Genomic DNA, 121,896 nt, shown 5'->3' on the forward strand with positions numbered 1-121,896 from the left:
ATTTTTTTCTCCTAGGCCTCTGGGCCTGTTATGGGAGGGGCTACTGAGAAGGTTGCTGACATGCCCTGGAGACATTTTTCCCATTGTCTTGGCAATTAACATTTTACTCCTCAGTACTTATGCAAATTTCTGCAGCTGGCTTGAATTTCTCCTCAGAAAATGGATTTTTCTTTTCTATCGCATCATCAGGCTGCAAATTTTCTGAACTTTTATGCTCTGTTTCCTTTTTGAAACTGATTGCTTTGGACAGCACCCAAGTCACTTCTTGAATGCCTTTCTGCTTAGAAATTTCTTCCACTAGATACCTTATATCATCTCCCTCAAGTTCAAAGTTCCACAAATCTCTATGCCAGGGGCAAAATGCCACTAGTTTCGTTGCTGAAACCTAGGAAGAGTCACCTCTACTCCAGTTCCCAACAAGTTCCTCATCTCCATCTGAGACCACCTCAGTCTGCATTTCATTGTCCATATTATTATCAGCATTTTGGCCAAAGCCATTCAACAAGTCTCTAGGCAGTTCCAAACTTTTCCACATTTTCTTGTATTCTTCTGAGCCCTTCAAACTTCCAACCTCTGCCTGTTACCCAGTTCCAAAGTCATTTCCATATATCCAGGTATCTTTAGAGCAGCACCCAATCTACTGGTACCAATTTACTGTATTGGTCCATTTTCACACTGTTAATAAAGACATACCTGAAACTGGGTAATTTATAAACAAAAAGAGGTTTAATGGACTCACAGTTCCATGTGTCAGGGGAGGCCTCACAGTCATGGTGGAAGGCAAATAATGTTGAACACAATGAACAAAGTAAATATATTGGATTAGAATCTTCAAGAAATGCATCTAAAATAAATGCTACTAATTAACAAGCACATTATTGGTTCAAAGAGATAGAGAAGTTTTTGGTCACATCTGCTTTTCCTCACTGTGTTTCTACCTCCAATATTCAATTTTCTCATTAACTTTATGGGGTGACTTCATCATGTTTACGAGCTGAGGAGAAGGGTCTACCTCATTTTATTGTTTCTGTGGTATATTTTTGTCCACATTTTAATATTTCTGAAATCAGGATGCATTTTACCATTGCTATTAAGTTAGGCAGCAGTCATGACTTTTAGTCACTGTCAACACATGCATGTCAAAGCTTAGAGGGTGGGTGAAACATTTGAAGGAAAGTCTTGGAAACAATAGAGGAGCACTCTTAAGAAATAGTGTGTCACCAACATTTTTGATAACATAGAGGACAAAATTGTGTGCAAAAGCAACATCAGTAGTCCTGTGTATGTGAGAAATCAAACTGTAAGTGCAAAGTTTTGTTTTCCCTTTTCATGAAGGCTCAACTGTGATATATGATGAAAATCTGTGTCACTGTCTGAGGGATAACATATTCTATCCTGGTTTGATGACTTGTCTTTATTCTTTACAATTGTTGGTAACTTAAAGTTAGTAAAATAAAACTATAGAGAATAAAAGAGGATGAAAGATTGAAGACTTGAAAGAGGGGGAAAGGTCTTGGAAGAGGCAAAAGTGAATAAGATAATGGACACAAATAGAGGAGTTACCTTGGGAAAGAAGGTGAAATCCTTTCTCTATTGGAAGAAAACAAGGTGAATTTTTTTTCTTTTAATATCTCATTGTGTCTTACACCCACATTCCACTCATGCTGCAGTAGAAATTCAAGTCAGCCTGCCAAGTAGAAATGATTATCTTGTGGCACACTGAGAGCAAAGAATCCAAATAAGAAAAATTGGCGTTTATTGGACACATGCTATATTCCAGGCATTATACTGAGTACTTTACATGTAGGTCAGAAGAAGAAATTTAAAAGTGCATCAATTTCAGGGTTTGCAAAGTTTCGGTCATGTGAGGTTTCCTAAGAGAGTTTTGAAGGATGAGGATAAGGAGGATGAGGAGGAGTAGCAGAAGGTGAAGACAAAGTTGGAGTCCTGTAGGTAATGAGATTTTCATTACATGAAATTGAATAGACAATCCATAGATTCTATAGTTCTACTGTCCTACAGAAGATACTGGAGCATAGTGATACAAGTTCATCTGTGGGAGCATATTCAAGGTTGGAGTAAAGTTGAAAAGTTTAGAATAGTCTTTATGGGAAATAAAAATAACATTTTTAGAATTTGTCTGCAGTAGGTAATAGGCTAAGTGTTTACATTCATTTTTCAATTTACTTACAAGAAAGAAATTATTGGGAGCTAGTACAGTGAAGTGTTGTAGAGTGTGGATTGTGGAAGGTATAAATCCTGGCTCTGCTATGTGTTACATATGTAGCTTTGATCAAGCTAGGGGTCCTTTTGGTCCCTCAGTTTCCTCCTTTTTATGTAGGTTCAACAATGATACAAGACTGATAATATAAAGTGTTGGTGAGTGTATAACAAAGGAGGAACTCTCAGACATTGCTGCTGGGAATGTAAATTCATGTAATTCCTTTTAGAGAAACAATTGATACTGTATAGTAAGAATGAAAGTACTCAGACCCTATAACCCAGCAGTTCCACTTGGAAGTATAAGCACCCTAAGAGAGTTCTGGCACATGTGCAAAGATGTGTGTAGGGTATTCATATAGTATTGTATAAAGTTGTGAAAATTTGGAAATATCTAATAGAGGAATTAAGAGATAAACTATGGTGTCATCAGTCATAAAAAATTCGACATAGCAGTTAAAGTGAACAAACTAGTTACATGTTTATTTATAGGACAATCTAGTATACAATGTTGAGTGAAAAAAGCAAGTTGAAGAATGTGTACAACATGAGTGTGCTTAGGAAAAATTAAAAGAACATACAAAGCAATACCATATATTATTTCTAAATAGATGCATGTATTTAATGACCTAGAAAGATGCAAATCAAATAATGATTATCTCTGGAGAGTGAAGGTGAGAGGGAGAAAGGATGAGAAGGAGTAAAAAATGTTGTTTCAAATTTATCTGAAATGCTCTTTTGAAAAAGAAAGTAGGGCCAGGCACCATGGCTCATGCCTGTAATCCCAACACTTTGGGAGGCCGAGTCAAGTGGATTAGTGGAGTCCAGGAGTTTCAGACCAGGCTGGGTGACATGGTGAAACTGTGTCTCTACAGAAAATATGAAAATTAGCCTGGAGTGGTGGCATGCACCTATAGTCCCAGCTACTCAGAAGGCTGAGTCTGGAGAATCACTTGAGCGTGGGAGGCAGAGGTTGCAGTGGACAGAGATGGCGCCATTGCACTCCAGCCTGGGCAACAGAGTGAGACACCATTTCGAAAAATAAAAATAAAAATTGAACCAAAGTGACAAACTGTTAGCATTCGTTAATTCTGGGAAGTGAGCAGTACATGAATGATGATGGGATGTGTATGTGTTGGGGGTGTACTTGCATTTTTAAGTTTGTTTGTTTGTTCGTTTGTTTGTTTGTTTGTTTTTGAGAGGGAGTTTCCCTCTTCTTCCCCAGGCTGGAGTGCAATGGCGCGATCTTGGCTCACTGCGATCTCCGCCTCCTGGGTCCAAGCAATTCTCCTGCCTTAGCCTCCCGAGTAGCTGCGATTACAGGCATGCACCACCACGCCCGGCTAATTTTATATTTTTAGTAGGGATGGAGTTTCTCCATGTTGGTCAGGCTGGTCTCGAATTCTTGACCTCAGGTGATCCACCTGCCTCGGCCTCCCAGAGTGATGGGATTACAGGCGTGAGCCACCACACCTGGCCTTTACTGTATTTTTAAATGTTTCCTCCAAAATATTTAATGACAGTCAGAGTTTTCAGGAAGTCTGCAATGGGGAGAAGGAATTGTTGAGTAAACAATGTGGGTTTCAAAAGAAGAGTGACTTCATTCTGAAATGCTTCCCTTAACTGCTAACCTATTAGCCTACTTTTTCTTGTGTCTAGGTTCTTTCACAACGAAATGCAAATATTAATTTGGGAGGTTAACCCCTTATTCCAGTGACATAGTAACATGGATTAACTTTCCAGATTAGAAGAAAGCACTTCATGGCTTCCAGATAAGGGACAAGGCACGATTAATAATTCTAATCAGCAGTACTCAGATCATGATAATCCTCATCAGCTTCTATGTGGATATTCTCCAAGACAACTTGTAAATTGTAAGGTTTAAAAGTAAAGGCCCAGGTTTAAGATATTATAGTTGAGGGTTGGGGGCTAGGGGAAGTCATCAGGGTAAGTATTTGTGGAGTGGCCCTAGAAATGGGATGCCCTTGTGTGGCTGGGATAGAGGAGGAGAGCGCTGCAACTTGAGGAAGTTGGTGAAATGGCCCATGCATTTGAATCAGAGCCAGACCTGCTCTCCAACAGGGTTGGAACTGCTTGACATTCCCTTTGTTTTAGGTACCGAGTTTTTGCTTAGGTAATCAATCGAAATTTATTGACTCCCTTTCACTATTCACGGAATACTGTACTCACTAAATGAGTGGACAGTAGAGTGGACATAAAAGAAATAGAAATATAAGCCACTTAGAAGAAGCATGGCATAAATATATTAAAAATTCCTTTAGTAACAAGATTAAGAAAAGATTTCTGATCAGCTATGCATACTCTCCTAGACCATCAAAACTCATAAATCAACAACATTTATTGAATAGGGCTGTTCTGATGAACTAATTAACCTCCCTCACATATTCCTGATATGTGGTGACTTCTACCCAAATTTCCCTTGATTTTGTAAATTTCCCATAAAAATTGACAATTAAATATTTCCAGTGTCTCAATTTCCTTCTTTTACCTTTTATTTTTTTCTTAGAGGAATACATTTACACAATGATAAGTAAATGCCACTTAGACTCATTTGATCCATTGCTTAGAAAACCTTTTTAAGCCTTAATAACATTTTCATTCTGTTTGCTATTGTGGTGTATGGTGCTGACATGCTTAGAAAGTTTGTGGTCTTTCCCAGCACCTGCTTTTTTCAAATATGCAACTGAATTTTTCACAGTTGAACTCTAACATTTCTCTCCTAACTGAGTGAAGTTTCACAACACATTTGAAATATTTCTGAGGCTGGGCATATGTTCCTGTTTATCCAACACAAAGCTGAGTCCTCTTTGAACTTTCATCTCCTGGTAATGTGTCTCATTTTTTAACATCATAACACTCTAAGATTGGAAGTGTTTGGAGGCTTTTGTGCTTTCCAAAGGATTTGCTCCTTTTCCTCTCCTCAGTTTATTTTCCCCTTCATTTTAAACAACTCCCTAAGGGCTGCAATAGAAGAATATAGTGGTGGTCAATACTAATAAACCTTTGTTAGGTGCCCTCTATTTCTCAGTGGGAACTTTTCTAAAATCTTTACCTTACACATCTTAAAAATCCTACAAAAGTTTCTCATGAGTTCTAATATACCATTTTGGTGCCAAAAGCTCAACCTATGCATTTCCAGCCCCCTCTCAGTTCTATTTCTGGCTGATATTGTTTCTCACGGGCCACGAGAGGCTAACACCAACACAGCCTCATCTCTGTGAGAAACTGGAATGGTGCAGGTACAGGTTGGATATTCTAAAATATTAAAACTCATCTGGAATCCTGTCAGGTTCGATGGGTGTGTGTGTGTGTGTGTGTGTGTGTGTGTGTGTGTGTGTGTTTTCCTTATCTGGCTTAAGAAACCTGAAAATGACTTTTCTGGCTCTTTAACACCATCTTCACACACCACAAGAATATTATCCAGGATGCATTTGGCCCCCTATCTGTTATGAAACCTTGGTGAAATATTTCTCTGGAATCCCTCCAAAGTGAAAGGATCCCACATGGCATCCTTTTACACCTCTAGGGAAGAAAAGAGGTGTTCAAACTACATCATTTTCTGACTGTTTTCTTGGTTGGCTTCAAATACCAGCTTTACTTGAGCATTGGAACCTTATGCTAGGAAAACATTACCCTCTCAGTCCCTCTTTTAGATAGACTTTGATCTACATTCTTCCTTTCTTTTTATTTTCTCTTACATTTTCTTATGAGAACATATAATAATACTCTCACAGGAGTTCTAACAAAATGGATAAAGTAACAAAGTGTTTTAAGATATAGTAATTATTTAGGTTGTACAAAAGGAAAACTTTAGCGTTGTTGTCTAAAAGATTAGAACTTGCAATTTCAACATAATTTACAATGATAGCACCTCACATAAGCTGATTTTATTTCAATCTTTATGTCATCTGCACTATTAATTATCTTTGAGTTCTTTGTAAAAACAGCAATTTATGAATCCAAGATGGCATCATAATCATGCTTATCTCCTCCTGGAAATTTACTCAAGTGATTGGGCAAAAATAAACTTTTCAGTGATGTTATTGCTTCACCTGTATTTATTTATTTATTTATTTATTTATTTATTTTTTTGAGACGGAGTCTCGCTCTGTCGCCCAGGCTGGAGTGCAGTGGCATGATCTCGGCTCACTGCAAGCTCCGCCTCCCGGGTTCATGCCATTCTCCTGCCTCAGCCTCCCGAGTAGCTGGGACTACAGGCGCCCACAACCGCGCCCGGCTAATTTTTTGTATTTTTAGTAGAGACGGGGTTTCACCGTGGTCTCGATCTCCTGACCTTGTGATCCGCCCGCCTCGGCCTCCCAAAGCGCTGGGATTACAGGCGTGAGCCACCGCGCCCGGCCTTTGCTTCACCTGTATTTAAAAGATTATTTTCATATGTCTTTGTCCATGATTGTGCTTGCAAAGAAGAGAGCAGAACTTAAGTAAGTTATTTAGTATAGACATACTAACTGAATAATTGGGCCTTCTGGAATCTACTCTGGGGCCTAACATATGTGACTGAACTGTCTATACTGGCACTATTGCCTAGATTACAGGATAGGGCTTCCTGAAAATATTAATTAAAAAGATGATACAATCTATTTATTTGCCAAATACCTTGACCATTTGGACTGCTAAAACAAACTACCCTAGATTGGTTGTTTTATAAACAATAGAAATTTATTTCCCACAGTTCTGGAGAGTGGGAAGTTCAAGATCAAGACGTCAACAGAGTCAGTGTCTGGTAAGAGTTGGCTTTCTGGTTCATAGATGATCACCTTTTCACTGTTATCTCATGGTGGAAAAGGCTAGGAGCTCTCTCGCTCCTCTTTTACAAGGACACTAATCCTATTTATAAGGACTCTTCCCTCATGACCTAATCAACTCCCAAAGTCCCCTACCTCCTAATATCATCACCTTGTGGGTTAGGATTTTAGCATTTTAAGGGGACACAGATATTCAGTTCATACCACCAAGAGATCAAATGCAGCAGACACCTCATGGTAGCTACAAAGCAAATCTTATAATAGATTCATTAAAAATAAAATCCAAAGAATCAAAAATTCTACTAGAGAAATTCATTTAACCATAAAGGAAGATAGTAAAAGAATAAAACATGAAGAAAGGATCTAGAAGCAACTAGAAAATAATGAACAAAATGACAGTAGTGAATTCTTACCTATCAATCACTATATATAAATATAAATGCGTTACATTCTCTAGTTAAGAAACATAGAGTAGCTAAATTGATAAAAGCAAACAAACAATAAAAAACAAGACACAGCTATATGCTGCCTACAAGAGTCTTACTTATAGGACACCTGTAAGGACACAGACAGAAAGGGAAGGGGTGTAAAAAGATATTCCATGTAAATGAAAACCAAAAGAGAGCAAGAGTGGCTATGTTGAATAAAATAGACTTTATGTCAAAAACTAAAGAGACAAATAATATCATTATAACTTAATAATTTAATGATAAAGGGATCAATTAAGAGGATATAACAATTGTAAATATATGCTTCCAACATTGGAGCACCTAAATATATAAAGCAAATAGGATAATAGATCTAAAAGGAGAGATAGACTTCAATACAATAATAGGAGGGAATATTAACATCTCACTTTCAGCAATGGACAGATCATTCAGTTAGAAACTCAACACAGAAACAGTGGTTTTAAACTGCACCCTAGATCGAATGTACCTAACAGACATACAGAGCATTCTATCCAACAGCTACAGAATACTCATTCTTTTCAATTTCACATCGGACATTCTCCTGGATACACCATATTTTAGTTCCCAAAATAAGTCTTAAAACAAATGTAAAGATTGAAACCATACCAAGTATCTTTTCTGAACACAATAGTATAAAACCAGAAATCAGTAACAGAAGGAATATTGGAGGCTAAAAATACATGGAAATTAAACAACATGCTCCTGAACCACCAATGGGTCAATGAAAAAAATCAAAAGGGGAATTTAAAAATTTCTTAGCACAAATGAAAACTAAAACACAATATACCAAAACCTATGAGGTACAGCAAAAGAAGTTCTAAGAGGGAAGTTTATAGTAATAAACAACTACATAAAACAGAAGAAAGATCTCAAATAAACAACTTAACATTGCACCTCAAGGAACTAGGAAGAACCCCAAATTAGTAGAAGGAAAGAAATAATAAAAATCAGAACACAAGTAAATGGAATAGACTTTAAAAATACAAAAAATAAATAAATAAAATGAAAAAATATACTAAACAAAATTGGCAAACCTCTAGCTGGACTAAGAAAAAAAAAGAAAAGATCCAAATAAATAAAATCAGAGACAAAAAACAAAGATACTACAAATTGTCCCCACAGAAATAAAAGAATCATAAGAGACTATTATGAACACCTACTTGCCAACAAATAGGAGAAACTTGAAGAAATGGATAAATTCCTGGAAACATAGAACTTGCCAAAATTGCATCATGAAGATATAGAAAACCTAAGCAGATCAATAACCACTAATGAGATTGGATCAATAATAAAAAGTCACCCATCAAAGAAAAGCCAAGGGCTGAATGGCTTCCCTGCTGAATTCTACCAAGCATTTAAAAAAGGACTAATACCAATTCTTTCCCCACTATTCCAAGAAATGAAAGCTGAGAGAATTCTTCCTAACTCATTCTACATGGCCAGCATTACCCTGATACCAAAGCTAGACAAGGACACAACAAAAAAAGAAAACTGCAGGTCAATATCACTGATGAACAATTGACACAGAAATCTTCAACAAAATATTTGTAGACTAAGTTCAACAGCATAGTAAAAAGATCATTCACCATGACCAAGAGGGATTAATTCCAGAGATGCAAGTTTGGCTCAACACATGCAAATCAATACATGTGACAACACATTAACAGAATCAAGGACAGGAATCATATGATCATTCCAATTGATCCAGAAAAAGCGCTTGATAAAATTCAACATCACTTCATTAAAAAAACTTCAACAAACTAGGTATAGAAGGGACATATGTCAAAACAATAAAAGCCATATATGACAACCTACATAATGTGTCAAATACTATTTATACAACAAGGGACTAATATTCAGAATATATAAGGAACTCAAGCAACCCAAAAAAAGAAAATCTGATTTTAAAATGAGCAAAAAGCTCAAATACACATTTCTCAAAAGAAGATATACAAATCATCAATAGGTTTATGAAAAAATGCTCAATATCACTAACCATCATGGAAATGCAATTCAAAACCACAGTGAGATATCACTTCAATTAATTAGAAGAGCTGTTATTGAAAAGACAAAATATAACAAATGCTGGTATGGATACAGAATAAAAGGAACACATACTCTCTTGATGTGAATGTAAATTAGTACTGCCATTATAGAAAACAGTATGGCAGTTTCTCAAAAAATTAAAAATAGAATTACCATATAATCCAACAACTGCATTATTGGATATATGTTCAAAGGAAATAGTATATTGAAGAGATATTTGCACTCCATGTTTATTGCAAAACTATTCACAATTGCCAAAATATAGAATCAACCTAGGTGTCTATTAATGGATAAAGAAAATGTGGGTATCTATATATAATGGAGTGCTATTTGGCTATAAAAAGAGTAAAATCTTGGAATTTGTGGTGATGTGGTTGTACTTGAAGGACATTATGTTAAGGGAAATAAGCCAGACACAGAAAGACAAATACTACATGATCTTACTCACATGTGGAATCTAAACAAGGTGTTCTCAGAAGTGCAGAGTCGAATAGTAGTTACCAGAGTTAGGGGAATAGAGAATGATTGGCCAATGGAGACAAGTTGCAGTTAGAGGAGAGGAATAATTTCTGGAGCAAAGTTACAGTTAGATGGGAGAAATAAGTTCTGATGTTTTATATTGCACAATAGGGTGACTATGGTTAACAATATTATATATTTCAGAATAACTAAAAGAGTGGATTTTGAATGTTCTCAACACAAAGAAATGATAAATGTATGAGTTGATGGATATGCTAAATACCCTGATTTGGTTATTATACAGTGTATACATGTGTTGAAACATCACACTCTACCCCATAAATAAATACAATCATAAATATCAATTTTAAAAAGTATTTGAAAGTCTATTAATTCAAATAATATTCCTGAAAAAAGTTACCTATAAAAGAAATATATAAAAACTGAGAAAGGAATCAGAATTAAGAATTGAAGAATGAAGCAGCCTGGTGTCAACATGACTTTTGAATAGCATTGTATTCATTCAGTGAAACAGGCAGTGATACAAAAAATTATTGTAATTATAATCCACAACACAAGTGTCAAAGTGATTTTTAAGAAAAAGTACTAAATGTTCAAAATAATATGTTAATATTAAATGAAACTAGACATTCAAATGATATTAATAAAGATGATGAAGGGCAATAGGGTTGAAGGACTATTGAAGGAAGTTTGCTTAATTCCATGTCTTAAATGAAGAAGATTCAAAAGATTAGTTCATTAATTTTTAGTTTTTTAAATTTTTTCAAGTTGTTTATTATAAAGAAACAGTTTCTACTGATAGAGATAAAACTGTCTCTTTATATACTTTTTGTTTTCCAATATTTCTGAAATTAGCCCGTTATATACACTAATTTCAAATATTACTCGGATATTTTCTGCAAAAGGAAATGCTAAGAGTGCTTTCTCTAAGTATATAAAACTTTGGGTTTTTATTCAATCAAGATTCAAAGATGAAAACTAAAACCACAATTTAATTTGTATTTTCTTACCCCAATAATCTTTCATTGCAGCAGCTAATTGCAGGCAAAATACCCAGACATATTAATAAGTCAAGAAGGAAAGGGACTAATTTATGAATCAATGATACTTAGGCATGTCAATTTTGTCTATGTTATTATTGAGACTTACTTTAAGAATGTGGAGAAAAATGAATATCACTGGGGTGCAAAGTAATTATTAATCCAGAGGAAGGAGAAGAAAGCCCGACTAGTTGCTGTGGAAAGATTTAGTCAGGGTATGTGTGAAAGGAGAAGAAAAAGAGTGGCAAGAGATGGGTCAGCAGCTGCAGATATTCCCATCAGAGGCCCAGCATGTCTTCTAGAGATCGCCCTAATTCCCCTAGATTCAGTTTATATGTTTTTAAATTAGTCAGCATTCTCTTGTCCATATCACAGAAATTGCAAGCAAATACTGAGACAGGAGATAAGTGACATGAGCTGCTTTTGAGACATTCTCTTACTAATAACAAGAAGGAAATAAACTCTACCTAGGAAAGTACAAAAACGTAGTTGAAAGCAATGATTTCCCTCTTGCTAAAGCAATAATTTTGTTGGGATTTGAGAGACTATTAGAAAATTCTTGGAGAAAAAGCACGGGTTTGAAAAATCTTAAGTAAGCTAGCAATTCCACATGTATATGGCCGTATTATTTTTTTAAGAGACAGAAAGGAGAAATTGACTTTACATATATGGAAAACAATTTGATTCTCAGTAAAATTCATGTAAAACTTATCTTTATTTATACATATTAGGAATAATAATGAAATACTTGAAGATGGAGTGCTTTCAAATGAGTGAGAAATAATATTCACATATTTGAGGCTGCCTAATCACACTTTTGGGATATTTTGAAGTAATAGTGTAGACAACTTAAAAATGAAAATCTTAATTTGTTGAAAAATACATCAAAAATATTTTTTAAAGAACATTTGTGTCTATTTGAGAATTTTTAGCATTTTATTATAAAACGAAAAAATTTTTTAAAATCCCACAGATTAGCTCCAATGTATTGACTGACTCATTCATGCAATATTTTTTTTCATTGACTGCGTTAAGTGCTGAGGTTCATAGTCTCTGCCCTCATGAAACTGGCACAACTACAACAAAACAATCCCCAAAAGTAAAAATTTCACTGGAAAAGTAAATTATCCGAAAGATTGCACTATGCTGAAGTAATCAGGTTTTTGGTGTTCTTTTCCCCTTTCTTCTGTTTTCTCAGTCTTCTATAATAGGGATATTGCCCTTAAAGTACTCTTAAAGTCCCCCTGATTAGGAGCACTGTGCCAAAAGCTTTATAAACATTGTCTCATTAATTGTAATGATTAATGACAGCTAATAGATACTCTCTGTTTTATACTTGTAGAAATGAAGTCTTAAAAGATTAAAAATCATATCTCAGGCACTCAATTGTAGAGTAGTTTGAAACCTGGTTGGTTTCACTTTGAATGCTCATGGCCAGCATGACACATTAGCAAATCATAGAAGAACTTATAAAATTATATTCATTCCTCCAGAATGGGACATAATGTGTCAAAATATAAAGTAAAATAACATTTTCTTGGAATTTAACTTGTATTTTTCTGTGTAAGAAATATAGCAATTCCTTATTTTTTTCAGAATCAGCTCAGTTTCCCTTCCCATTGGGCTACTGGGCAACATTATCTGTTGTTCTTCAATCTCTTTCACTCCAAGGTTGCACCAGGGATCTAATGTGATAAACAAGTTGGAAGGTATTCTGGTGATGCTGTGAACATTGGTTATCCGTCTCCACTGGTTATTACTGAAATGCCCATTGTCCAAGCCACGCAGTCCATTCAGGCCAATGTAACTCTACAGCTTTTCAAAATCATAGTTGACCTCTGGAGATCTCTGGAGAGTAGGGAAATTGTAGTTATTCCTGTTTGGAGTCTTGCAATCACCTTGGGATATTGTCTGAGACTAGGGAGTAGTTCTCTTCACTCTCAAAACAGCTGTAAAATCTAAAACCCCTGTTTGTGTTGTATGGGACTACTGTGTCCCCTGTACTCTTGCTAACCCTTGTGAGAAGTAAGGATTAACTTGTCCAAGACTATTCCCATATATTCTGGCTTTCCGAAGAGAGACCTGGACTTCTGCAAGGCCCCATGGAAATTGGCTATACAGTCTTTGTTTAGGGCAATCAATACCTGTCAGTCTCAAAGCTTGGTCCCCACTTGCTCACCCCATCATAACAGCTGAGGCGCCAGTCCTTCCGCAGCCATGAAGGTGGATGGGGTGAATTCTTTGCTAACTTACCACAATGTACAGCTGTAAGCGTGAAGCTTATGTCTCTCCTACCTAATTCCCAAGAAAGGGGCTGACATTCTTCCCAAAGAAGAACACCAAACTAGCAGATTAAAGCTCTAACAATGGTTCTCCATATCACATTGCTGTTGAATCCTGGCTTTTACTATGCCCACCTGTCCCCCATCCTGGGATGAAGTTGGTGTTTCCCTAATCTTGCAACATAAAAGCATGGCCCAAAGATCTGAGTCTTTTTCCAGACCTGAGAGTTAAGCTCTACTAGGCTGCTGTGTAGTGCCCCACAGCACCTGCTACTGCTCCTGCCCCCTGAGTATTCCCCAAGAAATGCTACTCAAACAATATCTATACGATATTATACGATATCAAATTAAATTTTTGTTTTGCTAACTTGAAAAGTATTAAATGCTTTCAATATCCATACCCTTGGCTGCTAGGGGACTGAACATCTTTTCATGGGGTTATTGGTCATTTTTATTTCTACCACCGTGAAGTTCCTGTATCACAGTCTTTGTCTTTTTCTTATTAACTTGTAGAAGCTTACTGAAAAATAATCCTCTGTTTGTTATATGTGCCATTAACCTCTTTTCCCATTCTTTATCCTTTACCCTTAGTTATGGTATTTGTGTTTGGAAAAAAAAAAAAAAAAAAACCTATGTTTTTACTACTGACTTTTACCCAAACTTTTTGTATTTTTCATTTTAAAAATAATCTGATCTTACTTATTTGCTACTCTTAGAAAATCTTATTTTTTACTGGATTCAAGGTCAGGGTAGAAGCTCTCAGAGAGAACAGCCTCTGCTTCTCGGGGACCTGTTCCTGGCATTTCTCTTTGGTTTCTCGTTCTCTTGGTCAAAAGTTTAGCATATTCTGCAGTCTCTTACTTATTTTTCTTAGCGAGCTGTGGCTTCAGAGCAATATGTGGATGTTTTGTGTGCAGGACTCATGGAATAACAGGATGCTGAATCTTGGGCAGTCTGGTCCTGAGTTCCTTAACTTCTTTGTTTAGGGACTTTCTCACAGTATATAGTAGGTATCATCTTTTTAGAGATATTTGAAAACTTAGTAGATTCTGCTAGCACTTTTGGGCCCTAGGTGATGAGGCATAGTATTATCAGTTGGTCCAAAAATATCCTTCTCTCCCCCGACTTTTTTTTTTTTTTTTTACAGTAACCAAATTAAGAGCACTCAAATTGACATCCACAATGCAACCTCGAACAGATTTGTACTTTCTCCAGTTCTCCTTGGCATGTGATAGGAACACTCCTTACTTAGTAGCAGCAAACACAGCCATGGGTCAAGACATTCTGCTTCATGGGAAAACTTTGTTTACAGTTCCCATCACTGATTCAGATGACATAAGCTTTTCACTCTTCAGTCAGCATTAGCAGCAACTTCTATGGCCATATGCTTCTCATAAAAGGTATGATATTTGTGTTCATTGTCCATTTCAGTGCGTTTCTAGCAGCTAGTGACTGAGAGGGAAACATTAATGTTCACTCTGAAGTGGTGCTTCCCTCTGAAATACCATGAAAAAGAACGAGCCAATCCTACCTTTCTAACTATGTATTAGACATTTTTATTTGCATATACAAAATAAATGCATTTTACCTTTCTCTCATGAACTCATCTTCCCAATTTTCCTATCTTGACTTGATCCTCGAATATTACTGGATACATTGACCTAAAACACAGTCAATTTTGACTTTTTTTTTTTTTTGCCTTTAGGCTTTTTCTAGAAAGAGTTAATCAATATACATTTGATGCCGTAGACACACGTTGTGACATTATTTCTTTGGCTTTTATTCAAAATTGATAGAGAAAATATTACATTGTCATTTTTCTTGCAAAGTGCTCCCTTGAGTTTCGAGTTTCGTCATGGGAGAAAAAAATGTTTATACAAAAAAACTCTTATGTGCCAATTTTTGGTCAATGAAAGCTGTACTATGTTTATTTAATATACAAATCAGCTCTTATTTTCCTTTCCAAAAGAAAAAAAAAAGCTTATTAACAAACCTCTTTTCTTGACCTTTTTTGAACATCATTTCATGAGTATATGGGGCCTCTGGAGGGGGCCAGCACTTGTCGCTGTTCCTCTCAGCCACCCATTCTTCTACACAGTTTACATGGTTGCCTCCAGTCCCATCTATAGGAATTTTTGTGCAGGGTTTCTATGTGTTATCTTTTACATAAACCATGCGACCATTGACATTTTATTTCCCAATAGCCAGCTAGGTAGAAAAAAAAAAATCAACCGTGATTGCAATTTTAATGAAGCAGAATTTACATTGTTTCCAGGCTGTCTGCCAACTTGCTATTTAGGAAAGTTAACCCAGATGCAGCTTAATCAGTCTGTCTTTTTTCTTTTTTTATCACCAAAAATTCTCTTGTCAAGATCAGATGAAGGGTAATAATATACCCTTAATGGTTTTGCACAGTTCATTCCTGAACTTCAGTGAACAGGAACTAGCTGGTGTTTCCCAGAGGCCCTAAAGATCCCTTTTCTAGCCTTATTCCTGATCTACTTTAGTCAGACGCTCTCCTCTCTCCTGTTCAACTTCTTTCTGTTGGCTTCAGCAAATCCATCAGTGGCTAACATGTGGCCTCTTAACCAAAATAGTTTGGGAAGCAGAATCTGACCTCATTGTAATAGGTCTCCCATCAAGCCATAAAAGTCGTTATTGTATTAAGAGTGTCTTGATGAATTGGTTGGAATTTTACCCTCTCACAGAACATTAGATTGCTACTTATGTTGCAGAATTTGCATCACTGATTCCCGTAGCCATCACGTTTTATATCCTATCATGTCTCTGTTAATTAAAAATGTGTGTTTTTACGTTATGTGTCTACACAGCACTAGAATATCATGACATCATACTGTGATACTAAAAGTTTATGGTAAAACAGATGCAGATTATGGTCCCTGCCCCCAGGTGTCTAACTAAAAAAGTAAGCTGATAGTAGCATTGATAAATCTAGTATGTAATACAAAATCAAGAAGCAAAATAGCTCATCTCAGTCCAAAATATGTTGATTGTTCTCTTACAAAAGAGTAAACAAAACAAACAGGTCCATTTCATGTCCTCTACCAAAACATAGATGGCCAGATTCATTCCATGTTGCCTTTCTTCAACACCAGCCCCTCCCTGACTCCCTCACATCTTTTCTACTTTAGTAGGCAATTCCATGGTAAGAACATTCTGGACCTGTTTGCCCTCTCATCCTTTCCCTGCCTTCCCCCTTCTCTGCATCAAGGGACACCAACCTCTGCGGCTGTGTTTCCCATGCTCAGTGGCTTCAAATAGATTATGGGGGAGGTGGTGGGGTGGAATAAGCCAGGGTATCTCTTTTCTTCCCCTGCCTTCCAACAGCTTTATGAATCCAGCTCTTGGCAGGCAAACCAGCTATGGTTCCAGCTTCCACTAGTGCCAGTAACACTGCGTTCACTCTTTATCCCTTCAGTCATGGGTCAGGGTGGCTTCTTGCTGTTATGAATCTTTGCATTGGCTCACTGTCCTCTGTTTGGTTTCTCAGCACTTTCATCACCCAGGGAATCAGTTTTCTCCATTAAAGTCTCTTTAACTACTCAGGTGGTTTCTGTTTCCTGGCTAGACTCTATGATGATACACATAATTTCCTCAGTACATGTGAAATAACCTTTCTGACTTTTGTGGCTTTAAAAAAAATCCCTGTAAAGACTAGAAATTATTCCATCACTCACAGAGGGCAAAGCCAAAAATATAACTGCCAGGGGGAAGCCCAAGAATGTGCCACTTTTGAATTCACTCGGATACATCTGTTGCCTTGCTCTATTTAGGATGTAATATATTTATTTAAAATAAATATTTCCTTGACAAAGATGGTTATAGTTAAGGAATCTCTGCTTTAATAAAGCTCAAGAAGAGGAAATACTGCTTTTTACTTAATATTTTCTCTAATTAGACTTTTATTAATATTAATTGTTGTTTTAAAAATATTTTTTTATTTTTATTTTTAAAATTTAAAAAAATTTAAAAAATATTTTAAAAAACGTTTACAAAGAATTATTTCAGTTATTTGTGAAAGAGAAAAAATCAAGCAACATACAACATTTTGCATTATTTTTCTCTGGCTAATTAGTACAGAATAAAAAACTAGTAACAATAAATATAGCTTCCAAAGTTTCCCACTTCATTTCAAATGAATCAATGATTGGAGTAGAGCCCTTTAAACTTTGTTGTATTTGACATTAAATATTTACTTTCAATACATTTTCTCTTGATGTTGTTTTTCTGTCTGTTTTGCAATGTAAGATGCCAGAAGTCGTACAAAATAAGCAAGAAGATGGGGGGAGGTGTCATACTTTCTGCTTCATGCTCTATATTCCTCCTGAAATAAATGATGAAGGGTTCCAAGGAGAACATGGCACTGATGGAGAAGCCTTAGATATGACATGGAAATAAAATAATCAGAATCCTAGATAACTTTTATAACTATTTAAAATTTCAATTTTCCTATTTTCTTTGTTTATTTCTAAAAGAAAAACTCTAAGCTTAGGTTTTTATTAATTGTCACATTGCTTTTATAAAGAGTAAATGTTAATGCCTGCATTAGTCCAGGATTCTCTAAAGGGACAGAACTAATAGGATATGTGTATATAAAAAGGGGAGTTTATTAGGAGAATTGACTCATACGATCACAAAGTAAAGTCCCACGATAAGCTGTCTGCAAGTTGAAGAGCAAGGAAGCCAGTGGTGGATCAGTCCTTGTCCCAAAACCTCAAAAGTAGAGAAGCTGACAGTACAGCCTTCATTCTGTGGCCAAAGGCCCAAGGGACCCTGGAAAACCACTGGTGTAAGTCCAAAGAGTCCAAAAGCTGAAGAACTTGAAATCTGATGTTCAAGGGCAGGAAGCATCTGGCATGGGAGAAAAATGAAGGTCTGAAGACTTAGCAAGTAAAGTCCTTCCAACTTCTGCCTGCTTTATTCTAGCTGTGCTGGCAGCTGATTAGATGGTGCCCACCCGATTGAGGGTTAGTCTGTTTCTCCCAGTCCACTGACTCAACTGTTAATCTCCTTTGGCAACACCCTCACAGATATGCCCAGGAACAATACTTTGCATCCTTCAATCCAATCAAGTTGACAATATTAACCATCACAAGTCCACCCCTTGTCAATTTGAACCCATATACAGCTCCTGAAATCATATATAATCTTCAAGTGAAGACAATAATAAGGTCATAATTATGCCTAATATAATACGGCTATCCTTTGTACAACTAGAAGCACACTAATCCTTAACCTAAATGCTATTTCATAAAGTTAACAACACTTAAATGCTGATATGAAGTCAATAAATCTTATGTCACATGATAAAGGAAAAAGGAAATAAAATGAAGCTATTTTCCTAGTACAAGTGTATACCTGCACAAACATATTCTTAACAAAATAAGTAGGAAATATTCATGACAATTACAGTCCTCGTTTCTGCAACTGTTCACGTGGTTGTAGCTGGTATTGATGACTACCTTCTTCTACCACCCATTCTGTATTCCCTTTGCCTTCACCAAGCACCTCAGCAGGTCACGTTTTTTTTAACCTGGTGGAGTGACCCAAACCTTCTTTCCTGAAGGGTCTGGGCCACTTGTAGTCCTGCCTGGATTAGGCTGTTGTAATTTCCCATTGACCTTAATCACAGGGCATGGTAATACTAAGAGATGCCCTAAAGGATCTCCTGAATTCCGTGCATACTCTTTCTTACCTCCATTATGGAGAAGTAGACTGATGTCATTTTGATATTCTGGGTCAATCACTCCAGCCAATACTGTAGCTCCCATCTTAGCCTGTTGATATAGAGGTAGGAGGAGGCCAGTGTCCAGGTGGCAATCTTACTTCCAGTTTAATGGAATTATTGTTGTGTCTCCTGATGGTAGCATTCTTCTCTCTGGAGCTAAGACCTCTAGGCCAACAGAACCTAATGTCACAGGAACAGGAAGCAAAAAATTTGCCTGTGGGTCACTACAGGAGATGGTGAGTGGTGCCACTTCCACTTCGACCGCTTGATTCCTGGACCTGTGAATCCTATTCAAGAAACAGTACCATACATTGGACATTGATTCAGAGCACCACAGCCTTCTGGAGAACTTTGTCCCAGCCCTGCAAAGTATTGTCACCTAGTTGGCATTGTAATTGTGACTTCAAAAGGCCATTCCACCATTCTGTCAATCCAGCTGCTTCAGGTTGATGGGGAAGAGATAAGACCAGTGAATTCCATGAGCATGAGCCCACTGCTGCATTTATTTAGCCATAAAGTGAGTGCCTTGGTCAGAGGCGATGCTGTGTGGAATACCATGACAGTGGATAAGGCATTCTATGAGTTCACAGATGGCAGTCTAGGCAGAAGCATTGCATGCAAGATATGCAAACCCATATCTGGAATAAGTGTTTATTCTGGTGAGGACAAACAGCCGCCCTTTCCAAGATGCAAGAGGTCCAGTATAATCAACCTTCCACCAAGTGGCTGGCTGAACACCCCAAGGAATTGTGCCATGTTAAGGACTCAGTTGTTGGTCTCTGGTGCTGCTGGCAAATTGGGCACTCAGCCATGGCCATAGCCAGGTCAGCCTTAGCGAGTGAAAGTCCATGTTGCTGAGCCCATGCGTAACCTCCCATTCCTACTACCATGGCCACTTTGTTCATGGGCCCATTAGGTGATGACAGGGGTAGCTGGGGAAAGAGGCTGAGTGCTGTCCACGGAACAAGATACCCTATCCACTCGATTATTAAAATTCTCCTCTGCTGAGGTCACTTGTTCATGAGCACTCACATGAAATACAAATATCTTCAGTTTTTGACCACACAAAGAGGTTCATCTACATACCTCTTCCCCAAATTTCTTTGCCACCAATTTTCCAATCATGCTTCTTCCAAGTCCCCGACCTTCCAGCCAAACCAGTGAATACAGCCCATGAATCACTATATAATCACACATCTGGCTATTTCTCCTTCCAAGCAAAGTATACAACCAGGTGCACTGTATGAGTTCTGCCCACTGGGAAGATTTCTCTTCACCAGTGACCTTCAGGGATGTCCTACAAAGGGGCTGTAGTGCCGCAGCTGTCCACTTTCAGGTGTTGCCTGCATATTGTTCAGAACTATCTGTGAACCAGGCCCTAGTATTCTCTTCCTCTGTCAACTGATCATAGGGAATTCCCCATGAGGCCATTGGTGCAGGCTGGGGGAAAGAAGGCAGGGGAGCAGGAGTGGGGAACATGGGCGTTTGAGCCACTTCCTCATGTAACTTAATTGTGCCTTCAGGACCTACTTGAGCCTGATCACATATATACCACTTCCATTTGATGCTGGAATGCTGCTGTGCATGCCCCACTTCATGGCTAGATAGGTCAGAAGGCACGCAGTTCATGATAGGCAGTTTAGGTCGTGTGGTGACTTGGTGACCCGTAGTCAAACGTTCAATTACTACCAAAGCCCAGTAACAGGCCAAGAGCCATCACTTAATAGGAGAGTAGTTATCTACAGAAGATGGTGGGGCCTTGCTCCAAAATCCTAGAGGCCTCCACTGTGATTCACCTATGAAGGCCTACCAAGGCTCCAAACAGCATCCCTATCTACCTCTGACACTTCAAGCTCCATTGGATCTGCTGGGTCATATGACCCAAGGGGCAGAGCAGCTTGGCCAGCAGCCTGGACCTGTTGCAGAGCCTTCTCTTGTTCTGGACCCCACTCAAGACTTCCCAGTCACTCAATAAATGGGCCGGAGTAACACACCCAAATGAGGAATGTGTTGCCTCCAAAATCCAAAGAGGCCCACTAGGTATTATGAGACTTTCCCGGCAGCCTCTCCCATTGCAGGCCAAAGACCCAGGAGGAAAAAGTTGTTTTGTGGGCTGGCCCCAGGGTCCTTGTGCTGTGTGCAGCCTAGGGACTTGGTGCCCTATGTCCCAGCCACTCCAGGTGGAAGCCCCAAGCCTTGGCAGTTTCCACATGTCGTTGAGCCTGTGGGTGAACAAAAGTCAAGAATTGAGGTTTGGAAACCTCAGATTTCAGAAGATTTCAGATGTATGGAAATGCCTGGTTGCCCAGGCAAAAGTTTGCTGCAGGGGCAGGGCCCTCATGGAGAGGGGAGTGCGGAAGGGAAATGTAGGGTTGGAGCCCCCACACAGAGTTCCTACTAGGGCACTGCCTAGAGGAGCTGTGAGAAGAGGGCCACCATCCTCCAGACCGCAGAAATGTAGATACGCCAACAACTTGCACTGTGCACCTGGAAAAGCCACAGACACTCAATGCCAGTCTGTGAAAGCAGCCAAGAGGGAGGCCGTACCCTGTAAAGTCACATGGTCAAAGCTGCCCAACACCATGGGAACCCACCTCTTGCATCAGCTTGACCTGGATATAAGACCTGGGGTCAAAGGAGATCATTTTGGAGCTTTAAAATCTGGCTGTCCTGCTGGATTTCAGACTTGCAAGGTCCCTGTAACTCCCTTATTTTGGCCAATTTCTCCCATTTGAAATGGCTGTATTTACCCAATACCTGTACCCCCATGGTGTCTAGGAAGTAAGTAGCTTGTTTTTTATTTTACAGGCTCATAGGCAGAAGGGACTTTTGGGTTACTGCTGAAATGAGTTAAGACTTTGGGGGCCTGTTGGGAAAGCATGATTGGTTTTGAAATGTGAGGACATAAGATTGGAGGGGGCAGGGGTGGAATAGTATGGTTTGGCTGTATCCCCATTCAAATATGAACTTGAATTGTATCTCCCAGAATTCCCACGTGTTGTGGGAGGGATCCAGGGGGAGATAATTTAATCATGGGGGCTGGTCTTTCTCATGCTATTCTTATAATAGTGAATAAGTCTCGAGATCTGATGGGTTTATCACGGGTTTCTGCTTTTGCTTCTTCCTCATTTTCTCTTGCTGACATGATGTAAGAAATACCTTTCGCGTCCTGCCATGATTCTGAGGCTTCCCCAGCCATGTGGAACTGTAAGTCCAACTAAACAGATTTTTCTTCCCAGTCTCAAGTATGTCTTTATCAGCAGTGTGAAAACAGACTAATACAATAGCACAAAGTACAACAGATTTGCTGTAGCTTAAGACTAGTTTTACAAATCCTTTTTCCAATTAATTAAAACTTTGCAGAGGGGATAAACAGTGATTTTTACCATTCAACCAATTTGCACACAGACAGGGAGAGGAAAACATTGCCTGAGGCAGGGTGGGGAAGGTGAGGTGCTCACAGAGGCCAGAGAAAGACTCACCCATTGCAGGGACACTAAAAAGTGCAGGTGGCTACTTGTCGATAGTGAAGGGATCTTTTCCAGCAGTCCCATCAGCATTCAGGTTTCCCCTTTTTGGTGAGGAAAAAGCTTCCTATGTCCCGTAATCCTGTTCATGCCAATTCTGTCACCTACAGCTGTCAGCAAAGAGTGCAAGGCAGATTAGTTCAAAGAGAATAATGATTTAATTAAGTCCCAGCTATTTATCTTTGTTTTTATTGCATATGCTTTTGGGATCTTGGTCATGAAATCTTGGCCTAAGCCAAAGTCTAGAAGGGTTTTTCCAATGTTATCTTCTAAAATTTTTATAGTTTCAGATCTTAGATTTAAGTCCTTAATCTATCTTGAGTTGATTTTTATATAAGATGAGAGATGAGGATCCAGTTTCATTCTCCTGCATGTAGCTAGCCAATTATCCCAGCACTATTTGTTGAAAAGGGTGTCCTTTCCTCACTTATGTTTGTGTTTGCTTTGTTGAAGATCAGTTGACTGTAAGTATTTGGGTTTATTTCTGGGTTCTCTATTTTGTTCAATTGGTCTATGTGCCTATTTATATACCAGTACCATGCTGTTTTGGTGACTATGGCCTTATAGTGTAGTTTGAAATCAGGTAGTGTGATGCCTCCAAATTTGTTCTTTTTGCTCAGTCTTGCTTTGGCTATGAGGGCTTTTGTTTTGGGGTGGGGGTGTTCCATATGAAGTTTACAATTGTTTTTCCAATTCTATAAAGAATGATAGTGGTATTTTGATGGGAACTGTGTTGAATTTGTAGATTGCTTTTGGCAGTATGGTCATTTTCACAATATTGATTCTACCCATCCATGAGCATAAGATGTGTTTCCATTTGTTTGTGTTGCCTATGATTTCTTTCAGCAGTGTTTTGTAGTTTTCCTTATAGAGGTCTTTCACCTCCTTGATTAGGTATATTCCTAAGTATTTTATTATTTTATTTTATTTTTGCAGCTATTGTAAAAGGGGTTGAGGTCTTGATTTGATTCTCCACTTGGTCGCTGTTGGCATATACAACAGCTACTGGTTTTTGTATATTAATCTTGTATCCAGAAACTTTGCTGAATTCTTTTATCAGTTCTAGGAGCTTTCTGGAGGAGTCTTGAGGGTTTTTGAGGTAAACGATCATGTCATCAGCAGACAGTGAGTTTGACTTCCTCTTTACTGATTTAGATGCCTTTTATTTCTTTCTCTTGTCTGATTGCTCTGGCTAAGACTTCCAGTACTATGTTGAAGAGGAGTGGTGAGAGTGGGCATCCTTGTCTTGTTCCAGTTCTCAGAGGAAATGCTTTCAATTTTTCCCCATTCAGTGGGTTTGTCATAGGTGGCTTTATTACATTGAGGTATGTCCCTTGTATGCTGATTTTGCTGTCAGTTTTAATCATAAAGGAATGCTGGATTTTGTCTAATGCTTTTTCTGCATCTATTGAGATAATCATGTGATTTTTGTTTTTAATTATGTTTATGTGGTGTAGCACATTTATTGACTTGCATATGGTAAACCATCCTTGCATCCCTGGCATGAAACCTACTTGATCATGGTGAATTATCTTTTTGATATGTTGTTGAATTCAGTTAGCTAGTATTTGGTTAAAAATTTTGGCATCTATGTTCATCAGGGATATTGGTTTGTAGTTTTCTTTTTTGGTTATGTCCTTTTTTGGTTTTGGTAGAGGAACAGTCAGGACAGTAAACAGACAACCCACAGCAATCCCGCTGCTAGGTATCTACCCAGAGGAAAAGAAGTCATTATACCAAAATGATACTTGCATAAGCATGTTTATAGCAGCACAATTCACAATTGCAAGACCATGGATCCAACTCAAATGCCCATCAATCAATGAGTGGATAAAGAAACTGTGGTGTACATATATGATGGAATACTACTCAGCCATAAAAGGAATGAATTAACGGCATTCACAGTGACCTGGATGATATTGGAGACTATTATTCTAAGTGAAGTAACTCAGGAATGGAAAACCAAGCATCCTTATGTTCTTACTGATATGTTGGAGCTAAGCTATGAGTATGCAAAGGCATAAAAATGAGACAATGGACTTTGGGGACTTGGAGAAAAGGGTGGGAAGGGGGCAAGGGATAAAAGACTACAAAGAGGATACAGTGTATACTGCTTGGGTGATGGGTGCACCAAAATCTCCATTGAAGAACTTACATAACCAAACACCACCTGAACCGCAATAACGTATGGAAAAGAAGCGAACAACAACAACAACAAAGAGAATAGCAATTAATATCCTATAGCACCAAACCCGTTCTTAGCCAAAAGGGACTTTGCCGAGAAGGACTTTACTGAGAGGGGCTTCTAACCCCCTAAATCTTAGAAGGGTCTCTAACCCTCCTAAATTGGGCCTCTAACCCAAGGTTGATCAAGCATTCTTGCCTTTTATTAAGAAGGTCCTCTAACCCACACTGTCTGGAGATACTCTAACTCCCCTAAGTTGAGCCTCTAATCCAATCCCATCCTTTACCCAGGTATATGTACCCCACGTACCCAAAGTTGTGCAATCAGTGCTGCAGTATATTTTCTTTGGGTTGGGGGATCGCCTCAGTATCTTCCCTTCAGGGTTCACCAGAAAGATGTTACCAGACCTCACCACTTACTCAAAGTTAGCCTAGGGTCGGGGGTTTCCTTAATATCGTCCCTTCCGTGGTTGCCAGAAAGATGTTACAGGAAAGGGGTTCCAATTCAGACCCCAAGAGAGGGTTCTTGGATCTCATGCAAGAAAGAATACAGGGTGAGTCCATAGGGTAAAGTGAAAACAAGTTTTTTAGGAAAGTAAGGAATAAAAGAATGGCTACTCCATAGACGGAGCAGTTTTGAGGGCTGCTGGTTGCCTGTTTTTATGGTTATTTCTTGTAGATATGCTAAACAAGGGGTGGATCATTCATGCTTCCCCTTTTTAGACCACATAGGGTAACTCCCTGATGCTGCCATGGCATTTGTAAACTGTCATGGCACTGGTGGTAGTGTAGCAGTGAGGACCACCAGAGATCACTCTCGTGACCATTTTGGTTTTGGTGAGTTTTGGCCGGCTTCTTTATTGCAAGCTGTTTTACCAGCAAGGTCTTTATGACCTGTGTTTTGTGCTGACCTCCTATCTCATCCTGTGACTTAGAATGTCTTAAGCATCTGGGAATGCAGCCCAATAGATCTCAGCCTTATTTTACCCAGGTCTTATTCAAGATGGAGTTGCTCTGGTTCAAACACCTTTGACAATTAGATTGTGCCCATCCAGATTGAGGGTGGGTCTGCCTCTCCCAGTCCATTGACTCAAATGTTAATCTCCTTTGGCAACACCCTCACAGACACACTCAGGAACAATACTTTGCATCCTTCAATCCAATCAAGTTCACACTCAGTATTAACCATCACAATGTCATTTATCAAAGCCTGCCATAGGCTATATGTTTTACTTGCCAATTTTTAATCTTTATTATAATTGATCAAGTTAGACATTGTTATTCTTACTTTACAGATGGAAAAACTGAGACTCGGATGTAAATTAATTACTCAATATTATGTAGCATTTAAGTGGCAAAGCCAGGACTCAAGACAAGGTAGTGCTCTTCTCATCTCATTGACCTGCTTTTCAGTTAAAAAAGCAAAGCAAATGGAACACACCTTTGAGCCAGACTTTTGTGACTCTGTTAGGATTTTTTTTAAGAGCTTGAAATAGAAAACAAAGTAGAAAACATACTACATTTGCCTGTAAGCATTTCATTTTTCAACTTTGACCCTACTCAAAAGAGCTTAAAATTTAATAGGAGACATTATGAGAATATCTGTCCCAGATAATAAACAGTAACAGGATAAATGGCAATTTACACTATAATTATGGATGTGTCAGAGTGGTGGAGATTATAGAAATAAGCTCTGGAATAGTGGTGTAGTGTTAATTAGGGATGTTTTTGTTCAAGAATAAGTTACAAAAGATCCAAAAGATTTTAGGAGATGGAGAGTTGCCGAAAGAGAAAGCGCGGTGATTTGTTTCATTGAACCAGTGTAATAAATAATGAGTAAGAGAAATGGGTTGTAAGACATACAAGTTTTAAAAGCTAAGTGGACCCAGCCAGGGCAACTGGCAAGAACATGAAATAAAAGGCAACCAGATGGAAAAAAATAAAATACTATGAATAAATTTAACAAAATAATTATAAGACATACAACTTGAAAACTATAAAACAATGTTGAGAGAAATTTAAGAAGACCTAAACAAATAGAAAGGCATCCTATGTTCATGGATCAGAAGACAATATTGTTAAGATAGCAATGCCCCTGAAATTAATCTACAAACTCAATGCAATCCCTATCAAAATTCAGCTGGCTTCTTTGTAGAAATGAACAAGCTGATCCTGAAATTTATGTAGAAATTCGAGTTACCCAGAATAACCAAAATAATCTTAATAAAGGAAAAAAGGTGTAAGGTTCACATTAATTGATTTCAAAACTTAGTACATAGCTGCAGTAATTGAGACAGTGTAGTACTGGTGTAAAGATGACATAGGTAAATGGAATAGAACTGAGAGTTCAGAAATAATCCCTCACATTTACTGTCAATTGATTTTTGACAAGGTGCTAAAGCAATTCAATGAGGAAAAAATAATCTTTCAACAAGTGGTACTCGGACAACTGGTCACAGACCACACAACTCTCTATTGTCTTCCTCTTGGCCCAGTTCACACATTTGTTATACCTGCTTTATGCCTGTAGGCATTTGATTTTTCAACTTTGAACTAGTCCAACTAGTCACCCAATACTGGAAATCTTTCTATCATTTCTCTACTAAAAGATTTTAGCATAATCCTGATCATGTCATATAGCAGGGATCTCCCTTGTATTGAGCACCATTACTTAAAGCAGTAGTTTTTTTACACAAATAATTTTTAAAATATGTGATCATTTTTATTTTTCATACAAATTGCAGGATGATGCTGTTATTTAGGAAGTGGAGCTGGACAGAGATGCTAGGTGTCCTGTGATGCATGTGACAGTTTTACCCAATAGATAATTATGCTGCATGATTTTCAAATATTCCATCAACATTCATGTAGGGGGAAAAAAGTTACAATTATTTGAGAGTCTAGAAAATAATTTTACCAATCACAACAAAATGTATTTCTTCATAGTTATAAATTAAAAATGTCAGGAATACAATACTGTTTAAATCAAAGGAACTTTGCACTATGTTTTCTGAGACTTGTTCACCATTTCAGAAAATCACCTCAGCGAAACAATGCCCCTCATTATAATTGAGTCACCAATATGACATACCAGTGCTAGTTGGCACATATTGCTGCCACATACAGACAGATAATAAAGGGAACCTAAGACTCTTATGGCTTAGAAGTAATATTATAAAATTAGTGGAAATATACAAGATGCTGGGATTTAATTGAATTTTATTAATAAAGATTTATTTTTATATTTTATATTCTTGCCATTACATATATTTTAAAGTTTTTATGAATGACGATGATGAGAAATCTAGATTATATAAGTAATATAAGGAAATTATTTATTTTGAGGGTTGCCTTTTTTCCCAGTGTTGGCACAGATTCTGTCTCTGTCACAATGTTCCTGTGGTTTCTTGTATTACTACTTCTTTTTATAATACAACCTACCTCCCCTATAGATTATCAAAGGATAGAGTCTCCTGGGTCTTTCTAAGTGCCAGAGACTGATTGTGAGCCTCAACATGTGGAGGAATTTTAAGGCAGGAGATATGTTTTCAGAGATACTTTGTCACTATCCCATCATAATATTGGGAATAATTTTGACACTGCACTTATAAATAAGGCCCAACTCGTTTGCGCTAATATCATACTTCTTTTTCTCTGTTTCCAAAGTCTGTAATTTGTCTTGGCATGTTATCCTTATTTCAATTAAGATTTTTTTTTCTTATAGACAAATAATTCTAGTCTGTTAGGACTTATTTTTATTTAGTGACGACCTAGATATCTACTCTTTCATCTTCCTGAATTTCTTGTATTGAAGGGATTCTGAACTTAACTCTCTTAAATCCAGATGAAATAGGTGAAAGCTCCGTCTGTATCATCAGTTCTCCTGGGATAGCTTTGTCTGAGCATTTACATATTGAAATACATATTATTTTATTATAAATTACTCTTTTTTTTTTTATTCCAATAACAGTGCCATGCTGAACTATAGTAGAGCTGAGGCTTCTTTTCACTACTTATCAGCTTCTGAACTGAACTGATGGAGTACAAGCATTCATGAGCTCTGTCCATGTTTTTATTCTCTCCCACCTTGGAGCCCAGAGCAGCCTCTGAGGTTTGGCCTAGCTCAGCACCCAAGAGAGTCTATCCCTTTATTTTCTCTTCTGCATAGTAAAATTACCAATTCCTTTAGTCATTACTTTATATGACAGAGCTTCAACATAGAATACTTCTAATTCTATCTCTACAATGGTTTTGGAATCAAGCTCTTAATACTCCTTGATATTATTCTTAAGTTTCATTTGAGCTATTTCAATAACTTGAGTTAGTTCCATAACGTATTAATGATGCTTTCACCTTCTGCTTCTTCTCTTTCCAATTCTTCTTCCACTAAATCAAGGTTAACCCCTGAAGTGCACTGCTCAAAGATCTGTAATATACATAAGCTCAAATTCCTTAGCTTTTTATTCATGACTTTCTTAAATCTGATTTTAAATAACTTTCTCAATATCATTTCCTTCGAGCTTTGCATATGCCATTATGCTATATGGGTGGTATGCAGCAGCTTAATCACATTCACTGATTTCAAGTCTTTACAACTTTGTTTAAGCAATTCCCTTTGCCTGGAATGATTTCTGCCTTTTTGTGGGAATCTCTGTCATCCTTTAAATGCACACTCAATTATGGCTTCTTTCCTGAATTTTTGCCTGAGTTTCAATCTAATTGATGTCTCCCACCTCTTAATTCTGAAGCCCCCTTTTACCTTTCTTACAGCACAATAATATCACGTATATGTTGCATATTTTTTACTTCCCCTATAAAAATCCATGTTGCTTAGTGAAGCAACATGACATAGAACTAAGAATGTGAACTCTGGAGCCAGACCTATTACCTCTGAACCTGGATTCAAACCCCTACTAGCTGTCTGTCTCTAAGATATATTAAGCATGCCTTATTTTTCTGATATTTGGATAACTGGGATCTTACTGACCCTGGGGAGACTTCTTCTCCTAGAGCTAGCCAATTTCCTTGCCTCTGAGCACAACCGTCATGTGCAAACTAACCAGTCCAAAGCCCACACTTTTTCCCACCTCCTCTATCAAGTTCTTCACTCTGGGCCCATATTCCCCTGCCCCAATCACACCAGGACCAGGTATCAGGCAACTCCAGACAGCTACTGCACCCAAGAGCCTGTTGAAAGCATTTGAACTAGCTAATACTAAGCCTGCTTACCCTGCCTCACTTATTTCTTCCCAATGGAACCACAATAAAGTCTCTTGCCCACATTTTTCTCCCACTCTGTTTGCCTCTTGACTAACCCTGGTGCTTTCCTGTATGGCCCTCCATGGCATGGCATGGCATATTCTCTCTTGAGAACTGTGAGTAACAAACTGTCTTTTCAATGGCAGCAATCTTCTGATCATATGGCCTTTCTTACCTATAATGATAAAACCTGCATAATGAAACATAGGGCATATTGGGAGGGCCAAGTGCATTAATATTTGTAAAGCACACAGATCAATGTCTGATTCATTGTTATTATTATATAAGTGTTAGTTATCAATCGTAGTGATGATACATCAGGTATCTGAGTTTTCTTACAATGTCTTACGTATAGTAAGTTCTCAAATCAATCGTAGTGATGATACATCAGGTATCTGAGTTTTCTTACAATGTCTTACGTATAGTAAGTTCTCAAATCAATCGTAGTGATGATACATCAGGTATCTGAGTTTTCTTACAATGTCTTACGTATAGTAAGTTCTCACTAAACATTTGACTAATGACTGCAGTTCTTCAAATAACTGCTCTTCTCTCTAAGAAGTCTTTATTCATGAAGAGTAAGGGTAAGTTCGTAAATGGATTTGAAAATAGAATAATCAAGAAGAAAACAAGACAGTAACTGAAGGAAAACACTAGCATCGATCATTGGAAGGGAAGTTTGAGAGAGAGCAGTGGAGTCAAATAAAGCTCAAATCAGAAAAGCAGATTGGTGTAAAAGAAGGAGATCAGAGCTAACAGGATCTAATAATCGAAGGTGATGTGGAACATCAGAGAGGTACTTAAAAGAAGACACTCAAGGGCTAGGGAAATCTACTCCAAAGCTTTTATTATAATTACACACTCCATACTCAGGGTGTTCAGGTGTGACATACCCATCTGCAGACTTTAATACTGACAAAAATAAAGGAGTAAAGAGGAGAGCTGCTCAGTGCATGTGCTCAGGGCCAAAGTGGGAACTGCATGAAATGACTCCATTTTCACTACATGAATTTTTGCTTATGAAAAATAAGACTTTTGCAGAAACTATGAATTTGATGAAGACTAAAATTGTGTCATTTCTACCACAGAACAGTATGTTGTCATAGCACAGAAAATAAATGCAAGTGGCAAAATTTAATGTAAATAATACATCCAAAAGTCACTGTTATTGCTGTTGGCAAAAAACAGTGCTGAGCTACATAATGTTAATGGAAAAAGAACTCTTTAAGAAAAAATGGCAGACTTTCACCTTTGAGAAGTCACTTTTCATGGCAGAGGGAAAGAACAACTTAGAAACTTCAACAAAAAAAAAATCAAGTTGATTTTGTTAGACAAATATCACATCTTTCTCATCAACAATGAGAATTCTTTTCTCACAGTTCTAGAAGAGAAAGCAAAGCTGAATTAAGCCAAAGTGTCCTGTATAAAAATAAAAAAGCCCAACAACTGTTTCCATAAGCCTTGAAAAGTACAATGTTTCATTTTTAATTTTTTAAGGAAATATAACAAATAATTGCTTCTCTGCCTTTTGGCTGAGATCAAGTGTGGGAAATATGACAAATACAAAAAAACAGAGCAGATATTATGTCTCCAAGCAACATCATCTTTGACACGTCTTAAAGTTTTGTGAAACCTGCTCTGTTATCTAACTTTTTATATCATAAAAAAAAGAAAGACCAAAATGTTTGGTTTTTAGGTTTCTTTGGGTTGTTAGTTAATCCTTTGCTCTTTTTCCACCAAACCACAAGAAAATACTTGTTCTTAGGCTTTCTCAAAATCTATAATCAAAGGGTCATTTAAGTGCAGTTGTTCATTTTATGTAACTGTGTGGCATAATTATTATTTACAGCTTGTGAAGAAATATCTAAAGGAACCAATGCCAGTACTAAGGGTATTATGGTATGGTGTAAATGTATTATTTTGTCACCTCTGCAACCCTTTAGGCAAAATTACTGTTTATTTTCAAAAATACATTTATGAATCACAAAAAGAAAATATACACAGAAAATCTGAGTCCTTTACTTGGCACAACAAATCAATACTACAGTCAACAGCTTTGTTCTTTATTTATTAAGATACAACATATAATGATGAAATTATTAGACAAAGTAATGAGTCTCCATCAGTCTGTCTTTAGTTTTATAAAACCCAGTTTTACTCTGTCAGCCTTGTCAATGCTACTGAATATTAATGGGAATAAAGTTAATTGCTAGGTGGAAAAAGGTCTTACTCAAAGTGAAAAGGAAGCACCTTGCTGAAATCTGTCATTTTTGACAAGCCATAATTTATTTCTTCTTGGTGATATGTACCGACAGGTTTCAAATCTCACTCTTATCTTTACCACAAATTCTAATTATTTTCATTTGGGATGTTGTTGGATCTCAAGCCTCTGAACACTTTCATCATTTGCAAATAAATTATTTTTTCAAAAGAGTTCCAATTCTGAGTGGAAGGGATATTGCCTAGTGTATAGGGAAGCAACTGCCTGCTGCAATTTTTAAAAGACATACAAATGTATTTATTGTATCTCAGTAGCCAAGGAAAGGAAAGCAATGACTTTCAGAACAAGAATGAATTGTATGTGCACATAATAACTTACTAGCTTCCAGTTAAACAATTTCATTCAAAGAAAATAAACAGTGAGTAATCACTTAAGGTTCATCATGATTATATTGTCACCTGATTAGAAATACAGCATTTAGTAGTATTAGGGATTTTAAGAAGTTTCCATTAAACTTTAAGCAGTTATAACTTTAAAACAATACATACCTGTTTTTACTTTAAATCAGCTTATCAAATGTCTGCCATTCTTCACAAACTGGAGTTTAGGAAATAAATTAACTTTGAAAATAAGTACTGGATAACTTATAAGGTTCTTATTACAAATAATCAAATTAAGGTAATATGGTAAGATTAAAACACATTAAATAATGTTGATTTCCCCTTCATATCAATCTAAAGGGGATCATATCAATCCCCTTCAAAGCAATCTTAGCAGTTGCTTTTTTATGAGAATCTAAATTTATTGTTGTTGGAAACTTTGAGTAACATGTTATTAACCAAAGGGTCACTGTAATTCTTACACAAAAATAAGGAAAATGCTAAAAGAAAAGTAGCAACTAGGAGGAAGAGGGATTTCTTAATGGGATCAACACAGAATTTTGTTTTTAGAAATTAGACTTTGTGGCCTAATGATTTCCATAACGCTTTAATAAATGGAATCCACCTATCCTCACACCTTGTTCTGTGATAATTTGCTGTAGATTCTGCATTATATTCAGCTCTTACATCTAACGACATTTCAGGGGCCTCCTCTTTTCCCTTTGGTTGAAAGTAAGTGCCATATGTGACTGGCCAGCAGATTGGGTGGCATTTATGTTGTGGTTCTTAGTCATCCCAATTTTTCTCCACCACATCCCAGTCACAATGGGGAAAAATGAAAAGCAGCTGCTAACAGCCTCACAACAGTTCTGTAATTACTTTCCTGGGCTGGCATTATATGATTTGACAATGGCCTGGGGATGTAACAAATAAGAAAAACCTTGTCATTCAATTTAAAAGGCTTCCTACCAGGGCAACACACTCCCCACTTCATCAGAATGACAGTACTCAAATCTGACACAGCCAGCATGTTTAGTGCTGAGTGATGTAACTGCAGCCAGGTGGTGCTAAGCACAAACAGCCAACTTGCTTTCCTATTGACACTGCTATTTTGAATTGAAAGATGAATCCTAACTTAGGGCAGAGTTTCACATCTCAGGTCCAAAAAGTGCCAATCTATTTAGTTCAAAGAAGAATTGCTAATACATTGGCGTATTTTAGTTAAAAGAACTGTTTTCAGAGATGGCAATTCCACTTTGTCAAAGATTTCAATTTTCCTTGATACTCAATATATGTCATTTTCATCGCTTTGCATAATCAGGCTTCATCCTACCCTTCCGAGATGATATTATTAGGAATTGGCTCTATTGGTCTAGGTAGACTAGCTATCATAACAATCAACCCTAACTATTAGTGAGTTACAGTTATAAAGGTTTTAGTTCTCATTCATGTCATTGTCCAATAAGGCGTTTGGTGAGTGGTCTTTCACTTTGTGATTCAGAGACCCAGCTTCCTTCCATCCAGAGACTCCACCATCTTCTACAACCTCTGAATCCTCCACTGTATCCTCTCCATCTAACCAAGGGACAAGGGAAGAAAACAAAATCACAAGAGAAATGTAAGAGATTAGCCAGGAAAGTGGATCACATCTTTTCAACCTACATTGTCCAAACTACTCTCATGTCCCCATCTAAGATACGAGCGGCTGAGAAATTGGGTCCAGCAGTAAACCACGAAAGAGACATTATGAGTCTCTGCCATGTTTGCTTCTACATTAAGGTGAAGGACCATTAATCACCTCAGCTTACAGCCACTTAAAAGACCATTACATTATCATGTCCCCTAGCATACTGTACTGTTTTCACCACTAAATTTATTGTTGGAAACTTTGAGTAACATGTTATATACTCATGTTAGTACCCATGATGAGGTATAGTTTTTGAAAGTAGTTTTTAGTGTTATACTGGTTATATTATACTTCAGCTGATGGGGTTACTACTTAGTTATTAGCTAGTTTTAAGACCAGCTATTGGTCTAGTCTTAAAAGCTAAAGAAAACATTTATTCACTCAACAAATATTCATTTACTGGTATGTGTCAGGCATTGTTCTTGGTGCTTGAAATATATTTGTGAACAGACAAAAATCCCTGTCCTCATGAGCCTTTCATTCTAGAGGAGAGAGATCGTAAACAATAAACATAATAAATAAATACATTATATGATATAAATAAGATGTTAAGTACAAAATAGTGAATACTTAGAAGGGATGTTAGTGTTGGTTAGAATAAGCCTCATTGAGAAGGTGATTATTACTCAGTCTTGAAGGGGATGAAGAATTAAAACTGCAAGTATCTGTGGGAAAAGCACTTGAAGCAGAAGGAAAAGACATGGCAAGAGTCCTAAGGAAATGGCAAACCTGACATGTTTGATGAATGGCAGGAGGCCAATATGGCTGGTGTGGACATACTGCTAGAATAAATAGAGTAAGAGGAGGTCAAAGATATCATGGGACAAGTTCATGAAGGGCCTTATGGGCTAATGCAAAGACCTTGGCTTACGCTCTGCATGAAATGGGAAACCATTGCAGGGTTTTGAGCACAAGAGAGTTTTTGATATATGACTTAAGCTTTAACAGTTTTACTCTGGCTGCTATCATAGAATGTAGGAGGACAAAGGTAGTAGCAGACCAGTTAGAAGAATATTACAATGATAATCCAGGTGAGAGATGATAGTGAATTTATCATGCCCAGGTAAGACATAATAGTGGGTTTATGGGGATATATCAGCGGAGATGAAGAAAGTGGTTGGATTTTATTTGTACTTTGGAATTTCATAATATTTTGAACAACACACCTTCTTTGTGGATTGGATGTGGGGTGTGAGAAGAGAGAAGTCAATGAAGACTATACAATTTTTAGCAGTAGTGCTAAAAGAATGGAGTTGCCATCATCAAAGATAGATAGGGCTAAAAGAAGAGAGATTTGGTGACAAGATAACTTCAGCTTTGGACATAGTGAATGTGAAATGTCTATTACACACTCAAGCATGGATATTGAAATTGGCTGTGAGATATGTGAGTCTGAAGTATAGGAGAGAGGTGTGGACTGTGACATAAATTTGGGAGTCATTAACATGTAGATAATATTTAAGGCCAAGAGATTGAATGAGGTGCCAAAGTACTGCATAAGTTGCCATGTTATGGTGCCTTTCATAATAAATATGTTGTGAATCCCAATTAGTAGCATGCTGGCTGCTTTCTAAGCTTTATCCTCCTTTCTAGACCATTTATTGGTCCTAGACAACTAGTAAGGTGCTTAGACAACTGTAAAATTTGCATTTTCAAATTTGGCATGATTCTCTTTGTTTATTTGAGACAGTTTCAAGTTTACTACTTGCACATCATTAGCCAGGCATTATAGGTCAAAATAGTTCCCAGAACACAAACTAAATGGTAGAAAAAGAGGCCACCATAGAATAAGCAATGCATGATTGGTAGATAGGACTTTGGACTATGGTTGAGGTCCAAAGCCTCATGGTTTTGAGCATATTTTGAACATATTCTATGCTCAAAGCCAACTACAAAACTGGACAAAATTGTCAAAGAAAAGCCTGAAGCATTTCAGGGCTCTAGAAATTAAACAAAGGCAAACAACAAAGAGAGAGCTATTTATTCATTAAAAGTTGCTCTAATCTCAGGTAAAATTAGAGGGAGGCCATGGTCTTTTTGCCTGGGGTTGCCTCCATTTCTTCTAACCCCAGCTTGATTGGCAGAGTAGTTAGAGCGGGAACTGGCTGGGAAAACCAGCAGATTTGCTGCCAGAAAAGGTGGACTTGCTTTGGACCTGAGTCAAACACCCATGTCTGGCAATGTTTTCAGTAAAAGCAGTGAACTCAATAAGAAATGAATGAAGCAAGCCTGCAGCTTTTCTAGTCTAAGGTTGCAGTCCTGGTTGGGATGAGTGGCAGGCTTACAGACCAACCAGAAATGTAATAGGGAGATCCTGGAAGTGAGAGAGTCATAGAGGGGCTGTATAAATTCTCCATACATCTCCAACTAAGGACTGTGTGCACACCCAAGAAGACTGACAGGAAAATAAAATCTGGGCAGATATGGAAACTATATAAACTTTGGATGTCATCCTCAAATCACACACAGATCCAGTGGTAGAAGGTAGGTTTTATGGACTCAAAATGTTTGAGCATAATCTTTGACTAGTCACTGGCTGACCACTAAGTTATGCAGGTGGTGCTAGAAAGCCAAACTAAAAAGTAAAAATATAAGAATTTAAAAAATTTTAACAGAGACATTCATGGTGACACATTGCAGAGGAGACAGCTTCTACAAAAAAGTCCAATCGATTATAGAAAGAAAGAGAAGAAGAAAGAAGAAAAGAAAGAGAAAAAGAGAGAGAAGTGTGAGGGGTGGGAAAAGAAAACTCTGAACTGGAAAAGTCAGAATAAAACAGAATCCAGAGTTGCGACAGTATATCATCTAAAATATCCAGTGTTTAACAAAAGTAGAAGACATGTAAAGAAATAGGAAAATGTGACCAATACGGGGGGGGGGGGGGAAGCAGTAAACAGAAACTTTGAGTAGGCTTATATTTTGGTTTTATTAAAGACTTCAGAGCAGCCATTATAAATATATTCAAAGATTGAAGGAAACTATGCGCATATAGTATAAATGTAAATGGTTAAAAGAAAATGTAATGAAAATGACAAATCGGGAATCTCAGTAAATAAACTATAAAAAAGAAATAAGTGGAAATTCTAGAGTTGGAAAGTATAGTAATCAAAATAAAAAATTTACTGAAGGGGATTGACAGCAGATTTCAGATGACGGAAGAAAGAATCAGTGACCATTAAGATACATCAATAGAAAAGACCTATTCTGAAGATCAGAATCTTGAAAAAGATTCAAGAAAAATAGGCAGAGCCTCAGAGATACCTGGAAGAACATCAAGCATACTAACATATATGTCATGAGAATCCCAAAAGAAAAGAGAAAGAAAAGAAGAAGTGATGACCAAACCACCCCCCGCCCACTTCATGAAAAAGATTACAGATTCAAGAAGCTCAAAAATTCCCCAAAATGTCAAAGACAAAGAGATCTGTACCTAGGCACATCAGAGTCAATTACAGAAAGCCAAATAACACAGAATTATTTTGAAACAAGCAAAAGAAAAATCATTCATTAAATACTAGAAAATGATATTACTAATGGCTGACTCTTCAGAAACAATAGAAGCCAGAAGATAATGGAATAGCATAATCAAAGTGCTGAAAGAAATAAAAAATGACTTTCAACCCAGAATTCTATATACAAAAATGTTCTAATTAATTGTAATTGCCACACAACTCCAACTATACTGTCATTGAAATGTACACTTTAAATGGGTGTAATTGCCACACAACTCCAACTATACTGTCATTGAAATGTACACTTTAAATGGGTGAATTATACAGTGTGCACATTATATCACAATAATTCTGTTAAAAAAAAAAAAAAAAAAAGAAAATTCTATGTACAAATATTTTACTTCAAAACCGAAGGCAAAATATTAGCTACATTAAGAAATATCTGGTAAACAAAGTCTGGAAGAATTTATTGCTAGTGTATCTTCCTTAGAAGAAATGCTAAAGGTAGTCTTTTACGCTGAAAGGAAATGACAACAAACAGTAGAATCTGCAGGAAAAAATAAAGAACACTGGAAATGGTGGTAAATATAAAAGGCTATATAAATATTTTCCTTTTTTCTTCTCTTATTTTCTTTTCAAGATATTAAGATTGCACATAAAGCAAAAACAAATGATGCCAAACACACTCAGGTTCAAAGAGCGCAATAGAGCCCTCCTTGACAAAAAGCAGTAGAAGCCTAGTGTACTATGTGTCTATTGCCTGAAAGCTTACATAACAACTTACCTTAATAGCTCTGATGAACTAAGAGAAAACAATACTGAGAAAATCAGAAAACTTATATATTACCAATGTTCTATCATTTTTTTTATGTCTACTACATTTTGCTACTGATGCTGCTTTTCACACTTTTGGGATCTGAAACAATGTAATGGGTACATGGCTGATCCAGTTTGAGGCAGTCTCCTAGTATTCAAGGTGAATGTCTTTTGTTTTTCTGTGAGTTTTTTTTTTTTTTTTTGCCATAATCATCTATGTTAGTTTTTACTTTAAAAATGAACACCTATTTCAACATCTTGCAGCCCATTCTTACACCAGGATTCAGCAACACTTGTTCATCGGTTCTTTCCCTGTTCAAATGCCTTGAATGGCCTCTCCCTGACAATTTTTAGTCTATTAGTCGTAATCTTTATGATCTGAATTAAACTATATTTTCACTCTTCCAAAATACTTACAAAGTAGTCTTTTTACAGTGGAGTGCTGTAATCAAGAAAACTATAGTCAAATATAGCAATGAAAAAAAAGCAGACAGGAAAGGCAAGAAAAGACAAGAACAAAAGGAAAGTTGAAATAGGCAAAGATAAACAACAGCAGGGAAAACTGGCTAGCCATATGCAGAAAATTAAAACTGGACCCCTTCCTTATACCTTATACAAAAACTAACTCAAAATGGATAAAAGACTTAAATGTAAAACCCAAAACTATAAAAACTTAGAAGAAAATCTAGGCAATACCATTCAGGATGTAGGCATGGGCAAAGATTTCATGATGAAAATGACAAAAGCAATTGCAACGAAAGCAAAAATTGCAAATGTGATCTAAGTAAACCAAATATCTCCTGCACAGCAAAAGAAGCTATCATCAGAGTGAACACACAACCTACAGAATGGGAGACAATTTTTGCAATCTATCCATCTGACAAAGGTCTAATATTTAGAGTCTACAAGGAAGTTAAACAAATTTATATAAAAAAAAAAAACAGTAAAAAGTGGGCAAAGGATATGAACAGACACTTCTCAAAAGAAAACATTCAGGCAGCCAACAAACATATGAAAAAAGCTCAACATCACTGATCATTAGAGAAATGCAAATCAAAACCACAATGAGGGCTGGGCGCGGAGGCTCATGCCTGCAATACCAACACTTTGGAATGCCAAGGTGGGCGAATCACTTGAGGTCAAGAGTTTGAGATCAACCTGGTGAACATGGCAAAACTCCCTCTCTACTAAAAACACAAAAATTAGCCAGGCATGGTGGTGGGCACCTGTAATCCTAGTTACTCGGGAGGTTGAGGCTGGAGAATCACTTGAACACAGAAGGTGGAGGATGCAGTGAGCTGAGATCATGCCACTGCACCCCAGTGTGAGTAACGGCAATCTTTTGCTGATACCTTCTAAAGTGATTTAATCTGTAGCTGGATTAAGATACATTTCTTTTGTTTGTTTGTTTTTTTCCTTCAACTTTTATTTTAAGTTCCAGGGTACATATGCAGCATGTGCAGGTTTGTTTCATAGGTAAATGTGTGCCATGGTGGTTTGCTGCATAGATCAACCCTCACCTAGGTATTAAGCCCAGCATCCATTAGCTATTCTTCCTGATGCTCTCCCTCCCCCCACCCTACCCCCTGTCCAGGCTCCAGTGTGTGTTGTTCCCCACCATGTGCCCATGTGTTCTCAACATTCAGCTCCCATTTATAAGTAAGAATATGTGGTGTTTGGTTTTCTCTTCCTGTGTTCATTTGCTGAGGATAAAGGCTTCTGGCTCCATCCATGTCTCTGGAAAGGACATGATCTTGTGAGATCTTTTGAGATGGACTGGAATTCCATCTCAAGAACAACAACAACAACAACAACAACAAAACCACAAAACTACAATGAGATACCGTCTCACACCAGTCAGAATGGTGCTTATTAAAACACTGAGAAACACCAGATGCTGGTGAGGTTGCAGAGAAAAAGCAACATTTTTACACTGTTGGTGGGAATGTAAATTAGTTCAACCATTGTGGAAAACAGTATGGAGACTCCTCAAAGATCTAGAGGCAGAAATACCATTTGACCTAGCAATCCCATTACTGGGTATACACCCAAAGGAATATAAATCATTCTATTATAAAGATACATGCATGCATATGTTCACTGCAGCACTATTCACAGTAAGCAAAGACATGGAATCAACCCAAATGCCCATCAATGATAAACTGGATAAAGGAAATGTGGTACATATACACCATGGAATACTATACAGCCATAAAAAGGAACAAGATCATATCCTTTGCAGAGACATGGATGGAGTTGGAAGCCTTTATCCTCAGCAAATGAACACAGGAAGAGAAAACCAAACACCACATATTCTTATTTATAAGTGGGAGCTGAATGATGAGAACACATGGGCACATGGTGGGGAACAACACACACTGGAGCCTGGACAGGGGGTAGGGTGGGGGGAGGGAGAGCATCAGGAAGAATAGCTAATGGATGCTGGGCTTAATACCTAGGTGAGGGTTGATCTATGCAGCAAACCACCATGGCACACGTTTACCTATGAAACAAACCTGCACATGCTGCACATGTACCCTGGAACTTAAAAGTTGAAGGGGAAAAAAAACCAAAAGAAATGTATCTTAATCCAGCTACAGATTAAATCACTTCAGAAGGTATCAGCAAAAGATTGCTGTTTAAATATTGTATTAGGCCATTCTTGCATTCTTATGAAGAAATACCTGAGATGGAGTAATTTATAAACAATATAGGCTTAATTGGCTCATGGTTCTGCAGGCTCTACAGGAAGCATGGTGCCAACATCTGCTAAGCTTCTGGGGAGGCCTCAGGAAATGAAGAATCATAGCAGAAGCTAGGAGGGGAAGCAGGTGCATCATATGGCAAAAGCAGGAGCAAGACAGAGTGTGTGGAGTGGGAAGGTGCCACACACTTTTAAACAACCAGTCTTGTGGGAACTTGGAGTGAGAGCTCACTTATCACCAAGTGGATAGTCCAAGCCATTCATGAGGGATCCTCCCTGATCATCCAAACACCACCACGCCCCATCTTCAACACTGGGGATTACAATTCAACATGAGATTTGGGTGAGGACAAATATCCAAACTGTATCAAATATGTTCAGTTAGGGGAAATGCAGTGTAATTAATTAGACTCTCTTGAATTCTAATAGCATCCAAGGAACATAATTAGGCCTTTTCCTGACATTCAGGTGACATGGTCAGACATGGGGTGGGTGTATACCATTCTCCATTTATCATTATCCTTTCCACTGTTTTCTATGGAATTATAATGGATTCATCGGAGAAGAGGTGCTATCCTTTTAATTAGAACCCTTAAGAGGAAGCCTTCTTTCTGGATTATTCTCACTTTTTTGGCTTTATTTATTTATTTTATTTATTTATTTATTTATTTAGAGAAAGGGTCTCACTCTGTTGTCCAAGCTGGAGTGCAGTGGCACAAACATGGCTCACTGCAGCCTCCACCCTCCAGACTCAAGCGATCCTCCCACCTCAGCCTCCTGAGTAGCTGGGTCTGGAGGTGTGTGGCACAATGCCCAGCTATTTTTTGTGTTTGTTGTTGTTGTTCAGACGGGGTTTTGCCATGTTGCTAGGCTGGTCTCAAACTCCTGGGCTCAAGTGATCCACATGCCTCGGCCTTCCAAAGTGCTGATATTATAGGTGTGAGCCACCACGCCTGGCCCCTTTTGCCTTTAAACAGTTATTTACTGCTTAAATCTGTAGGACCAGTTTTTCATTGCGGAATCACTTCATCTCAAATTCCTGGATGGGCCTTGCTTTCTTTTCACTCTCTAAAACTGACAATTAATTCAGTCCCACTCCTAGGAGATAACTGGATAACAGTAGCACTTGCTGCTTATTATCTTTTAATCCTGACTTTATTTTAGGGGTACCTCTACTAAAAATTCTGGGTCTATATTCTTAGTTCTCAGTCTGAAAGCACAGAGAAAACATTTGATTTGCTTTTATAAATATAACCCGCCAACCCATCTTGAGGAATGGGCTTATCTGATCTATTGGTCTGATTGATTGATCACCAGCCAGTTTCACACAGTAGGGGTTTGAGGGGATGGGAAATCAAAGGGGAAAATGTTGATGGGAGAAAGAAAGTGGAAGAAATTGGGAACATGAGGTACTGCCAAAGCCCTCAAAATCTTATGTATGATGAAAAAGGTGTTGAAGATGATGGTGATGGTAGTGGTAGCTAGGGTGCAGCAGGATGCAATAAGGTGGGGGCTGTAAAAGTCTTCTGAAAGAAGGATAAGCTAAAGAAACGCTCCTCATATTTTATAGTTTTCCCATAGGATGGCCTTATCAATAAAGTTTGATGCTAATAATGGTGGTAGGCAGGAGAGTAAACAGTAATTGTAAGCTCAGGTGGGAGTTACGACACCTTTTGCCCCTCATGAAAAGGTTCTTGTGCTTTTTTCCCTCTGTGAAGTCAGCCAAATTGACCTATTCAGGGCTTTTCTAACCTTAACAAGTGTGATTTAGTCACACTGTTCTGAATTCTTATTCCTTTCCATGCATCATACACCTCGTTGGGGAGAAGAAAAGAACGGAACAGTTAAATGGGAAAGGGTTTATCCTTAACTACTTCCTCTATTCTTCTCTCATCACCAAAAAACTACCTATTCCCCTGCCAAACACCAGGAACAAAATGAAGCAGATATATGCCTCTGGGCCTTTCTGGATACTAAGGGATGGATTGAACAAAGATGATTTTGTGTCTGTTATGTGCCTTTGTTTCTGGGTTTGTATGTTTGTTTATATGAACATTTTATTTTTCTCTCTGCAGTGAAAGTATCCTAAAAGCAGATGTCAGAAGTATCTACATGCTAAGCAAATACATTACTAAGAGATGATTAATAGGTATTTTTGTCATTGAAAATATGTCCTTTCCTGTGTATCACACTTTACTTTCCTATCCCCAAGGATCTGCAGTGACCCATCGAAGGGGAGCGAGGTGGGAGAGGACTCGGGAAACGCCCTGATGAGGAGCAGTGCTATATCATCAACATAATTTAGAATTGCATGGTGATAAGAAAAAGAAAGTTGACTTTAGGACTTTATTATTACTTTTAAATTCTCCATAACAGTGCGCCTCTTTGCAACTTATACCTGGAACAGATCACACCCCTGTACCACTCTCATCTTGGTATTTTACTTGCATTTAGGAGGATAGACAAGACATGCATATTGAACTCCAAAAAAATAGATACTTGGTATGTACCTTGATACAAATAAAGGCACATGCAAATATAAAACGTAGCTATAATAGTATAGAATCTAGAGCTAGATATCTATAAATTAATTTTTATTGTAAATTTCTAGTCCTGGTTGTGAGAAAATATATATGGATGGACAAAAATAAGAATTGTTAACTGTGGACTAAACCACGAATGTACACAGCATTACAAACATAAGGCATATCTATATATGAAGGAGAAAGATAAGTAGACAAATATCAGTCAGATAAACAAATCCCAGTTCATCATACATAAGCAGTATGAATTTAACCTCTGTGTTTTATTTCCCTCCGTGGTAAACAGAATAATAATAGTGCCTACTTATAGAGTTACTGTGAGGATTCAGTGCAATGATGTACATAAAGTACTTAGTCTAATATAAGTCCATGTCCAATAATTATTATCCATTATTACTACATGAAATATCATTTTATTACATTGAATTGGTTATGTTTGTAAATGTTCCATTTACCTTTTGCCAAATTTTCTCACACTTGCACGTTTTAAGGTGGAGTGGGAAATAAAGGTATGAATGTCCCTTAGTACCATCAAGCTTTATATATGTGCATGCCAACCCCAGGGCACACATACATTAATAGTACAGTACACCACTAAGATAAGATGACATGTTCTGTGGGCCACACACTGTTCTAAGTGTTTCACGAATACCAACTATTAATAGTTCAGTCTTGCTAACAAACTTATGAGGCTGGGGAAACAGATTAGAAAACTAAGACATAGGCAGGAACATTTGACTTAAAAGCACCAAAAAAAAGTAACAGAGGCCAGAAGTTAACAAAGGCAGTTTGGCCACCATACTGGAGGCTTTAACCAGCACTCTGCGCTGCCTCTTACAGTCCCGCTCAGAGACACACCACACAGGGGCCTGGCTGCTTGCCTGAAATGTGGATGCTTAGACCAAGATACTAGTTAGGTCAAGTTAAATAGTTTTGAAGACAAACTGGGTTTCATACAGTGAGCACCTCTGTTCTGCTGCCACCTGTGTTACAGGTTCTTGCTTCTAGTTGTGAGGACTGCTGAATCTTTATCTACCACTAGAAGAAAAAATATCCCAATTCACATTTCATCATTCCCAGGTGTAAGAAGTACCATTATTTCATCTGAAATCTGAGACATTATTTCATTGACTAGATTTTCCCCCTCTTTGTCTTAAAACAGCCTGTCATTTTCCTAGTCATCATCAGGCCTTTTTCTAAGCCTCCCTTTGTCAAGAATTCCTCCACATCACATCCCTCTGTTCTGCTCCCCTAGAGGGAAAAACAAAATAAGAACAAAACCCTCTTTAGTATTATAAAATAAACTTCAAAAGAAAATCCATCCCCAGGGAGTAGAGGAATACAGTAATATCTTACTTTGGGGGTCTATTTTCCTTCTCTAGGATAAAGCTCTCCTATCATTTTAGTTCAGAGTACATTGCTCCTCTTTATATTACCACCTGCATGGCTCTGTGCACTTTCAGTGCCAAGAAGCATGAGAAGATTTTATAACAAGAGTAATTGTAATAGGATTTAATCATGTTGTCAGCAGCAAAAGGGCCAGCAACCTTAATGATAATGTTAGAATAGAGAGCCGTGGAAATGGTATAAGTAGGTAAAATAGTGTAAATTGAAGTTGCCCTATGACTGTAATATACACTGTAATAGCCATTCAAAGCCAGGCACCATAAAAATGAGTCCAGCATCTATAAGGCATTAAACATTAAGCAAGCCTCTGAAAAATAAATCCAAAACCTCAAAGGATGCCGTCATGTTAAAATCCAGTCTGTTAGCAAATTGACTTATAATGCATTAGGAACATTTCAAGAATCAACAGTGAAACAAAAGGAAGGATTACAATTTACAAATAACTAGATCTAAGTTTTGAACAAATTAAACTTCATGATATTACTTCACCTTTCTAGATTGTGTGGGTAGAATGGAACCCTGAGTTTAGATGGCAAAATAGATAAAGATTCATAATCATTTGGCAAATGCTTTAAGCGACTGAAAGTCTGGGATGAGCCTAATATCAGGTTGGATCAGGAAGCTATCACTTGTAGATTTTCTATAGGTTCTTCAAGGGTGAACCTGTGCATTAAATAATACTGACACTGTTTATTCCAGTCCTTTCTAAAGAATATGGCAAATGTTAATTTGTCAGCTTCCGCAATACCTTTTTGGGATAACATGAAAAACAGTATTAATAACAGTTTTGGTTCATAGAATTTTTTTAAATCTGAAAATCCCTAAAGACCTCAGAAACATTAATAACATGAACAAAAGTCCTAATAATAATACTAGCTGGATCTCAAATAGAAAAGATTACCAACATCATTTTGTAGATGCCGAGATTTAGTCACATATAGGCTAGGAAAATTGCCTCAGACTACAGAAGCAGTCACCGGCCAAGCCAGCAATAGAAATCAATGCTTTTTGATTCTCATGTCCCCATTCCAGACACTGTACTACTTCTCATAGAAGCAAGAGGCATTACTTGGAAGAAACAAGATCTTTACTTTTGAATGTAACATTTTGCCTTCGCAAACCTATTGAAAACTATCTAGAACTCCCTCCTTACCTACATCAGTTATCTTCAGCACCTTTCCACCTTAGAATCAGATCCAATACAAAAATTGCATTTCACTTCAGATTAGGGTCTTTCTACGAATCTAGACTGATAACATATATTTTCAGAAATTTCATTCCATCTAGAATAGTCATATAGATATTCCAAATCTGCTTTGGAGATATCATTTTATTCTGCTAAATGATTTATAAAATTTCATTCTGGGCTTAAGAATTAGAAATTGCTTAGAGGTTCACTTCAGATGTCTATTTCAGGTATCAATACAAATTTAGTAATGGCTTTTACTGTTCCCACAGTTAAGTGTTTACACTTTTAACTTTAATAAGATTAGGAATGGTTTGATTGTCTTTCACCACACCTACACTTGGAGCCTTTATTGAATTTGAAACTTGCAAAAACAGTGGACAAAAAAAATTATAATTCATTAGATGATATCATTAAATAAGAATTTTTTTCCTACAAACTGTTGGTAAATATTTACTTCAAGCTTGATTTGTGTTAAATTCAACATGTACTGAGTGTCTGATCTCTTTAGAGCAGATAAAAATCTACTCACAGTCAACTAACTAGTTTCCTCTTCAGTTATAGATCTTGACGACTCTTAGTATTTCCCCCTTAGAACTGCTTTCATGAAATGATAGGAGCTTTTCAGCTTTACTTTTGAAGGAAGGTGATGCTTTGCTTCCCTTTCATATTTGTCTAAAAGCACTTTTGCCAGCAAGTCAGCATGTGTACTATATGTGAACTTTTCTACAGAGTCTCCTAAACAAGGTGGGAAAAAAATCATTAGTAGTCCAGATTTCAATCTTCTGCACAGCTCAGGTAACAATAAATGAGTAATTTGCCGCCCTTCACTTTGGCAAGCTGATGCCTAATGATTACTGAGGGACAGGATAATGGTACCATAGTGATTACACTATGTTTTTCTAACCACTTTCAAGGCCTTTGCTTTCAGACCTGCCCTAATGAAAAGAAAGCTCTGAAATTGGGCCAGGTCTTTATTAAAAATGTTCTGACAGGCTCTGCTTAGATAAAATGTATTCATTTCTCAGATTTGAATCTTCTTCAGATTTGGAAGGCATGGGCTGGAGAGTAGATCTGATTGCCTGAACACTTTCATAATGAGGAAATGAGGTCTTGGCTAATTCCACAAGCCACTGGAAAGATTTATTTAAACAAGATATGATGATAACCTATCTCTAGATAGTAAACTGGCTCAGGGAGAACTATGCAAGACAAGGAGCAGAAAATCAAAAAATCTGGTCTTTGCTGTTGTTATGAGTTACTGTGTGATCTTATGAAAATCAATTAATATTCCTGAGTTTCTCGGTCACTGTAGACAGAGTCAGCACAGCTGTCAGTCATTGATAGATAGATGAATGAGTGATAATGATAGATAAGAATACAAATAGAGTTACTGTGACAGAAACCACTGTGCATGCAGTGGTAGCTGTAACTATTGCCTTTTAAAATGTTATATGCAAGAAAACATGCTGACAACATTTAACCAACTTCCAGTACATTCTGCACAGTGCTGCCAGAGCTTTCTTTCCAAAACATACTATGCAACAACACAACTATAATGCTTCCCCAGTACCCAATGTTTATCTGAGGATGGTTTACTTGATAATCATATGGGCAACTTTAAAAATTCTGATTATTCTGCTTCCCTCCTAATTCGGTGTGTGTGTGTGTGTGTGTGTGTGTGCATGTGCATGTATATGTGTGTAGGTAGGGAAGAGTAGGAGATAGGGGTACAGATAACAAATCTATATTTGTAAATAGTCTTCTTCAGGTCATCTGTGTTAAATTAGGTTTGGGAACTATTGACTCTGGCATAGATCCCAAACCCTTTGGATTACTAAAGATCCTTTACTGAAGGAAGGTTTAAAAAAACTACTATAAGACACTAGGCTGTGGTAGAAAAATGAAGCGATGTAAAAATGCAGAGGACAAAGCCTGTAAGAGGAGGCCTGAAAGTTACAACCCACATAGAGGATATAAAATGAGTTATGGGCACATTTGAGGAGTGAAGTAAAAAGTGCATATATGGGAAAAGTGATGAGTTTAGTGTGTTCTGAGTTTGGGGTGCACGCAAAAGACGAAAGTGGCAACAATTAGTAGAGAGACGGAATTAGAGATCTGGAGCTCAGGGAAAGGTTCTTGGTAAGAGACATTGTTTTGAGAGTTGGCAATAATAGGTATGGATTTTAAAAAATAATAAGGAACGTAGTTGAGGATTGAACTTTGAGGAACTCCAACATTAAGGGTGGGCAGAGTGTGAGAAATGGAGGAGGAGGTGACTGAAAATAAGTTGCCAGAGAATTAGAAAAGAGGTATTACAGAAGTTGGAGGAGGGGTTGAGAATACTGCAGCTTCTAGAGGCTCAAGGAGGATAAGACTGAAAAAAAAAAAACCTCAGTAGGTTTGATAAAAGCCCATTTATTGGTGTGTGTTGGCAGGTATGTTGCTGCATCACACTGGGATGTGAATGGGGATGAAGGGTCTTTACATTCTAATGTATTATTTAAAGCAACTTGGTTATGAGGGAAGAAAAGAGATATAGTGGTAGTTAAAGGATCAAAGGTAGACTTTTTAAGATAGAAGAGAGTTGTACGTATTTCTTTTTTTTTTTTTTTTTTGGAGTTTTTTTTTTTTTGAGACAGGATCTTGCTCTGTCACCCAGGCCGGAGTGCAATTGCAATGGCAAGCTCTCGGCTCATTATAACCTCTGCCTCCTGGGCTCCAGTGATTCTCCTGCCTCAGTCTTCTGAGTAGCTGGGACTACAGGTGTGCGCCACTGTGCCTGGCTAATTTTTGTATTTTTTTGTAGAGATGGGGTTTCCCCATGTTGTTCTCGAACTCCTGAGCTAAGGTGATTCAGAAACTTGGGCATATTTCTATGATAAGGAAAAAGCGCAACCGAGGGGGAGATGAGGATAAAGAAGAGAAGAGAAAATTAATTGAATGAGGTCGTCAAGGAGATGAGGTAGGAATGGATTCATAGCACAAGTGTACATTTGGTCATGGAAAGTGAGAGAGATGTCCCTTCTTCTAAGGATCAAGGTAGAATGGCAATGTAGATAAAATTCTCATTTTAGATGTTCTGGTAAGAATGGGGAAAGCTTGAGTAGGACCTTGTGAACAGCAGTGACATTCGGAGTCATTGCTCTGCAAATTAGAGAACTGGTTGTGAGATTCTATGCCATATTAATAATCCCCTTGCAGTTAAAGACTATACAAATAAAAGAACCCTAATATCATCGGCTGTGCAGTTTTCTCTAGCAGTTCTCAGCATGGGAATAAGTACAATAGATTCAGAGTTGGGTTTTTTCAAGGGGTAAAGGAATAAGATAAGATGAGAAAGATGGTAAGAATGAAATTGGAGATTATGATTCTGAGCATTAGACTGGAAGTGTGAACCTTACGAAGGAAGAACAGAAGTGAAAACCCTTAAAGTTCAGGAGGTAAAGGAATTGAAGTGTGAGACAAATGGTTGGTGTGGAATGAGGCCTAAACTGAAGGTCACTATGATGTGCGACCTTGACATGGCAAAATCAGGAGGGCCTCAAATGACCTCACCACAGGCTCTCCTGCCCACTCTGCTCTCATAGAAAAGATCCCCCACCCAAAACCCCCTCCTCAAGGGAAATAGGCACAGTTCTTATTTATCATTGAGTAGTGGGCTTTAGTTCCCTGCCAGCCCACAGTTATTCAAACAGCCAATCGCATCCTCCTGTGGTAACCAAAGGACACTTCATATTCTTGATACCACAAAGTCTACCTCCTAATGCCCTCAGTGGTTCACTCTGTTGCTAAACGTAATGTCGTGTGGCCTGGCAGGGTGCTGGGTGTCCTCCTCCCCTGAGCTATGAGTACGGAAACTGCTGTCCATCTCACCTGTTTAGTTTGGGATGTCATGTGTTTATCTAGCCTCATTTCCTAGAGTGAGAATCCTCCCCCAACCTCACCAACAAGGGGAATAGGCGATCATTAAAACAGCTGCATATGTAGTTCACCTGGACACTTAAGTTATCATAGTGTCATGACTTGGGCAAGAGGAAAATTGCAAGTCAAAGGCTAAAGTTTTAATAAACATTGAGAAGTAGTTTTGAGGCTGGTAGAGGCTTAAAGATCAGTGCAGGCAGAGGGTGAAGAGCCAGGTGACATGAGCCAGGTGACATGAGCATGTGCCTAAGGCCTAAAATTGTCAGCAACTGCTGACCTTTATGCTTTCCAAGTTGAGACATGTGGGAGAGTTGTAGGGATGTAGGGAAAAAAAGACCCATGTCTTGAGTGACAAAACTCTGGCAGATGTTATAGTGGACACTAGCCATGATAATTCATTTAAATATTCCCAAATAAAATAAGACAGGTATTATTACCTAGTTTTATCAGATGTGGGAGCCAAGACCCAAAGAAATAAAGAAATTGAGAAAGACGCACTAGATTAGAATCCACATCACCTAAGTTGCAATACTTTACCACTGTGATTCCTTCAATTCTCATCATTAAACATTCTATTTTGAGATCTGTTGTGTTCAAAATTCTATTTTCGACACTGAAGGTACAGGACATCAGGGGATACAAAGATTCTTGCCCCCAAAGAGCCTACAACATAATGGGAAACATTGCCTTAGTCATGCCTCCAAAAGAAGCAATAATTTATGCCAAAAGAATTTTTAAAAAATTGGTGATGTGGGGCCTGTCTTTACTGCATACTAGCTTATAAGTTATTTTCAAACCTAGTGTAATCCTTTTGCCAAACATGAGAAGAGGGATCACTTTTACCAGTGAATATAGAAGCATCTATATTTAGTCACCCTTTTGTTTTTGGATCTTCCACCAGCCCATACAACCTAAAGCTGTGTCTTTTCTGTAATAAGCAGTCTAGCTACAGGGATTGTATGTGGTGCTTTAAGAGTCTTATGATTTTTTATTATCCCTTTGTGACAGCTTTTTCAGAGTTATGCAAATGGTATGCCAAGTGTAGTAGACTGAAATTTCTTCCATTTTATCTCTGTCCAAATAGAAGTTGCCTCATCTGCATATAACAGTTCCCTTTGCAACTCAGTTGTAGTAGAAAATTGGAAGTCATTTGTATTTGCATTTCCTGGGGATACAGACAAGAGCAGATGCCAATAATGGATGTCATAATTTGCTGCCTTCTCTTTGCTGCCTATAAATCTTTGAATATTTTTCCTACAATAGCAAGTAAAGAGATTCAGTAAGCATAATGGGGAGAGGGAGATGTAAATCTCAGCAGTGGTGGTGGATTCCAGCTATGAATATTTCAGAAACAAGACACTCCCTTTAAATGAAACACTAATGCTTGTTAAGATGCTCCTAGGCCTGATGCGCTTTTGATTTCACTTAATAACCCTGACTCCTGGCTGCACAACACTAGATCCTGGTTGGTAGATTCTAAAGAAAATCTTTGCTCCTCTTGTAATTTCAAATGCTGGCCTTATTGTGGTGTCAATTCTTGATTACCTACACACTATACCAGAGATACACAGTCATTTACAATTTACAATTTAAATAATTTATATTTGGTTTTGAAATGAATTCACTGAGATACAAAAAGTCTCACCCCCTACACACACACACACATATAAATATGCACACTCACCCAAACTCACTCTCACATACTTAGCCTTGAGTCCTTCCTTCTCTGAACATTTTTTAGTAGGTTGTGACTGAACATTTTTAGTAGGTTGTGACTCACTGAGTGATGCTGATTATCTGAATATCAATATGAAAAGAAAACATTTTTACTCAAATTATGAGTCTTCAATATAGATATATCAAAATGGAACACTATGCCACGTGTCATTTTGTATTTTTCTCATACCTTATACCCTACAAATAATAAGTTGAGTTGATTTAAAATTATCCAAATTTCTCTTTCTCTAACTCACTTTGACACTTTTTTTACCTATATTATTTTAAACTTAAACCTTTACATGCCACATTCTTTCAGAAATTTGGAGCCCATAGCAAAATTACCTTGCTTACACAGGTTTTTTCATTATTGTTATACTTAAAGTTCTGGGATACATGTGCAGAACATGCAGATTTGTTACATAGGTATACACATACCATGGTGATTTGCTGCACCCATCAACCCATCATCTACATGCTATCCCTTCCCTATTCCCCCGATCCCCTGACAGGCCCCAGTGCGTGATGTTCCCCTCCCTGTGTCCATGTATTCTCACTGTTCAGCTTCCACTTATGAATGAGAATATGCTGTGTTTGGTTTTCTGTTCCTGTTAGTTTGCTGAGAATGATGGTTTCCAGCTTTATCCATGCCCTTGCAAAGGACATGAACTCATCCTTTTCTATGGCTGCATAGTATTCCATGGTGTATATGTGCCACATTTTCTTCATCCAGTCTATCATTGATGGGCATTTCGATTGGTTCCAAGTCTTTGCTAATGTGAACAGTGCTGCAATAAACATACGTGTGCATGTGTCTTACACAGCGTTTTTTATGGTTGGTTTTTAACCTACCAAAAATACAGTCTTTCTATAAGATATCTATTATTACTCCAGTGAGATATTTAAATACTTTAATTGGTATAAATGTTGTAAACTAACCCCAGTATACCTCATTAAGTAGCTGTATTCACTGATATTACCGTCAGGAGAAATTGGCAGGCTATTAACTCAAATAATCCAGAAAGAAAAACTGAAAAGAAACTAAATAAAAATTAACACCTAGTAGATGAGTATTTGATTCTGAATCCAAATCCTCTCCAAATTTGAACTCAGTGAACTTGTTGACTGACTACCTTGGCTACTGTGTTCTCAGCCTAATTATTCTTTTCTCTTCCTTACAAGACAATTGTCATCTTCATGACAAACTCTTTTCTAATTCTTCAGAAAAGAGTTTCTCATTCCTCCTATAGTAGAGCTGTTGGTGCCCTGCCCAGCTCTCTTTTAGAAGTCCAGAGCATCCAGCCCTCAGTTGTTATCAGTATTGGCTGCTAACAGCTCACATACAGTTGCCCTATTTTCCTGAGAAATGTACCTGATCAACAGGAACTCAAGAGCCCTTTCACCCAAAATGTTTGAAATCCCAAAGTGGGATCAGGCTGAGGCTAGACTTCTGCTACATGTTTGCAGGAGATGCTTCATCCCCTGCCCTATTCTGCTTTCCTTACTAATGTAAGGACTATCCTGAGAGAACTTCCTCATTAAATCATTTGCACATAAATCCCTGTCTCTGACTCTGCTTTTAGGAAACCCAATCTAAGACAGTTGGTGCCAGGGATGATTCTAGAAAGTCATCTTTACAAATGGGACTCTGGAGTTAAATCATTCACTATCCAGATAGCAACAGAGACTTGATTGCTGGTGGTTAGTCGTGTATTGATCATTCCTGACGTGCTGTAGTAATACAAACGCTCAGAGTTTCATCTCTAGTGATCTTGGATGAGATACAGATGGACTTAGGTTGTGTCATGTTCCTGTTGCTTATGAGTTTCAGGGTAAATAATAACTATATAATTTGTGGTATTTGGTAGCTGTTGTTAAGTGCCGTTAATGCCTTAAGGAGAGAAAATGACAAGCTTAGACTCAATCACCAATTTAAGGTAAATCATGCTTCTTTGGTCACATTTAAAGAGACCCACATTTCTTCTTGCCGAAGTGCAGACAGAGCTGACAACCAGGTCCAGACTCATCTAGGATATGAATTCGGCCTTTTTAAAATTTCTCCCATTCTCAATTAAGTCCTGTGCCTGATTGTTTATCAAATCTGGGCTAGTCTGTGCTTTTATTCTTTTAATCTCAATGAGAAAAAACATTCCAAGACATACAACTATGTGCAATTCAATGCACGCAATTCTCAATCAAATGTAATTTCCAAGTAACATTTAGGTCTTTCTCTTTTTGTTTTCAGCTCTACACCTGAAGGTGGTGAAATTCAACCAAAGAACTTGTGCTGGTCTCAGGAGCTATTGCTCACTTTGTGACTAGGAGAATATACTGTGTACTCCTCCAGCATATAGGAAACCCTCTAAAGTAGATGAATTAAGGTTTTTGTTTTGTTTAGTTTGGTTTACAATATCTTTTGATGGTTAAATCCCACTAAGCCTTTTTCCATGGAGAAATCCCATTGGATTTTCTTTTGCTTTGTTTAGGAAAAATGGCTCCTATTTCTTCCAAAATAGTTAAAGAATACATACCAAAATGAGTAAGTCCTAAACAAAGATTTGCAAATGTTCTTCATGTTTTTCTGGGAAAATCTCAGACTTTGGTTTGCCAAGTTCACAGTGGATATTTCCCATCTACTCCTTCAGATTCACTCCCCACGTTCCCTCCCTTCTCTGTGACCTAGGGCTATGATCTGTATGGGCCACGCTCTAGCTTCTAGGTGCATTAATGCAATGGGAATGCAATCACAGGAGCCTTGAGAGTGGTAGTAGTGTGAGAACAGGGTATTTATTTCTCCAGCTACCTCCCTGCTGGTTTCCATTCACAGTGACTGCTCTCCTCTGCTAAAAGCCACAGGTTCTATCAGGTGACCTTCTCCTCTAACTGTCTGGAGATTCTAGTAACTACTCTGGTCCTTTTGTCTTCAGGCTGAGGGTGGTATTGGCTCCACATTGTCCTTAGCTCTGGAAGTGTGCACCATCTTTTACTGGTTACCTAAACTCTGCTCATACATTGGTAACCAGCTTTTTTTTATTTTTAATTTTTGTGGGTATATAATAGGCATATATATATTTATGGGGTAATTGAGATATTTCCATATAAGCATGCAATGTGTTACTCACATCAGGGTAAATGGGTATCCTTCACCTCAAGCATTTATCCTTTGTGTTACAAACAATCCAATAATACTCTTTAAGATATTTTAATGTATAATTAAATTGTTATTGACTATTATCATTTTATCATGCTATCAAATATTAGTTCTTAAACATTCTTTCTATTTTTTTTGTACCAATTAATCACCCTCACTTCCCCACAAACCCCTCACCACCCTTCCTAGCCTGTTAACCATTCTTAAACTCTCTATCTCAATGAGTTCAATTATTTTAATTTTTAGCTCCCCCAGAGAAGTGAAAACATGCAGTTTGCCTTTCTGTGTCTGGCTTATTTCACTTAACGTAATGTCCTCTGGTTCGATCCATGTTGTTGCATATGACAGGATTTCGTTCTTTTCTATGACTGAATAGTACTCTATTATGTATATTTACCATAGTTTCTTTATCCATTCATCTGTTGATGGACACTTCCAAATCTTTGCTATTTTAAATAGTGTTGCAATAAACGTGAAACTGCAGATATCTTTGATAACCAGCTTCTTTATTAAACTCACCTACAGTGTCCTTATTTGAGTGTGCCATGTCTTTCCTCTTGTGACACTGATACGTGGGTTTAAGATCAAAGGGTACAATTTATTAGTAACCTCTGTCTTAAAAAAAAGTACATAACTTTACATGGCAGGTGTCAGAAGTTTCAGCCCTCAAACTGGAATTTTTCTCAAAGTTACTGTCAACTTAATGAAACATTACTAATGCAGGTATCTTTTTTTATTATTAGTGACATTAAATATTTTTTCATATATTTATTAAATATATGTATTTTTAGTAATTTGCTTATAACCTCTTTCCATAGGAATGTTTATCTTTTAGTAATTGATAAAAGTTATTTTTTGTTTTATAAGATTATTAACCCATTGTATTATTACACATGTTACAAAATTATCCCTAGTTTTCTGTTTATCTTTCAATCTTTTCTTTTTAAACTGTATGTTATTTATATTCCTTAATGGTTTCTGTGTTTTATATCTGAGTTAAAAATGTCTTACTTATTCAAAGATCACAAAAATTCTCTTCATGTTTTATTTTCACAAATTTATGTTTTGTTTTTTTCACATTCTGTAGTAATACACCTGGAATTTTATTTTCTGGAAGGAGATAGGAATGGAGCTTTATTTTTCTATTTGGCTAATGTATGAACTCCTTGAAAACCTCTGGTTACGAGTTAAATGGAGAATCTTTAATAATATTTAGGCACTATGAACAGTACTTTTTGTTTTGGGTTTTGTTTTGAGAGGAAGAAGGTACTGAAAATTGCCACTAGCTTGAATACTACAAGATTAGAGGACATCAGATTTCTTTAATTGTCAATTGTACAGTAGATCATATTAGCCAATTTTCTTTTAAAAATTATTTCCTCTGATTTATTTGGAGCTATCTGGTCGCAGAGATTCCCAGTTATTTTGTGGAGGCAGGAGGCAAGTACACTTTTAAAGTTACCCACACCTTTTATTCCTTGATCTAAGGATCATTTGTCAGAGTTTTCATTGAAACTAGGTAAGAAGGAAAAGAGACTAAGAAATATAATGCTTTTTAAATACTTTGGAAAGGCCAGCTTATCAACCATTTACTATCTCATCCAGGGCTCTGGGTTTAGCTTCACATTCATGGAGAGGCAACAGCCATTCTCCACAAGTCTCACAGAGGGACTGTGAAAGTGAAGTAGAAAAAAATTGGAGATATTCTCAGAGTACCTACAAAACAGGTGTTAACAGAGAAATGACAAAAAAAAAAAAAGATATTTGAAACAATTAAAACAAACAAGAAATTGGTATCTTAGAAAAGTATTTTCCAGCTTCTTTCAAGTTATAGTACACTTAGAAAATTATAATATCTGTATGGCACACTGGGATAAATGAACAACGTTGCCCATAGATAGCTAGCCTAGGAGGCCCTTCCTGCCCCTGCTCCCCAAGGGCTGGGGGAATCAACATTGCCACACACCTGTAGAACCTACCACAGTGCCCAGTGTGCTGACACTCAGCGATTAGAAATCCCTGCTTAGTAGGATCCTTAAAAGATATGTGCATTATCAAATTTATTAGATATTGCCAAATTTCTCACTAAAGGTTTTATACCTTATACTTTCATATTTGTCACTCTTAGAAGCAGTATATGTCAATTGCCATTGGTTCATATTCATGCCAACACTTGGCACTATCGGATTTTAACTTTTGCCATTTGGCTGAGGTAAAATATGTTATTGTGGTTTTAATTTGCATTTTCTTCTGCCAGTCTACAGTTTATCTTTTCTATTTGCATACCGTGTAGTCTTTTAATGAATACAATTTTGAACTTAATGTAGTAACATTCATCAACACTTTCCTTTTGAAATGTATTTTGTTTGTTTAAGAACTCCTCTGCTACCTCAAGTTCAGAAAATATTGTCCAACATTTTCTTTCTACGAGGTTAAAAGTTTTGCTTTAGCATTTAGTTCTTTGATCCACAACAATTGAATTTTTGTGGGGATGATATAGTATGAAGTAAAGGTATGCATGCTTTGTTTTTCTTTTTCTCTTAAATTCCTACATACTGTAGGATATTAAGTTATGGTCTGGCCAGGAAAACAGAAACCATGCCAAGTATTTCACACACAAGTCATTTACTTCAGGAAATTTAGTACAAAACTCTTGAAATAGCAGGAGGAGAAATAATGAGAGTTTTCTGCAGGAACAAAAATGAAGAGATGATGCAGAAAGATAAGGAAGGTGTTAATGTTCCTGGGATCAAACCCACAAATCTAAAACTGCTGTTGCACTCCTGGGCATACTACCACTGCTACAACACAAATTTAAAGTTAACGCCCCCAACATTGCTCATATAAAATAATAGATAAAAGGATAAGGAATTTTTTTATTAATACATAGTTTATTAAAACAAGCAAGGAGTAACATATGTTTAGATGCACAGTGCTTTTTTCTGTAATTGGCCATTAGACCATAGATGAAATTTACAACTTCCGTCTTCTACTACCAGTTCTATGTTCTCTTTGTCCTAACCTTAGCATTTCAGTTGGTTGGAGTTTTTTTTAATCTGCTTGGGTGACCCAAACTTTCATTCTTAGAAACCTGAGTTTTTAGTGGTCTGGGCACTAGTATTTCTTTCTTTCTTTTGTTCTATTCTCTACTTAACATGTTTTTATATGCTTCATTCTCTTTTTCCTCTTCTATTCCCATTTTTATTGATTGAGGTTTTCTTATCCCCAATCCCCTCTACTTGCATGGATATTGTATATTCTTTTTCTATTCTTTAAGGAACTATTTTAATTTTTTAAACATGCCTGCTTGACATAATAATGTCTAAATAAAATACTTTACCAGACTCTCCTCAAATAAAATGCCTTAGAACTATTAATACCAATCATTATCACTCCAATTTGCATGTTATTTTCATCGAGTATTTAAGTCTCTACATGTTTTCCCCTTCCCAAATTAATTATCATTACCATTGTTGATTCATGTAGTCAATGCTTTATCTACTATTTATCACTTTATTTGCTCACTTTCATCTCAGTTTTTCTTTACTGAATCAATGTCCTTCTTGATAAAGAGTATTAATTAAAAATTCCTGCAGTGTGGATCTATTGATAGTAAATGCAACCCATTTATATTTGTGAGAATGTCTTTTTAAAATTCCATTCCTAAATGATATTAAATCAGCATAAAATATTCATTTTATGAGAATTTAATTTTTTCTCAGCTTTCTAAAGAGGAGAACTCACTGTTTTCCCTTTTTAAATTATTGCTACTGAGAAATCAGGCATGATTTTAATTGTCGATGGTAGTCTGTCTCTTGTCTTGCTTTAAAAAGTATTTATTTGACTTTGATGCTCTAGAGGCAACTTGGAAATTATGGGACTTCTTGAATCTGAGGACAGGAGTATTTTATCACTTCTGGAAAATAACCATTTTAATAAATAGACTCTCCCTCATTCTCGTTTTCCTCTGAAACTTCTTTATAATTTATGTAGGACTTTCTCATTTTACCTCTATGTCTCTTAATCTTTCATATTTTTTCATTTCTTGACCTCTGTATATTTCTGTGAACTTTCTTCAATTTTCAAATTTAACTTTCTGTTCACTAATCCTTTCTTCATCCACGTCATTTTTAAATTTCAGTGACCAGATTTTTTATTTCTACAAGTATGTTTTGTTCCTTTTTTTTTTTTTTTAATTTGCCTGGTCCAACTTTTTTCACTAGCAGTCATGTTTTATTATGTTCAATATAAATTAGAGGGAATAACATAGCTAATTAGGACCAGATATAAAGAAAATGAACATCCTTAAAGCAAACACACAAGTGCCTTTTAAATTCTTTTAAACAACAACCCTGGGGCCAGGCGCAGTGGCTCATGCCTGTAATCCCAGCCCTTTGGGAGGCCAAGGCGAGCTGATCACTTGAGGTCAGGAGTTCAAGGCCAGCCTGGGCAATGTGGTGAAACCCCGTCTCTGCTAAAAATACAACAATTAAGCTTGCACCTATAATCCCAGCTACTCAGGAGGCTGAGGTGGGAGAATCGCTTGAACCCAGGGGGCAGAGGTTGCTGTGAGCCCAGATCATGCCACTGCACTCTAGCCTGGACAACAGAGCCAGACTGTGTCTCAAAAAAACAACTGCCAACAACAATGGAATTACCTTCTAGGATGCTTTTATACTTTAGCTTTTTAAAATAGTAAATTTTGAAGATTTTTACATATCAGCATATATAGGTCTAGTTTTTCTAAATTGCTGCAAAGTATTCTGTGTATTTTGATAGTATTAATTTCTTAGACTTTTTATTTTTTCCTCTATTCATTGTAATCAAGTCTGAACATTTTGTGGTGTGTTTTGATTTTTAATTATCTGAAGCTCCTAGGGTCTAATTTGCTCTTTTTGTGATTGCAAAGTTTTGATGTAACCTTTTCTTTCCTGTCTAGATCCCAAGTCAACTCAACGAGGTTCTCATTTCACTTTGCTAGTAGACAGATTTCTCCCTATCTACCCTTTCCCATAGGGCAGAGCCCTTTATGTGTCCTGGCTTTATGAATGTGTCTGTGAAGTGAGAGTTTGCCATTCCAACTCCCCAACTCAAGCAGTTCCAAAGTCTTGTCTTTTGGGCCATCATGTTCATTCAACTCCCTTGAATAGCAAGACTGACTAATACTCCTCCCAACTCCCAACTCAAGCTGACAAAGTGTCAGCATCCATTTACTAATCTGTCTTTCCATTTTCTCCTTGCTTTTAGCCCCAGGGGATTTTACATACTTCTTTGTGAGTTTAGCTATGCGTTTTAAATAATGCTGATTATATTTTTATCCCATACTTACAGGTGTTTGCAGTAGGATTTTCAGGGTCTTAGTCTGTCATATTGCTAGACATAGACTTTCTACTGTGTCATCACTTAGCCTTAGAAATATCTGGCTGCCACTTGTCTTACTAACTTCTCTCTAATCCCAGACACTTTGGCCTTTATGTGTTCTCTTCAGTATGCTTAAGTAAAGGGAGGCCTAATTTAAGTCTGAGACTCTGACATGGAGAGTGATCTCCTTGTCTGAATTTCAAAGAATGCCAAGGACACCTCTGGCAAATGTTTTCATACTTCCTCAGCTACTTTCCCTTCTCTCACATGACAATCACTCAAGGGCATTCCTATTTTAATCTGAAGTCCGATGTATATTTTATAATTACATTCAAGACAATCATCAGTTTACTAATCTTTCAATTTTCTACAAGGTAGTAGATATAGCAAGTGACTAGAGTAAAACAACCTGGATTATAGTTTAAGCTCTGCCACTAAACTGCATGACCTTGAGTTAAATTATTCTACCTCTTAGTGCCACTATTAATCTTTATCTATATGAAACCCTCACACTGTAAATGTGTATGATCATGTCATTCCAGAACTTACTTCTAAGAATTTATTCTAGCTACCAGAAAGTACAGAATGATTAAAAGCTAAAAGGTTTTATGTTTTTAAGTTTATCTAATCATAATTTTTCAAGTCGTTCATAAAAGTTGAATTAAATAACTCTTAGTATTTGTTTTTCTTTTTTGTTTGTTTGTTTTCCTCAACTCAGGGAAAAAAAGAGCTATTAGATAGATTTAAATTATTTAGGACAAGAAAATGTACTGACATTATTTGAATAGGAAAAGTCTAGGAAACTGGAATTGTAAGTGTCTAGGTTATATGAACATCTGGAGTTGATTATTCTAACCCAGAGCATAGTTGAAGGAATTAAATATAGTCACAAAGCATGTATTTCAAGAACTAACTATGGTGTCTCATTCTTTGCAGTACTTCAACATTTCAGCTAGTCTCTGCTTACCCTGTCTTCTCCTACATGTACACTTACCCTTATTCTCACAATCCAGATGAGCCCGGAAATATTAAACAGAAGTTACTAGAGAAGATCTCAGAAACCTGGCTGCCCTAGATGCTAAGAGCTACTTGCAATAGTTATGATTTGTGCACATATTTTTCCAGGGCTAGAGCACTTTCTTTAGTAAGAATGCTGGGAAGGACATTTGTTAGTCTTTCCGCTCCTGGCCTTCTAGTAACCATAACATTTCAAAAGTGAATCACTCTTTACATTTCGCCTACCAACATTTAAATGGGTCCATTTTGTACTTTAACCAGTGATTAATGAGATAATTTTATCTTTAATTTTCTTTAGCAGCAATAAAGGACCTCACAGACTGTGATACAATTTCCTCAACAGCACTGATAGCATTTTCTAGACTCTGGAGGCCTTGAGTTGCTAGTAGGGAAATGTACCTCCCATAGACTTCCAGTAGATGGCAGGTACAGCACTTCAAACCTCTCATAATATGAAAATACCCAACAGCTCAACACATAAAAACACTGTTACCGTGTTTTAAATCTCAAGTGCAGTGAAAAAGAGTGAGTAAAACTTTTGTTTACAGATCTAGTATCATATTATGGTATAAGTATCTTCTTATTTTTGTCTTCTACTAAAAATATAAATGCAACAAATGAAAATATATCAGGGAATGCCTGCAATTCCAGATTGCAAATTAAGCATTTGAATGTTGAATAATATAATCACCATGTTATAGATGTTAATTAAAGTGCTTAGTGAACAAAGATACATTTAGCAATTTTTAAATATAAATTTTGGAAGATGAGAAGCTATTGTTTTATAGCAATTATTGTTTAATAGGCTTCCGTTTACATTTTATTTATTCTTTTTTTACAGATTCATAGACGGTGGGAGTACAAATGTAGATAGATACATACATACAAGGATAAATTTCTTAATCTGTTTCTTTGTTTTCTTTGAATAATTAATCCCATAGTGTTTCCTACAATTTACTACAGAAATACATTTCTACAGTGGATTTGGAAAGAAGTGCCTCTATGTAATCTATGGTAAGAAACAAAGAGGAATGTATAGGCAGGCCTCTTATAAATAGGAAATAAGCTCTTAGACCATACATCAACTGAATAGCAAGACAGATGTTTATTCTGAGATGAATGACTGTAAAAGCTGCAAAATATTCCATTACACGTTCTTGTACATGCTTTCATTAAAAATATGTTCAAATGAAACATATCTAAAATATCTAGAGCTTTCAGAGATATTTTATGAACTCAGTAAAATCCTTTCAAAGGATTTAAAAATAGTTTTAATTTCAACATATGTTTTGACTGTCTTGTAAATTTGTCATATCTCTGTTATGCAGAAGTTGCTCACTGTGACTGGTATGACTGAGACTCAGCCAAAGTTATATCCACGTTACTTAAGATTATTTACTTGGTTTATTGCAATACTACATATTTTAATTATTTTATTTATCCTCCCCCTTAAATCAAGAGCAGAGTTTTCTTATTAAATTGTTTTATTCATTACTGAATCCACAGGGTTTACAATAATGCCTGGCACTTAGTGAGTGCTCAGGAAATAAGTATTAAGTAAGTGAATGAATGAGTTTATTTGTAAGGTGGAGTCCCAGGAGAAAAGAAAACAACAAACAGTAGTCACTCAATAGATATTTCCAGTTCCCTTTTTCTCTCTCTTCTGTCAACTGTATCACACTAGAAACCTTGGGGTCATCCTTGACTCTTTTATTATCCTTCATCACACCAGATTAGCTCATCATTTTCAAATCTTGGTCCCTCACAGTATGATCCACAGACTAGCAGCATAGGTATTAGTTAGGAGATGGTTAGAAATTCAGATTTTCAGGTCTCAATGTGGAACTACTGAATAAAAGTTTGCATTTGAGAAGATGACTCATGCATACAGTAAATTTTGAGAAGCACTGATTCAAGTTACTATGTTTTTCCTTCCGCATGTCCTATTTTTCACCTCACTCAAATAACTGTAAGAAATAAACTATCTTCCAAATTAGTCCACTTGCCTCTAAACTATACAGCAAACCACAACTAGATGCAACTTTTTAAACAGAGATTTGGTCACTTTACACTACTACTCAAGTGTCTACAACTCCTCTTTTACCTGATTACAGAAAGTGCAAATAATCCCTCATTTTGGAATTCAAGCCTCTCCGTCATCTGACTCCACACTCCCAATACAATCTCATCTTTTATCTCAAATTTAGTGTTTAGTTACAGTCTTACAAATACTACTGTCATTCTTGGCTACTTTATCTCTTAATCTAGAACACACTTCACTTTTTTTTTTTTAACCAAATGCTACTCATCATTCAAAGTTTAACATAAAAGATTATTCCTCCAATCTCTTCCTTCACTGCTAGAGTCCACATAGATTTTTCCATTTTCTACTGCACATAATTATGTCACAAAATACTCATTATGGAATATGCTGCATTGGTCTGCAGAGTTTTGTCATAAATATAAGCCTTGTTTTCTCAATAAGATTTTAAGTTAATCCAAAGCAAAATTTTATCTTTTTATTACTTCGGTATGTGATTCAGAAATTTAAGTAAATTCTTAGGTTGCATGTTGAACTAATCTCCTGTGGACTCTCTGGGTTGCCAGTAACAAAAAAACAAAGCCAGTTAGCTTAAGCATAAAGCAATGTTTCAAGAATCAAAGGTCAGAAGTGCAGTAGGGCCTTGAGAGGTACAGGAACTAGAGCACGGGATGCTGTCCAGAATTTTTTCGCACTCAGACCCCTTTTCTTTTCACCTGGTTTTCTATTACGTTGCTGCAAATGTAAGTGCAGTTCTTGCCCTTAAAAGTAATGCAAGAACTGCACTTACGTTTGCACCAACCTAATAATTTCCACACATCTGCTTTACTCTCATTTCTCTCTGTGTAATAGCTATCTCTACCTCTCTGGTCCATTTAAAGGAAGAGCATGCCCACCACAGCCTTTGAGCCTACATATTTTAAGAATAGTCAGCCAGGCACGGTGGCTCACGCCTGTAATCCCAGCACTTCGGGAGGTCGAGGTGTGTGGATCATTTGAGCCCAGGAGTTCAAGACCATCCTGGGGAACATGGTGAAACCTCATCTCTACTAAAAATGCAAAAATTAGCTGGGCATGGTGGTCCATGCCTGTGGTCCCAGCTACTCAGGAAGCAGAGGTGAGGGGACTACTTGAGCCCCATCTGTCGAGGCTGCAGTGAGCTGAGTGCACCACTGCACTCCAGCTTGGGCAACAAAGTGAGACCCTGTCTCAAAAAAAAAAAAAAAAAAGAAAAGAAAAAAAAATCAGTCTCTCAAAGAAATTGACTCAGGTTCTCCTCACCCTGGTTCCAAACTCCTGATTAGACCCACCCAGTCAACCATTGACAGAGAAAGAAATGATTTCTGCCACGGCTTCATTGTTTCTGTGAGAAACAGTTAATAGTGGGGAAAGGGGAGTCACAGGTTAGGAAGTTATTTCCAAGTATGTACATTATAGACAGCTAAAATAGAATCTTAGCCCACATCTATTTAGGTAAGCAGGGAAGACATCTTCACCCATCCCATCACCGCCCCATGAGCAAGTGCAGAAAGTATAATTAATCCAACAGTTCAGCTTCCTCTTTTCTTAAGCCTTCAATTGTTGCTTTGTTTAGCGCCTGATAAGTAAGATAGATGTTTCGCTTTCTGGTTGATCACGGCCATAACAAAAGAGAGTTCTGGGAGTCATTTTGTCACTCAGCTTTCATCCAGGGCTGCAAGGCTCGCATTTTTCAAAAAGCTTTCCTGCCTCAGGAATACAAGGCTCTTCACCTCGCTACAGGTAAGAATTTCTATCACTGGATGGTCTCGATCACCTCGTGATCCGCCCGTCTCGGCCTCCCAAAGTAATTACCTTGAATCATATACTTCAAAAAGCTTTCTACTTCTTCAGAAAAACAAAGTTGGCAGAAATAGTTCTGTTGACAAAAATGCTGTAGGAGGATTTTTATATTGATTAGGAGTTTGAAATAGGTGAGCTCCATTCCTTCTGACTCTGTTAACATACACACTATCATACGGAGAGATTGAGATCTCAGTCTCTGAGAAACTGAAAGAAACAGTTTCCGGAAATTGAAAGAAACAAGAGGTTAACCCTAAAATGCAGAGTTCCCCATTAATCCAAAAATATAATTATTATTTGAAACTGTGGTCAAAATAATTGATAAAGTATATTTAAAACCAAATGTAAATAAACGTGAAACAACAGGTGCAATGTTGTTTGTATCAATATTTGGACACCAAACATCACTTAGGATGTGCAACTCACAATTTTGATAACGTTTTGGAATTATAAGCCAAATTGTTTAGTTGGTTTTAGGTTACTGAATATTTGAATAAGGTAGATTACTAAATAAATATCAGTGATAGGAAAATTATTAGCTGTGCCACTGTAACAGGGAGTATAAATGAGGCAATTCATTTGTAGCTAATGATTGGTAGTTTTCACTAGTGATACATGAATAAAGCTACCTATAAGGTTGAAGAGCAGTAGGCACTATTTGGATACTCAAAGAATGAATATCAGGGAACATTGAGCTAATTATAAAAATACGCTCTTGAGGAAGGATCATATGTACGGTTGTTGTGTGTGTAAATTGCGTGGAATGACCAGCTACCTGGAGTTTGGTTGATTGATTATTCAATTCCTCATTTCGCTTTGCTCACACAGTCTCAACTTTGTTTCAGTAATCAGTGCTCATAGACGAAGCTAAAAAGACCTTAACATTGGCACTTGCTTAATGCTTCAGTGAAGCTCTAACAAGACTGTTACACTGGGTCTTTCTCTGGATCATTAAACAAATCATACAACCTCTAATTCCACTTATCAGTGCAGGTAAATGAAAAATCTTGCAGACAAATGTAGAAGGGGGAAAAATGTCACTCACTGTCCTGCGAAGTGCCTTTTAGGCTTCAGCATAGTTGTGCCTTGTTCCCAGGCCATGTTCTTCACCTCTGTAAACTGTTTTTACATTTTCCCATTGTCCATAGAGAAAATCGTGGGTTTTGCGATTTCCTATTCCATCTAATAGCATATCCCCAAATTGTTATCCACTACTGCTTTCTCAACAGGTCCCTCAACATTTTTCTTCCTTCTTCCATCTTTCTGTGGAGCAAGCCATAATTACTGCATGCTATATTATATTTCTTATATTCCTACTTTATCAGTGATTTCTATGGTTCATGATATCTGTCTTTATTTGTTCTTGTACTGGCCAGCCCTCTATCCCCTGTGATCAGGAAAAAATGTGACGTTTATAATCACTTATTCAAATACTTTATTTATTGAGCTCTTACTATGTGCCTACACAAGTGCTTCGGATACAAATTGCATAGTCCCTATCCTCAAGAAGTCCACAGTTTAATAGAGGAGACAGATGCAATCAGATAACTAAAATACAGTGAAATTATGTGCTAGGCACTACAGGGCTCTCAAGGAAAGGAAATAACCCACATTATCCTAGAGTAGAGATGGAGGTGAAGGTCAGGAAAGATACATTGAGGGAACTAATGCCAGAGTTGAGTGTTTTCTCCCCAAATATTTTATTGCAAAAAATTCAGACATATAGTAAAGTTGTAAAAGTTTAGCAATGTTGAATGTTCTACCATTAACATTTCACCATACTTGCTTTTTCATATCTATCCCTCCTCTATGTATATATCAAATCACGTTATTTTTCATGAGCCTCAAAGTAAATTTCATCACACTTTTCTTAAATGTTTCAGCATGCATATTATTAACCAGAGTTCAATATTTGTGTCTTAACAGCTTTTTAAACATAAAATGTGTATGCAATATAATACACAAACTGTAACACTTGCTGAGCCTTGACAAATATGTGCACAACTGTGTAACCAAATTCCTATCAAGATACAGAAGGTTACCATCACTCTAGCAAGATCCCTCACACCACTTTCGTCAGTCCTTACCCTGAGACAGCCATTGTTTTTTCTTCACCAAATATTAGCTTTGTCCTGTTTTAGAAGTTTGCATAAATAAAAATCATAGAACATGTTCTTTTTTTGTGAGGGATAAGTTGTGTCTTAAAAGCTGACAAAGGACAAGGGAGGGAGCCCTTTTTGTGAGAGAGGAGAAGGAAAGTTTCATCGAATTGTACCGCTCACCCACAGCCAATGTAGGCCACCTTGGTTAATTGCACAGACTAGACTCTGCTTTTCTGTGAAATCCTGACTTTGAATTCTGACTGCCTAGATACAAAGAATCAGTAGTCAGAATCTTTTGACTTCCTGTGATTTTTTTTTCTTCTTTTTCTGACCCACAGGAAACTTTTGCCCCTAGAGTCTTGGTACAACTCTTGGTACAACAATCTGAAATCAAATTGCTTTTGTGTGGCTCTCTTTAAGTGTGAATTGATGTAAGTATTGATAGTGTATCTCAGGCTTCCTTGGAGTCCCAAGCTCATCTCAGTTCAACCACCTACCAGTAACACTGTTCATTCATCACAGTCCTTCTTATGCTTTGATGCTTTTCCATGCAAAAGTACAACCAAATGCTTCTTGCCCTTAAGCAGTGTATGTAACATCCCAAAAGACAGGAATGTTACCACATGAGGAAATTCCTTAATTCACTAAAAGAACTTAGCAGTTATAGCTATCCCAAACAACCAATCAGATATTTTATTCTTTGGGAAACCAGGTGTCAATGAGTCAAAACACTACTTCCAAGAACTGTGTAAGAATTAAAATAAATATCCCCCCAAAAGTGGAATAAATGGCTACTTAACTACAATGTAAACACACAGCAATGTTATCAGTAATAGTACAACAGATTTTAATTCAATTGTACAGATTTTAAGGTAAATTTGGAGCACAAAAATCACATAGATATAGTTGTTTAGGCATTTAAGTAATCTTTGTATTTATCCCTATTATCACTTGCAAAGGTACTACCTGTTCTAGCCCAGTCAAAATTTTACTGACCATCACAATATTCAACAGTCTTCAAAAGCATAGGCATGGTATCCAGGTAATTTTGGGGGAATTCTCCTTTTCATTCAGCAAACTATTCTAGGCCTCCAACCAGGTGGCAAGATTTCCTCCACTCACTGACTACTCACCTTTAATAGATGGCCCCCAGAAAAATTCACTCTATATTATGAAAAGGAAAATGCCCACATCCGCAGGAATCACCGCCAGTATGACAACCACCAAGAAATTAAGATGTATTTCTGCTGTCACAAGCTATATGACCTTAGATATTCCATACATATCTTTGGGCCTATGGTTGGTTTCTCACTTTGAAAATGAAGAACAAAGTGGTTCTACTATAAATAAAACTGTCAATAACAATTTTTAAAAAAGATTATTTTATTAAAAAGGTACATAAAAACAGAAGTTATTTTTAATGTAATTTTAACATCCTTGTTTCATATAGGCCCTCTAGACAATACATTCACATCATTTTGTCTTACTTGTTGTGTTTGGATATTTAATGTGTACTAACCACAGGAGCATTTTCCAGAGCCCTTGTGATTGTAAGGGTTAGAGTGTTTTTACGTAAGTGTTTGTGTACTTATTAATTCAATTCTATGTTACTCGTTTCCCTACTATGTGCTTCATATATTTTCTACAGAATTTAGTTCATCTATAGTAGGCAACTAGGAAATGAGAAATAAATGAGTGACTGAATAGAAAATATTCTATCTTAACTTTCAAGCAACTAGCACATAAGATGGAAGTTCTTCAGCCCCCCTCCCCCATTCTCACTCCCTGACCACTGGTACCTTACAATCCTATTCTCCCTGGCCAGGTGCTGCCTACCCATGCAGCACCTTTGTGGGAATTTTCTCATTTATTACAGGCATAAGTATAAGGGGGCAGGTCATGGGGGATTGTATCCCACAGCCATCATTCAGAACTATGGCTCTAAGTAATTTGTCTTGTTTATACATCACTACATTTCTGGAGATAAAATTAAATATTGCCAGTTTATTTCAGTCTCCCTAAACCATTACCGATTAATAATTTGGCAATAATAAGTTATGCAAATAGTGGAAGTCACCAACTGGGACCTGTTCAGATGACATTCATAAAGTTGCTAATAAAAATGTATTTAAATGGGTATATATTAAGTATAAATTTTCTGAAGACTGCAAAGCCCCACACAATGAATTCCATACCCTCATGTACTCACATAAAGTCATTGGATGGTTCTCTCAGCAATTATGTCATATATCCACCCTAGATTCCCCTCTTTTTTTTTCTTTTTTCTTTTTAACAACAAATTGAGTTGTTACTCCTATTGGATTTTGTTACAACAAAAGGATTATTATTGTTAAATAAATATTAGTTATTGAATAAGATTACATGTGCTTCATTTCTTAGTGAAAGTGCTTGTATATTTAAACTGGGAACTCAGCAAATCTTCTGGTAGAGTAATGTTACATAATATTAACTGTAAAATGAAGCATTATAATTATCCAGAATAAGCCATCAGGTAATTTTTTGTAATGTAAAGCTATGCCCCTCTACTAGTGAGAAAAAGCTCCTCTTTTAGAAACACAGGTTACAATAGATCAATGAGACCTGTATTGAATTTGCATTATGTTTTTAAGTCAAAACAGGACAATCAAAACCAACTCTATAGAAACAAGATTGTTTCATTTATTTGCTATAATAAATTCCAGAAAATTGCCATAAATATATAAATCACCCATCTCTGGATTAAACACAGTTATAGTGAAAATATGCAAGATGAAAAATGAAATAGATATGAATTAAAACCCATTAGATATGATGCTTCTGTGTATTGTACAACCTAAACAAGCGTATGCTGCAGCCCAGTCCCTGACACATGACTCTTTCGTATCTCCAGAATTTTCATATCCAATCCCCTCTAATTGAAATATCACAGCAACTTTTATAATTCTGACCAACTTCTGTTCACTTATTTTCAGACAAGTCAAATTGAGCCTATCTAGTGGGATAGGTTTCTACTAGTGGAATAGAACTGTCTCCTCCTCCTTGATTGATACATTCTCTGTGTTCCCACAACACATGGTTCATTTTGCACTGCAAAACACTTATCAGGTTGTTTTATGATATAATCAGTAGTGTGCTAGTAAACAAGCTCCCTAGGGGGATGGGAAGCCCAGATTTGTAGCATTTGTCAATTTCCATGGTATAAACACATCCACCATAACTGATTTAAAGCTATCGATGGCTTAACAACTGGCTGGCAAAAAAATCCCAAATGCTTAACAGTTGGTTCTCATGAGCCTTTATGTCAGTTCCAGTACACCAATGGATATCATAATTTTACATATCAGTCTCCTCTACTAGACTGTTAATTTCTCAAAGGTGGGAATCCCGTATCATGTATCTCTGTATCTCTAAAAGCTAACACAGTGCTTGGTATAAGATAAGTGTTTAAGAAATATTTTGAGATATTAGCTTCTAACTGTTTTCTATCCAGAGTTCTCATTTTCTGTTCCACAGTTCAAGCAATTTACTTTGAGTTCATTGATTTAGAGAATATGTCACAGGATAAAAAGAAAGCAAACTGTGATTATCTGGCCTTTATAAACCAACAGCCTGAACCCCAGAGAAGGGAAAGGATTTAAGGTATAGATAGAATGCTAAGACATTATATCTGATTAAATTTTATAAGCATTTCTTGTCTTCTCCAGTTATTGAGTACAGTTATTAATTTTATTGTCCAAATCTTCTGTATCCTCAACATGTTTTTCCATTTGGTCTATCTATCAATTATTGGTAGAAGTGTCTTGAAGTCTTCCTCATAAACAATGAATGCCAAGTTCTCTTGAAGGCTTTATCAATTTTAAAAAACTGCTTTTAACCATCATTCTCAGCAAACTATTGCAAGGACAAAAAACCAAACACCGCATGTTCTCACTCATAGGTGGGAATTGAACAATGAGAACACTTGGACACAGGAAGGGGAACATCACACACTGGGGCCTGTTGTGGGGCTGGGGGAGAAGGGAAGGATAGCATTAGGAGATATACCTAATGTAAATGATGAGTTAATTGGTGCAGCACACCAACATGGCATATGTATACATATGTAACAAACCTGCAGGTTGTGCACATGTACCCTAGAACTTAAAGTATAATAATAAAAAAAAGAATATTCAGGATCAACAACAACAACAAAAAATAAAAAACAGCTTTTCAATTATATAATGTACATACAGAAATTACACATAGTATTTACATAAAATCATAGTATTCTGTCTGATGAATTATCACAAATCAAATACAGCCAGGTTAGGAACCCCAGAGGTTCCTTTATGCTGCGACCAATCACAAACTCCTTCTTTCCCAAAGATAACCACTATGCAGATTTCTAACATCAGTTAGTTCTGCTCAACTTTAAGATTCATATAAATTGAATCACACATTATATATTATTTTACACATTTGGTTTCTTTCAATCAACATTATGTTTGTGAGATTTATTATTGCTGTTGCATTTTACTATAATGTATTCATTCTATCATTAATGAGCACTTAGATTGTTTCCAGTTTAGGGCTGTTAAGAAACATTTTGTATTTTGGAATATATTTCTAAACATTACCCTTGAATATACATATATAGAGAGATAGATAGATAATTCTGCCCAACTGTAGGCTAATGTAAGTGTTTAAGCACATTTAAGGTGGACTGGGCTAAGCTCTCATGTTCACTAGGTTAGGTATATTAAATGCATTTAGAACTTATGGTATTTTCAACTTACCATAGGTTTGTCAGGATGTAACCCTATCACAAGTCAAGGAGCATCTGTACCAAAGGTAATTTTCATAGTTCATACCTTTGAGAAGCTTAAAGTTTAATGGAAAAGGCAAATGCAATTAGATAACTAAAATACAATAGTCAAAATATGTGCAAGGCATTACAAGAGCTTAAGAGAGGAGAAAATAGAAAATCTTATACTAGAGTAGAAATGGCAGTGAAGGTCAGGAAAGATACTTCAAAGGGCGTAATGCCTGAGTTGAGTCTTTTTCATCCCAACATTTTATTATGACAAATCTTAAACATACAGTTGTGTTGAAATAATTTTAGACATCCCACCTCAAGAACCTAGAACATTATATCTATCTAACATTATATCTAGAACATTCCAATGCTTTGAAAAAGAAAAGCATTGAAAAAAAGAAAAAGAAAAGCATTGGAAACCCAAAGTAATCAAAAAAGATGGCAATAGCAAAGATAAGAACAGAAATAAATGAAATTTAAAGAGAAAGATAAGTCAAACAAGAACTGAAACAAAGAACTGGTTATTTGAAAATATCAGTGAAAATTACAAACCTCTAAAAAGACTGAAGAAATAAAAAAAGAAAAGATACAAATTATCAATATCAGGAATGAAACAGGGGATCTCACTACAGCTCCCCCAGACACTGGGAGGATAATAAGGAATTACTGTGACCAACTCTACACACATCAATTTGACACCTTGGTGAAGTGGATTACTTGTTTGAAAACCACAAACAGATTATTTGATAGATAATATGAAGTAGATAATTTGCATAGCTCTATTGTTAACAGAAAAATCAAACTCTGTATAATATTTTAAGAGGTTTATTCTGAGCCAATGTGAGTAACCACGGCCTGGGAAAAACACAAACCCAAGAAGCCTTGAGTAAGTGGCCCTAAGACAGTTGGATTACATTTGGTTTTCTATATTTTAAACATGCAGGAGTTACAGACAAAGACATAGATTAGTACATGGGAAGTATACATCAGTTTGGCCCAAACAGGTGGGATATTTTGAAGCAGGGGTTTACAAATCATAGGTGGATTCAGAGATTCTTTAATTTGCAGTTAGTTAAAGAGTAAGGCTCTGTCTGAAACTTGGAGATATCCAAAAGGAGTATGTAAGTTAAGATACTATGCCATCTCAGAGTCAGCCACAGTAAAATGACTTATTTAGCAAAACTGATGGTCTGGCCTGCAGGCCTGACTTAATCCTTGCCTAACATGGCCTTAGGTCCTCTTTGTAATTTGGTATCTTATTGTCACAAATAATCTGTTTTGTCTTATGATCTCTATTTTAACATTAATTCTGCTCAGCTGTATCTATATTCCAAAAGGGTGGGGGTAAAATGAGGCATGTCTAACCCCCCTTCCCATCATAACTGGGAACTCAGGTTTTAAGGTTTCTCTGAGGTCCCCATGGCTAAAAGGGGGTCCGTTCAGTCATTGGTGGCTTAAGATTTTATTTTTAGTTTACACTATTAATGATGTGGAATTTATAATTTTGAAACTACCAAAAAAGAAATCTTCATGCCCATATGATTTCACTGGAGAATTCTGCCAAACTCTTGAATTAGAGAGGAATTAACACCAATTCTACACAAGATTCTTCCAGAAAATATGAAAAAATGGGACTATTCCCAATTTATTTTATGAAACTAGTTGTGATGATTGATTTTATATGTCAACTTGACTGGGTTAAGGGATGCTCAGATTGCTGGCAAAACTATTTCTGAGTGTGTCTGTGAGTGTAGGTACAGATTAGCATTTAAACCTATACACTAAGTAAAAAGATCTGTCCTCACCAATTTGGGTGAGTATGATACAATCCATTGAGGACAAAAGTTGAAGGAAGGGCAGTTTTGTTGTTGTTGTTTTCCTGTCTTTGAGCTGGGACATTCATCTCCTTTGGCCATTGGACATTGCAGCTCCTGGTTCTTGGTCCTCAGATGCCAGGACTAACACCAGCATTTCCTCCTCACATATATGGTTCTCAGTCCATTAGCCTCAGACTGGAAGTTGCACCATCGGCTTTCATGGTTTTCAGGCCTTTGGATTCAAACTGAATTACACCACTGGCTTTCCTTGTTCTCCAGCTTGGAGATGGCATATTGTGGGACTTCTTGGCCTTCATAATTATGTGAGCCAATTTCCATCATAAATATCCTCACATATATTCCCAACTTATTTTATGAAACTATATGTATGTATATGTATATATTTGTATGTACACACATATGTGTATGTGTACATTTATATATATATTTATATATAAATTATATATTATAATTTAGAAAAGTGTAATCACTCTTCTTTTTGCCCTGATTACGGAGCAGATGGACTCTTTTTTAAGGGTAAACATTCTCCTTTCAAAGACCGCAGGGCTAATCTTTTCATGTATGAGGATATAGTAGTCAGGGAGGTGTCAGTTGCTGCAACTTTTGATCTGCTGATACAGGTGGCTGTGGGAGTCTCAAGAAACAAGACCAGGAGCAGAGAGTGGAGTCCCACTGCCCCCCAAGAGCCAGGCTCAGTCGCATCTGTTTTCTGGCACCAGGTGTCTGAACTCTATGAAGAAGACAAAGCTACAGGTGGAATCAGGTTGGATAACTGCCTATTGCTCCTCACCTCCAATTCCTTGCCTCAACTACCCACCAATTATGTGAGGCCTGCTGAGGGTTTATTCCAAACAAGGAACATTCCACTTAAACCTATAGCTGAGCTTCCTATGAAGCCGGACTGTGACCCTCCTGAGGGAACACATAGTGACCCACAGACAAAGGAGGTGAAATGTCTCTTCTATAATGAGGCTCCTCTATTCCACATGTGGGGAAAGATCACCACACAGCCAGCCACTGCTATTAAAGAGTTACAGTCCTCAAAAATCTGTTTGAGGACAGAAACATATGTCTCACACTCTTGAGATGGGGTGGAGGATGTCTAGATGAAAAGTAAAATTTATTAACAGAAAAACAATTTTTTAAGAATGTGTCAAGATAATATTTTTTCTGCTATTATGGTATATTTCCTGTCCCAGTTTTTCCTTCTTTCCATTCCCCCTATTAAGACAAATAAAAGGTAGTCTTTATAGTCTCAGAGAAGGGATGTAAGATTAAAAAAAATAAATTAAATATCTAGGACAGAAACATGAGGGAGAAAAATGCCTGGAAACTTGACAAAGTGTCCTTGAATCAGAGGGATGGGAGGAGAAAATGGTGTTGCTTTGAATAACTTTCTGAGAATATGGCTGAAGACAAATAGGATCTTGAGCAGTGTCCCAAAGGGAATCCCAGGTTCTAAGAGTAGCAGAGAAGATGAAATGTTTGCCTAGACCTTAAAGGCCTTGCTGACTAAATCAATTAACATCCTAGCAGTATCCTATATGTCCCTCTCCCCATTACCATATCACCTTGTTGCCACAGCATCTCTCAAAGACATAACACAACCCTGGAGAGGATTAATGAGACTGATGCTAGGATTTCCAAACACGGTGTGACAGAACATGGGGAAAAAGAGAAGTTTCATTTCTTGGACTTCTTGGAAAAGAAGTTTACGGTGTGAAGTGTATAACTGGTATATTTTATTCTATCATCCCTAATATGGCTAAATGCACTATTTCCCGAAAGGTTTTTAGGGTGAAAATGGGGATTCCTCAGTTAAACAGTTCTGTAAAATGCTGGGCAAACTGTTGAGTTATTATTTCCATTGTTCATGAAGCAAGGAGTTGTTAGTTGATCAGTGCTAGAATTGGCCTGGGAGCCACAGCAGAGAAACAAAGATACCAAAAGTCCATGCTCTGAGTTCAGGAAAAGCTGGTTTGGGGGGCCAACCACCATTCTGAAAGGCATCTTGAGAGGTGGCATTCAGCAGAATCAGGTGAAATGGTCCAGGACTTCCCCTTCTCCAAGTCACCTGTTCCCATGGAAGAGTGAAACTCAAGAGTTGGCCTCAGTGGGTAGATGACATTGGGGTTTTAGCCTTGCAAGGGACTGTGACAACATAACACAGAGAAGCACATGCTTCAGAGGAAAACAATGTGATATTGCCAGCTACCAGTCAGCAAAAACTTATACCTGAGTTTCCGATGGGCCATCAAAGCTAGGAGCTGCTGGGAGTGAATCCCTTAATAAAGCCACCACTTCTTTTACGACAAGATGAGGAGAATAACCTGAGCAGAAATTATAGTCACTCGCCAAGACAGTCTGTTAAACAGACATTGGTATTTTCCTTTTCTCTTCTGCCCCGTCGGCAGAGGAAAAAAACATTATGATGAGGAAGAAAAGTAGAATGTACGTAAAGACAGACTATGTCTTGTCTCTCTGTCTCTCTTTTTATGTTAATGATCAAGGACATTTTGGAGTTGCCATGTTAAAGCTAAATATGTTTCATTACAGCACTGCTTCTTGGAGCATTTAAAAATATGAAATGAGAAAGAGACCATTTTTCACAATGTATCCCAAACTCATTTAAGTCACACAATACTTTTTTAAAGAACATGGTATAAAGGGCTAGTGTACTGCTGAATACCTTTTGAGAAATGTTAGACTACTTGTCTATACTCAGTCAGCAGCAGGGTAGGGGTTCACAGAACACAAAGGAAATATCCAAATTTATTCCAACCCAGTGGTTAAATAACATCCATATTTCTTTAAAAAAATATAATTAGGCAAGTGTTCTTCTCTTTAAAGATGAAATGGTAGTAAATATCAAAAGGTTGAAAATCCTTTCATCTATGTAGAGGCTACAAATGTTTGAGGCTTCAGCAGGTTATCAAGTGTTTAAATGACCCTGTTTTCCAGAACAAAACATTCTGGAGAAATTATTTCTCTCTGAGCCTTTGGCTGCTGTAGAACAAGATAAACAAGTTTTATTGAAGGAGAAAAAAGGTAACTTGCATTTCAGGAAGTAAACATGTTATTCAAAAAAGTAAGCAAATTTATCTTCAAAAATGTCTATCTAATTGTATTCTGAACTCCAACATTACCAATGCATTCACATTTCTACTTGCTTCTCATCGGCTTCTCCACCCTTTCCTTGAAACACATGCATTTTTAAAGATTAAAATTTTTGTACCTACTTATCCCCCAACACACATACACACTACACACACACCCCTGTTTATATCTTTCTCTAAAAATACAAGGTCATTTCTTACCATTAAATATTTCTCTAATACATATCAGTTGTGTTTGGTTTTGTTCTAGCTTTGGCAAACATAAAATTAAAAGTGACTATTAATGATTGAATTCCATAAAGGGGAGACCTAATCAATGTAAAGCTCTCTTTATTTTGTCTTTGTTTAACTTATATACACCAGAGTTAAGACACTTGATGTACAACCTTGTTTGAAAAACCTAAAATCAAACTACAACAGTGAATTTGTTCTCATTTTGAATTTTGGCCATTAAATGAAAATTAAATTACATACATAAATCACACTTTTCAATTACTTGCATTGTTTCTTTGTCCCCACAAAATGCACACAACTCATCTCAAAAAAAAAAAAAAAGTTATTGTTGGAAGGACAAGTACGTTTGTACCTAAAGTCAAATTGGTTTTTATCGGTGAGTGACATGTAACTCTGAAAATTGTCAGTATAATTTTAGTAGGTGGGATTAAGAATCTCAACAGTTGCCAAGAATAATAAATCATACCACATTTTGAATGTGTTCATGTCTCATTTTCAGCCAAAAACATTAGAGGTGCAATGCAATGTATGAGATAATTAAACATTATCTTGGGACAACCTTCAACTCCTCTTTCTAGAACCTCTGTCCCTCCACGTAGTCTCAGCATCTAAGCCATCTTTCTAAACTGAGTTGTATTCAACACACAGGAAACGGCAATATTTCAGACATAGGGACTGCTTTCCCACTATTTCTTCATCATACCACCAATATACACAAGGCAGGATCCAGTGATGTCAATAAAGATGGAAATGTACTTCACAGTTTGTTTATCACTTGTTGTTTCTTATGCTTTTAAAAATTTGCTCCATAATTTTTATAATTTGCTATAGTAACAATTCAACTTATTTTGATAGTCAAAAAATAAAACACCATTGGAAAGAAAAGCACTAAAAAAATTATTATCCAAACTGGCTTCTTATCCCCGCAATGATGGATTTTTATGACATTTTTAAAGCAGTAATGGAAAAAGCAAAACAGCAGGTAGCCAGCTGGCATATTGAACAAGTTCAATAATATTAGGTTGAACATATGAAATATGTTCATATGAATATGTATGAAATAACAAAGCACGTAAATCTTTTTTTTTTTTTTTTTGAGACGGAGGGTCATTCTGTCGCCACGTTGGAGTGCAGTGGCCATGATCTCAACTCACTGCAATCTCCGCCTTCCGGGTTCGAGTGATTCCCCTGCCTTAGCCTCCAGAGTAGCTGGGACTACAGGTGCGCACCACCACGCCCAGCTAATTTTTGTATTTTTAGTAGAGGCGGGGTTTCACCATGTTGGCCAGGATGGTCTCGATCTCTTGACCTCATGATCTGCCCACCTTGGCCTCCCAAAGTGCTGGGATTACAGGCGTAAGCCACCACGCCCAGCCACAAAGCACATAAATCTTATCTACACTGACTTGCTGATGCCCCTTCAGACCCCAAAGGTAAAGATGCCCTGTGTAAACCAAGGAGTTCCTCTAATGGCTGCGTTATTTGATGCTGATATGGTAGCTACTACTTACAGAAGTGTCTTCTATGTACAAGGAATTTTATATTATTTATCTTATTTAATCAAAACAAATAAAATATTGGTATATCCATTTTGCAAATAAAGACATGAAAGCTCAATGAAGTTAGGTAACTTGCCAAATTCACACACTGAGGAGGTCGTGATGCTCTTCTTTGAACTTAGTTTTGTCTAACACTCAAAAGTGGGCACATGACATCCACTCCCACTTATCATGTAAGTTAAATTTTGCTGAAAAACCGTCTGTTTTACTATGTTTTCAAGGTGTCAACTTGAAATTAAAAATAACTACTTCCTCGTTCACTGCTATTAATGTTATGAGGAAAAACAAACAGAAAAACTGTAGTTGAAATACATGAGTCCAAGATGAGACTACTAATTGCAAAACTTTGCTAACTAAAAAGTAATATAAAGTAGAGAACAGTTTAAATTTCTTCTTCACTGTCTGGTTTCCTCTAACCCTGGTTAGATTGTCACTTAAAGTTCTTCAAATGGCAGGTAATGGAAACCAGCCTAAATAACCTTCATTTTTTAAAAAGTACTTTTTGTACAGGCTCTGACAAATCTAACAGAGCTTAATGGTTTTTTAAAAATGAAAACCTTCTAGGTGTCAAGCGGAGCCTGGTGAGTGTACCTTTGAGGCTTGCCCTTTTCTTTAGATCCGGTTCTTTACAAGAGCAGCCAGGAGTGCTTCTGCGCATCCTGCAGACTGGCCCAAGTGTGATTTGTCAAAGAAGGTACATATTACACTCCCTAGAAGAGTATCTAAGAAAGGAAATACAGGGAGCTTCAGTATACATTTCAGTCAAATAGGCATACACTTTATTAACTCATCAATTTACCAAAGTAATCTCACTAAAATATTACAGCACATAGTTTAAGGAAGCATATGTTCAAAATCTCCACTATCACGCAATACTTTATAATTTTCTTAGAGTTAATGTAGGACATTTATGTTTCCACTTAAATGACAATGAAATGATTTAATTTGAATCTTTGCCATCCCTGTGTTGCCTATGTTATTTAATATCACCATTCTCCATATTTTATCAATTCTACAGTGCACTTTTTCCCCCTCATTTTCACATCTCTGGAATCAGGATGTGACTTAAATTGATGACATCTTGCAATTGTTGTTGGCTTAGGACACAGTTGTAATATAGTTTTCATTGCTAGTACAAGCATGAATGTCGTACTTATTCCAGTTGATATGGCTGAACAATGGTAATTCCTTGATGTTTTAGTCAAGAAAAATTCTAAGAATTGCTTGAAGTCATATAACTCCTAGACATTGTCTAAAAGCTTTCTTTTGACACCTTCTCATAAGTCAACAAAGTGCCAACATTAAAGCTTACAACTTCAAAGAAAATCTCAGAAACAATAGTGGAGAACTCTTGTTGGCACTGAGGACAATAGTATATGGAAAAATATGGATTTTGACAATTCTGTGTAAAAGACTTGTAAGAATTAGATTCTGAATGTAAAAGTGTTTTAGAAATATTTTAACTGATTTATTTTGCTTACATTTTCCTTTCCACGAGAGTGAAATATGACTTCTAAAACCTCTGTCTAAATAAATCTAAAATAGCTCTTTCAGGTGGTTCAACATAAAAATTCTAAGCAATAAAGTATTATGTCAGAGTTTAATCTTAGTGATACACAAAATAATGGTGCATTTTACAATCAGGGGTGTCTTCAATCAGTACTAACCTAAGCTAAAATGATCGGAGGCTTCTGCAACATCTTCACTCTCTGTGCCCAATTAAATACAGGACCCTATCAGTGTTGCTTCTGGAATACAGTTTTACTCTGATAATTCTTCTCCATTCCCATTGCTTTTCCTCTAATGATAGTCCTCATAATTTCTTCCCAGATTATTACAATAGTCTTTTGTAGATCTCTTGGCCTCTGTTCTCTTCTCAGAGCAATACATTCTTCCCAATAACTGAGTGATTTCCATGACGTGCAGTTATATTCAGGTCACTATTCAGTTGCAAGCCCTCAATAGCTCCCCATTTCTTAAGGCATAGCTGGTAAACGAATTGTAAACATGTCTTCTCCCCACATGCCCATGGTTTTTTCTCCTTTCATTTATATGTTCAACGAAGGCGGGGTCTACTTTGCCATTCCAAGTCGTTTTCATAGTACTGGCTCATAACATATTCTCACTAAATTTTTGATGAGTGAATAAATGAGCCCGATATGCTTCACAATCCATCTAAACACTAAACTCCAGACAGCAACTACCTGTCTACCTGTCTCTAATAGTTGTCATTCAAGGTTGACTATTCCAAACCCACAGGATGAAGTCGTAAACTCTTTAAAACAGTAATCGAGAGTATTCAGTCTTCCCTCTATGTTCTTTCATAATCTCATCTCTTGTCCCTCTCTGTCATGCATGCTTTTGCTCCAACCGCATCAGACCACTTGACATTTCCTGAATAATCCTGCCAAAAGTTATCACTTCTTCTGTGCTCCCCTTATACTGCTAACTTAGCATTGCTACACTGAGTTAATTGTAGATGTGTCTGTTTGCCCTCTAGGAAAAGACATTATGCCATAATCATTTTTTATGTCCCAAATACATAGCATCATTTCCATCAGAAAATGTGCTGAAGTTAAATGTTTATGGATGTCTGTATCTGCTTCCCAGGGCTGCCATAACAAATTACCACAAACTTGGCAGCTTAACACTACAGAAATGTATTCTCTCACAGTTCTGGAGGCCAGAGGTCTGAAATCAAGGTGTCAGCAGGACTGCACTCCCTGTGAAAGGTTAGGAAAGAATCCCTTCTCATCTTTTCCAGCTTCTACAGGCTGTAGGTTTTTCTTGGTCTTTGTCTTCACATAGCTTTTCCTCTTCTCTGTGTGCCTCTCGTCTGCGTGTCTCTGATAAGGACACTTGCCATTGGATTTAGGGCCCATCCGGATAATCCAGGATAATCTTATTTCAAGTAGCTTAGCTTAACCACATGTATAAACAGCCCTTTACCAAATAAGGTCTTGTTCACAGATCCTAGGAAGGGAACACATCTTTTTTGGGGAGCCACCAGTCAATGCACTAAATCACTTTCTAGCACACATATTTTCCTCACAAATAATTCTAAGGCTGTAAAAGCAATAAAATGTAAAAGTAGATCTCAAAGGGACCACACACACACACACACACACACACACATCACACATTTTGAATAATGTGAATACGTACTCACTGTTGCTTAAATCTCAGGCTAATGTTGCCATTTTACATTAATGCATTTTTTACTAATGTTAGAATGGCAGCCTTTCCATGGCATGTCATTAAAATGCAAATAAGTGATTCTATTACAGAATATAAACTATGATCTCATCTCTCCACATTCAAAGTGAATAGGTATCACATTCATTCACTTTCCAAAGACAAGTCAAATATATATACATATGTATATGTATATGTGTATATATATATGCCTTAGTGAGGAAAAGGCTAGTAATATATACATATTCTTCATCTTTCAGTGAAGCTTCTAGGCACCTATACAGTCTAGAGCTTGTTGTGATGCCCCTTCTAAAATGAGACACACATTGTTATGCTCACCACAAAGGAAGAGGCACAATTTTGTGGATCTCTGGATATTGGAAGTCACATATATTAAGTTTGAACATATTGCTGTAACTTATTTGTTGGTAATCCATAAGGCAGTTTTGAGTGATGTCAAGAGCATTTCCTAACAGGTGCAGCTGCAGTGTAAACTGCCTTGCCACCCAGGCATTAGGAGCCAGAAGACCCATCTGTATTCAGAGAGTCTGTGGCAGGAAGAGAGGATCTATGGAATACCTGGCAACCCCTGATAGGAAAGCCCTTAGGGTTTTTTAGTAAGATCATATCCTCTTGATTTAACCATTTTCCATTTGCAAATCAGCTCCTAGCTTGCTTCAGCAGAGATTTAAGACTTCACCAATGGACTTCCAGTGACTATGCAATTTGAACCACCTACATTATGATCTACAATTACTAAATTGTATAGTACAGTGATGCTCCAATATTAAATGAGAAATGGAATGTAAGATTGAGCTTTAGCATATCTGAGGCTCTACTAAATTGAATGAATGTGTGGCTCAGTATCCCATGGATTCTGCTACTAGTGCTTTGCCCACTTTTTGCTTAACTTGCAATCAGGGCTCAGTATAGCAGGCTGACATGTTCCAGAAAGTAGATAACCAGTGATTATAGCTCTACTTAGAGGTGACCCTGAAAGACAGAATTAAGGAAAGTCCTCCAAAGGAACAGAACACCTAGTTGTCTAGTTGGTAGGGAAAGAGAGATGGCTGCAGGTACAGATTTATGTTGCTTCATAAGAGCAGCCAATAAGGTTATTAGTTGGTCAGGGACATGGAAAGAACAACATTGAAAAAATAGTAACAAGGAGGAAATAGGGAGGGACATGTGGATGAACTTCTTGGAACAGATATATTCCATGCAATTGTCACCAGAGGGCATTCACTGTGGAGAAAGATTTTAATCAATAAGTAAAAACGCCTGACCCATGGATATTAGTCAATTTTTAATTCCAGCTACTCTTAATGCTTGTTGAATGGGCCTATGAACAAAGGTCCCACAGGGTGAGCACAGGGCCTTGCATGAACTCAACAATATGGATTTTCCTTCACTAAGGCTAAACACTGACTGCCCCATTCCTAGCCCCACACACAGTCTCTTAATTCACTCCTGAATTTCACATCCTCCCTGAGAGATAGGCCTACCATGGCAGATAAAAAAAGTTGATGCAACAGAAAGACTAGTGCTCAGAAGACAGCTTCTAACCACTCTACATGTGTGTGCAGCATCTTCTCCCTCTCCCCATTATTTCCTTTAAGTGATATAGTGTATAGATTATGGCTATCTGGGATTGGTTTTCTACTTATTTCATAATTTACATAGAAGATAATAATTCATGTCTTTTTAGAAGTGAGGCATTTTAAAGGAAACTAAAAATCTCTGCTAAGCTGTCATTTAAAAAAATTTATTTGACTTGCTGCTATATATACTTGAAAAATAAAGTTGCAGAATACAAATCTCTACTGATTTGGACATTGAAGGTGTTTCAAATGACCCTCTTAGCTTTCCAAAGTCCATGCTCTGACCCTATCTTCATGAGAATTTGAATGCCTTTATTAAGCAAATTTAGAAAAGCTTAGATTTGGACACACCATCTTAGAAGTTATCTAGCTGATTGGTTTTTTACAAATAGGAAATTGGTTATTTACAAATAGGAAATTTGAATCTTAATCAGATACTCTAACTGATGAAGGTCATACGGACTTCAAAATTGGGGCTGAGACCCACTCTTCTGATTCCAGACTACCCAGGATAATTTAGATGGGAATGTTTGCCTGGCATCCCTAAATCATACTCTCCTATTTTCATAAACAGACTAACCAATATAATTAGCCAATTAACAAAAAAAAAAAAAAAAAAGAAAGAAAAGGAAGCCACGTGTTTTTATTTGGAGATGAGAGCATCCAGTTTCACATCACTACTGAACACATAAGAGTATCCTTTTTCTTTCCCTTAGTATATACTAATAGTATGTGTTCACGTGAGAGTCTGATGTGACATCTGTCAGCAACTCTGCCCCTTCAGAATTCAAGTTTTCTCAAATCAACAGAGCTATCCATGAAGTCTAGTGGTAGGTGGGTACAGCTCATACATTTCATTACCAGGAAGTTAGAATTTGACAAGAGGTAAGGGAGACATGCAGTCACTGTCACTTTTGTCTGAGTTCAAGATATATAATGATGCTAGCATTGGATGATATCTTAATCTTCCTCTTTTTTTTTTTTGTGAAAATTCAGTCTTATAAACTACAAAAGAAGAAGAAAGTGTATTTATGTATATTTACTTATATAAACATATATCTGTATATATACACACATATATGTATGTATATGTGTGTATATACACACATATGTATGTATATGTGTATATATACACACATATATTTTTTCATCCAGCAGAAAAATCGCAGGCTAATTTCCTCTCCTTGAACCATAATTTATTGGCCCCATAACTTATTTGGTTTTAATTTCCTTATTTAGGTTTCCAAAAAGTAGTTGTCATTTAGAGGCTGAATTTTTATTTTGTAAGAAGGTCCTATGAGCTCCTTAAATTTACGTTGCTTGAGCTGTGAAAATGCTTATAAAAATAAACCTACTTTGTTTAATCTGCCCTAGTTGTTGAAAAACTGCATCTGATTCGTGCTTTTGTTTTACATTGTCTTTGCCTTTATTTTTCTGATAAAGCCCATAAATTTTGCTAAATTTTTGTAACAAACATACTATCATTTTAACTCATTGCCATTGTAATCTGTGCCTCTCTATTTAGTTCACAAGGTATCTTTTGGGATATTTAGGGACTAAAAACTAAGATTAAACAGGGAATATAATTTTGGTTCTTGAATTTATTGACAAAATATTACACCTATAGCAATATTATTCTTTATTTCATTGTGTCCTATCCAAATATTTTTTTAAATTTTTAAGATATTAATTGTATTCACTTGAACAATATGAACTTTTGTATACTTTTTAATGAATCCCTTTATCTGCCAATTCTTGATTAAAGTATATATATTAAATCAATTAATCAAATCTCATTTTGTTTCTATCTTTTTTATATTAGCATCAGCAATACAAAATAGTTTCCAGATGGACTGCCTTGGTGACTGCTTGATGCCAGCTAGCCTCTTAAATACAAATGGAAAAGCCACCTGATTTGATCAGAAAATTTACTTCTTTTTTTTTTTTTTTTTTTTTTTTTGAGATGGAGTCTTGCTCTGTCGCCCAGGCTGGAGTGCAGTGGCCGGATCTCAGCTCACTGCAAGCTCTGCCTCCTAGGTTCACGCCATTCTCCTGCCTCAGTCTCCCAAGTAGCTGGGACTACAGGCGCCAGCTACCTCGCCCAGCTAGTTTTTTTTTTTTTTTTGTATTTTTTAGTAGAGATGGGGTTTCACCGTGTTAGCCAGGATGGTCTTGATCTCCTGACCTCGTGATCCGCCCGTCTCGGCCTCCCAAAGTGCTGAGATTACAGGCTTGAGCCACTGCGCCCGGCCCAGAAAATTTACTTCTAACAACTTTATGTCCATTTAAATTGAAAACTCATTACTAGTTATGGTTTTAAAAGTAATTGAGAATGATTTCCTTTAAGATCATATGGCTTCAATTCCATCTTCTATTTCAAATGCACTAAACTATTAACATGTATTTAGAACAATTGTTAAAAGAGTAATTTCTTCTTTTGGCGGGGAGTGTCTAACACTTCTGCCCTTAAGGGTTGTGCTGGGTGTTCATTAGTATTTGTCAGCTATGTGGCCTGATTCCTATCTGTGAAACTTACAGTCTAGTTGTAGGGATCTACCTACATGGATGAAAGCAATCATAAAATAGATAAGAGATACACAGTTATGGACAAACAAGAATATAGTCCAGTGTTGAAACATATGGTTCTGATTGTGACTTAATATATCTTCATCTATATCTATGTCTATCTATATACATATAAATATATAAATGTATATATACACATTATTTTATTTTATTTTACTTTAAGTTCTGGGGTACATGTGCAGAATGTGCAGGTTTGTTGCATAGGTGTACATGTGCCATGGCAGATTGCTGCACCTATCAACCTGTCATCTAGGTTTTAAGCCCTGCATGCATTAGGTATTTGTCCTAATGCTCTCCCTCCACTAGCCCTCCACCCCTAGACAGGGCCCAGTGTGTGATGTTCCCCTCCCTCTGTTCATGTGTTCTCATTGTTCAACTCCGACTTATGAGTGAGGATATGCAGTGTTTGGTTTTCCATTCCTGTGTTAGTTTGCTGAGAATGATGGTTTCTAGCTTCATCCATGTCCCTGCAAAGGACATAAACTCATTCTTTTTTATGGCTGCATAGTATTCCATGGTGTATATGTGCCACATTTTCTTTATCCAGTCTATCATTGATGGGCATTTGGGTTGGTTCCAAGTCTTTGCTATTGCAAATAGTGCTGCAATAAATATATGGGTGCATGTATCTTTATAACAGAATGATTTATAATCCTTTGAGTATATACCCAGTAATGGGATTTCTGTTTCTAGATCCTTGGGGAATCGTCATGCTGTCTTCCACAATGGTTGAACTAATTTATACTCCCATCAACAGTGTAAAAGCATTCCCATTTCTCCAAATCCTTGCCAGCATCTGCTGTTTCTTGACTTTTTAATGATCACCATTCTAACTGGCATGAGATGGTATCTCATTGTGGTTTTGATTTGCATTTCTCTAACGATCAGTGATGATGGGCTTTCTTTCATGTTTGTTGGCCACATAAATGTAATTTTTGAAGAAGTGTTTGTTCATATCCTTCACCCACTTTTTGATGGGGTTGTCTTTTTCTTGTAAATTTGTCTCAGTTCCTTGTAGATTCTGGATATTAGACCTTTGTCAGATGGATAGATTGCAAAAATTTTCTCCCATTCTGTAGGTTGCCTGTTTACAGTGATGATAGTTTCTTTTGCTGTGTAGAAGCTATTTTGTTTAATTAGATCACATTTGTCAATTTTGGTTTTTGTTGTAATTGCTTTTGCTATTTTAGTCATGAAGTCTTTGCCCATGCCTATATCCTGAATGGTATTGCCTAGGTTTTCTTCTAGGGTTTTTTGTTTTAGGTTTTATGTTTAAGTCTTCAATCTGTCTTGAGTTAATTTTTGTATAAGGTGTAAGGAAGGGGTCTAGTTTCTGTTTTCTCCATATAGGCAGCCAGTTTTCCCAGCACCAATTGTTAAATAGGGAATCCTTTCCCCATTGCTTGTTTTTGTCAGGTTTGTTGAAGATCAGATGGTTGTAGATGTGTAGTGTTATTTCTGAGGCCTCTATTCTTTTCCATTGGTCTATATGTCTGTTTTGGTACCAGTACCATGCTGTTTTGGTTACCGTAGCCTTGTAGTACAGTTTGAAGTCAGGTAGTGTAATGCCTCCAGCTTTGTTATTTTTGCTTAGGATTGTCTTGGCTCTAGGGGCTTTTTTTGGTTCCATATGAAATCTAAGTAGTTTTTTCTAATTCTGTGAAGAAAGTCAATGGTAGCTTGATGGGAATAGCATTGAATCTATAAATTACTTTGGGCAGTATGGCCATTTTCACAATATTGATTCTTCCTATCCATGAGAATGGAATTTTTTTTTATTTGTTTGTGTCCTCTCTTATTTCCTTGAGTAGTGTTTTGTAGTTATCCTTGAAGAGGTCCTTCACGTCTCTTGTAAGTTGTATTCCTAGGTATTTTATTCTCTTTGTAGCAATTGTGAATGGGAGTTCACTCATAATTTGGCTCTCTGCTTCTCTGTTATTGGTATATAGGAATGCTTCTGATTTTTTCACATTGATTTTGTATCCTGAGACTTTGCTGAAGTTGCTTATCAGCCTAAGGGGTTTGGGGGCTGAGACAATGGGGTTTTCTAAATGTTCTAAATATGTATATGTTCTAAATATACAATCATGTCATCTGCAAACAGAGACAATTTGACTTCCTCTCTTCCTATTTGATATCCTATATTTCTTTCTCTTGCCTGATTCTCCAACCAGAACTTCCAATACTGTTGGGAACAAACCCCCCAAAATCTGGCCATAAACTGGCCCCAAAACTGGCCATAAACAAAATCTCTGCAGCACTGTGACATATTTGTAATGGCCATAACGCCCATGCTGGAAGGTTGTGGGTTTACAGGAATGAGGGCAAGGAACACCTGGCCCGCCCAGGGCGAAAAACTGCTTAAAGGCATTCTTAAGTCACAAACAATAGCATGAGTGATCTGTGCCTTAAGGATATGCTCCTACCGCAGTTAACTAGCCCAACCTATTCCTTTAATTCAACCCATCCCTTCGTCTCCCATAAGGGATACTTTTAGTTAATTTAATATCTACAGAAACAATGCTAATGAGTGGCTTGCTGTTAATAAATAAGTGGGTAAATCTCTGTTCAGGGCTTTCAGCTCTAAAGGCTGTGAGACCCCTGCTTTCCCACTTCACACTTCGATATTTCTGTGTGTGTGTCTTTAATTCCTCTAGCATGGCTGCGTTAAGGTCTTCCTGACTGAGCTGGTCTCGGCACAATACTGTGTTGAATACGATAGGCGAAAGAGGGCATCTTTGCCTTGTGCCAGGTTTCAAAGGCAATGCTTCCAGCTTTTGCCCATTTAATATGATATTAGCTATGGCTTTGTCATAAGTAGCTCTTATTATATTGAGATATGTTCCATCAATACCTAGTTTATTGAGAGTTTTTGGCATGAAGGGGCATTGAATTATATCAAAGGCCTTTTCTGCATCTATTGAGATAATCCTGTGGTTTTTGTCATTGATTCTGTTTATGTGATGGATTACCTTTATTGATTTGTGTATGTTGAACCAGCCTTGCATCCCAAGGATGAAGCCAACTTGATCATGGTGGATAAGCTTTTTGATGTGCTGCTGGATTCGGATTGCCACTATGTTATTGAGGATTTTCATATCGATGTTCATCAGGAACATTAGCCTGAAATTTTCTTTTTTGTGTGTGTGTCTCGGCCAGATTTGGTATCAGGATGATGCCAGTCTCATAAAATGACTTAGGGAGGAGTCCCTCTTTTTCTATTGTTTGGAATAGTTTCAGAAGAATGGTACCAGCTCCTCTTTATACCTCTGGTAGTATTCACTTGTGAATCTGTTTGGTCCTGGACTTTTTTTGGTTGGTAGGCTATTAATTACTAACTCAATTTCAGAACTTGTTATTGGTTTATTGAGGGATTTGACTTCTTCCTGGTTTACTCTTGGGAGAGTGTGTGTGTCCAGGAATGTATCCATTTCTTCTAGATTTTCCAGTTTATTTGTGTAGAGGTGTTTATAGTACTCTCTGATGGTAGTTTGTATTTCTGTGGGATCAGTGGTGATATCTCTTTTGTCATTTTTTGTGTCTATTTATTTTTTCTGTCTTTTCTTCTTTATTAGCCTAGCAAGCAATCTATCTGTTTTGTTAATCTTTTAAAAAAATCAGCTCCTGGATTCATTAACTTTTTGAAGGGTTTTGGTGTCTCTCTCTCCTTCAGTTCTGCTCTTATCTTAGTTATTTCTTGCCTTCTGCTAGCTTTTGAATTTGTTTGCTCTTGCTTCTCTAGTTCTTTTCATTGTGATGTTCAGGTGTTGATTTCAGATCTTTCTAGCTTTCTGATGCGGGCATTTAGTGCTATAAATTTCCCTGTTAACATTACTTTACCTGTGTCCCAGAGATTCTGGTACGTTTTGTCTTTGTTCTCATCAGTTTCAAATAACTTTTTTATTTATGCCTTAATTTCATTATTTACCAAGCAGTCATTCAGGTGCAGATTGTTCAATTTCCATGTAGTTGTGAAATTTTGAGTGAGTTTCTTAATCCTGAGTTCTAATTTGATTGCACTGTGGTCTGAGCTGTTTGTTATTATTTCCATTCTTTTGCATTTGCTGAGGAGTGTTTTACTTCCAATTATGTGGTCAATTTTAGAATAAATGCTATGTGGCGCTGAAAAGAATGTATATTCTGTTGATTTGTGGGGGAGAGTTCTGTAGATGGCTATTAGGTCCGCTTGATCCAGAGCTGAGTTCAAGTCCTGAATATCCTTGTTAATTTTCCGTCTCATTGATCCGTCTGATATTGACAGTTGGGTGTTAAAGTCTCCCACTACTATTGTGTGGGAGTTTAAGACTCTTTGTAGGTCTCTAAAAACTGCTTGATGAATCTGGGTGCTCCTGTATTGGGTGCATATATACTTAGGAGAGTTAGCTCTTCTTGTTGCATTGATCCATTTACCATTATGTAATGCCCTTCTTTGTCTGTTTTGATCTTTGTTGGTTTCAAGTCTGTTTTACCAGAGACAAGGATTGCAACCCCTGCCTTTTTTTAAATTTCCATTTGCTTGGTAAATATTTCTCCATCCCTTTATTTTGAGTCTATGTGTCTTTGCATGTGAGATGGATGCCCTGAATACCAATGGGTCTTGACTCTTTATCTAATTTGCCAGTCTGTGTCTTTTAATTGGGGCATTTAGCCCATTTACATTTAAGGTTAACATTGTCATATGTGAATTGGATCCTGTCATCATGATACTAGCTGGTTATTTTGCACATTATTTGAAGCAGTTTCATCATAGTGTCATTGATCTTTATATTTTGGTGTGTTTTTGCAGTGGCCAGTACTGGTTTTTCCTTTCCATATTTAGTGCTTCCTTCGGGAGCTCTTGTAAGGCAGGCCTGGTGGTGACAAAATCTCTCAGCATTTGCTTGTCTGGAAAGGATTTTATTTCTCCTTTGCTTATGAAGCTTAGTTTGGCTGGATATGAAATTCTGATCTGAAAATTCTTTAAGAATGTTGAATATTGGCCCCCACTCTCTTCTGGCTTGTAGGGTTTCTGCTGAGAGATCTGCTGTTAGTCTGATAGGCTTCCTTTTGTAGGTGACCTGACCTTTCTCTCTGGCTACCCTTAACATTGTTTTCCCATTTCAACCTTGGAGAATCTGACGATTATGTGTCTTGGGGTTGCTCTTCTTGAGGAGTATCTTAGTGGTGTTCTCTGTATTTCCTGAATTTGAATGTTGGCCTGTCTTGCTAGGTTAGGGAAGTTCTTCTGGATAATATCCTGAAGTGTGTTTTCCAACTTGGTTCCATTCTCCCCATCACTTTCAGGTACACCAATCAATCACAGGTTTGGTCGTTTCACACAGTCCCATATTTCTTGGAGGCTTTGTTTGTTCCTTTTCATTCTTTTTTCTCTAATCTTGTCTTCATGCCTTATTTCAATAAGTTGATCTGCCATCTCTGATACCCTTTCTTCCACTTGATTGATTTGGCTACTGATACTTGTGTATGCTTCACGAAGTTCTTGGGCTGTGTTGTTCAGCTCCATCGGGTAATTTATGTTCTCTAAACTGGTTATTCTAGTTGGCGGTTCCTGTAACCATTTATCAAGGTTCTTAGTGTCCTTGCATTGGGTTAGAACATGCTTCTTTAGCTCAAAGGAGTTTGTCATTACCCACCTTCTGAAGCCTTCTTCTGTCAATTTGTCAATCTCATTCTCCGTACAGTTTTGTGCCTTTGCTGGCGAGGAGTTGGGATCATTTGGAGGAGAAGAGGCACCCTGTTTTTTGGAATTTTCTGCCTTTTTGCGCTGGATTTTCCTAATCTTCGTGGATTTACCTACCTTTTGATCTTTGGGGCTGATGACCTTTCAATGCGCTTTTTGTGTAGGGGTCATTTTTGTTGATGTTGATGTTGTTGCTTTCTGTTTATTAGTTTTCCTTCTAACAGTCGGGCCTCTCTTCTACAGGTTTGCTGCAGTTTACTAGAGGTCCACTCCAGACCCTGTTTGCTTGGGTATCACCAGCGGAGGCTGCAGAACAACAAAGATTGCTGCCTGCTTCTTCCTCTGGAAGCTTCGTCCCAGAAGGACACCAGGCTGATGCCAGCTGGAGCTCTCCTGTGTGAGGTGTCTGTCGGCCCCCGCTGGGAGGTCTCTCCCAGTCAGGAGGCTTGGGGGGTCAGGGACCCACTTGAAGAGGCAGTCTGTCCCTAAGCAGAGCTTGAGCACTATGCTTGGAGAACACTCCTTGTCAGGATCAGCTGCTCTCTTCAGAGCTGGCAGGCAGGAATGTTTAAGTCTGTTGAAGCTGTCCCCACAGCCACCCCTTCCCCTAGGTGCTCTGTCCCAGGGAGATAGGAGTTTTGTCTATAAGCCCCTGACTGGAGCTGCTGCCTTTCTTTCAGAGATGCCCTGCCCAGTGAGGAGGAATCTAGACAGGCAGTCTGGCCACAGCCACTTTGCCACACTGTGTTGAGTTCTGCCCAGTCCAAACTTCCAGGCCCCCTTAGCACTATCAGGGGAAAACCACCTACTCAAGCCTCAGTAATGGTGGATGCCCCTCCTCCTACCAAGCTCTGTCATCCCAGGTTGACTTCAGACTGCGGTGCTGGCAGTGAGAATTTCAAGCCAGTGGTTCTTATCTTGCTGGGCACCATGGGAGTGGGACCTGCTCGCTGAGCAAGATCACTTGGCTCCCTGGCTTCAGCCCCCTTTCCAGACGAGTGAACAGTTCTGTCCCACTGGGGTTCCAGGAGCCACCGGGGTTTAAAAAAAAAAAAAAAAAAAAGGCAGCTCAGTGTCTGCCCAAATAGCCACCCAGTTTTGTGCTTGAAACCCAGGACCCTGGTAGTGTAGGCACACTAGGGAATCTCCTGATCCGCAAATTGCAAAAACCCTGGGAAAAGCATAGTACCCAGGCCAGATAGCATGTCCCTCACAGCTTCCCTTGGCTGGAGGAGGGAGGTCCCTGGCTCCTTACACTTCCCGGTGAGGTGATGCCCCACTTTGCTTCTACTTGCCCTTGGCGGGCTGCACCCACTGCCTAACCAGTCCCATTGAGATGAACTGGGTACCTCTAATGGAAATGCAGAAATTACCTGCCTTCTGCATTTGCTGGGAGCTGCAGACCGGAGCCATTTTGCCAATTGAGTAATTTCTTTCAACTTAGTTTTCTAATCAATTGTTAAAACATGCATAATTATTTAAATATTGGCATATGTAAATTTGGAAGTACGGCAGTATGGAATAAACTATTTAAGCCAACATTTGAGGGGTAATGCATGTAAGACCAGGTGTGATTCTCACTTAATATCAGGCTCATCAGTCTATGCAGTTCCATTTTCAATACTGACATGCATAAACAACAGATGCAAAACCTATATACATTCAATAAATTTTTTATTACATTATTATCCTCATTATGGAAGAGTTGTATCTGTCTACATAAACACATGCACATGCACAACAGTTAAGGAAAGTGATTCTAAGTCACCTAAATACCTAAAATACACAGACCAAAGATGTTTTTGTACCGAACAGGGTTTGAGATTAAAAGAAAATATCGGCTGGGTGCGGTGGCTCACACCTATAGTCCCAGTGATACGGGACGGGGGCTGTGCTAGGTAGAGAAAGGCGGGTCCCTGGCTAGGGCTCTACTCCCACGGAGCTAGGTGAGGACAGGCACTCCTGCTTTGGTGCCCAAAATGTTGAATTTTCCAAGACCACGCTGGGCCAACACACCCTCATCCTGAGCCTTAAAAACCAAAGACCCTAGCGGACAGACACACAAGTGGCTGGATGTGGAGAGGCGCACCTTGGCGGAAGAAGACAGAAGTGGCTGCTCACAACAGTAGGCTGCAGAAGAGCATGCACCGGAAGGCCGACAGGCGGGCAGGCCAGCAGGCCGGTGACTGGCAGAAGGACTCGGAGTTTGGCACCAGTGGTCTAAGACGAGTCAGGCCGTTGAGCTGCCCAACTCCAGGGGAAAACCATCGCCTTTCTGGCTCCCCTATCAGGTGAGAGCTACTCCCACTCAATAAAACTTTGCACTCATTCTCCGAGCCCACATGTGATCCAATTCTTCCAGCTCACCAAGTCAAGAACCCTGAATGCAGAAAGCCCTCTGTCCTTGCAACAAGGTAGAGGGTCTAATTGAGCTGGTTAACACAAGCCGCCTATAGAGGGCAAAACTAAAAAAAGCACACACCCACTGGGGCTTCAGGAGCTGTAAACATTCACCCCTAGACACTGCTGTGGGTTGAAGCCCCACAGCCTGCTCGTCTGTGTGCTCCCCTAGATGTCTGAGCAGCAAAGCACTGAAGAAGCCAGTCACACCCCCGTCGCATGTCCTGTGAAGGGGACAAGGGGGCCTTTCCCCTTTCACCAGCACTTTGGGAGGCTGAGGTGGGTGGATCACCCTGAGGTCAGGAGTTGGAGACCAGTCTGGCCAATATGATGGAACCCTGTCTCTACTAAAAACACAAAAAAATTAGCTGGGCGTGCTGACAGGTGCCTGTAATCCCGGCTACTTGGGGCGGGTGGTGGGGCGGGGGTCGGTTCTGAAGCAGGAGAATCGCTTTAACCTGAGAAGCGGAGGTTGCAGTGAGCCAAGATCGTCCCACTGCACTCCAGCTTGGGCAACAGAGTGAGACCCCATCTCAAAAAAAACAGATAATAATAATAATAATATTAAAGAAAGTGTTCTACTGATTGCCTATGGCACAATTGTTCATTTGTGCTCCTTTTTTTTGTTTTGTTTTACAAAGAAACATTACAGCTATGAATTTTAAAAGCTTTTTTTAGTCTCTGTCAGTATAGTGGTAATTCTCTTTAATTATCTTTAAAATTCAGAGGCCAAACTATGTGGCATAGGACATGTCAGGATCATCCCTAGAGTCAAGACTCTGATGTTCATGGCTAAAATCAGATGTAAGACTCAAATGATCAAACTACACAACAATTAGCAGGAAAACATTAACATGGCATTATTTATTCTCATCATAATATTTTAGGCATTTTTAAAATCCCTTCAGGAAAGACTGACTAAAAAGAGTGGAACTTACTTTGAATTTAGAAATTCTGAAGGGCGGGTTTGACTATTGACTCTAGAGATTTACAAAAAGACAGACTTTTGTGGAAAATATACATCCTCAGTGTCTCAAAGCATGTGTTAGGTAATTGTATGCTCCCCTTGCTAACAATGAATGTTTGTTTCCCCGCAAAATTCATATGTTGAAACCTTGACCCCCAAGGTGATGTATTAGGAGGTGGGGACTTTGGTAGGTGATTAGGTCTCCAGGGCAGGGCCCCTTATGAATGGGATTGGTGCCCTTATAAGAGAGACCCTGGAGAGCTTTCTCACCCCTTTCAAGAAGATGGTCATCTATGAACCAGGAAGTGGGCCCCCGCCAGGCACCAAAAATGCCAGCATTGTGATCTTGAACTTCCCAGCCTCCAAATATTTCTCACAGTTTTATAGGCTGGGAATGTCTAAGATCAGCTATTGAGTCTATTCTGTTGCAATGGCCCAAACATACTAAGACAGATTCTGACCTCTTTGGTGCTCTCTGCAACACTGCCTCACACATTAGTCCCCATTCTTGGGCATTTTCAAGCTATTCTGTTCCACAAGGTTCTTTCCCGCTTCCTTCAGCCACACACACATCTTTCCCATTCAGAAAATAACTTCCCTCAACCAGTCTCCACCTCCAGTTACTACTGCTCCCCTCTCATTCCCTTTACCACCAGCTATCTGGTAGTTTATATCGTCTGAATTCATTTCCTCAAGTATTGATTGCCTAGTAGTCCTTTTACAATCTGGATTCTGCTTCTAGCACTTTTCTGAAAACTGCTTTCACTAAGGTCATTAGTAAGATGCTCCAGGAGATTATGATTGCTCACAGTGTCAAAGGCTGTCAGATAGGATGGCAGTTGAATCTGGACCTCCACATGTGGCAATGAGTAAAAAGACAACCTAGGCTTCCCAAAGTAGCACGTTTAGGGGTCATGAAATAGTCTGTATTACCAAAAGTAAGGAGACATTTACTAACATCCTCAGATACATAGCCTCTGATTCAACGAGAGGTTAAACATTAAGGTTTCACTTATACAGGAGAAAGAAAAAAACAACATTCAAGAATATTACCCAGTCAAATTAAGGATAAGGACATTCTGACATAATCAAGGAAGCTGAAAATAGAAAAATCATATTTTTAAGGAAAAAGTATCCCAAAATAATTGAGAAATGAAGCAAAATTAATAGCTGAAGAATAGGGGGCTTGTAGGAACTTAAATAAAATGACAAATGATGAAACAAGGCAAAAATAAAATCAGTCTAAATGATTCAAAGTTTCAATACAAAACTAACATCAAAAATGAATTGCACAAAAGGAGCTATGTAATATAAAAATCATATTTAAATACAATTGTCTAGGTCAAAAAATAGATTATATTAACAAAGAGTAATACAAGGAGTAAAAAAAGAAGTTTGCGAAATTCAAGCTGACCAAAGATATAAGCAAATAGTTTATGACTAAAAATGTATAAGAATTTAAATAAAAAGAAAAATTTTTATCTGGAGTTTTAAAAACTGATTGCATGCAATTATATGATCTATCCTATAACAGCCTGACATATAAAATGCACATATTTTGACCTCTGGTCCCAGATGGTTTCAAGTTATAGATATAATATATGACTCTCTTTTATTGGAACTAACATTCCAATTGTTTTTTTAAAGGCAGAAAAAATATATCAAACAATACAAATATTTTAAAAGTAGTTTTTGTAGATTAAGCAGAATTTGAGGTAAAAAATATTAAAAAGTATACAACACAATGAAAATAAGTTATGAATCATGAAGTACAGAAAGTATGAAAATATATAAAGCAAAATATTTCAGGAATACAAGTATTCATTGATAAAAATGCAGTAGAAGAGATCACACTATTCTATCAATCTTTGACAAATTAAAGTATACATAAGGGTACAGAAGATATAAATAATATGACTAGAAAGTTTGATTTCAGAAATTACAAATATATCATTTTATGCCATATAATAAAGACAATCCACCTTTTCTTTTTTGTTTTCTTTTTTTGAGACAGAGTCTCGCTCTGTCCAGGCTGGAGTGCAGTGGTGCGATCTCAGCTCACTGCAACCTCCAGCCTCCAATTCCTGGGTTCAAGTGATTCTCATGACTCAGCCTCCCAAGTAGCTGGGACTACAGGTGTGCACCCCAACACTCTGCTAATATTTTGTATTTTTAGTAGAGGTGAGGTTTCACCAGGTTGGCCAGGCTGGTCTCGAACTCCTAACCTCAGGTGATCCACCTGCCTCAGCCTCCCAAACTGCTGGGATTACAGGTGTGAGTCTGGCCAAGATTTTTATTTGAACTGCATTTAGCATATAAATTAATTTGGAGGCAATTGATACATTCACCATATTTAGTCACACACACACACACACACGCACACACACACACACACAGAGTAGGAAATATATGGCCATTCATTTAAATATTTTTCTTTTTTTTATTATTATACTTTAAGTTCTAGGGTACATGTGCATAACATGCAGGTTTGTTACATATGTATACTTGTGCCATGTTGGTGTGCTGCACCCATCAACTCATCAGCACCCATCAACTCGTCATTTACATCAGCTATAACTCCCAATGCAATCCCTCCCCCCTCCCCCCTCCCCATGATAGGCCCCGGTGTGTGATGTTCCCCTTCCTGAGTCCAAGTGATCTCATTGTTCAGTTCCCACTTATGAGTGAGAACATGTGGTGTTTGGTTTTCTGTTCTTGCGATAGTTTGCTGAGAATGATGGTTTCCAGCTGCATCCATGTCCCTACGAAGGACACAAACTCATCCTTTTTTATGGCTGCATAGTATTCCATGGTGTATATGTGCCACATTTTCTTAATCCAGTCTGTCACTGATGGACATTTGGGTTGATTCCAAGTCTTTGCTATTGTGAATAGTGCCACAATGAACATACATGTGCATGTGTCTTTATAGCAGCATGATTTATAATCCTTTGGGTATATACCCAGTAATGGGATGGCTGGGTCATATGGTACTTCTAGTTCTAGATCCTTGAGGAATCGCCACACTGTTTTCCATAATGGTTGAACTAGTTTACAATCCCACCAACAGTGTAAAAGTGTTCCTGTTTCTCCACATCCTCTCCAGCACCTGTTGTTTCCTGAATTTTTAATGATTGCCATTCTAACTGGTGTGAGATGGTATCTCATTGTGGTTTTGATTTGCATTTCTCTGATGGCCAGTGATGACGAGCATTTTTTCATGTGTCTGTTGGCTGTATGCATGTCTTCTTTTGAGAAATGTCTGTTCATATCCTTTGCCCATTTTTTGATGGGTTGTTTGTTTTTTTCTTGTAAATTTGTTTGAGTTCTTTGTAGGTTCTGGATATTAGCCCTTTGTCAGATGAGTAGATTGCAAAAATTTTCTCCCATTCTGTAGGTTGCCTGTTCACTCTGATGGTAGTTTCTTTTGCTGTGCAGAAGCTCTTTAGTTTAATTAGATCCCATTTGTCAATTTTGGCTTTTTTTGCTGTTGCTTTTGGTGTTTTAGACATGAAGTCCTTGCCCATGCCTATGTCCTGAATGGTATTACCTAGGTTTTCTTCTAGGGTTTTTATGGTATTAGGTCTAACATTTAATTTGCTTTTGTTTTCATAGAAATTCTATGCCTTTTTAATTAGTAGCTACTATTTCCTTAGGGCGCTGATGATAATCCTATTATAATCCAAGTATATATATTTTTCCAATATTTATACCACAGTTTCTCTTCCTCCAGCTCCTCCTCTACCCTTCTTTCTCTTCATTTTCCTTCCTTCCTTCTTGTTTTGGTTTGTTTCAAAGCATTAGTTTGAATTCCAGGAAAAATAGAGATGGTGCTTCCAGGCCACGTCATTCCTAAATTTAACTTTGATAGGGGTGCTTTATTAAATATAAGAGGAGAATTTGGTTAGAAATAGAAATTCTTAATCATGTTAATTTATCTTTAAGTTTAGAAAAAAAATTTCAACCTTCTTCTGGATTGTTAAACTTTTTTGATTAATACAAAAGAAACAGATTTTCCTCTTATCAACTTTCTTCTTCATTGATCATTTTGAAGTATATTTTCATTTTTTTATTGAGCATTTTACTTAGGATTTTTGAACTGATATCTATAAGTGAATTTATTACTTTTTTTGTCCTGGTTACTTTAGATGGTTGTGTTTTCTTTCTACCGTTTTAAGCATTATGTGTAGTGAATTTATTTTAATACTTTCAGCTAATAATAAAAATACCATAGAACTGCTTCAAGTTTCACTTTGTACCTATGAGTTTTCATACATAGTATATTCATTTTAATTATTTTCAAAGTTAGTGTTTTCCAATATGTTAAAGCAATGTCTTTTTAACAAACATGAAAATATTATGCCTATAAATTTTAATTGAATTCCAAAATAAATTAAATATGCCCTCCCTCTTCTGTGAATTACAGTTGTAGTTTGTAATTTAAATACTAAAGTATAGGCTGAGGTGGGTAAACCACCTAAGGTTAGGAGTTTGAGACCAGCCTGCCAACATGGTGAAACCCCATCTTTACTAAAAACAATACAAAAATTAGCTGGACATGGTTGCACCTCCTAGCTACTTGGGAGACTGAGGAGGAGAATCGCTTGAATCTGGGAGGTGGAGGTTTCAGTGAGCCGAGATTGAGCCACTGCACTTTAGCTTGGGTAACAGAGCAAGACTCTTCATAAAAAAAAAAAAAAAAAAAAAAAAAAAAATCAAAACAAAACAAAACAAACTGTATATTAACAGAATTTAAAACAATTTTAAAGTATTTTTATGTTGCTTCTGTAATAATACATGAACAAATATTACAAGAAAAAATATAAATGAAAGAAGAGTAAGGAAAAGGAACTTGCTTTACTGATACTAAAACATATTTGTAAAGTTATAATAATTAAAACATTGTAGTATAAGAATAGTTAAGTCTGCTACAAAACTAAAGACCTCGCAACAGATGTTTGTATTTTTAATCACATATGATTTGTCAGAGGAGAAATTGATACTGACCATGAGGTGAATGAAACATTAGGCCAGAAACATTAGGAAGATTCCAAGAAGAACCTCTGAAAAAACAAACATACAAAAATTATCATATGTTTCTTGGCAAGTGAAGGAATGAAAGCACTTAATGAGACAGTAGAGAGTGAATGAACTACAAGGAGAAGAATTCAAAAACTAAATACAGATGACCCTTGAACAATGCGAGGGTTACAGCACCAACCCCCAACTTCTCACAAAATTAAAAATCTGTGTATAGGCCCGGCGCGGTGGCTTATGCCTGTAATCCCAGCACTTTGGGAGGCTGAGGCGGGCAAATCACGAGGTCAGGAGATTGAGGAGATTGATTCATCCTGGCTAACATGGTGAAACCTCATCTCCAGTAAAAATACAAAAAAAATTAGCCAGGTGTGGTGGCAGGTGCCTGTAGTCCCAGCTACTTGGGAGGCTGAGGCAGGAGAATGAGTGAACCCGGGAGGCGGAGCTTGCAGTGAGCCGAGATGGCGCCACTGCACTCCAGCCTGGGCAACACAGCTAGACTCCCTCTTAAAAAAAAAAAAAAAATCTGTGTATAACTTTTGACTTCCCAAAAATATAACTACTAATAGCTTACTCTTGACCAGCAACTATACTAATTACATTAATGGTCAACACATACTTTGTATATGTATTATATACTGTATTTCTACAATAAAGTGAGCTAAAGAAAAGAAAATGTGGACAGGCGTGGTGGCCTTCCAGCACTTTGGGAGGCTGAGGCGGAACAATTGCTTGAGGTCAGGAGTTTGAGAGAAATTAAAATGTTATTAACAAAATCATAAGGAAGAGAAAATGTATTTACTATTCAGTAAGTGGAAGAAGTGGAAGTGGACCATCATAAAGGTCTTCATCCTCGTGGTCCTTATATTGAATAGGCTGAGGAGGAGGAAGACAATGGGGTTGGTCTTGTTGTCTCAGGGGTGGCAGAGGTGGAATAAAATCCTTTTTTAAGTGTTCCCACAGAGTTCAACCTGTGTTGTTCAAGGGTCAACTGTACATAAAACAGAAGTACACAACATAATCCTATACTTTTTCTAGTAGATAATGAAAAAAGAAAATTTGCCAAATAAGAGTTACTGATAAAACATTTAGAGTAGTAAAACTTCTTTTAAATGTGTATTTTAAAAATATTTGTAGTTCAAAAGCAAGTAGAAATCATGAAAGATTATCTTTTAAATAATTTGATAATGTATTAACAATTGTATCTCCTTTTATTATTTAACTTTGTTCTAAGTAGCACACTCTAAAATAGCTGCAGGATTCTGTCTTCTCAAGAAGATTTTTATAGCCTTTGGTAAGATTTTTAAAGTAGAAACAGAGCTGACCTTGGAGTATAGTAATTTATTACTAAGGGCTCTCTGTAAAATAAACTTTAAAAGTCACAAATGAAGACTTATCTTCCACAAGCTTGTCAGGAGATAAGATTTCTACCTAAGGACTTCATAGGAGAAGCATTGACCTTGCTCTGGTAGCTTTTATATGATGTTTCATTTATAGAAGGAATAAATGAAATATGATACTTGTCATATCAGAGTTTATTTTGCAACCACAAACACTGCAGGTGAAGCATAACTTTTAAAATTTTTTTATAAGATTAAAAGATGATCATAAGGTTTGCACCTCTCCCCTTTCATTCCAGAGGTTATTCTGGTCTGAAAAATTATACTAATGGGAACTCTAAACCCACTGAATCCCTTGTTCTCAATGTCCTTCTTTAGACATTGACAGAGATAAGAATTCCTCCAATTAGTCCTTTGACTTATTTCCTGAGTCACCGTTCAAAGACTTCCTTGCCGCCAGGATAAAGGAGTGAACAGGGACCCAGACAGATGAGAAGGAAATTGATTTTTATAATAGTGTGTTATGTAGCTTTGTGTACAAGTTTACTTCTTTATCTGAAAGGGGAAGATGAGGCTGTCTCTGCCCAATACCCTAATAGGCTGGGTCTTGATTTTGTTCATTTAACATTTATGCACATAACACTCCTGTAATATTATCTAATTATTTCAATGTGTTAAGAAGTAGGGTCCATGACATGTATTTGCTTTGTGTTTCTCACAGTTCTATCATAAGACTAAGAACTATAGTATAGTACTGTGATGGTTAATTTTATATGCCAAGTTTTGACAAGGTCACAGGATATTAATAAATCTCATATACATATATGTGAGATAATATATAAATACCATTCATTCTATTTATTTATGTATCTATTGGAGATGTGTGTGTGTGTGTTTGTGTGTATGCTGTTCCTCTAGAGAAAACTGACAAATATTGTACTTAATACTTTTGTGGAATATCAAATACTTTTGTGGAGTATCAAAAATTTGAAATAGAATGAGAATCATTCTGCCTTGCCATCTTGAAACATTTTTAAAAGTTGAAATTGGTAAGCAAATATAAGATTTATTGCTATTTTCACTTTCACAATAATACAAGTTCATATTCTATACTGTAGCTTTCTCTCCTTTCTTTGGTTTATCTCATTTAGTCCAAAAGTATTAGAGTCCCACTTCTATTATAGTAAACTATTTGGAATGGTCTAAATTATTTTGTTGCCTTAAATTTTTTGTTGTTTTTCAGTAACACTTCAAAGTCAGCTGAAGTCTAGAAATAATTGTTATATATATGATTTTAATACTCAATAGAAATAATTTTAGATTTTGTTTCAGCATAATAATCAGTCATTAAAGTTAACATTCAGTTTATTTCCAAAATTAGATACAATAGATTTTTTCCCAAGTGAAAGTATATTTTCTTATAGATGTTATATAGCTTCAGCCACAGTCAATTTAATACAGATCAACAATCCTTTGTCCACATTTATAAGATTCAAGAAACTCTTAAAACTGAAAACTTTCATGACTCACAAAGTGCCAGAATCAAACCCGAACTGCACTCACTCGGTAGCAAAACACAACGTGAACTGATGTGAGGCTATTTATATCATTATCCACTATTTTTATACATTTTGCCACGAAACAAAAAAAGGAATATGTTGCATTATAGTGTGGCCTTAAACCCAGATGAAGATTTTAAATACACAGTAAGTGTATGTTGGTTTCTAAATTTTTTTAAAAATTTAATTCTCTAACACATCTGGAATTGTTGGCCTGCGTTTGTATTTTTATTCATAATGAGATGTTTTATCAGGCCAGGAAAGATCACAGTGCTTATTTATAGATTAGCCTTTCCTGGGAACTCTTCACCCATTGCTGTTTGGTTGTTGATTTTTTTTTTCTTTTTTTTTTTTTTGCTTTAAGTCTCCTGATTATGAGCCTCATGATTCATTCTACCATTGCCATCATCCTCTGTTCAGTGCCTATTGTGTCTTTCAGACTAAAAGTCAGTCTTTCTATGCCTCTTGACTGTCACTAGCACCCCTCCTTGCTTGACTTTCTGGGGGAAAGACTCCCTGCAAATCACTAAGTAACCCCTTGATTTGTTCCTCTCTTAACTTTCTCTTCTTTCAACTCTAAATTTCTCACCTTATTCACCTTTTTCTATTATAACTTCCAATCAGCTCCTGCGGCTTTTAAAACATTTTTTCTCCTTTGGAAATGGGAATATTAAAGAACCCAGTTTAAGAGAAACTTATTCCAATATACTTTAACCCCAGAGACTGGTATACCAAATAGTATTCAGTGTATATACATTAATGAAGAAATGAATGAAGATGGTATAGTGTTCTGGTTATCTATTGGTGCACAAGCTACTCAAGACTTGGTGGCTAAAAACAACAACAACATTATTATTATTTTATCTCATGATGCTGTGGATCAGAACTTTGGACAGGCACAGACAGGATGATGGCTTCTCTCCCCTTCACAATGTCTAGAGTCATCTTGGATGACTCTAATGGCTGAGGCTGGCTCAGCTAGAGACTAGCTTACAATCTCTATCTCTCCTTCTCTTCCCCTCTCTCTCAACCCATGGCTATTATGACTATTATGGGCTTCCTCATAGCCACAGTCAATCAGACTTCTTACAAAGTAGCTCATGGCTCCAAATGTAGGGGAATGGACAGGAAGAGTCCTCTTAAAGGTGAGACTCAGATCTGGCACAGCATCACTTCCACCATAATTTACTGGTTTAAGCAATGAGACAATTATCAAAGAATCTGTCGCCACCTTTAATCTACCAGAGTGGGTCAGTCAGCTTTCTCTATTCTCTAAAGCACTTCCCTTTCCTTCTATTTTATTTATTCTATGATCTTATAACCTGAGTTTATGATCACTCTAAGTTAACTTCCAAAAGTTTTCCTAAATTGTTATTTTTAATGTGTTTGCCTTTTCTGCAATGTTTTTGCTGCTTCTATTCTTTTTACCTAATAGTACAGAGGGCTAAGGGTGGTGGTGATTACCCTACTGATGCTTGCAAACTGTAGTCTATTATTTATTTAGAAATCAGCAAAGGCCAAGAATGAAAGGGAGTAGTCTCATCTTATTTGTCCTCCAAAAAAGGCTACAGTAAGAAAATTGTGGACATCTCTGAAATCTCATTTTTGTTCTCTGAAATAAGATTAGCAATTAGAGAAATTAATTTAGAGAATGCTATGTAAAAGTCAAAAGAGATGTTTTAAAAGATTTATTTGCTCCAATACTACATGCTCTTGAAAACTAGCTTCAAACATATTTATTTTATAAGATATGATAAAAATTCTTAATTGCAAACAAGAGAATCCACTCTGGCTAATATACAGAAAAGGGAGAAGCAAAGAAATCATATAAGATTCCAGAAACAAAGAACAGAAACGCATCAGAAAATTGGCCTGATGAGAAATCTATCAGTAATGTCTCTAGAATGATAGCACTGCCTGCATTAGGATAAAAAGTTACTATATGGACCGGTTCCAAGATGGCTGAATAGGAACAGCTCCAGTCTACAGCTCCCAGCATGAGCAATGCAGAAGATGGGTGATTTCTGCATTTCCAGCTAAGTTACTGGGTTCATCTCACTGGGGCTTGTTGGACAGTGGGTGCAGCCCATGGAGTGTGAGCCAAAGCAGGGCGGAGCATCACTTCACCTGGGAAGCAGAAGGGGTAGGGGAAGTCTCTTTCCTAGCCAAGGGAAGCCGTGACAGACGGTACCTGGAAAATTGGGATACTCCCACTCTAATACTGTGCTCTTCCAATGGTCTTAGCGAACAGCAGACTGGGAGATTATATCCCGCGCCTGGCTTGAAGGGTTCCACACCCATGGAGCCTCGCTCACTGCTAGCACAGCAGTCTAAGATCGAACTGTAAGGCAGCAGCAAGGCTGGTGGGGGAGAGGTGTCCACCATTGCTGAGGCTTGAGTAGGTAAACAAAGTGACTAGGAAGCTCAAACTGCCTGCCTCTGTAGACTCCACTTCGGGGCAGGGCATAGCTGAACAAAAGGCAGCAGAAACTTCTGCAGACTTAAACATCCCTGTCTGACAACTTATGAAGAGAGTAGTGGTTCTCCCAGCATGGAGTTTGAGATCTGAGAATGGATAGACTGCCTTCTCAAGTGAGTAGCCTAACTGGGAGATACCTCCCAGTAGGGGCCGACTGACACTTCATACAGGGGAGTGCCCCTCTGAGATGAAGCTTCCAGAGGAAGGATCAGGCAGCAACAATTTCTGTTCTGCAATATTTACTATTCTGCATCCTCCACTGGTGATACCCAGGCAAACAGGTCCAGAGTGGACCTCCAGCAAACTCCAACAGACCTGCAGCTGAGGGTCCTGACTATTAGAAGGAAAACTAACAAACAGAAAAGACATCCACACCAAAATCCCATCTGTATGTCACCATCATCAAAGACCAAAGGTAGATAAAACCACAAAGATGGCGGGGGGGGAACCAGAACAGAAAAGCTGAAAACTCTAAAGATCAGAGCGCTGTTATCTTCCAAAGGAATGCAGCTCCTCACCAACAACAGAACAAAGCTGGATGCAGAAAGACTTTGACAAGTTGACAGAAGTAGGCTTTAGATGATCGGTAATAAACTTCTCCGAGGTAAAGGAGGATGTTCGAACCCATCACAAAGAAGCTAAAAACCTTGAAAAAAGATGAGATGAATGGCTAACTAGAATAAACAGTGTAGAGAAGACCTTAAATGACCTGATGGAGCTGAAAACCATGGCACAAGAACTATGTGACACATGCACGAGCTTCAGGAGCGAACTTGAACAAGTGGAAGACAGGGTATCAGTGATTGAAGATCAAATTAATAAAATGAAGCAAGAAGAGAAGTTTAGAGAAAAAAGAGTAAAAAGAAATGAACAAAGCCTCCAAGAAATATGGGACTATGTGAAAAGACCAAATCTACATCTGATTGGTGTACCTGAAAGTGATGGGGAGAATGGAATCAAGTTGGAAAACACTCTGCAGGATATTATCCAGGAGAACTTCCCCAACCTAGAAAGGCAGGCCAACATTCAAATTCAGGAAATACAGAGAATGCCACAAAGATACTCCTCGAGAAGAGCAACTCCAAGACACATAATCATCAGATTCACCAAAGTTGAAATGAAGGACAAAATGTTAAGGGCAGCCAGAGAGAAAGGTCAGGTTACCCACAAAGGGAAGCCCATCAGACTAACAGCAGATCTCTCAGCAGAAACCCTACAAGCCAGAAGAGAGTGGGGGCCAATATTCAACATTGTTAAAGAAAAGAATTTGCAACCTAGAATTTCATATCCAGCCAAACTAAACTTTAGAAGCAAAGAAGAAATAAAATCCTTTCCAGACAAGCAAATGCTGAGAGATTTTGTCACCACCAGGCCTGCCTTACAAGAGCTCCTGAAGGAAGCACTAAACTTGGAAAGGAAGAACTGGTACCAGTCACTGCAAAAACATGCCAAATTGTAAAGACCATTGATGCTAGGAAGAAACTGCATCAACTAAGGAGAAAAATAACCAGCTAACATCATAATGACAGGATCAAATTCACACATAACAATATTAACCTTAAATGTAAATGGGCTAAATGCCCCAATTAAAAGACACAGAGTGGCAAACTGGATAAAGAGTCAAGACCCATCAGTGTGCTGTATCCAGGAGACTCATCTCATGTACAGAGACACACATAGGCTCAAAATAAAGGGATGGAAGAATATTTACCAAGCAAATGGAAAACAAAGAAAAGCAAGGGTTGTAATCCTAGTCTCTCATAAAACACACTTTAAACCAACAAAGATTAAAAGAGACAAAGAAGGCCATTACATAGTGGTAAAGGGATCAATTCAACAAGAAGAACTAACTATCCTAAATATATATGCACCCAATACAGGAGCACCCAGATTCATAAAACAAGTCCTTAGAGACATACAAAGAAACTTAGACTCACACACAATAATAATGGGAGACTTTAACACCCCACTGTCAACATTAGACAGATCAACGAGACAGAAAGTTAACAAGGATATCCAGGACTTGAACTCAGCTCTGCACAAAGTGGACCTAATAGACATCTACAGAACTCTCCACCCCAAATCAACAGAATATACATTCTTCTCAGGACCACATCACAATTATTCCAAAATCAACCACATGGTTGGAAGTAAAGCACTCCTCAGCAAATGTAAAAGAACACAAATTATAACAAACCGCAGTGCAATCAAATTAGAACTCAGGATTAAAAAACTCACTCAAAACCACTCAACTACATGGAAACTGAGCAACCTGCCCCTGAATGACTACTGGGTACACAATGAAATGAAGGCAGAAATAAGATGTTCTTTGAAACCAATGAGAACAAAGACATAACGTACCAAAATCTCTGGGACACATTTAAAGCAGTGTGTAGAGGGAAATTTATAGCACTAAATGCCCACAAGAGAAAGCAGGAAAGATGTATAATCCACACCCTAACATCACAATTAAAAGAATTAGGGAAGCAAGAGCAAACACATTTAAAAGCTAGCAGAAGGCAAGAAATAACTAAGATCAGAGCAGAACTGAAGGAGATAGAGACACACACACACAAAAAAAAACCTTCAAAAAATCAATGAATCCAGGAGCTGGTTTTTAGAAACTATCTACAAACTTGATAGACCACTAGCAAGACTAATAAAGAGAAAAGAAAGAAGAATCAAATAGACGCAATAAAAAATGATAAAGGGGATATCACCACCAATCGCACAGAAATACAAACTACCATCAGAGGAAACAAGAAACACCTCTATGCAAATAAACTAGAAAATCTAGAAGAAATGGATACATTCCTGGACAAATAAACCCTCCCAAGACTAAATGAGGAAGAAGTTGAATCCCCGAATAGACCAATAACCGGCTCTGAAATTGAGGCAATAATTAATAGCATACCAACCATAAAAAGTCCAGGACCAGATGGATTCACAGCCGAATTCTACCAGAGGTACAAAGAGGAGCTGGTACCATTCCTTATGAAACTATTCCAATCAACAGAAAAAGGGGGACTCCTCCTTAACTCATTTTATGAGATCAGCATCATCCTGATACCAAATCGGGCAGAGACACAACAAAAAAAAGAGAATTTTAGACCAATATCCCTGATGAACATCGATGCAAAAATCCTCAATAAAATACTGACACACCAAATCCAGTGGCACATCAAAAACCTTATCCACCACGATCAAATTGGCTTCATCCCTGGGATGCAAGGCTGGTTCTACATACGCAAATCAATAAACGTAATCCGTCATATAAACAGAATCAAAGATAAAAACCACATGATTATCTCAGTAGATGCAGAAAAGACCTTCGACTAAATTCAACAGCCCTTCATACTAAAAACTCTCAATAAGCTAGGTATTGATGGGACGTATCTTAAAATAATAAGAGCTATTTATGACAAACCCATAGCCAATATCATACTGAATGGGCAAAAACTGGAAGCATTCCCTTTGAAAACTGGCACAAGACAGGGATATCCTCTCTCACCATTCCTATTCAACATAGTCTTGGAAGTTCTGTCCAGGGCAATCAGGGAGGAGAAAGAAATAAAGGGTATTCAATTAGGAAAAAAGAAAGTCAAATTGTCCCTGTTTGCAGATGACATGATTGTGTATTTATGAAACCCCATCATCTCAACCCAAAATCTCCTTAAGTTGATAAGCAACTTCAGCAAAGTCTCAGGATACAAAATCAATGTGCAAAACTCACAAGCTTTCCTATACACCAATAACAGATAAACAGAGAGCCAAATCGTGAGTGAACTCCCATTCACAATTACTACAAAGAGAATAAAGTACCTAGGAATCCAACTTACAAGGGATGTAAAGGACCTCTTCAAGGAGAACTACAAACCACTGCTTGACGAAATAAAAGAGGACACAAACAAATGGAAGAATATTCCATGCTCATGGATAGGAAGAATCAATATCGTGAAAATGGCCATACTGCCCAAGGTAATTTATAGATTCAATGCCATCCCCATCAAGCTACCAATGAGTTTCTTCACAGAATTGGAAAAAACTACTTTGAAGTTTATATGGAACTGAAAAAGATCCCACATTGCCAAGACAATCCTAAGCCAAAAGAACAAAGCTAGAGGCATCACACTACATAACTTCAAACTATACTACAAGACTACAGTGACCAAAACAGCATGGAACTGGTACCAAAACAAAGATATAGATCAGTGGAACAGAACAGAGCCCTCAGAAATAAAGCCACATATCTACAACCATCTGATCTTTGACAAACCTGACAAAAACAAGACATGGGGAAAGGATTCCCTATTTAGTAAATGGTGCCGGGAAAACTGGCTAGCCATATGTAGAAAGCTGAAACTGGATCCTTCCTTACACCTTATACAAAAATTAATTCAAGATGGATTAAAGACTTAAATGTTAGACCTAAAACTGTAAAAACCCTAGAAGAAAACCTAGGCGATATCATTCAGGACATAGGCATGGGCAAGGACTTCCTGACTAAAATACCAAAAGCAATGACAGCAAAAGCCAAAATTGACAAATGGGATCTAATTAAACTAAAGAGCTTCTGCATAGCAAAAGAAACTACCATCAGAGTGAACAGGCAACCTACAGAATGGGAGGAAATTTTTACAATCTACTCATGTGACAAAGGGCTAATAATATCCAGAATCTACAAAGAACATAAACAAATTTACAAGAAAAAAACAAACAACCCCATCAAAAAGTGGGCAAAGGATATGAACAGACACTTCTCAAAAGAAGACATTTATGCAGCCAACAGACGCATGAAAAAATGCTCATCATCACTGGCCATCAGAGAAATGCAAATCAAAACCACAATGAGATACCATCTCACATAAGTTAGACTGGCGATCATTATAAAGTCAGGAAACAACAGATGCTGGAGAGGATGTGGAGAAATAGAAACACTTTTACACTGTTGTTGGGACTGTAAACTAGTCCAACCATTGTGGAAGGCAATGTGGCAATTCCTCAAGGATCTAGAACTAGAAATACCATTTGACTTAGCCATCCCATTACTGGGTATATACCCAAAGGATTATAAATCATGCTGCTATAAAGACACATGCACACATATGTTTCTTGCGGCACTATTCACAATACCAAAGACACGGAACCAACACAAATGTCCATCAAATATAGACTGGATTAAGAAAATGTGGCACATATACACCATGGAATGCTACGCAGCCATAAAAATGGATGAGTCCATGTCCTCTGTAAGGACATGGATGAAGCTAGAAACCATCATTCTCAGCAAACTAACACAGGAATGGAAAAACCAAACACCACATGTTCCCACTCATAGGTGGGAATTGAACAATGGGAACACTTAGACACAGGGTGGGGAACATCACACACTGGGGCCTGTCATGGGCTAGAGGTAGTGGGGAGGAAATATACCTAATGTAAATGACGAGTTAATGGGTGCAGCACACCTACATGGCACATATATACATATGTAACAAACCTGCACATTGTGCACATGTACCCTAGAACTTAAAGTCTAATAATAAAAACATAATTAAAAAATTACTATATGGAAACTTTTTGCACATAGGTCATTTCTGAGTCATTGTCTTGCATGAATGTTTCTGATTGATGAAACCATAGCCACATTTCCACAGCCTAGCTACTAGACTCTCTAGGACATATGGGAGTTTTTAAAATGAAATCAACTTTGAGTAGAATTTAGAGTGTGGTAAAATATCAAAATGCAAAGTGGCTGTTCAAAATGTATTTGATAGGCAAACAGAAATGAGTGATGTCTCTCTCAGCCCATCTTTTAGTGGACAAAATCAATATATATTCTTCTACTATATTAAATTTACAAAAGCATAGCAACAATGCTATGTTCCAACCTTGTATTATATAAATATCAGTTATAATTATAACACACTTACTGTTTTCCAAATTCTCTTCAGTTACTTTATGAAGCTTCAAGCCTGACATCTGGGTAATGTCCATTTCTCCTCTGATTTATTCACATTTTTTTCTGGGTATTTTCTAACCTATGGAAAATTATAATAATTATTAGAAAAGGTAGAGCATGGGAAATGTTAATATATAAACATTTCCATGATCACCAAGAAAGAAAAAGTAGGTGTCTACAGGTGCTATGGTTGAAATGTTCCCTCAAAAACTCATGTTGAGGTTTATTTGCCATTGTGACAGTATTAAGAGCTAGGACCTTTACTTAAGGAGTAAGTATGTCATAAGGGCTCTGCCTTCATCAATAAATTAATACCATTATCCCAGGAGTGGGTTGGTTATGGGTTCTTCCTCAAGAATTCCCAGCCTACTCTTCATTCAAGAAATTCTGTGTTGTGACTTGACTCGGAGTCATGGCATGGAGGCACAATCCTGGAAATCTGTTTTCTAGGCTTATTTGTTGCTGCTGTTTTTGTTTGTTTATTTCTTTTTGTGTTACTTATACAGATCAAGTGGGACCTTAATGGTTACACAACGTTTTCAGACCCAGGGACCCCCTAATCAATCAGCAAGGCAAAGTGTGTCAAAGCACTCTGATTATCACAATGTGGTTAAGTGCTGCTAATGAGGCTCATATTAATGGCAGCATCTCCCACCTTTGTTTTCATCCTGTAGGGAATAGATACTGCACTTTTCAAAGATGCTTGTGTCTGTTTTTATGGTTTCTAGAAATCACATATTTTCCTTTTTCTGGACCCATATTTAAAACGTTGCTTCCATATGCATTATATTTCATTTGTTCTGCTTTAGTACCTTAAAATGCTTTCTCACATATATTCCTGCAGGTATTTGCCAATATAACTTGTCAAAACACTGCTTTTCTTTTCCTTTGGTGGGTAAGCCTTTTCTTTCTGGGTTTAATTTTGCCCTAGCTTTTTGGAGCACTCTGAACTCTGACACTAGCTTTGGGTCCAAGGCATTGCAAAGTGTCAGGAATGAGTTATGAAGAAAGTTATACTACCTCCTGAGGTAACTGCCTCAGGCAATGTGCTTACATGGTTTTCAGGGAAGCAGGAACAACCCATTCAAGACTGGAGAAAAAGCTATTTCTTCTTCTAAGGGATGTTTAGTAAATTTGAGTGTTCAAAGTACTCTGAGTTTTCAGGGTTTTCCCATCTGTTTCAATTACAATTCCATGGAAGTGTCTTAACTTTCAGTAAGAGTCATGGTATCATTAGAATTCAACTGATGTAATTGAGAAACCACAGCATTAGACTGTGCATTTAATTTTCAGTTTCATCAGCCATACAGAGAGGAGAGCTAATTTTAGGGTAATCATTTTATCGCCCTGGCTTTTTTATTATGTTGAGCTGAGAATTTAAAACTTTAAGGTGTTGTTTCCTTTCTTTCAAAGCTTAAGCACATTTAGAAGTAGCCAAGTCACCCTATAGCTCTTATGTTCTTCATGCCCATTGTACTTTTCTAAGCATAAGCTCTCCTACTTCCTTGCCTTCTATAATAACATTATTCCAGGTAACCAAGAGCACAGATGATAAATATAAGCAAGTGTTTCATTTTAGTATGCCATGGGTGCCAGTGCTCTTTTCTCTAGAACTAATTGTATTCTCAGAGCTTTCAAATCCAACCTGCCAGATAATGAATCCCAGATACTTATTTCCTTGAGGGTTCCTTGCACTTTTAGTACAAATTATTCTATTAAATAACCTTAGTTGCAAGGAAACACATTCATTCCACCCAGATTAAGCAGAATAGATATTTATTAAAGATACTAGGTAGCATGTATACTCATTGATTGTGCTAGGGTAATAAACAGGCTAAGTTCACCAGAACAATATCCCTAGTCTATTGCCAATTTCTGAATTGCTTCAAAAACAGTCCCAAGGGAGAAGCAACCTATGACACTGCCAACTCCACAACCACCAGAAAAAAAAAGTGTGCTCTGCCAGAGCTTTTTCCTACTTGATCACTTCCAAATTGAAGACATATGTAGGTGGAAATGACTACTGGAAACTGGTCCCCACCTGTAATTCTGGGCACAAGAAAAGCTGGGAAATGCAGTTTTAAAATTGTATCTTAAGAAAACAGAATTTATCTTGTGGTAAATACAAAAATGCAGGTGGGTTTTCAAAAGATGTGCAGCCAAAAATGACAAATGTATACTACATGTGGCTACTGTGTTTAAAATATTTCATAAAACTTGTGAAAATTTTTAAATAATTATACCTGCCTTTATCTCATATATTTGTAACATAGAAATGGTTCTTAAATAAGTGGTATCATACTTTTAGCAAGGTAACCATAACTATAATTTTAGTAAGAAACATCTAGATTCAAGATGTAATATTGTAAACTACAACTACAGAGTCTGCAGACATAATTGACATTTGATTATATCGCTCTTGTCTTTCAGACTTTATATTTGAAGAAAACTTCTAGGTGACAATTGAATCAACAAATTTATCATTATTAATTTTAATCTGTATGAGTTACCAATTTAAGATAAACAGTTCGTCATTAAAATATAAATAGAGGATGTATGTATTTTTTGAGCATGGTTTATTTGATCATATTTATAACGAATTCAACATGACTGGAAAATCTACACATTCCACAGAGACTATACCTGTATGTGTGTGCACACACATATGCATATATATATATTTTGTATATATTGTTCATAAATGGAGAAAGCTGAACATAGCAGTCCTTTTATTCATTAGAACATAATAAGGCCAGGTGCAGTGGCTCACGCCTGTAATCCCAGCACTTTGGGAGGCCAAGGTGGGAGAATCACTTGAGGTCAGGAGTTTGAGACCAGCTTGGCCAATATGGCAAAACCCCGTCTCTACTAAAAATATAAAAACTAGCTGGGCGTGATGTTGCACATCTGTAATCCCAGCTATTCGGTAGGCTGAGGCAGGAAAATTGCTTGAATCTGGGAAGCAGAGGTTGCAGTGAGCCGAGATTGCACCACTGCACTCCAACTTGGGCAATAGAATGAGACTCCATCTCAAAAAAAAAAAAAAAAAAAAAGTTTTTGACATTATTATTATGTCAAATAATTAATGTCAAAAAATAATTAATGTCAAAAAACTTTATAAGAAACCTTAAGGGCCAGGCACAGTGGCTCATACCTGTAATCCCAGCACTTTGGGAGGCCGAGGCGGGTGGATCACTAGGTCAGGAGATCAAGACCATCCTGGCTAACACGGTGAAACCCCCGTCTCCACTAAAAATAGAAAAAATTAGCCAGACGTGGTGGTGGGAGCCTGTAGTCCCAGCTACTAGGGAAGCTGAGGCAGGAGAACGGTGTGAACCCAGGAGGCAGAACTTGCAGTGAGCCGAGATCGCGCCACTGCATTCCAGCCTGGACAACAGAGCGAGACTCCATCTCAAAAATAAATAAATAAATAAATAAATAAATAAACAAACCTCGAGATTTAATTTAAAAAATAATTTTCTTAAGGTTCAGTACTGGAAGAATACTCTTCTTTCTTCTTCAGAACTATATAGCTAATCAAATGTGTTAAAAGTGTAAATTCATCATACTCAGATTCTTATACCTCCCTGCCAACTTTGTCTTCTTGTGCTTGTTAACTCAGTAAATTGTACCACCACCACTATCACTTATAAAACCAAAAACCTACTAAGGCGGATGCTGTCAGCACTCCCACTCCCTATATTCCCTTGGGTTTCACCATTTCCGTGTATACCGTCTGTATTAGTCTATTTTCACACTGGTATAAAGAACTACCTGAGACTGAGTTATTTACAAAGAAAAGAAGTTTAATTGACTCACAATTCTCCATGGTTTGGAAGGTCTCAGGAAACTAACAATCATGGCAGAAGGTGAAGGGGAAGCCAAGGCACGTCTTACATGGTAGCAGGAGGGTGGTGGGAGTGGGGAGGGTACTGCCAAACACTTTTAAACCATCAGATCTTGTGAAAACTCTTGTCAAGAGAACAGCATGGGGGAAACAGCCCCCATGAACCAATCACCTCTCACCAGGTCCCTCCCTCAACACCTGAGGATTACAATTTGAGATGAGATTTTGGTGGGGGCACAGAGCCGAACAATATCATCATCCAACTTCTACTTGTCAATATCTGCATCTCTTCCCTATGGGCTTTCTCTCAACATTAGAGGCCACTCTGCCTGAACACAAAGCATGCTGAATTTGCCTAAGTAATGCCAGAATTAACATCCATTTGGGAGCAGCTTTCAATTAATGAATGACGGGAGTTAATGTAAAAACACCACAGTTCCTTCATCCCTATGGTGGAATAAATATAAGAAGCATGTTTTTTCCAGATTAAATTCTAGTTACCCACAATGATAACTTGTTTGATAATTGTGCAAATTGCAAAATATGGTAATAGTTCTCTCCATGTTAGTGTGCGCGTTCCTTTGCAAGGTGAGATTGCTGTCCCTTCTGACAAAAAGTAGAGTACTCCATCTCTATTTATTTAGATTTTTTATTGTTTTGTATAATTTCTTAGTTACTGCTCTAGGTAATACAATATGCATATACAAGTTATCATAATGTATTGTAATTGACATTTTACCAGTTTAAGTGATGTGTAGAAGGCTTAGTTTCATTTAGGACCTTTTGCCCTCCCTCCCTGCTTTTAAAATATAGTTGCCTCAAGTATTTCCTTTATATATATCAAGTACTACATCAGATAGTATTATGATTTTTGCCTCAACCATAAGATATGATTTAAGAAACCCACGAGAAGTAATCTAGTCTATTATATTACCCTTATTTTTACACATTCTTTCTTTCTGGAAGTTCTTTCTTCTCTGAGGTTTTGAGTCTTCTGTTATAATTTCCTTTCTCTTTAGAGAACTCCTTTTGCCCACGCTTCAAGGGCAGATTCCTTGGAAATGAATTCTATTAGTTTTATTTTTTCTGAGAATGTCCCTATTCACTCGTCATTACTGAATGATATTTTCACCAGATAAGAATTCTCAATTGACCACTATTTTCTTTCATTATTTTAAAATGTGCTGCTTCTTTCTGGCCTCTGTGGTTTCTGATGAAAAATCTATTGTTGTTTGACTTGTTTTTCCCCTATCATCGATTCCTTCTGGTTACTTTCTTTTCCTTTACATTTCAGAAGTTTAATTATAACATATCTCGGTATGAAATTTTTGAGGTTTATTCTATTTGGGTTTCATTTCTGTGAGATAAGCTTCTTGAATCTGTAGGTTTATGTGTTTTACAAAGTTTGGGACATTTTCAGCCATTTTTTCTTTGAATACTTCTTTGGTCTCATTTTTTCTCTTCCCCTTCTAGAACTCTGGTGAAACAAACAGTAGCTCTTTATATTGTCCCATTAGCCTGAAACTTTGTTCAGTTTTGAAAGTATATTTTGCTTTGTTTTTCAGATTGTATAAATTCTATTGATCTGTCTTCAATTTACTGATTCTATGTTTGGTTGTTTCCACTCTACTATTGGGCCATAAAGTTAGTTGTTTTTTTCTGTTATTTTATTTTTCAGTTCTATAATCTCCATTTGGTTGGTTTTTTTTTAACAGAACTTTTATTTATTTTCTAATTTACAACTGTAAGTGTGAGTTTGTCTATTTCTTCTTTCGTGTCTTTCAGGTTCTTTTTTTTCTTTTTGTTCATTTATTTTGCAGTTTTGCTGTTTGGGACATATACATTTAGGATTGCTATATCTTCTTGGTGGACTGACCCTTTCATTAGTTATTTAATGTTCTCCTTTGTCCCTGGTAACTTTTCTCAATCTGAAGTCGAATTCACCTAATATTAACATAAACATTCATCTTTTCTTTTCATTAATGTTTGCATGGTATCTCTTTTTCTATTGTTTTACTTTCAATTTTCCTATATGTTTATATGTGAAATGCATTTCTTAGAGTTAACCTATATTAGGTAATAATTTTAATCCACTCTGATAATCTCCGTCTTTTAATTAATATATTTAGACCATGTATATTTAATGTAATTATTAACATATTAGGGCTTATGTCTACTATTTTATATTTTATTTTTCTGTTAATCCCCTCTGTTTTCCTTTTCTATATTTTTCTGCTTTCCTATGTGCTATTTGAGCATTTTAAAAAGTAATTCTAATTTACCTGTAAAATACTTTATTGTATATTTGTATAGTTTTTTAATGGTTGCTTTAGATTTCATATTATACATATATAACTTATTATAGTATTCTGGTAACAAATTTTTATCCATTTGAATGAAGCATAGAAACCTTACCTCTCCTTAAGTCCCCTTGGCTCCCCTGTTGATAACAAAACTGCATAAACTATTTTCTCTACATACGTTGAGAACCACATCATAACAAGAATGTTACAATTGTCTTTCAACCATCAGATATTATTTTAAAAATTCAAGGGCAGAAAGTTTATTGTATTTCCTGTGTATTTACTTTTTCTATTGTTATTTCTTCCTTATCTATGTTCCAGGTTCCCTTCTTTTATTATCTTCTTTCTGTTTCAATAATTTCCTTTAGCTCTTTTTTTAGGGTAGGTCATCTAGAGAACAAATTCTGGTTAGTTTTCTTCCAACTGAGAATGTCTTGATTTTTCCTTTATTCTTAAAGGATATTTTGACTGGATATAGAATTTTGGGTTGAGAGATTTTTTTTCCTTCTGCATTGAACGATATTGTGCAGCTTCCTTCTAGCCTTCATGGATTCTCATGAGAAACTCACTTTCATTGGAATTATTTTTCTTCTACAGGTGAGGTGTTATTTCTTTCTCACTCTTTTTAAGATATTTTCCTTTAGTTTTCAGAAGTTTGATTCTGATGTAACTTGGTATGGAATGACTTTGGTTTATCCTGTTATGGTTTGTTCAACTACTTGAATTTGTAGGTTTACGTATTTTGTCAAATTATAGAAATGTTTAGCTATTAATTATTTGAATATGCCCTCTTTCTTCTCTGTGGGACTCTAATATCATGAATGGCAAACCTTTTTGTCATCTCAATGAGACCTTAAGCTCTGTCCATTTTTTTGTCTGTTTCAGTCTAGTTTTTCTCTTGTTCAGACTGGTGACTTCCATTGTTCTATCATCAAGTCCATAGATTCTTTTGTCTTTTTTAGTCTGTTGAGTCAATTTGGTGAGATTTTTACTGGATATTCAGTTATTACTTTTTTCAGTTCTGAAATTTTTTTTTTTCCCGCCAAAATGCCTTTTTTTGCTAAAGCTTTCTGTTTATTTTTGAGTCTATTTTTTCATTTGTTTCAAGCATATTTCTAATTGTTTATTGGTCTTTTTATAATATCTGAGTTAAAATAACTGTCAGATAATATCAACATCTTTGACATCTAGGTAGTGGTATCTGTTAACTATCTTTTCTCATTCAAGTTAGGATTTCCTTGTTCTTGATGTGACAGTACTTTTGATTGTGTTCTAGACATTTTTGATATTGTTTTAGGATCATTAGGGTTTTATTTGCATCTTCTGTTTTAGCAAGATTCCCTTGACACTGTGCCAGAAGAGTATGGCAGGTACCATCTTATTACTACCAGGTTGTAGGAGAAGTCCAATTCCCCACTCAGTTTCCATTGCCATTTTAATAGGGAGGTGTAATTCATTGCTGGATGGGTATGTAATTTCAGGCCCCTCACTAGGCCTCTGCTGACATCACTTCAGTAGTAGGGGATGGAATGTCTTATTATGGCTGGGATGGGTTGGAAGTCTGGGTTTACCAAGTGCTCTCTACTGATAGGAGATTGTTGATACCTGGCAGAACTCAAAGTCCAGACTGGCTAATAGTCTTTCAATGATACTGCTCCAGGGGCAGGGTGATGGGTATTGTATGTGTGTGCCTGGGGCAGGGAGGGTTTTCTCTTATTGAGGGGTGATGAGGGTCTGAAGTATAGTTTTCCCTCTGGGGCTTTGGGTCAGTTTTTTCCATGGTGTTAGGTTGAAGTCATCCTCTCAAAGTTTTTGCCTGTTTGGCTGCCCCTTCCCATCCTAGAGAAAGTAGAGAAAGCAGGATTTTCTTAGCACTCCTTTGTTTGCATCTGTTAGTGTTTTCAGGTTGCAGGGTTGTCCAGCACTCATCTAAGATATATGAGTCAATAAGAAAACACAGGGAATATACTTCTATGTTATTCTATGGGTGTCAAGATCTCTAGTCAGTCTTTCTTCTTCTCTTCACTTTTCAGAGTCCCCTGTATTTCTATTATGTCCAGAGTTTGTAGCTATACTTAGCAGGAGGAATAAAGAGAAATACATCTATTCCATGTTATCCAGAATTGGAAGCCCTGTAAATGCCCTTTTACATTTCAACTTTTGTATACATTTTATACCAATCATATAATATTAATTATGTATATATTAAGTTACAAATAAATATACAAACACATATATAGAAGGTATATGTTTAAATTTTTTTTACTAATGGGGTGCAGAGATAAATGCAGAGCAGAGTTGTAAGCATTGCTGAGTCATTTCTGGGCCTAACTCTTCTACTAACTCATACGATTTGGGGCATTCATTTCTTTCACCTCTAAAATGAAGCACTGGGCAAGATAGTCTCTAAGACCACCACTTTTTCCTCTAAAAGTCTACAAATAATTCTCAGTAGAATGCCTTCTAAAAGATATGAAATACCACATAAAAATTGTTTCTATTTATGTTTTATTTAAAGCATCTTTAAATCCTAACACGTATTAATTTCCTCAAGAGTAAAGTTCTATTCCATTTTTATTATAATCATCTAATCTAGATTGATCTCATACATGTAATTGTTAAAGAAAAACAATAAAATTGGTTTGATTTAAAAGGGTGTATTATCCTATTTTCTGAGTTAAGTTCAGCGTTGCACTACCTTATTAATTTAGTAATTCTGGACATTTTTCAGTAATATATTCTCCTCACACACTTTTCTCATGGAACTGAAATGGTAAAAATATCTGAAAGAGGCTATTTTATCCCAGGCTTAGTGGTCCAAGATCATAGACTGGTGTGTTTTGTGCTCTGTGTGCATATATATTCCTTCTTCTCAAATACATTATATGCTACTGCCTCTGCTGGGGTTGTCTATTAGTTTGTTCTCATACTGCTGTAAAGAAATACCTGAGACTGGGTAGTTTATAAGGAAAGAGGTTTAATTGGCTCACTGTTCTTCAAGTTGTACAGGAAGCAAGGCAGCATCTGCTTGGCTCCTGCGGAGGCCTTGGGAAACTTACAGTCTAGGTGGAAGGTGAAGGGGGAGGTGGCACCTCCTATGGCCTGAGCAGGAGAGAAAGAGAGAAAGGCGGGAGGTGCCACACACTTTTAAACAAGATCTCGCAAGAATTCTATCATGAGACAGCACAAAGGGGATGGTGTTAAGCCATTCATGACGGATCCACCCCCAGGCTCCACCTCCAACAATGCTCCGCCTCCCACCAGGCTCCGCCTCCAACAATGCTCCGCCTCCCACCAAGCTCCGCCTCCAACAATGCTCCGCCTCCCACCAGGCTCCGCCTCCAACAATGCTCCGCCTCCCACCAGGCTCCGCCTCCAACAATGTGAATGACAATAGAACAAGAGATTTGGGTGGGAACACAGATCCAAACCATATCATTCCACCCCGGGCCCCTCTCAAATCTCATGTCCTTCTCACGTTGAAAAATACAATATTGCCTTCCCAACAATCCCCAGATTCTTAATTCAACATTAAATCAAAAGTCCAAGGTCTCATCCGAGACGAGGCTAATCCCTTCCACCTCTGAGCCTGTAAAATCAAAAACAAGTCAGTTACTCCTAAGATACAATGGGAGTACAAGTATTGGGTAAATACTCCCATTCCAAAAGGGAGAAATCAGCCAAAAGAAAGGGGCTACAGGCCCCACAGAAGCCTGAAACCCATCAGACAGTCATTCAATCTTAAAGCTCCAAAATAATCTCCTTTGACTCCATGTCTCACATCCAGAGTCCACTGGTTCAAGGAGTGGGTTCCTAAGGCCTTGG

At 37.3% G+C, this 121,896-nt stretch overlaps 1 long non-coding RNA gene across 1 annotated transcript; it reads right to left on the reverse strand.

Moving 5' to 3' along the window:
- Positions 1-33,119: 33,119 nt before the first annotated feature.
- On the reverse strand, positions 33,120-111,995 carry LOC126959396 (uncharacterized). Its single transcript, XR_007727526.1, has 4 exons — positions 111,893-111,995; positions 100,552-100,607; positions 79,707-79,837; positions 33,120-34,220 (listed from the first exon to the last, which is right to left on the reverse strand). It is a non-coding gene; the product is annotated as an uncharacterized LOC126959396 (long non-coding RNA).
- Positions 111,996-121,896: the final 9,901 nt, after the last annotated feature.

Source organism: Macaca thibetana, chromosome 7 (assembly GCF_024542745.1).
Source record: "Macaca thibetana thibetana isolate TM-01 chromosome 7, ASM2454274v1, whole genome shotgun sequence".
Taxonomy (NCBI): Eukaryota; Metazoa; Chordata; class Mammalia; order Primates; family Cercopithecidae; genus Macaca; species Macaca thibetana.